At 37.4% G+C, this 144,179-nt stretch overlaps 1 protein-coding gene across 2 annotated transcripts; it reads left to right on the top strand.

Moving 5' to 3' along the window:
• Positions 1–41,652: 41,652 nt before the first annotated feature.
• Scn7a (sodium voltage-gated channel alpha subunit 7) lies at positions 41,653–143,936 on the top strand. 2 transcript variants are annotated; one of them, NM_001388508.1, is given in 25 exon segments: positions 41,653–41,868; positions 68,565–68,812; positions 73,293–73,411; positions 73,651–73,740; positions 75,361–75,489; positions 76,411–76,502; positions 77,234–77,440; positions 80,793–80,862; positions 83,278–83,419; positions 88,340–88,546; positions 107,552–107,648; positions 110,578–110,816; positions 116,744–116,914; positions 117,431–117,787; positions 119,666–120,100; positions 122,727–122,832; positions 125,080–125,234; positions 127,989–128,162; positions 130,445–130,552; positions 134,822–135,100; positions 135,922–135,975; positions 136,348–136,485; positions 137,310–137,414; positions 137,841–138,111; positions 141,307–143,936. In NM_001388508.1, coding segments are annotated over 24 exon segments (5,043 nt in total). In that variant the 5' UTR covers positions 41,653–41,868; positions 68,565–68,578; the 3' UTR covers positions 142,371–143,936.
• Positions 143,937–144,179: the final 243 nt, after the last annotated feature.

Raw genomic sequence — 144,179 nt, 5'->3', positions numbered from 1 at the left:
CCTGTATTTGACATATCACACTTTCTTTTATGCTGCTATCCCTGTATTTCTCTTTCCCAGTTATTGCATCTTCTTACAAATCATTGGTAGTTTTGTGTGGGTTTTTTGTTTTGGTGGTTTTGTTTTCCTTGCATTTCTGAGTATTTCTAACTTCCCATAAGACAAAATAGACAGATTAAGACATTTTTTCTCCCCTAGGTGCCCAAATAGCTTCACCTCTTTTTCTGTGACCATACAGTTTTTCCACTAGAATACTACCAACAATTGACTTGCAGGTTAAATAAAGATATATTTTTGAGAGGATAAAATTTTAAATTTAAAATAAGATATAAAAATTAACTAATAAGGAAGAATATTCTTTTTATTTTTATTTATTATTTTTGATTGTTTCATTGATTTACATTTAAATGTTATCTCCCTTCCTGGTTTCCCATCTGCAACCCCCCTGTCTCATACTCCCTCCCACCTGCTTCTAGAGGGTGCTCCTCCCACACTCCTAATCCCACCTCACCACCATAGCATTCCCCTGCACTGTGGTATCATGCTTTCATAGGGTTAAGGGTCCGCCCTCCTACTGATGCCAGATAAGGCCATCCACTGCTACATATGCAGCTGAAGCCATGGGTCCCTCCATGTGTAGTCTCTGGTTGATGGTTAAGTCCCTGGAAGTTCTGGGCTGTCTGGTTGGCTGATATTGTTGTTCTTCCTATGGAGTTGCAAACCGCTCCAGCTCCTTCAGGCCTTCCCCTAACTCCTCCTTAAACACTCAAAAACTGTAACATTCAGTTTGCATTATATTTGATAGATAATGAATGAGCAAACCACATAGCTAATTCACTGGGCTGAAATTTGGACTTGGTCTGAAAGAAGCGAGTGTTGTTCTATCCTGAGCAAAATCTTGACCTTAGCAAATTTCTGTGGCATGCTAGCCATAGGATTTAGAGGCCATTAGCAGAGCCTGAGCTCCATCATAAATTAGTTGATACTCCATAGATGCTTGGGGGATACCCACAGTTATACCTGAGCAGCTTGTGCATAGAAGCTTGATTATCTCTTCTCTCTCTCTCTGTTTTTCAGCAGCACACAGATTTTTGAAACAAGAAACCTACAGGCAAGCTTCAAAGCCCTCTGTAGAATTTGGATTTTATAAAAGGCTCAAGAAAATGAAGCAACTCTGAAAGCTGATAAACAACTTTAGCAAAGAAGCTGGACATAAATGAACTCAAACAAATCAGTAGACTTTCTCTACTCAAAGGATAAACAGGCAGAGAAAGAAATGAGGGAAACAAAAACTTTCACAATATTCACAAATAATATAAACTACCTTGCTGTGACTCTGACCAAGCAAGTGAAAGATCCCTATGACAAGAACTTCAAGTCTCTGAAGAAAAAAAAATCTAAGAAGATCTCAGAAGATGGAAAGATCTCCCTGGCTCAGAGATTGGCAGGATGAATTTTGTAAAAATGGCCATCTTGCCAAAAGCAATCTACAGATTCAAGGCTATCCCCATCAAAATTCCAATTCAATTCTTCATAGACTTAGAAAGAGCAATACACAAATTCGTTTGTAATAACAAAACACCCAGGATAGTAAAAACTATTTTCAACAATAAAAGAACTTATGGTGGAATCACCATACCTGACCTCAACCTGTATTACAGAGCAATAGTGATAAAAACTGCATGGTATTGGTATAGGGATAGACAGGTAGATCAATGGAATAGAATTGAAGACCAGAAATGAACCCATACACCTATGATCAATTGAACATTGATTGACAAAGAAGCTGAAACCATCCAGTGGAAAAAGATAGTATTTTTTAACAAATGGTGCTGGTTCAACTGGAGGTCGCCATGTAGAAAAATTCAAATTGATCCATTCTTATCACCCTTTACAAAGCTCAAGTCCAAGTGGATCAAGGACTCCACATAAAACCAGATACACTGAAACTAATAGAAGAGAAAGTGGGGAAGAGCCTTAAACACATGGGCACAGGTGGAAATTTCCTGAACAGAACACCAATGGCTTATGCTTTAAGATCAAGAATCAACAAATGGGACTTCACAAAATTGCAAAGCTTCTGTAAGGAAAAGGACACTGTCCATAGGACAAAACAGCAACCAAGAGTTTGGAAAAATATCTTTATCGATCCTACATCCAATAGAGGGTTAATATCCAATATATACAAGAAGTTAGACTCCGCAGAACCAAATAACTCTACTAAAAAGTTCGGGGACAATCCTTCCAGTCTCCATTTGCATCCAGAACTAAGGCTGTCCTACAGCCCTCTGTATCCAAATCCTGACAGGAGAAAGCTGATTTCCCAGCAGTGTTCTCACTCCTGGGAACACAGGCTTACAGACCCACAGTCAGAGACAGCAAGATCACCTAACATCAGAGACAACCATATGGTGCTAAGCAAGTACAAGAACCAAGGTTACTTGGACCATCAGAACCCAGTTCTCCCACCACATAAAGTCCTGCATACCCCAACACACCAGAAAAACAAGATATAGATTTAAAATATCATCTCATGATGACGATAGAGGACATTAAGAAAGATATAAACAACCCCCTTAAAGAAATACAGGGGAAAACAGGTAAACAAGTAGAAGCCCTTAAAGAGGAAACACAAAAATCCCTTAAAGTATTATAGGAAAATACAACAAAACAGGTGAAGGAATTGAACAAAACGGTCCAGGATCTAAAAATTGAAATAGAAACAATAAATAAATTACAAGGAGAGACAACCCAGGAGATAGAAAACCTAGGAAAGAGATCAGGAGTCTTAAATGAAAGCATCAGCAACAGAATGAAAGAGATAGAAGAGAGAATCTCAGAGGAAGAAGATACCATAGAAAACATTGACACAATCATCAAAGAAAATGTAAAATGCAAAAATCTCCTAAACCAAAACATTCAAGAAAATCCAGGACACAATGAGAAGACCAAACCTAAGGATAATAGGTATAGAAGAGAGCCAAGATTCCCAAATTAAAGGGCCAATAAATATCTTCAACAAAATTATAGAAGAAAACTTCCCTAATCTAAAGAAAGAATGCCCATGAAGCTTACAAATTTCCCAATAGATTGCACCAGAAAAGAAATTCCTCCCATCACATAACAGTCAAAACACAAAATGTGCAAAAACAAAGAAAGAACATTAAAAGCAGTAAGGAAAAAAGGTCAAGTAACATATAAAGACAGACCTACAGAAGGCAAAACTCCTTAACACAGACTATGAAAGCTAGAAGATCCTAGACAGAAGTCATACAGGCTCTAAGGAACCACAAATGCCAGTCCAGATTACTATATCCAGCAAAACTCTCAATTAACATACATGGAGAATCCAAATATTCAGTGACAAAATCAATTTAGACAATATCTTTCAACAAATCCACCCTACGAAGGATAATAGATGGAAAACTCAAACAGGAGAAGGAAAACTACACCCTAGAAAAAGCCAGCAAGCACTCTTCTTTCAACAAACCTAAAAGAAGATAGCCACACAAACACAATTCCAACTCGAACAACAAAAATAACAGAAAACAACAATAACTATTACTTAATATCTTTTAACATCGATGGACTCAATTCCCTAATAAGAAGACATAGACTAACAGACTGAATACACAAACAGCTCCCAGCATTTTGGTGCATACAGAAAACACACCTCAGTGACAAGGAAAGAAACTACCTCAGATTAAAAGGTTAAAAAACAATTTTCCAAGTAAATGGTACCAAGAAACAAGAGGAAGTAGCCATTCTAATATCAAATAAAACTGACTTTCAGTCAAAACTTATTTAAAAATACATAAGGCAGGACACTTCATACTCATCAAGAAAAAATTACCAAGATGGACTCTCAATTCTCAAAATCTATGTTCCAAATGCAACTGCACACACATTCATTAAAAAAAAAAATTACTAAAGCTCAAAACACATATTGCACCTCACACAATAATAGTGGGCGACTTTAACATCCTATTCTCACCAATGAACAGATCATGAAAAAGAAAGAAAAAACTAGAGACACAGTGAACCTAACAGAAGAAATGAACCAAATGGATTTAACAGATATTTATAGAACATTTAATCCTAAAACGAAAGAATATACCTTCTTCTCAGCATCTCATGGTACTTGCTGCACAATTGACCATATAAACGGTCACAAAACAGGCCTCAACAGATACAAGAAGATTGAAATATTCCCATGCGTCCTATCAGATCACCATGGACTAAGGCTGTTATTTGATAAAAACAAAAACAACAGAGAATCCACATACACATTGAAGCTGAACGATGTTCTACTCAATGATAACTTAGTTAAGGAAGAAATAAAGAAATTAAAGATGTTTTAGAATTTAATGAAAATGAAGGCACAGCATACCGAAACTTATGGACACAATGAAAGCAGTGCTGAGAGGAAAACTCATAGCTCTGAGTGCATCCAAAAAGAAACTGGGGAGAGCATACACTAGCAGGTTGACACCTAAAAGCTCTAGAACAAATGTAGCAAATACACCCAAGAGGAGTAGAAGGCAGGAAATAATCAAACTCAGGGCTGAAATCAACCGAGTAGAAGCAAAAAGAACTATACAAAGAATCAACAAAACCAAGAGCTGGTTCTTTGAGAAAATCAACAAGATAGATAAACCCATAGCCAGATTAACCAGAGGGCACAGAGATAACAACAGAATCTGAGGAAATTCATAAAAATCATCAGATCCTACTACAAAAGCCTACATTCAACAAAATTGGAAAATCTGTAAGAAATGGACAATTATCTAGACAGATACCAGGTTCCAAAGTTAAATCAGGATCAGATAAACTAGCTAAACAGTTGCAAAACTAAAACAATAGAAGCAGTTATCAATAGTCTCCCAAACAAAATAAGCCCAGGACCAGTTAGGTTTAGTGTAGAATTTTATCAGACCTTCAACGAAGACCCAATTCCAAAGTTATTCAAACTTCCACAAACTAGGAACAGAAGGTACACTACATAATTTGTTCGTTGAAGCCACAATTATGCTTATACCTAAACCACACAAAGACCCTACAAAGAAAAAGAAAATCAAACCAATTTCCCTCAGAAATATGGATGCCAAAATACTCAATAAAATTCTTATAAACCGAATCCAAGAGCACATCAAAATAATCATTCAACATGATCAAGTAGGCTTCATCCCAGTGATACTGCGATGGTTCAATATATGGAAGTCCATCAATGTAATCCAGTATATAAACAAACTCAAAGAAAAAAACCCACATGATCATCTCATTAGATGCTGAGAAAGCATTTGACAAAATTCAACAACCCTTCATGATAAAAGTCCTGGAAAGATCAAGAGGTCAAGGTCCCTACCTAAACATAGGAAAAGTAATATACAGCAGACCACTGGCTAACATCAAACTAAATGGAGAGAAACTTGAAGCAACCCTACTAAAATCAGGGACTAGACAAGGCTGTCCTTTCTCTCCCTATTCAATATAGAATTTGAAGTACTAGCCAGAGCAATTAGACAACAAAAAGGGATCAAAAAGATACAAATTGGAAAGGAAGAATTCAAAATATGACTATTTGCAGATGATGTGATAGTTTACTTTTGTGAGCCCAAAAATTCCACGAGAGAACTACTAAGCCTAGTAAACAACTTCAGCAAAGAGGCTGGATATAAAATGAACTCAAATAGGGATTGGGGATTTGGCTCAGTGGTAGAGCACTTGCCTAGCAAGCGCAAGGCCCTGGGTTCGGTTCCCAGCTCCGAAAAAAAGAAAAAAAAATGAACTCAAATAAACCAGTAGTTTTCCTCTATTCAAAGGATAAACAGTCTGAGCAAGAAATTAGGGAAAGGACACCCTTCACAATTGTCAAAAATAATGTAAATGATAATAGTGTGACTCGAATCAAGCAAGTGAAAAAATCTGTATGACAAAAACTTCAAGTCTCTGAAGAAAGAAATTGCAAATCTCAAAAGATGAAAGGCCGGCCTGTGCTCATGGACTGGCAGGAGTAATGTAGTAAGAATGGCCATCCTGGCAAAGCAATCTACAGATTAAATAGAGTCCCCATCAAAATTCCAACTCAATTCTTCATAGCGTTAGAAAGAGCAATTTGCAAATTCATTTGGAATAATAAAAAATTCAGGGTAGCAAAAACTATTCTCAACAATAAAAGAACTTTTGGAGAATCACCATCCCTGATGTCAAGCTGTATTACAGAGCAAGAGTGATAAAAACTGATGGTATTGGGACAGAGACAGGCAGGTAGATCAATGGAATAGAATTGAGGACCCAGAAATGAACCCATACACCTATGGTCAACTGATCTTTCACAAAGAATCTAAAACCATCCGTGGAAAAAAGACAGATTCAACAAATGTTGCTGGTTCAACTGGAGTGAAGTATGTAGAAGAATGAAAATTAACTGTTCTTATCTCCTTGTACAAAGCTCAAGTCAAAGTGGATCAAAGATGTTCACATAAAACCATGTACACTGAAACCAATAAAAGATAAAGTGGGGAAGACCTTGAACACATAGGTCCAGGGGAATTTTTCCTGAACATAATACCAATGGCTTATGGTTTAAGATGAAGAATTGACAAATTGGTTGTGGGAGCATCTTCATAGAAGCAGGTGAGGGAGGGAGTATGAGAGAAGGGGGGAAAGAATAACATCTGAAATGTAAATACATAAAATATTCAATAAAAAGAAAACAATAAACAGCTAAACAGAACTAGAGACAGGTATATTTGATTTAGAAATGGGATTTATTTATTATACTTCTGATACTTGATGCTAAAATTGAAAGTGAGCTGAAACCCACATGTGCATTGTGCATAAGCAAGATAAATCTGCCTTTAACAAACAGATATAGAAGTCTGTAAGGAAAGGGGGGCAGAGACAGAATGTGCATAAATTCACCAGGGAGGGCAATAGAAAACTATGGAGGACAGAGTTCAACAAAAAAAATTCCAGCTGAGGAAACTTGAATGGCTGAGAAGCACCTAAAGAAATATTCACTATCCTTAGTCATCATGGAAATGCAAATCAAAACAACCCGGAGATTACACCTCACACCAGTCAGAATGGCTAAGATCAAAATCTCAGGTGACAACAGATGCTGGGAAGGATATGGAGAAAGAGGAACATTTTTCCATTGTTTGTGGGATTTCAAACTGGTACAACCACACTGGAAATCAGTCTGGAGGTTCCTCAGAAAATTGGACATAGTACTACCTGAGGACCCAGCTATTCCGTTCCTGGGCACATATCCAAAATATGCTCCAACATATGACAAGGACACATGGTCCACTAAGTTCATAGCAGCTTTATTTATAATAGCCAGAAGCTGGAAAAAAACCAGATGTCCTTCAACAGAGGAATGGATACAGAAAATGTAGCACATTTATCCAATTGAATACTACTCAGCTATTAAAACAATTACTTCACGAAATTCCAGGCAATCGGATGGATCTAGAAAATATCACCCTGAGTGAGGTAATCCAGTCACAAAAGAACACACATGGCATGTACTCACTGATAAGTGGATATTAGGCAAAGAACTTGGAATACCCATGATACAACTCAACGACCGCATGAAGCTCAAGAAGAAGGAAGCCCAAAGAGTGGATGCTTCAGTCCTTCTTAGCAAGGGAAACAAAATAATCAAGGGAAGTAGAGGGTAGGAGGGATCTGTGAGGAAGAAAATAGGGGAAGGAGGGAAAGAGGGGCAGAATCAGGTATGGGAGGAGATGGGGGAGATGTACAGAGAGACAGGAAATTGAGCAGAGATGTATAGCAATGGGGGATGGGGAACTGGAGGTAACAATCAGAAAGTCCCAGATGCCAAGAAAGCAAGAGCCTCCCAGGACCCCATGGGGAAGACATTAGTTGAAATACCTCACAAACCTGCCAAGACCAAGACCAGAGGTTTTACACATGGTCCCCTGTTGAGGGATGGGACCAACCCAACCATCTCCAAATTTTAACCCAGAATTGTTCCTGTCTAAAGAAAATACAGGGACAAAAAGTGGAGCAGAGACTGAAAGAAAGGCCATCCAGAGACTGCCCCACCTGGGGATCTATCCCACACCCAGACACCATGCCAAGACACCATGCCCAGACACTATTGCTGATGCCAAGAACTGCTTGCTGACAGGAGCCTGATACAGGTGTCTCCTGAGAGGGTCTGCCAGATCCTGACCAATACAGATGCAGATGCTTGAAGCCAATCAGCAGGCTGATCACAGGAGGAGTTAGGGGACAGAGGAAAAAAGCTGAAGGGGCCTTATCGGCATCCATAGGAGTAGAGGCCCTTGGTCCTGTGAAGGCTTGATGCCCCAGTATAGAGGAATGCTAGGGCAGTGAGCCTGGAGTGCGTGGGTGTTTTTTGAGGAGCACCCTCGTAGAAGCAGGGTAAGAGGGAATGGGATAGGGGTTTTGCAGAGGGGAAACAAGGAGAGGGGATTACATTTGAAATGTAAATATATAAAATATCCAAAAAAAGAAAATGATGCAAAACAAACAAATAAAAACTCGACTTTTGGGTTTAATTTGGTTAAATACACGGTTAAACACATCAAATACGGTATAAGTAGTTGGTGAGATCATAGCAGCATCTAGTGTCTGACTGTGGAATCACATCTGAGACATGACAATCTGTGATTCCTAAAACAGAGATCATATGTGTAGCATAAGGTTGGATAGAGATGTACTGCGGATGAGGTCAGAAGCATCGTCAGTGTAATATTTATGAGACATGTTCCTGCAAAAGAAATCCCTTTCACAACCAAGGAATAGATAAAACGTTTCACAGACCCTCAGAAGTAGTAAACAGTTATGTATCAGCTTTAAAAATAGGAAGGGTTGGGCCTAGTGAGATAGATTAATAAATAACTTATAAGCAGGCCCAGGATGAAGACGTGCATTTGATCCCATGAATTCATATTAAAAGGCTAGATTTGGCAGCATGAACATATAATCTGAGTTCTGGAGAATCAGACACAGGAGTATACTCACGGCTTGATAGTCAGCAACTCCGGCTGCATTGGTGAGCTCTGGGTTCAGTGAAAGATTTGTTTAAATAAATAAGGTTAGCAGCGGTTGAGTAAGAGATTCAATATTGACTTGTGACCTCCAGAGTCACACATATATAAATTCATATAGAGACACATACATTTGTGCACACATATGTGAAAAATATACAAAGAAATAAAAGATGTAAGGAAACAGAAGTTCTGATTTGGGGAAAATAAAAATTGATATGTTGTGCAAGGTACAAGTGGCATTGGTACCTGGAACCCAGAGATGGCAAGTGTTTAAAAGTAAGACATGCATATGCATGAATGAGGTCATACATATGCATGAATGAAGTCATATATATGCATGAATGAGGTCATACTACTACCTTTATTTCCTAAATTCAAGTAGCTTTCAATACACTCACTTTGGAATTGATTGACATAGTAAATAAACCACACAAAAAGGACACAAAATCTATGAATAATACAATCAATGATTTTGGTTACATATCTAAGATGATATATTGGGAATCTTAATTCTATTAAATAAAAAATAAGCTTTACTGTAGCTTTGTAGTACATTTGTCATGCATTTAGCTAAAATTAATATCCTTATGTACAGGAGACACATATCCTTGTGACCAACCAGGTGCTTGCACATGCTACACTGTCAGAATATCAAATGTCAGATTATCTTAAATCACCCTAGTAAGATTCTACCTTATCATACTCTCAACAAATAAATATCTAGATACACGAATTTAAATTTCTCATAGTTATTTAGAAATAATATGAGAGTACAGTCAAATAAATAAAAAAAACAAAGCTAATGAAAAAGAAAATGTATAGCTCACATTGTAGGATACAATAATATGTTTACTGAGGCAAGAAGAAAACTACTAATTCCATCCTTAATAAAGGAGGGGTTAACATTTACCATAAGTACTATAACATGAGAAGAGGTATAGGAGAAAATTACTAAAGAAAAGAGGAAACGTGTGTGTGTGTGTGTGTGTGTGTGTGTGTGTGTGTTCAAGACTTTTGTGAAGAAACAATGACTTCAGACAATATCCTAACTATTCACAAACACCAGGAGATTTTCAGTAATTTTAGCAAGCTCCAAGATATGACTGTTTCTTAAACCCGCATTAAGGCATGTTCACATTTTTATCATTATGTCAGCCAGAGTGAGTGGACCTACCAGCTAATCTGGAATCGCTAAAACTGCTTCTTAGTGTGTAATCTCTGGACCTTGGTGATGTTCCATGTATGAATCTGCAAAGATGTTAACACATGGACCAATCTTCTGTTATCTAATGATACACAAATAAGAAAGATAGGCTTTGAGTGCCATGTGGTATCTGTCTGTTCCAACTATTTAACCCTAGCAATATTGGTAATTGCAAATTCCATATAAACTCATTTACGGTTGGGGATGTGCAGGTCTTGGAGCTTGTTTGTAAACTTAGAGTTAAACACTGATTTGAATAAATTAATAAAAGAACTGGTAAAAACATCTGAATCTAATTTTCATACTTTCTGGCCTTTTGTCCAGACTCTACCTGTTAAGTTCTCAAAGATGAAAAGAATAACTAATTAAATTCACTCAAACTTCCTGATCGTGGAAACCATGGGAATTGCAGTATATTGTTGAGTCTTATTGATAGCAAACCAAGGTTGTGTAAGAATTTCCACCATCTGCCTAGAGTACACCCAAAGGCAGAGCAAATCTGAATTATGCCAGATGCTCTTCTTCCATTAGACATGTTCGTGGGGGAGTCTTTAAACAGTTCACTACGGTGAAGTTAATGGAAGACTGGCAAGTTGCAGTCTGCCCATGAAATGAACCAGAACTGAACTTAATGAGACAGTGGGAAATTGTGAAGAACAGTAGAAGGAATTACCAGGGTCAATGATCATCATCATTGAAATGAATGGTTTGACATAATGAAGCTTAACTACAAAATTATGATTGATGCAAGAGAAGCCACATAAAAGAATAGTTGGTCATTCCATTTCTCTCCAATGCAAATCCTCTTATAAGTAGCATTGAAGGCAAGAACACAGGTTCATAACATCACAGGTTTAAGTGATGTGTTTGGTTAATGAGGACCACAGTGAACAGAAAGAACTAACTCCCGTTCCACAATGACATTTTAAATGGGGATGTTCTCATTTTAGAAACTTAATTGTGCAGATCCTGACCAAATGAATGAATTGACACTCTCATGAAACCTAGGTGCTTGTGCAGTCAGATAGGAATAAGTTTCTTTCACACCATCTAGCCTTGGTTTCTGTTGCTTAGGTTCTTGCACTTGTCTCTGGCCATCTGGTTATTTCTAGTCTTAATTGGTCTTGCTGTCTGACTGGAGTTTGTCCCTTCTATGGGCCTGTGAACTTGTGATCTTAAGTGTGTCAGCACTCCTGGGACACCAGCTGTCTCTGGGAGGTAATGAGGTGCAGAGAGCTGTGATCTTAGGTGTATGAGCCCTCCTGGAGACAAGTTCTCTCCAGGCTGCATTTAGGTGTGGAGAGCTATGTCACAGGGTTAGCTCAGGGTTGCTGATGGAAACCAGAAGGCTTGTGTCCTTGGCTGCTCTGTGGTTTCTGTTCCCTATGCGCTCCTGGCGGATCCCTCTTTGGCCAGTTATTGAGGCAAAAGTGGTAGTATGACCTGTGAGCTTAGGAGTGACAACACTCCTGGGAAACAAACTGTCTCTGGGCGGGATTTGTATATGGAATGCTGTGGGACAGCCTTAGCTCTACAGCACAGATGGAGACTGGAAGGTCTATTCAAATCTTTCAAGGAGTCAGTACTAATTTTTCCTGTTTTCCAACCCCCAGTGGGAAAAAAATAACTATGGCTGTCTCAATAATGTATTAGATTTCCATTGCTGTCGTGTATTCCCACAAATACAACTATACTTATGGTTGTTAGAATTCCCAAAATAAGTGCTACCAACTACTAGCATCCTTTTGAATCTATAAGAAAGAACCCATTTTCTTGTTTTTCCCAGCTAGGATTAGTGTTCTGCATATATATATATATATATATATATATATATATATATATATATATATATATATATATCACTTATTTGAAGAAGAAGGGGATCCAGGAAGCATGCTGTTGACTATGTGTGGAAGTCATCTTTGGAAAGTCATTTCTCTCTTTCCATTCTGTGGGGTTTGGAATTTAAACTTGGGTCATCAGGCTTGGTGGCAGGTATCTTTACCAGTATTACTTTTATTCATTTTATAGTAGTCACACTGAATTTTCTCATTCACCCCACAAATTGCTAATGAGCTAAAACATTGGGTGCTGGGATTATCAAAAACAAGGCAACAGGTTCTTATTTAATATGCATTCAGGAGAGTAACAAATGTCACCTGATTAAGTGATAAAGTAGCTTGGTGTGTTAAAATGACTCTTGAAGCAACTCCAAGGGTCAAAAAAATGCAAGAATTTGATCTGTTTAGGGTCTATAATAGCTATTTCCCTGGGATGGAAAGGATAATTCTTGCAAGTAACATAACTTGTTGTAAGAATGGTATAAAGAAAGCCACTGAGGTGCATTGAGGTAGATGTTATAATGGAAGGAGATCTGAGGATGGTACACACCATGAGGAAGCATGTAATTTCAAGACTGGAATCTTTACTTGTATGAGAATAGGCTTTTATGGTCTGAAAAGAAGTTTCCTTGAGAACAAACTGCACAAAATAGTGGCAGGTGGAAATGAAATTTACAGTTGACTATACAAGGTAGCATTATTGCTTCTTCATTTGGGGAGATATGTATCAAAAGAGATGACTTAAAAATTGCCAGGCTCAGGCTCGCAGGTGATTGTTCAGAGATCTTTCATCGTGGAACTGCAGTGAATGAGCTCATGGAAGCAACACAATAATCCCTGGACATTATTTCACTCTAGGGGGCAGATTTTCTGCAACTCAATGAAGATATAGTTTCTTTTCATGATCCTATATAGATAAATAGTTAATTTCTAATGATGATTCTATAAGAATCCCTAAATTTATACTAATAATTATTGAGCCCTTTATAATAAGGACTGTGATTAAGCGCTTCTGTGATATGAAAACTGCAAATAGGATTCTGCAAGTCTTCATGTGTCATAAGTTAATTGATATGAGATAGAAAGCAGACATTGATATAGATTTAAAATTTAGGAATTCATATCTTTAGGCCATAAAACAATTAACTAAAGGCCAGAATCTGGGGATGAACAGTTTATTGTAGGTACAAGGACAGAAGATAAAATACTGACTAGCTTTATCTATAAAAAAACTTTAAGGTTAACTTAGACCTAAGAATTATAGTTTAAACCCTCAAGGAACCTGTGGAGCTATTGACAGAAAAATAAATGTCTGGTTAGATAACCAGTCTTAATGAAAACACATGTAATCATCTTTTTTGTAACTTCTGCCTCAATTTATGATTCAAATTGATATTTGAACTTGTTGGAACTTTTGGAATACCACATGATCTATTCTCTCAAAAAAAGTGTGAAAAACTAGGAATGATGACATTAAAGAGGCAGGAAGAGAATAGGTTAGAAGCATTGTAGAGATAAGCAGCCCAGTAGATGAGGAGAGACTAACAAGAGGAGCTACAGAGGGAGAGCAGAAGACAGCAGGCAGCTTTCTCTTACAAGGAGACATGTTTTTACATTCATTTAGCAATAAAAGGGTAGAAGCTTTTTCTTTCTGTACCCATAAGGCTGAAGCTTATTTTTCATCCAGAACAAGTGAGATCTTTCTGCACCGACGCTTGCTCTATGAAGCTTGCTCATGAGGGCATTGGTTTCATCAACCAAAAAATGTACATATGTAAGTAAGTATAGGTGTATGTTTAAATAAGTAAGTTCATGAAACAAGTAAGTAGACCCAACAGGACTGTATGAAGATATGTGTGTATCATGTGTGTTTATGGGTATTTGCTTGTGTAAAAGGTTTTTCTTTTGTGAGAAATCTGTGACTCTCTTCTCCTGGTTCACTAAAAGTTGATTGCTCCAAACCTCCTTCCTTCATGGCCAGAGAGAGGAGACCTGGAGGTGGAGTTGGGTATCTTCTTGGGGACAGAGGGAGGAGGAATGGGATGAGAAACTATGGGAGGGCATATTGGGAGGGGGGCAATGACTGCTATACTGTAAAAAATTAAAAATAATAAAAGCAGGAGCAAAGGAGGGAGGGAGAGAGAAAGAGAGAGAGGGAGGGAGAGAGAGAGAGAGAGAGAGAGAGAGAGAGAGAGAGAGAGAGAGAGAGGTGTCCGAACAATTCTTTACTTACCCCACTCTCCAACTCCCTCTCTTTTACAATAGGTTGTTAATAGCTTAATAGTCTGAAGTCTTAGGCTTCTGACCTCTGAGTAACTTAGAGTCAAAACAAGTAGACTTTATTATATTAAGCAACTTTTATTATTCCTGCCCACACTCCATCCAATCTGCTGTCTCAGAGAGGACCTAGAGCCTGGGGCAAAGCTCCAAGGAAACAATGCATTGGGTAATGTGTCTTTTCCCCTTTTGTTTATTTTCAGTGGACAGAAGAAACTGAGGAATCTTCTCTTTAAAACTGTAGTGTAGATTAAACAACATTTTTAATGCAACCTTTGTAGATTCTATATTTCAAGCAGTAGGAACTGTTCTTGGCTAGGAAGAAGTCTATTGGACAAGCCTGAATGAGTTTATGGCCATTTTAATGTCCTGTCGCCTGAAGCTGAACCCTCAGAGACTTAGCTGCTGCTATGAAATTTGAGTAAAGAAAAAGGGGCTGTCAAAAGCAAAGGCAATACAAATTTCCATTATAGGAGGCAAACAGATCCTTACTATGTAGAGAGAGTGGATTCGGGGAGAGGTGTGTGTGTGTGTGTGTGTGTGTGTGTGTGTGTGTGTGTGTGTGTGTGTGTGTGTGTGTGTGTGTGTAAATAGTCTACCCATGAGTCCTGATAGAATAAAAACTTCTATTCTGACTTTTAATTCAAAAGCTAACTGTTTTTAGGAAATCCAGACACGTTGAGCCAAGGCATGAAGGAATAGTCACGGACACATAGAAACCATAGTCTTGCTTTATCAGTCACAATTTACACACATATGAGCACTCAGTGATTATGGTGAGTAATGAGGTTAATAAGATAAAAATACAACAGCTTTCTAGGACTGATAGAAACAACATGAAAAGAACTGAAAGGCATCATATAAGCTCTGGCTTCTTATAAAAGTTAAGTTTGTGAAGGTAGCCAGCTCCGTCTCTCATAGCAAGGCTGGGACGAATGGACTGGTGCATTATTCCCAATTTCCCCTGATGCCAAGGTGTAGTGCCAGCAATGACCATGTCCAAGGAGGAATGGAAGCCTTTGTCCTTTATAGAACCTTCTGTTAAAAACAATGTAATGACAAAGCTGTGGGTAAGCTGGCATGATTCAGTGTACCTGAGAAGTGCCGAACATATTAGCAGTGGGGATTGAAACACTGGGATTGATTCACACTACATGGCCTAGAAGTTTTCCCTGGTGGGATATTGTTAAAAGTGTAAAAACTTTTCCTTTAAAAATTATTAAGGTTTTTACACACATTAGTAAGACATATGTGTATCATATTCATAGAAGTCTCTATGTATAAGTGTGAAAATTCAGTGATTTTTTTCACTGTGTAGACATAGTATAACCAAAAAATCAAATTGCAGATCAAACCAGTACCCAGCAAATTCTTTAGCATCTACTCCATAGAAACCACTAATTCGTGGCTCTTTATTTTATTTTTGAGATTATAATAAAATTACATGATTTTCCTTCCCTCCCTTCAACCATGAATATTTTCCCTTGCTCTCCTTCTAATCTGTGCCCTTTGTCATTAAGCTCACGAGGTAAATTTAAACCATTCAGGAGCTTGAAGAAGTCCTTGATACTGACTAGTTCCACCAAGGCCCTCTGTCTTCAAACATGCATAAGCTGTAAGAACTGCTAAAGGGCATTCTCAGACAAACTGAGCCTCCTAGAAGGGGCTCAGACCTGCTAAGGTGCCTGGACAAAAAGACAGACTGAACTTCTTGGAAGAAGAGATGACCTGAGGTGCTTGGAGGATGCAGAGACCAGATGGGCTGCCTATAAGAGGCTCAGACCAACCAGGAAACCTGGAAGAGATAACCCCCTTTCCAGCATGATGCCTACACTTTGTGCACTGTGTTCCAGGTTCCCAGCTTTTCTGAACTGCTACCTGTGCTGTGGATGGGTTAGTAACACAGTTTTCAGAGTCATTTCTGCTCGTCTCCATAGCACTTCACCCATATTTCTGCAAATAACCCCAGTAAAATCCCTTGGTTCATCAAGTTGGACTTTGGCGGTTTCCTTCCTTTTGTCTGAGGTAGTTCTGTACTTGCGGTTAGCTCATATCTCAGTAACACTGCCGTGGTATGTGTATTTAAGTCTTCTGTCCTTCTACTGGTGCCAACTTTTATTTGTGGAAGTTTTTGGAAAGAGAATCTGCGGTAAAATTTAAAAGAGGTCAATTTACATATTTTTCTGTTTAAATGAATGCTATTATGTTGTCTTTAAAACTTTTTAAAATCTTAAAAAAAGCAGTTGTGGGAGCTGGGCTGGAGATTTAGATCAGCAGTTAATAGCACTGACTGCTCTTCCAGAGGTCCTGAATTCAATTCCCAGCACACAATCATCTGTGGTGGAATCTGACGTCCTCTTCTGGTGCATCTAAAGACAGCTACAGTGTACTCATATACATTAAATAAATAAATCTTTTTTATTCATTTATTATATATAAGTACACTGTAGCTGTCTTCAGACACACCAGAAAAGGGCATCGGATCTCTTTACAGATGGTTGTGAGCCACCATGTGGTTGCTGGGAATTGAACTCAGGACCTCTGGAAGAGTAGTCGGGTGCTCTTAACCACTGAGCCATCTCTCCAGCCCCATAAATCTTTTTTAAAAGGGGGGAAATTTTTAAAGAATAATTTAAAAACAATTTTAAAAAAATAAGTACATGTGGATGAATAAATACCACAAGAATATTCTATGATTTTCTAAAAATATATTTATATTATAATATATTATATGTAATATATAATTTTATATAATATATACTTTTACACTATATATAATATATAATTTTAGTGTGTAATCACATAGTAATATTTTGTAATAATTTTATACTGTGTCTGGATGTAAAAGTCTCCAAATGTACATATTATGTATGTGCATTCATATTCTCCATATGCATATCCAGTAAAATCAATATCACACATTGAGCAGACTATTCTTTATATACAGCATCATGTATCAGTTTCAGAGTAAATTCTTTAATGCTTACACGTCCTTAAAATGGGGTTGCTCTACTGAGATAGACGTTTGAGTTGTCTATCCTCACGTGACTGTGTAGCTTTAAAATAAGTATTTGTGCCTTACACCATAAATGCTTTCATGTCAAAGTCATTTTATTGTTCTTGGCTATTTACTACAGCATAAGTTTATAGCTGCATTGTCAGTTAAATGTAAAAGATGTCGTATAGAGATTTTCATTGAAGTTGTACTGTTTGAGCAGAGTAATTAAAGTAAAGCTCTAGGATGTAAAGCAAGCATTATAATCTCTCTCTCTCTCTCTCTCTCTCACACACACACACACACATACACACACTCTCTCTCACACTCTCTCTCTCTCATACACACTCTCTCTCACACACACTCTCTCACATACACACACTCTGTGTGTGTGTGTGTGTGTGTGTGTGTGTGTGTGTGAGAGAGAGAGAGAGAGAGAGAGAGAGAGAGAGAGAGAGAGAGAGAGCTCAAATCTATAGCTTCACTTTACCAAAGAAGGAATTAGGGAAAAGAACAAATGAAACTCCAAGGAAACCAGAGGAAGAAGAGGAAGAACTACCAGAGTTTAAAGCAGATCAAACAAGCATGCATTAATAAAGAGAATTAAATGAAAAACAAGAAAAACTGATTGAACAAGAAAAGTTGTTTCTTGGAAAATGCTGTCAATGCTCTGTGATGTATTTAACCTTGGACACTGTTTTATTGGTTTCCTTTATCTGCCCAATCATTTTAATGTAAATATTTAAAAGTTGGTTGGAAATCTCCAAAAATAAGTAAATGTTTGACATTTCCCTGAAGTAGTGTCATATTTGTAAATTGATCTTGAAAGCACAGTAAATTTATCTTTGGCAGACTGATTCTTTTTGGAGTGATTAATACTATCTGGTAGTGTGGAATTCATATCAACATTATTTTTACCCAAAACACTGTCATTTTAGCTTGTACACTATTTTAGGACATTTTTCTTACTTTGTGGCTGTTATAATGTACTATTTATAATGTACTGTTTCATTTTGCTTTTGTTATAAGTGGAAACAAAACTATTTTTCCGTGTTAATCAGCAACCCAATTACTCTGCCCTGTCATCTCATGCTTTACAGTAAATGCTTCAGTTTGCCCTACTTAAAATTCCTAGAATAAACACACATTAAAATGATTTTACCTCCTCCTTTCCAAATTTATGAATTTGATCATTATTAAATCATGATCGTCAATAGTACATCTATGACTTCTGTGTGACTGAAATATATTTCCAGCACATTGGACAAAAATTTATGTTAAAGAAAATAATCGATATCATATAGTTCAGCTTTGAGTTAAATAGAATAGAATTCACCTTGTATTGTTTGGCACTTAAATAACTATCCTTTTGTGTTCAGAATTAAGGAAAAGCCTCCATTCATATTTTATTACCCTGCTTTCCTCAAACAAACAACAAGACACACATTCACATACATGTGCTTAAACATGTCTCTTCAGATAACAAAATGTGCATTGTCTCCCTTTATTTAATATTTTTTCTTTCTGCCTGGCAGAAGAATTATTTTCTCTAAAGATATGTTGTTATCTCTCTCAAATTTTGGGCCCGATATCTTTGTTGGTGGTAGAGATGTTACTTTGCTTGTTTTCTTCTTTTATCATGGACTCTGGTTTGGGTTGCCCAGTTAGTCTTGGGGCTCAGGCCTGGTGTGTCGTCATCCTACCAGTGGTCCCAACATTAAAAACCTGCCTTTTCCTCTCCAAGCAGGGGCCAAATAATATTGGCTCCTATGTTAACAGTTGGGTTATGTACCCACCCCCAACCCAGTCCCTCACTGGGATTTTTTCCCAGCTGCAGTTTGAAGAGGTCTTTTGCCCACTGTCACAATAGCTTCACGTTCCTGTGCTCATCAATCCTGTTGTGTCTTGAAGTTGCCCACCACCTTTGGTTCTTATGGTCCTTCTGACCTACATCTTGCAAAGATCCCCAAGACTTGGGGTGAGGTAGGAATGTCTGACTTAGGGATGAGCGCTGTACAGTCTTTTATTTCCTACATGCCGACCACTTGATGGAGTCTCTGTGTTACTTCCCTCTACTGCTAGGGGAAGCTTCAGAGACCGAGAAGCTGCTCAGATTTATGAGGACAGCAATAAATCACTATGAGCCACTTTGAAACTATATCCATTTACAAGCATAATAGTATTGGCTTCCTCCCTAGGGTCCAGGACCTAAAAATCAGAAATATTTTTTTAAAACACAAATAGCTTGTCAGTATCTCATGATTATATATGCATAAAATAAGACAAAATTTCTTTTTGAAAAACCAGATGTGATGTGCAATAGGGAGAGTATATTATGATTACGGTGGTAACATTTGCAGTAGTCAAGAGTTGGTGTGTTCTTATTAAGGCAGTCAGGACTAGCCTCCTATTTCTTGGCCAAACCCTTCACTTGACTGAATCATGAGTCATTCATGCTTCCTGTTTTTTTTATTTCATTTGCATCTTATCAATTTTTCCTTTCCATTATCTTCAGAAGGAATTCTAATCCTAGAATGGAGAAAACAGTGAATTGTAATTCCAAGTACATCTGTAACACTTGGGTAACCTGGAGGGAACCGTTCTGGGCACGCCATGTCCCGACTGGATTTAGTGTACAAATTTTTAAATTCAAGATTCTGGGTGGAGTTGGCCCTATGCAGCTATCCATGGCTGCTCTAATGGAAAAATGGACAGACTCCTACATCACTGAAAATTACATTAGGACTGAAATTATATTAAATATTAAACACGACCCATCTAGTCACACTGGCTCAGGCAGGAATAATAGAAAATAAATTTGAAGTTAAAGCTTAATGCGTCTGGTTTATTGGTGATTGCAATCCCACGGGAGCAGTTCTGAGGGATTAAAATCACCAGCAAAGCACAAGAAATAACTGCTTGCTTAAGATACAGGAAGTGCAAAAGTGAGGAGGCTCTAGCTAGGTAGCTAGAGGAGCCATTGCTCGTCTCTTTCAGTATTCCCGTGGAAACTGTGGAGCCGCTACTCTGCAAATGTTCAAGGCAAGAACGCGCATAGAGGTTTTCTTTCAGTTACTGCTGGACGACTAGGCTTCATTCGACAGTTTTGCTTATTTGTTTCCCAAGAAAGGTGAGCTTTCATTAATTTGAAGGCATTTCTCAGTGCTACACAGCCTTGCCAAAAGCTACACAGAACTTCCTCTGGGTGTAGAGTAGTGGAAGTAATATTACTCATTCAGCTGCAGTTGGGGTAAAAAGCTATCTAAAGTTGGTAGATGGAAATGTGGGACCAAGAGTTGGTTAGAAAAGACAGCTGAGTTACAAAACTTGAACTGGCAATAATATCAACATCTAGGGCATGACGCCCACACCCGTAATCCCAGAATACACCAAGTTGATGCAGAAGTAGTTCAAGTTTGAGGCCTCTTTGGGCTACAATGAGACAGTGCCTCATAAAAATAACACCACCAACATTTTATTGTAGATATACAAATATAGTCTCTGTTTGCCTGGGAACCCCTAGAAATACATTGAATATTTCCATTGTCACCTTACTAATAAACAGAATGAATTTATTCGCAGATTTTTAAACTTAGAGCTGTAGAACAATTATAGACTGGCCCCTGTTGTGTGTAATTTTAAAAATGCATGCTTCCCATGCCTGCTCTCCTTGCCCAGTGTTGCAACCCCTCACAACTTAGCTCTGAGATCACACCGCTCCTGCTTGCCCCTCCTGAGAATGCCCAGAGCCACCGCTCACACTCCACTGAATGGCCAGTCCTGTGGCTGGCCCTGCCAACCGCCAATGACTGCCCCAGTCTCTCTTAACCAGCTCCTTTTAGCCCCATGAAAGGAAAACACTAGAGACAATTATATTTTAAACCTGACCAGGTAACTCAAAGGCCGTGTGAAGAATAACCTGCCCCATCCTCCTTGGATGCCACAAACTATTGGTGACCCAAGAAATCTATGTGTCTTAACTCCTATCCACCACCCCCCCCATCCGATCTCTCTCTCTGCTCCCCATCTGATCTCCCTCTCCATCCCTCCATCCTTCTTCCTGTCCTTCCCTGAAATCTCACCTACAATTTGCCCAGTGACTAGTTTCTGCTGTCTTTATTGAGCCAATCAAAATGGGGAGAAGGTTGACATGGAATAATTGCCTGAGTACCTGATCTATTCCTCATTGTGGATGAGGAAGCAGAATTAGCATCAAAATCCAAACAGCACTAGAGCAATCCACGAAAGTCATACTACTACACTTTTACCATTGGGCATCCTAGCATCTATTCTTGTTGGGCACGCCCACTCAATATACTTAGTAGTTAGTTTTGCAGAAGTTTCTAGAGTAGAAACTCCTATGAATCGTGAAGATGGTCATCTTCACAAAATCAACAATCTTACGCACATGAGTCTTTTTATAGCTTTTCCATTCGTTCATTAATCCTTTAGTGTGGTGTGCGTGTCCCATACACTTATAAAGCTGAGGTCGTAAAAAAAGTCAAACATGATTTAGTTTAAATGCTGTCAAATAAATATATAAATCACCCAAAGTTGAGACTGAGTTAACATAAATAAGTAAGGAAAAAATGAGCTACACCATAACTGGTTTTACAGGCGGTTTTTACATCTAAGTTAAAACAATTCTAAAAGCTATGTTACTGTCACAAGGAATGGCTACTGCCTTCTATTTCCTCTATTTAGTGGTGCTTAGAAAACAGATACAAATCTGACTTGCACTTCTAGCTCTTGGCAAAGCTTAGAAGGGGTTTTTCAATACTGTATTCTGCAGTCCCAATGGGCCAAGGAGGTTATTATGTTCTTCCAACTCCTAAGATTCTAGGATGTCAGTTCTTAGCCAACACAACTGCATTAGGAAGGAATTAGGAAGAGGTCATGGCCATTCTCCGTTGTAAAGTGAATCCCTGTGAGATGCTTGGCCTGGTTGGTGCTGGATGGTGATACAGGAGGCAGTTAGTGGGGGACAGGAAATAAATAATGAAAAACTGCCTCCTGCAAATGCTAGCAGATAAATAAGTTGGGCTCATTTAGATGAGTCACCCCATTATTACATTCACTGTATGTTAAATCAACCTATCAGTATACTATATGTGGGTGAGATTTGGCTCAGTTTCACAGTTAAGTTCCCTGTTAAGGGTCCTGGACCCTTTTCTATGTACCATAGATTTTCATCAAGTTCTTCAGATTTTCAAAATGCAAACCGAAGCTTGAAATGGCCATTAGGATAGAATGGCTCATGGATTTTCCTCAGCAGATCAGGAGCACACACTCCAGAATAGATCTGTTTGAAGTCATTAGTAGTTCTGGGGCAACGTTTCATCACATTAACAAGTGTCATGCTTGCTGAATGTCTGTACTTAGAAACACCAAGCGAAGGACCAAGGTTTTCAGCACTATTATTCTTCGGTGCTATTTTTTAAATCTATGCCTCTTGCATGATTTCTCTGGATAGTTATGTTAATGGGGTTGTAAATCCATAGAACGAGAGATGCGTTGGTTGAAAAAATGAATTATTTTGTGTTTTTCCAAGAGTCTACTGTCCAGTCATTATGGTTTAATGTCTCAAAAGACAAGAAAGTACACAGTCCTTTAAGAGCATCTCTGTTCAGTTGTGATAAATGTCTGAGGAGTTAATCTGCATGACTATATATCATGCTGACTTTTCCGTGCTAGGATAAAGCATTCGGACCAAAAGCAAGTGAGACAGGAAAAGCCTTATTTCATCTTAGACAGATTACAGGCTACCATCAAGGGAGGCCAAGACTGGAACTCAAGGTAGGGATGTGAAGTGGAAATCATGGAGGAACACTGCCTAATGACTCACTTTCTCACTAGCCGCCTCACGCTCAGCCAGCATTTTAGTAAAACTCAGATCCACTTGCCTAGGCATAGTGTCAAGTGGGCTGGACAGGCCAACATCAACCATCGCTCATGCTAATCTCCCACAGACATAGTCCTGTGCCAGTCAGATATGGTCAATCCCTCCGTTGAGCTCCTGTCAGATGACTCCACGTCAGAATGACAGCTGTCAAATAACTGACACCCAGTAGGTAATTCTGGATTTGCTCAAGTCTCAAAAAACCTTAAGAAAGTGATATATTGGTTTATCAAAGGACAAAGGAACTAGGAGAGGACTGAACAGGGCTTTAAAAATAAAGTGGCTAATAAACCAGAGCAAAGGGATTTAAGAGTACAATACGCTGCATTATTCATGTACCCCGGAGTGCTTCAGAACTTAGTAAATAACAGCACTTATACTGGGATCTGTATGCATACAATATTGAAGATAAAACTTAAAATGTATAAAGAATAGTTTGAAACAGTTGATTCTACACAAATGATCCCGCCGTGCTCCACACACAACTGTTGAGTCCTCAGACAAGATGTCCTTCTGGTCTCCAGGTCCCGGAGGCTCAGAAACTGACAGGATGGTAGCATGTTTTCACATTTCCTTTCATCCTCTAAGTGCATTTTCAGTTTTCCGTCCTTGCTTTTAGAATATTGAAAATCATTAGCACTGCAGCAACACTCATTTTGTGCCATTATAAATACTGACATTTATTCTTAATGACTCAAGGGTGGAAGCCAAAAAGCAATTACAATCGATTATATGTAGAAAGTTCATTTTGTTATAATTATAGCATTTGTAAGAGTTCTAAGATCTGAAGTTCTACTTATCTTTGAAGGTAAATTTGCAATTACTACCAAAATGCAAAATACATTTTTAAAAGCAAGTTTTTTTAATAAGAAATGTGTCAAATATGTTGTTCTCCTTTTCTTCCCTTGGGATCCAATGCAAAAATTATGTTTTTGAGGTCAAAGACTCATCCCCAAAGTATAGTAAAGAGTTTCATTTATTCTGTCTTTTCCAAATAAGTTATCTTAGTAAAACAAAGTTTTAATGTTGATTTGATATCCATTCCCTTTAGCTTACCTGGAATTTCAAAACATGATTCTTTCCCTGAAGCACTTTAGTGGCAATGTTTCCTATTGGAATGGTTTAAAACACCCTAATGTCTATGATGTTATTTCTTGTCAACTTATTTATTTCCCTTTCCATTTCATTTTTATGACTGTGCTATGAGAACAGGTTCATTATCAGGAAGAGAGTGAGTCTTTATTGTTTCTTTTGTATTGTTCTATAAGCACTAATCCCCATTTCCAAACAAATGTGGACTACTCCTACTTCGTGCTTTATGACAAATTTCTACAGATATGGGTTTATTATTTAAATTCTACACTGGCTAAAGCTTTATGGTCACTTCTGCAAGTGTCTGAGCTACTTTTAAGGTTTTAAAATCCATATGTATACACACACACACACATATATATGTATACATATATATATATATATGGTGGAGAATATGCATGAATGTGTGTGCAGGTATCTTAGGAATCCAGAGAGAGTATCAGATTCCCTGGGAATGGAATTACAGAGGGTTATGAGGCACCTAACATCAGTGCTAAGAGCCAAACTAGAGTCCTCTGCAAGAACACCATACATTCCTAACCACTGAGCCACACACCAAGCCGAGCTCTCCACTTCTAACACTCCAGTGTATTTTATGCTTGTTCTTTTAATGTAGGCTTATACTTATCTGATATTCTCTTTGACTGTAGAAGGGGTTTGCAGTCTGTTTGCCACAAGGTATGGCACATAGTAGCCACTTTGCAAATATTCGTTTATGTAAATAATAAAACGTCTCTCTGCTTGCCAGTGGTAACTTGCAAGAGAAAACATCTCAGATAAAACGGAGCGTTTGTGGCTTTTATCGTGGATCTCTGTTATTTCTAATGTTCCTTATTGTATATTTCTCCAGAGCTGAAGTGAAACACTGCCCATGTTGCCTTGAGATCGCTGGTGGCTCTAAAAGTGCAGAGATATCTTCTTCATGCTGTTTCCCATGCTATAATTTGGAAGGAGAGGAAAAAGGAGTGTCTTACAGATTTTCTTAGACAGTTTCGTAAACTAAGTATTGAGATAAATCTATGTCAATGGAGTGGGCTCAGGAAGAGCCTGATATTTAAGGAAAAATTAATTTTACTGTGTCTATAAGTTTGCTTCTGAATGAGATTAACCTTTCAACCTGTAGATAGACAATGAAAATTGTCCTCCCTCATCTAGAGAGCACTCATCTAAAGTGTTGAAGAATGAACAAGAAAAAAAAATCTGCCCTCTAGCTTTATATAGGCTGAAAGGATGAATATCTTGAGCTGACACTCTTGGTTTCTCCTGCCATTAAAGTTAGATTCAGACTGGGAAGTCCTTAGATCTCTGTCTTACTGAACACAAGGCCTATCATCCTCCTGTTTTATCTAAATTTTTGACTATTTTAGATCTACAGTTTTGCTATGTAACCCGGGCTAGTCTCAAAATCATTTTTGCATCAACCTCTTTAGTGCTAGAATTAAAGGCATGTATACCACCATATCACACTTTAATGTGAAATGTTATTTTTTTCCAGTGTTGAGTATTGAACTCAGGCCTTTGTGCATACTAGACAAATTTCTTCCACTAACCTGAATCTATAGCTCCAGATCACTAATTTTAGATTGGAATAATTAAAATATATGGATCAAAAAATGAAAAAAATCAGTTATTAATATTATTATTAATTAACCTAAAGTTTACAGCTACAGTTCAAATAAATCTCACTTCTATCCCCAAATTATGTGACAGTAATTGTTCTGGGTGGCCTGCAAGGTTATAATATGCAAACACCAGGGGGCAGTAGAGTATTTTCTTCTTTAAAATACAACCTCTAGGAATTCTTAATTTCAACCACCCACATTTAGTAAATGCCACTGTATGCAAATCCTTGGAGGCAATGTTGTGGAAATTCATCAATAAGTAATATATATCAATCAGAGCCATTTAAGGTGCATTAACTTCGAGTTCACTCTGTAGAGCAAATGATCCATAGCTACACACAGTTGCTAATTACCTTGTTAGTCAGACATTTCCATCGCTGCTGAATGCTCTTTTGGAGACCACAGCTAATGGTAATATAAAACCCTATCTTCTGAGAAGATGTGTCAGAGATATTGAATCATAAAAGTGTGGTGGCAGCAAACACAAAGAAAAGGTTTCAAGGAGGGAATGATTCAACGGCCCTGTGTTCTGACATTCAGGGAACAGACTTCAGTACACTGTACAAAGTCTCCAAGTTTCCAGTATTATAGTAGGATGTTATAAACTACAGAGGGACCAATAGTTCGAGTAAATGGAGTATTGGATTTTAAGATATCACAGGGCATCAACTAACTAATTAGAGCCACTTTCAATTTATTTTTTTTATTGTGAAAAGTGTGAAGATTTTTCTAACATAAAAGAAAAGACAAACCAGGAGAACATCTTACGATCGTGTCAACTGCTACCATTTACCCTTGCAGGGCATTTTAGGCCCTAGAGATGTTCTCATAGTTCATCCTGACAGAATCACTTCAGGTTAAGAGAAAGAATCTTATGTCAAATTTTGTAGGAATGTGGAAGAGGGGGTGGGATGAAAAATGTTACACAGAAACCATTTCAAAATGTAATTAAAAAAAGACAGAAACGGAGGGGTCCATAGAAGATCAGGGTTGGTTTCATGCAACATCTCTCTAACAATGGTGGTTCACAAACCTTAGGAAACCAAATATTCTGTTTCCTGGGTTTGTGTACCTAGGCCCTGTCTCTGTAGAAACAGTGCATAACATATCTACACTTGAATGGAAGAATTTGGAAATCAAGAATAAGGAGTGAAAAGTGATGTAAGCGAGTGTCACAGAAAAACACATAAAGAAAGGGATTGTGGATGGTCCACAGAGGATCACAGAATCCTCAGCCCTGCTCAATAGATGGAGAGTGGGGGACAAAGCCTGAGCCATCAGTCCAGAGTGTCTACGCCTGCAACTTCCTTCTCAGGGCTGTGCATTGCTCTTCATTTCGTGCTGTGTTTTCCACACACCATTGCTAAGGTAATCTCTGTGGTGAAGAATGTTGTGTCTGTGTCTGTTATAACCTAGACTTTAAGCTAACTCATCAACACTTATTAATTGGGCCACTCTGAGTTCATGGTGGTCAGCCCTTTAAAAATTATTCTTGCACATGCTTATTTGTACCAAGACCAGAAATATTCAGAAAGGCTGAGATGCAGCATTACTCAAATGATTTTTAAATATTTAGTGCATCTGGGAATCTGCCTTATCTTTGTTATTCATGATACATAATTCATTTCACCCCTTTCTCCAGCATATCCAGAGTCCTCCTTGTACGCTGCAATAAGCAGTCATAGTTCTGAGGAAGCTTGTTTATTTATAATTCAGTGCCATTTTTTCCCTTTTAACCTGTTTGTCATGATTTTACTCTAAAACACGTGTCTGGAAGTCAATCTCTGATCATACTGTTGCTCTCATTGTTCTGTAACAAACCGCAGTAATAAACAAACAGCGTTTATTAGGTAGTTATCATTCAAAATCTTCGTGTTGGGTATCGGTATACTATCATACTTTCCAGACAGCTTAATAAACACCATAATTCTTGGGTCTCTGAAGGTCATTATTTTTTTGCTATTTACTTTCATTTCCAAACTAGCAAAGCAGACAAAATTGCTTACAGGTTCCTTAGAAGATTGGCACATGTGACAAGAAAGAGGCGTGTTCTCTGATTCCTTGGCAATTGTGGTCTGGGGAGAAGATCTCAGTTAAGTAAATAATGACATCGTTAATTGTAATGGCAATAGGCTGTGTAAACACTTGTAACTTCTCAGTAAGGAACAACAAAGGAGTCCTTATTACTCCTAAATCTGAGGTGGAGTACAGTAGGAGACATACCAGCCAGATGTTACTGGAGAAGTAGTAACCTCACAAGTGGTGGCTATTTCTTCCAGATTTACATACTCTGCCAGAGAGAAATTTTTATGTATGCTATGTTGTAAACATGTCTGCATGATAAATTTTGACAACTGACTGCTGGGGCCCAGCTAAATATGTGCTTCCTTTCTCAGGCAAAGCCATGATTGAATTGGAGCTATGTGACTATAAGATGACTTTGGAAAACTATAGTTACTAGATAAAGGCCAGGGAGAATGTCCCTGGGGACAAAACTAGATCACAAGCGTGGGGAAGTGTGGACCAGGTCCAAGAGACAAGTCTCTCTCTTAAGCTCCACGTGTACTCTATCTTTAGTAGCTAGCTATGTGATATATAAACATCATTGGGAAAAATAGTTGTTAATTCCTGAAGCAAGCCCAGAGTCCTGTGTCTCTGTCTATCATTACTCTCTTTTCCGGGTCCCTTTGCCCCCACATCAATAAACTTTGACCAACAGCTGAAATTCTCTGTGTAAAGGGGCCACTGCACACCCCACATCCCCTGGAGCATTCTATTTTGGATTCAACTTAGATTCTTTGAAGGTTTGTTCCGTGGTCCAACTGCCCTGCTAATGGATGGGTATCAAAGGACATTCTCATTGTTTTTGAAAGGAAAGCAGCCATGTTTTTGAGAGTGACCAACAGATACTCGACCTAGAGGGCTTCCTGCAGACCAGGTGGAACGAAGGCCAGGGAGAGTTTCTCAGGCTACGTTTATAAATGTAATATAACACAGGAGAAAGCAGATAGAGCTCCGGCAGCGTTTCTAGGCATTTCCCTCATTCTGTTCAGGTGAAACACGGGTAATTCTATCTCTTCACTCTTTCCTTGACTACATTTTCTATTTAAAAAAAAGTAACTATGAATTGTTTTTCTAAAACTGATTTAGACAAAGCAATGGACCTAGTTAAGAGGTAGATCATTAGTATAACTTCATACTTGCTTAAAACTTTCCTTAAAATTGTACATTGGTTATTTTTAATTTGTTTTATTAAGGCAAAACATGAGCATCATTTTAAAAAATCATATTTTCATTAACCAACTCATCTCCCTAAATACTGTTTCAAAGTCAAAAACACCTCTCAATTATTCTAGCTGTCATTTAGTTTTAAATAAATTTAGCTCTATTTCATCTTACTGATTTGCAGGTGAAGTTTGATGCCGACTCCTAATGACCCACAAGTTTTTGAAAGTATCTCTACCATTTCTAAGGAGAAAACTGATCATCGTCATAGTCTTCCTCTCTTTTCGTGAAGTCAATATGTCAAGAGGCCACTGGTAAAAATCCACAGCAGTTAAATTCATGGTTTTAATTCTTCTAAATCCAAAAAAGAGTGCATATTGTACAATATAACTTGTTATATATGTTTGAGTTAATATTAGAAGGACTTCTAAATGTTTTAACTGTAACTCATTTTCTCCTGTTTTGAATTGTTCTAAGGTATGTACTGTTTCTGCTGCCTGAGCTGTGTGCCCTCAGAACAGATTATCCATCTGACACACCCATGCTGGCCATTAGGAAGTCATCCTTGCTTTTGTGGTTCCTCATACTTACTTGTTTCAAAAGCATTTTTTTGCCCTAAGTGTCCCGCCTCAGATCAAGGATTTGTGCATTTGTTCTCCGTGTGAATAACCCATTTTCTAGTAACTTCTTAAGTAAGAACAGGCATGAGATACTTTAAATGCATACAAAATTGATTTGGGGGAACTTCTCTGTCTGAAAATCTGAATATGGTGACTTGGTTCTCTATAGAATAATGGACTACAAAAATTTATAAATTTGAATACACATATTTATTATGTTCTAGTGGATTTTCATGCTGATACTGACAAAGTCTCATAGCATTCACAGTCCAACCTCCTGATAGTTTAATATATAGATTTTATTAAAATAATAAAACACTTCATTTCTATTATTGCTGTCTTGATTGCAAAAGTCCCCGCTATATATAAAATTTCTTTTCCTCTTCTCCTATATTCTTTTTTGCATTAATTATTTTTTATATTTCTGAATGTTTTACCTGTATGTATGTATGTATGTATGAATGTATGTCCCATGTGTTCTTGGTGCTTACAAAAGCAGGATCCCCTGGAATTGGAATTTTGGATGACTGTGAGACACCATGTTGCTGCTGAGATTGAACATCTGTCTTCTGTGCAAACAACAAGTTCTCTAAACCACTGTGCCATCGCTCCAGCCCCAGTTTTCATATTCTGTGGTATTTTCACATCTTATGAATTCAGGGCCTTTAAAGAACAGTAGCCTTGCCAACACTTTGTGTGTGTGCACTTGAATGCCAATGTGTGTTTCTACAAATATTTAAAAGCCATAGGACAACCTTGGGTATCATCTTTATTCACTACCATAGTATTGTTAAACTATCTTACTACATGTATGTTTTGTTTATATAGTGTAGGTGGGATGGTAAGAGAAATGTAAAGACAAAGCCAACACAAACCCTTTGAAATACAGTTCTACCTTGACCATAAGGTAATGGTAATGCAATGGCAGCACTAAGGTTTTGGGAGGAACCAAAATCAATATCATATTTTACTTAAAACACACTCCATATCCAACACTGCTGGGGTGACCTAGAACCAGAGACTAGATAGTGCAGGGATCTATGGTAAAACCATATAATATTGAAGAGAAACAATCAAAACAAATTGTAGTGATAGAATGATTCCAAATGACATTCTGCAATAATCATCAGAGGAGATTGTCCCCGTCATAAATGGGAACAAACACAGAGGCTCACAGCCAGACATTACATAGAGAGAGAAGATGAGACATTCAGTCCTAAACAAGATGTCTTCATCAAATTCCTCCCCTCATGGCTAGGAAACCCTGAAGAAGAGAGAGCACAAAGCATATAAGAGCCAGATTGAATGGATTTTTTTTAATTTTATTTTTCTTGGATATTTTATGTATTTATATTTCACATGTTATCCCCTTTCCTGGAATTTTTTAATCAACATGATCAAAATTCATATAAATTAATAGATTGAGGTAGGATACAAAGGGTCTACATGGGTTTGCACGCATATATATTATGGCTTCCAGTTTAATGTTTTTATGGGACTCCTGAGTGTGGGAATTAATGGTTCTCTGATTCTTTTGACTTCTCTTGAGCTCTTTCCCTTCTGTTTGATATTCTAGAGCAATTCCAATGTGTTAGTTTATTTTATTATAGCTTATTTTGTTGTATTTATTTACGGTCTTTTAGAAATCTGTTCTTTTCTAGTGAGAGACAGACAGGGAATAGGTTGGGATTGGAAAGAATGTGAGGAGGGGCAGGAAGGAGTAGAGAGGGAAACCCATACCAGAATATATTATGTGAAAAAAAATCTATTTCCAATTAAAGGAAAAATAATGGTGTTTTGTTTCTGTCTTATATCGAGAGAATATACAGTCATCATGCCCACACACTTTTGAGGATGACTCAGTTGAGTTACTCAGACTTCCCTACTATAAAGGGGACATCTGCCATTTAAATTTGCTTATGAACTTTACTGGTTTTGCCTCCTCTGAGTCAGTTCTTTCAGACTATTTACTTATATTTTTTTCTGCCATCCTGAAGGCATTCTTCAATTCAGCAGTGGTTCTAATATTGTGATGAGCAAATAAAAAGTTGTGTGCTATGTGCACTGTGCATTTGTATGATGCTTGAAGAAACTGATCTTGGAGAATGAGATGCTTGGTTTTCTGTTGGTCTGGGGATTAGTTGACCTTTCCTTTACTCATATTTGTATTAGTTTTTTGAGAATTTTGCACAATGCATTTGGATGATTCAACTTCCTTATTACAGTCATTGAATGCTCAAACTGTTGGGTTTAGAGTGTGGTACAGGTCACGTACATCAGAGAAAGACCTTAGAATTGGCCTTGTAAAATTCAGAACATAACAACTAGAATTCACAGACTTAAAGGAGAAATTGCAGCAAAGGACAGGTCTTTTTACTTCCAACTGCATTACCCAAGTGCTGTTTTCAGTCAAGCCTCTATCTTTGACTGTTATTATTATACCAGATTCAAAATTTTTATGATGTAAAGCTTCTAGAGTGAATATGTTTCATTTTCAACTGAATGTGAGAGGGGATGAAGTGTGGGTTGGACTTGCGTTTCTGCTGACCTAAGATTCTCAGAGAATGTTCTGTTTGTAGCATCCTACCTTATCCAGTTGCACTGTGACCAAATCTTGTATCTTCACAAAGATACATGATTGTTTAAAAAGAAAGCTGACTTGATTCTCACAGGTATCACTTTTTACAGATAGTGAATTAGTGAAACTAATCTAAAGATTAGTGATACTAATCATTTTATCCTTGACTGAGGCATTTAGCATTAGTCTGGTGCCCTCCAATCAGCCTAACTGGCATTGGTGTTATAGATCTTTTATAGTTTCATAGAAAATGCCCTTAGGAGTTAAGATATTTGTATGCTTTGCCTTGAAACTTTTAACAGAGAAATAGATTTCAGCTGATATTTTATCTAACCAAAAGTAAAGTGGTAGAAAAGAAAGAAATGGATCCAGTGAGATAGCTCAGTGCGAAAACATACTTGGTACCAAACTTGATGACAAGGATTCTGATCCCAGAAGATGATATAGAAAAGAAAAAACTGACTTCAGTCAATTGACTCCTGCTCTGCCATTATGGGTAAGTGTTTTTGTGTGTGTGTGTGTGTGTGTGTGTGTGTGTGTGTGTGTGTGTGTGTGTATACATATACTCATGCAATAATGAATAAGTAAATTGAAATAAATGTATAATTTGGAAAACTAATCATTTTACAAGACTAATGAAAACCTACTATTTTACTGGCCTATCTGAACTCATCACCTGATAATTCCAAGTTGTACTAGAAAAATATTACATTCAGATGCTTTATTTGTAAGTATATTCATTAGACATCCTGAATACAGTAATAGATCCCAAAGGACAGAGAGAGAGTCTAAAAGTTTGAGTAAGCCAAAATTTGGAATGTTGTGACCTTCCTCCAACTCTGTTTGAGAGACATAAACTTTGCTGTTTTACAGTTACTCTTATGTTAGGAGATTATGGTGCTGAAATCTGACTTGTGTACATGGCATAAACATAGTAACAATTTCACATGTATGCAGGCAATGAAAATATAACAGTAAATGACAACAAGTTGCAACATATCAATTATGTTTTTGATTTTATTTTTATTGTTTGGAATCCTCTGGGACCCTCCCAAGTCTGTTTGGGAAGTACTTGCAGGTGTTTGTTGAACATGTAATTGAAACCGGAATGAATTGTGGTTAGGAGCATTTTGAACATGAACTTCAGAAAGGCTAATAGTTTTTATACTCTGATTCCTAGGATAAAGACAGTATTGTAAACTCAAGGAAGGCATGAAACAGCTCAAAAAATTCTACATGAGTAGAAATTCCATCTTTAAGTGTTAAATATCCTTTCTAAACTTAAATATTTAATTTAAATTTCTTCTTATTTTCTTTAGTGATTGTGCCTATATTTAGAAGACTTTGGAAACTCAAAGTGAAATAAGGTGTTCATTGTTTATATATCTCAGGGGTTGAAAGAATCAGGAATTAGTTTAAAATGTTTTTTGACTTGTAGTTAATATTTCTCCCCAACTATTGTAAGGACACTCAAATGGCTGGAATTAGCATTAGGCCATCTTTTATGTCTAAGAATCTGTGATACAGTCTGTTTACCTTGTTGTCTCTGACTGTCAAACTTTTCCAGTTTTACTCAGCAACCAGGGCCACATTCTAACAACTAGAGAACAACAGACAGGACTGAAGATTATGATAAGGTTTTCTTGAACCAATGCCAAAGAACTCCAGTTTATAAATAGTGTTGTTTATAAAATTCTATGTATACAAAAAGGACAATAAGAAAGCAACACTGTCTTTGTGTATAAAGACTTTAGGTATTGAAATCTTTTCTCATGATATTTCAGACTGCACCTGAAGAATCAATTAGCATTTGCAAAAAGTCCATGTGAATTTAGAAGAATAATAAATGCTGGGGTAGGCAATGTAGCTCAGTGTTATGGTGCTTGGCATAGCATGAGAGAGGACCTGGGTTCAACCTCCTACGTTCCAAAATAAAAGGATACACAAATGCCAACCCTCAGGAAGACATGTTTCTACAATATGATTTATAATTTATTCATCCTTAAAAGCTATTGTCCTGGTTTTGACAACAATCCAAAAGCCATATGTATTCCTTATCATTCCTCAGCAAGGATAAAGAAAGGATACTGACTGGACAGAGCATCCACCCAATGAATTCATGTTGAAGAAACAGAACAACTTCACTCTTGTATTGTTAATGACAAAAATAATTGAGTATGTCTGTGACCTACCCTGTGGTATTTTGACATTTGAATGCATTGTGAAATAGTCAAACTATTTAACATATCTATCACCTCACTGATGCTATTGTACGTGTTGTGAGAATTTAAAAATGTTCTAGGTAATTTTTAACATATATAATAATATTCCTTTACTTGGTTAGCATGTATACACAGTCTCACCAAAGTGTATTCCTTTGGCATAATTTAAATATCTGTACACTTTGGCTGGAATTTTCATCTTCCCTTCTCTCCCACTCTAGCAGCAACTCACCTTTCTAATTTTCATTTGCATGCTTACACACAGAGATAAGATCATTAGACATCTGCCTTTCTGGATGTGGCTTAGTTCCTCTAGCATAACAAGAAACCTTTCATGTTTTTGCAAATCATGGGATTCATGCTTCTTATGGTCCTGTAGTACTTTAGTGTGTGTATATTCCATTTCTTTACTCACTGTTGTGTTGGTGAACCCTGTACTTAAGAAATGAATATACACCTATCTTTTTGATGTGTCAATTTCAATTTCTTTGGATTTTTACTGAGAAATGTTAGATCATGTCATAACACTAGTTTTAGTTTGAACTTCTATACTCTTTCCCACAACTATAGCATGAACTTACATTCCTATCAACTATAAAGACCTGTTTTATTTTCAGAATTTCTGTCAAGCATTACTCATAGGTTGTTTTATTTATATAAAACATGACTAACAACTTAGTTATGTTTTTTAACTCTGCATGAACCTGTGTAACTGTGACAGGTGATGAATCTTTACCCAAATAATTATTTCTAATGGATATGCATGTAAACATTCACTGTTGTAAATGTCTTATTTCATTTATAACTTGAATTTATGTGCAAACTTGTGATGAACTTTTAACCATGTGGCTTGTATTCTGAAAGATATATAAGTGCTGAAGACAAAGAGAGGAGTGCAAATTCCCCTTATTCCACTTAGTATCATGATCATTTGGCTTTTCCCCTTTTTCTTAGAGAGTTTTCATAGAGAACATTTAACAACTTAGAAATAAATGCTAAAATCATTTTTCAAAGTGTCCGTTTTTCTTCCTATGACTTCAACTAGCAGGCTGGAAGTTAGAGCTGTGCAATTCCTGTGGAGATAGAACAAAAGCTACATTACTTTATCCCCCCTCCTCCTGCTGTTAGGCTACAGGTGTTAATCCCCTATACTAGTGGCTTTTTTTTTTATTAACTTGAGTATTTCTTATATACATTTCGAGTGTTATTGCCTTTCCCGGTTTCCGGGCAAACATCCCCCTCCCCCCTCCCCTTCCTTATGGGTGTTCCCCTCCCAACCCTCCCCCCATTGCCGCCCTCCCTCCAACAGTCTAGTTCACTGGGGGTTCAGTCTTAGCAGGACCCAGGGCTTCCCCTTCCACTGGTGCTCTTACTAGGATATTCATTGCTACCTATGAGGTCAGAGTCCAGGGTCAGTCCATGTATAGTCTTTAGGTAGTGGCTTAGTCCCTGGAAGCTCTGGTTGCTTGGCATTGTTGTACATATGGGGTCTCGAGCCCCTTCAAGCTCTTCCAGTTCTTTCTCTGATTCCTTCAACGGGGGTCCTATTCTCAGTTCAGTGGTTTGCTGCTGGCATTCGCCTCTGTATTTGCTGTATTTTGGCTGTGTCTCTCAGGAGCGATCTACATCCGGTTCCTGTCGGTCTGCACTTCTTTGCTTCCTCCATCTTGTCTATATGGGTGGCTGTATATGTATGGGCCACATGTGGGGCAGGCTCTGAATGGGTGTTCCTTCAGTCTCTGTTTTAATCTTTGCCTCTCTCTTCCCTGCCAAGGGTATTCTTGTTCCCCTTTTAAAGAAGGAGTGAAGCATTCACATTTTGATCATCCGTCTTGAGTTTCATTTGTTCTAGGGATCTAGGGTAATTCAAGCATTTGGGCTAATAGCCACTTATCAATGAGTGCATACCATGTATGTCTTTCTGTGATTACTAGTGGCTTTTAAACCTCAGAATGAGCAAGAAAGGTTTTAGGACTTTTCAGAAGTTACCATCAACATTCAATATAGTTAGAGAGCCAGAACATCCAGAGACCATCAGCCTTAAAGCCCCAACGGGGTCCTATTCTGTGTCTTCTTTCAACTCGATCCAGGCTAGGAGGCTTCCAACAAATAAATACACATATATAACCTGCTAAAATCCTGTTTACTTACTAGCATGTACATGATTACATACAGGGCTGACCACTTCATATTGGACAGTTAATGAGGAGGGTCACTCCTGGGGAAGACGACTTTTGCTGCTTTCAGAAGTTCATAGCTCTGAACAATTCTTTGTCAACAGGATGGGCCCCAGTAAGATTTTCTCCTCCAAAAGAGAATGTCTATTAGAGTTGCCATTTCTCAGGATGTTTTTGATCATCCATATTGTTGAGTCATCATAAATGTAGCTTCTTTGTTGTTTCTAGGATATTTGACCTCATAGGAGACCTTCTGATCCTCTGACCATTACAATCTTTCCCAACTCTTCTAGAATAATCCCTGAACTTTAGGGGCAATAGTTAGTTGCATTGTAGCTGTATTCATTGAGGGTTGAAACCCCACAGTTTTTCTCTTTATTTTAATGAGTTTTGGATTTCTGTAATAGTTTCTGCCTGCTTCAAAAAGAAACTCCTTCAATGGGTATTAAGAGATACTTTTCTCTGTGGGTAGAAAGACAAATTTTTAGATTACAGTTAGGAATTATGCTGGTTTAGTTAAGTGTGGAGCAAGTTTTCTTTTACTATCCATGACCTCATTAGTCATGAGGAGTTGACTAGGCTTCCAGTACCAGATACAGTTTCTCTCCTAGTGAAAGGGGCTTAAATTCAGTTAGACAGTTATTGCTTCCCACACAGACACGAGTGCTCCATTGCACACTTAGGACTATCATAACATACTGGTCATCGTATTGGTTCATAAGTATTAGAGTTGGGCAGGAATATTAGTTATTTCCTTCCCTTGACAGCTTGCACAGGATCTTCTAATAAATATAAAACTAATCTTCAGGGAGGAAGCTTTCAGGTAAGATCCAGCTCAAATCCTCCCAGTTCTTTGTTCAAAATCCACAATGTCTTCAATCTCTGAGAAGAAACCAAGGACAGCAGCAAGAGAATGGTTTTGAAACCCTCTGTCCAATATGGTATGGAGAAGAGAAGCCTCAATTAGGGAAAAATTTTAGAGTTCTTCTTTTGAATCTCTTCTGTACATGGATGTAAAGGCTGTTAAGAGTGACAGTAAGAATTTGGATGGAGAAGATACTATCAACCACAAAATAAATTATTTTTAGATGTATTTTTAAATTAAACATAATTGCATCATACTCCCTGTTTTCTTCCCTCCAACCCTTTCTGTGCGCCTCCTGATGCTCTCTCTCAAATTTATAGTCTCTGTTTTTAGTCATGATTTTATATATATATATATATATATATATATATATATAAAGATGAATTTAATAGAAGACAGTTGAAGCCCAAGGTGCAGTTTCAAAAAGAATGTTTGGTAGAGTTGTTTGTTTGATTATTTTACTGTATTTATATTTACTCAATACTATGTAAATTCTGGGATGGTTATATAGATCATCTGCATTTCCGATACTGATTTATTGGTGTTAGAACAAACATACCCTGTTTACACAGGCTATAAGAAAAATAGTGCTCTTAGGTCAAAAGGCTATTTAAAATAGTGTTTTTTTCTTAATGAGGCAGAATAATTGGTCTACAGCTTCTATAATCTGAGTATGTGCCAAAGACAAAAGAGCTTAGAAAATACAACAAGATGGTCAATCATATTAAATTATTTATATATTATATTATATTATATTATGGACAAGACTAGGCAAGGTCCAAAACAGATGTGTAAAGCATTGTTCACCTTCCACACATCTTTCTACTGAGAAAGGAGAGAGATGGTTTAGTATACTTCTTGGAACATAATGATTGTAAGACTATTTCAGCAAATTCCATTATCTAACAGTATTATCAGGATATTTGTTTTAGAACAATTTAATTATACTGTTTCAAACCCAAACTTTCTACCTTGTGATGCAAACTCAGTCTGAAGGCATTCCTCTGCACTTCACTTTTCAGATCATGAGTTTTCAGCTGCCTGTTTTTCCACACCATATCTAAAATTGTCCTTGTTTATGCTCCTTTCACACGACTTATTAAATGTTCGAGATAGCAAATGGCTATTGCTTAAAAATGCCATATGAATTTTAATTGGACTGAGTTCACAGCTTTTTGTCTCCCCTCCAATTTCTAAGCTCCCCCTCACCAACCATTTCTCCTCCAAATTTATATGCCCTTTTGTTATTGTTAACCCCTAGGTCCATTTAACACTGCTAATGTGTATCGGTACAAGATAATCGTTCAGAGGTCTTTCCCCAAATTTGTAACAGTCACCAATAGCTCCTCAGGTAGAGAGAGGTAGGATATTTGAGCTCTGGCCTGGCCTGTGCCTAGAGTTTGTTTGCTTTGCTCTTGTACCAGGCTTGTGCATGCAGCCCCAGTGCTGAGCAACCATGTGTGCCACAGTCCGTTCGTGTCTTGGCAAATACTGTTTCATTGTAGATATCCTGCTCTTCTGGGCTCTTGTATCTCTTTCACCTTTTCCATAATGAATCCTGAGCCTTGGTAGGAAAGAGTGTGTTATCCCTTTTAGAGCTAAGCATTCTATATCCTCTGTGTGTTGCCTAATTTTTAGTTGGAGCATAAATATATTCAATGAATAAAGAAATTTCTTTGAAGAAGAATGTGAAATGCACTAATTTATGTTTTAAAAGATAAGAATTTAGAGTGCAGTTTATTACTTTGTCCATTCAGCATAATAAAGCATAAGTTTCTTTCTTACAGCCAATGACCTAGCTGGGTTTAAGTTCTATCCTGTGGAGTAGGTTTTTAATCCAATCAGTAAGTGGTTGGATTTTCTAATAACATTTGTGGCACAATGCAATAGTGGGTATATCTTATTAGACCTGGAGTTTTTACGTAGGACCCTCTAGCACTATGAATGCTAACCAGTAGGGACAAAACTTCCAGGTAAATGCTAGATTTATTTCCCCATGCTATGACTCAAGTATATGAGGTTCTTAGGAATAGGGTTTACAATAAATTTCTTAAGGGCAACCAAGAGGAATAGCAAGAATGTATAATGTTGGAAATGGTGTCTACGAGATTTGATGGACAACTTAAAATCGGTAACCCGTAGCTGGCATTCTGCAATCTGAAAGCATGCGATGCCTGGGGAAGGCAATTTCCCCCCATTAAAAGATAACTCCATTTAAACCATTTTTTAAAATTGGATATTTTATTTATTTACATTTCGAATGTTATCCCCCTTTCCGGTTTCCCCTCTGTAACCCCCCTATCCCATCCCACCTTGCCCTGTTTCTCTGAGGGTGCTCCCCCAACCACCCTCCCACTCCAACCTCACTGCTCCACCATTCCTCTACACTAGGGCATCAAGCCTTCACAGGACCAAGGGTTTCTCTTCCCAATGATGTCAGATAAGGCCCCTTCAGCTCCTTCAGTCCTTCCCCTAACTCCTCCATTAGGGTCCCTGTGATCAGTCCAATGGCTGGCTTTGAGCATCAGCATCTGTATTTAGTCAGGATCTAGCTGAGCCTCTCAGGAGACAGCTGAAACAGGCTCTGTCAGAAAGCACTTCTTGGCTGCAGCAATAGTGTCTGTGTTTTGTGTCTGCATGTGGGATGGATCCCCAGGTGGGGCAGTCTCTGGATGGCCTTTCCTCAATCTCTGCTCCATTCTTTGTCCCTGTATTTCCTTTAGATAGAAGGAATTCTGGGTTTTAAACACACACACACACACACACACACACACACACACACACACACACACAAGCTATAGTACTTTTTCCATATGGTATTTGCCTAGCTTTGAGAATGTTTTACAGAAGTATTTGTTGAGTTAACATTATGTTTGGATATACTAAAGGATATATAGGATTGTGTTGGTAAGTATGGCAAATTGCCCCAAGAGAAAGCTTTCTACACTAGGAAATATACTTGTATTAACACTACAAAACTTGGGCAAGAAAAGCTGGAAATCCATGTACCATCTTTGAGAAACAAATTAAATGAATGTTTGGCATTGCAAAGTTCTAACTTTTATTTTGGGGTATGACAATAGCACTGGGTTAAATTTTGCAAAATGATTATTTTTATTCATGGACATATGCTGATTTTTAACAAATCATAGTTTAATAAAACATTGTGATAGCTGGACAAAATGTGATTATACCATGAATGGTCTATATTGTTTCAAAACTTCTGTTCCATCTCAGCAAACAAAACAAAACAAAACAAAAACAAAAACAAAACAAAAAACAACAACAAAAACCTAGCATATCTTCCCTACAGCCCTCAGAATATACTTTAGATGAAGAGATTGCCAGTGTTTTAAAACAACAGTAACAGTCTCCTCTGTACCTCACTCATATCCCAATAGCCAGAGTAGGAGACAAATATGCAATGGTTTTAGTCTTCCAATAGATTATTTCCTAAGCAATTGCACACCTGCTCAGAACAGCATCCACGGCCATATCCAGTTTCCCATCCTGAAGGCTCACACTCCAGCTGACATTTAGCCCCAGATGTTCTGCTGCATAATCAGACCCAATGCAGGGGAAACTTCCTGCAGATCAGGACCCTGCATTTACCACCCTCCTCTTAATACACTTCCCTCTGCTCTTTTCTACACACTCAGTAACATAGAAACACACACTTTTGCTGCATCCTGGTTTTGCTCTTCTTCCCAGGTTTTGGACCCTTCATGCCCCTTCCCAGCTCTCTCCCTCTCTCTTTACAAAACCCTTAACTGACTGGCTCCTTCCCAGGCAGCAGGAGGATGCAAAGCCACTGCTGAGGCTGTCATTGCCTCTGCAGCTGGGTCTCTGTCAATATCACCCGCCCACGCTTGATTATCCAGCTTCCAGAGTCACTGACTGGCCTGGAGATGAGGGTGGGGGAGTGGCCAAGAGAAGGGAGGCAGGAAGGCAAAGGAAACAAAACCAGCTACAAGGCTTTCTGGGCATCTGTCTGTAGGTGGTCTCTGGGTCTGTGACTGAGGAGACAGCCGGTGACAGAGTGTCTAGCTGGCAAAAGCAGTGGACAGCAAGCTCAGTGCCACAACCCCCTAAGCAGAGAGATCTGAGAAGAAAAACAAGCCCAGGAGAGCAAAGGGTTCTCATGAGCCTTGCTTTTGGGTTTCCTCCTGGAGTTTTAGTGAAGACTATCATTTGGCAACAAGTAAGTGCATTCTTCTTCGTTTCTTTTAGAGACAATCACAGGATGGGGATAGCTCATGGCTGTGTCCTGCTTTTCTGTCCTACTCTACCCGCCCCACCCCGTGCACAATCTCTGGGAAATGTTTGAGAACCAAAAAGCTAGACCTGAACTAACAGTTGCAAGGTGCGTGTTTGCTTTGCATGTGTGGTTAGTTTTATCACCCAGCCAGGTAAGCCGAAACCAAGAGATGATTTTTTTTTTTACTGTAAAATATCTTGATATCCCTAGGGAGTGGTGGTCAGAATAGATGAAACAGGAGTTTATGCGAGTTGGACTATACTATTAAGGAATTTAGACTCTGTATTTTGGGTAATTTTGTGCATTCAAGAATGGAACTTTTGATGCTACAGTCTCAGTATGAAAGCAGAAGAAAAATGCTATTGGAAGCGGTGTGTTTCTTTTGAACAGCTTAGAGTTTGGTATTATTTGGTTCAACATGATTTATGTTTTATTTGTTGTGCTGTGTGATCTCTCAAGCATATTTATTCTAGATGTCTGCTTCCTTTTTAGAATTGATGATGCTATTCTGGTTATGTTACCTGCAACATTTACAAAATTGTCAGAGCAGGACTAATGCTGGATCCATGTAGACGTCTCAGCTGATGGACTCTTTCAGTGGGCCACGTGGATTTTGATCAGGAAATTGTGAAATGGAAGTGTGGAAGTATTTTGATGGGTATTTGGAGAGACTATAGAGCACAGTAGAAGGGGCCTGCTGTGGACTGTTCAGAATCCTGGCACCTTGCCTTCCATGACTAGCCCTTAGGTGCGATTATCAGCTGCTACTTTCACAAGTACTATGGACAAGACCCATGAGGAAGAAAAGAACACTTCCTCTTGTACCAGCTTCTTTCATTCACTTTACAGTTACCCTCCTAATTTCATTCTCTAAGTAATAATTTGATGAGTTACTGGGTTATCTAATAATTGAACTAGAATCCCAGTCATAAAACTTGGGAAATTTAGAATTATAATTTATTTGCATTTGGTGTAACAATATGAATTATTAATATTTAATGCTGCCATCATTTGTTTAAAAATGATAAATAACCAATTCCTGCTAAGGACTAATAGAGACAATGTGAATTATTTCATGAGAGCAATCACTTATGTAACGATTTGTTTTTCTCTATTTCACCAGTGTGGCTTCCATTTGAAGGGTAGCATTCATAAGGAAGAGGGAGTCTTTACACACTGGTCCAGAATTATGAGAGTAAGAGAAAGTCAATTTTTCTCACATACTCTTGAAAGAATGTTATAACTTGTAAGAGTTCATCTTCCTAAATGGTGTACTCATATTGTAACACCCTTGGGTCTTCTGTAAATATGACTTACTCTTTTTCTCTTTTCAATTTCAAGTTTAGCTTTCAGTGTATGGCCTTACTTTCTGAGTTAAAAGTATTAAGTGTAGTAAGTAGGCTGTTTAGAATTTATTTGATATAGTTATTATCACGGATGCAGTCAAGTTTAGACATTAAAAATTCGTGATTGCAGAAATCCATTCAGTCTTGCAGTTCAGCAGAGGCTATCATGAGCTCCCCATTATTCATAGATATGTTTAATAGAATTAACTGAAACTGTCATGAGGCTATGGATTAGGGGTTGTCAAGCCTTGGATGACATAGTGGGGACCTGTCCACTCTAGCTGCTTATCAGTGTCACTTGGAGAAGTGAAGTAAGAACCAAACACTTGGGAACTGGACATTCTGTCTCTTGGTTCTCATGGAGTAAATAAATGGACAAGGTAGTTGATATGTGCATATGATTGAATTTGCACAATTTCAAGTTTGAAATTTGAGGTGAAGCATGTCTCATCAGATTAGAAATGTAGAGTCAACACATTGCCTAAGCCCTTCCTTGGATAAGAATTATGATAATGCTTCCAATTCTAGACCTCACTGGAATAAGATCTGCATGTCAGAGCAGTACCTGGAGATTCACCCACATACAACTCTCTAGCCACTATTTAACCTTGTCTTAAAAGCTTATGGTAAAACCTTAGTTCACAAGAAATATTTTAAATATATATATATTTAATTTTTGAAATTACAATATAATTACATTTTATCCCCTTTGCTTACCTCATTTTCACCTTATTACCTTTTTCCCCCTACCTCATTGATTTCACACAAATCCTTGGTCTCTATATCTTTAATTATTGCTACATTTCTGGGAGTCTGGCATTTTATTTTCACAAGCCAATATTAATATTAATATCAGTTTGAGACTATCTACCAACCTTACCTGCCTCCACTGACTGTTAAGAAAGATGCTGTCTTTCTTCCCATGAGATTAATTTGTAAAACAGTCATCATTTCCCTTGCCTTAGTCTTTCTTTCTCCTGTATCTCCTGGATCATACAACATCATCTAACCAGAGTCTCACCTGCCAAACACCAAAAGATGGAGCCTTTGGCTTTCTTATGATGATTGTTATGGATATGCTGTCATATCTCTTGACCCAGTTACGATTCTGATTTGCATATATTTATGAGGTTACTGTTTTTTTTTTCATAAACCAGTACCCATCTTGTGATACTCTGTCATCCTCTACCAATCCATTAGGTCTCACTGTTGTTGGCGCAGCTTTTTGTTCTCAGCACACTCTACTGATAATAGCTGAGAATAACTGGCGATTGCTCCATAGCAGACTCGGGTATCAACCTCTTTGTGTAGGTATTAAAGAGCTGATTGAAATAAGAGCAGAACATAGGGACCTGCTTATACAAATTCAAACTCAAAACGTCTAGAATTAGACTATTTGGTTTTCAACTAGAACACCAGATGTTGATTCTTTGGGGACCATAGTTCTTGAATGAAAAACTATGTCCTGTGGAATATTCTATCCTTTTTTACTTTAAACACAAAGAGTGAAGCTTCTAGTTCAGCAAAGTCCTCACTTCCTGAACCACAGATTATAGGTTTCTATTTTGGCTCTGGTTTAGAGTCTATCTTCCCTTGACCATAAGTTGGTCATGGTTTTGCCCAATGCAAAGTCAGATTAAAAACTATTTAACTGTCATTCAGCTCAGTTTTTTCAAAGTTTCTCTGCTGTTGCTCTCCAATTTGAAATTGGTGGGCAGCTATTGTGTTGAGTCCTTCACATTTGAAAGCTGAGAGTGGTTTGGGAGGACTCTGGGATCATAAAATATCAGGCAGACTCAGGACTATGAAGAGAAGTAAAAAGGCAGTCCCAAGAGGTCCTTGGGCCTCCAAGGAATGTCCCAATCTGGATTTAATAAGAACATTTCAAAGACCCATTGGCATCTAATACTGTTGTCCAAAAGGTCTTAGGGTTGCTGGGGACTGTACAAGCTACATTCATTACTAGATCTCTTTTTGTTTCTCAAACAGAGACAAGAATGCATTCCTCTCCTTTGAGGTCTTAAATGGACTCTGGCCAGCTGTTTCTGGTCAAGGGTTTGACAGACTAGGATTGCAAGGATATTTAATTTTGAAAGCTTTGGCTTCCCCCCAGCATGCTTGTTTTGTAGAGCAGACAAGCACAGCTTGATAATTTTTACAATCTCAGTAGAAGACCTTCCTAGGGTCTTCCTACTACTACTACAATGAACTTGACATAGAACTGCTCAAATGGATATTGCACATAAACAGCTTTCATTCTGGGGCCTGGAGTTCTCTCCTAATTACACTGTCTGACTTGTTATGGAAGTTTATTTTGTTGCAACACACCTTCCATAGACTTGATACCCTGTGTATCTTTGCAGACATTCAAATCTATAAGAACTTAGATAGTACTTTTTTTTAAAGAAAGATTAGTCCTTGACAATTTCATAAATGTATTAATGCATTCTGAGGATACTTCTCTCCCAGTACACTTTCTTATTCCCTACTTTCCCTGACAGTTCTCCCTCCTCACTGTCATGGCACTTTGCTTCATTTGGGTTTGGTTTTATTTTATGTTTTGACTCACAAATCTAACCAAGGCTCTCTCTATAAGGCAGGGTATGAAGCAATCCACTGGAGCATGGTGGAATCACCAATAGAATTTACCACTGGGTGGGAGGAGGAAGACTTCCCACCTTCCAAGCATCTAATATTACTCAATAGTTTCCCATTTATAATGATATCTTCTTTATGTGGAATTAACTTATAGAAAACATCTCATTTTCTCTGTCTTGGTCCTCTTCTGTATCTCCTGGGTGGTAAAAATATCAGCTAAGAAAGATTTCACGTCCCAACAGTGATGATGGCGCCTTTGAGGCTGAGAAGATGTTTTCATTTGATGGATAGAACAACCATGACTGCATGTTGACTGGCCCTGTCATGTGAATCCCTTTGCAGGAAACCATACCTCCCAAGTTTATGATTTCAAAGATCCTTCTGTCACTTGTTTTCAAGTAGCACAGACTGTATTGATGGTGACATGGCCAGAGAACAGTGTTCTCAACCTACGGGTCTCAACCCCATTGACAAATCTTCAAAAATACTTACATAATTATTCATGACAATAACAAGATTTCAGTTATGAAGTAGAAAGGAATAATTTTATAGTTAGGGTCACTATAAGGGAATCTATGAAAGGATCAGAGCAATTAGGGAGGTTAAGAACCACTGATATAGACAGTCATTATTCATTTACTTATTCTGTGCACCTTGAGCAGCTATTTAGCACTGATTGCTCTTAAACTGAAAAGCAAGCCACTTCTCTGGTCAAGGATGACAATATCCCCTATGTATAGTAACAAAAACCAATATTTTGAAGATAGTTTTCCATCACATTGATTTAGCAAAGCCATAGTAGTAAGTGTCCTTTGAGGGTATAAGATCTCTCCAGTAGCCATGGGCATTTCTGGTATCAGATATGAATTCCCTCCTGTGAGATAAACCACCAACCTAACCATAAAATGATTGTTAAACAGTAATAGTCCCCACTACTGCACCAGTAGGCAGATCTTCCTGTCAGGTCAGTATAATACTGGTCAAAGTCTACCACTGGGAAATATACCTCATGACTTCTCTCTCCCAGCTGCCTGCATAGCATCTTTTACAAAATGAAATCTACTTATCAGGGAGGAAACTTCTAGTTTATTTTGAGCTTGATTTTTCTGTGTCCTACAGTCAATGTGTGTGTGATTTTACATAGGCTGCTACCATGTAGTTCTCATGGACAGCTGAAAGCAATGTCTATAGTGTGTGTTGTTCTGTGGTTTCTGGGTGCTTTATGAACAATAATCTGAATAATTAACCCCTGTCACTAGTAGCAATTCCAGAGTTTGTCCTGTAACTGCTCTTATAAATAAGCTGGTTCTGCACTGAGAATGTTGGTTACTATAAGTCTTCCTTCAATACAAGACATATTCAAAGACTTTGAATCCTAGTTAAAAAATTAAGACACTGTAAAATCTAGATTTGCTAGACTCTAGGTGAAATTTGTCTCTAAAAAAATGAAGGGGTTTGCAATCCCATAAGAACAACAATACCTACCAACCAGAACTCACAGGGACTAAACCACCATCCAAAGAGTACACATGGCTCCAGCTACATGTGTAGCAGAGGATGGCCTTGTTGGACACCATTGGGAGAAGAAGCCCTTGGTCCTGCCAAGGCTGGACCCCGCCCCCCAGTGAAGGAGAATGTCAGGGCAGGGAGGTGGGAAGGCATACGGTGGGTGGCTGGGTGGGGAAGCACCCTGATAGAAGAAGGGGGATAGGATGGGGATTTATGGATGGGAAACTGTATCATTCCTGTGGTAAATAATTGTATAATCAATATGATTGTACTGATAATCTCTTAAAATTCTGATCTTAGTCCCTACACACACTACACACACTCACTCTCTCTCTCTTTCTCTCTCTCTCTCTCTCTCTCTCGCTCACACACACATACACACATACACACAAATGCACACACACACACGCAGAGAGAGAGAGAGAGAGAGAGAGAGAGAGAGATGCATTATAAAGTAAATATATTATGCAACATTAACTTAAATATCACCTTGGCATTCATAGAGGCTTGATTTCAGAATCCCTTTGTGGATATCAATATCTGTAGAATTTTAGGTTTCTTACATCAACTCAGTCATATTATCACTTACCTCTGCATATCTTCCCATATATAATGCCATTCCTAGACTACTTACAATGTAATTTAATGCCACTGTATGATGCAGTGAACTTCTTAGAGCCAAATTTAGTTGACCTGGTTACAGAACAGAGGTTCAAAAGCTTTGGTCCAAAAAGAGTGTGGCAAAAGTCATAGATCAGGCTAAAGAGAATGCTGGAAACAAGTTACAGACCAGGAAGCCGATACCAACAATAAGCAACCCAGATTTAGGAAAAGTAGAACATCAAGGAGGATAAAGAAAGGAAACATTCCAGATGGCTGCCAAATTATAGGTAGACTGTTGTTATCTCGGTTACCTTAGCCTTGAAATTTCACTGTATGACATTTCAATTTCTGGATTTCCTAATCTATACTGACTGAAAAGTATGTTACCCTAAAGAAAAAAATAATATAGAAATTTATACTCTGATCTCAAATGTATCAGAGTGCCCATATGCCAGTCAACCAACGGCTTTTCACTGAGATAAGTTTCTTTTATTCCACTATACAGTTTCACCACTAAAATTATTGATTATGATAATTTTATTGAGGCTTCTCAGAATTTTATTACCTACAATCATCATTCCTTGTAGGCTTTTGCTTTCAAAAATCAATGATTATATATTTCATATACTCCCATTTTAAAAAGGAAAAGAACAATACACTGAATAAGATTTATGTGTAATACTCCATGGGGAAAATAGATTCTAGTCAGAGAGCTTTGAGTGAAAAGGATATATCAGATAATTCAGCTGTTAGTCACACTAGAATGCAGCACAGATGAAATATAAGCTACAAAATGTCTACTAAGTGCAGTGAGGCAGCCACAACCAAAGAAGATGTCAGTCTAAATTGACCATTAAAGGCTAAATTGATTAGCAGTTGGCTTCTTATATTCTCAAAAATTCATATCCTGTTCAATGTTTTCATTTCTTTGCTTTTCACCTAAGCTGGTGGCACCTTCTAGTCTGAAGGAAATCTAATTCAACATATAATGGTGGGCTTATAACTATCATTGTTCTAAAAAAAGAAAAACCATTTGTATGATAAGGGTGTGATAACATCATGCATTGCTCTTGTCTGATGTTGAACACCATTCATTCAAAAGAGTTTGACACCTATTAAATGAGAAATAGTTGTACACTATTATGACTGCCTAAAATGGGCATCTAGGATGCCACCTTTACTTGATGGATAAGTTGTTGGATTTGTTTTTCCTTATTCTTCATTTTTAGTCTCCTTTTCTGTCATCTATGTCCTTATTTGCTAGCCTAAAACATTTTGGAAGTTCATTGGAAATGTGAATATGTATATCTATATTTTAGGTTGATGTAAGAAATCCTTTTGACATCCACATGTGATATTGATATCCACACGTGATATCTAGTACAATTCCCTGTCAAAACTAATCTAAACATTTGTTTCCTGATAAACTCCCCCAGGTTCCAGAAAGCTTGCTAATTAATTATTTACATTTCAATAGAGTAAATGCCCTAAAATAGGAACAAGCATGCAGAGGCACTGGGTGGTTACCTATGATCTCTGGAGAATCGGCTGTGTGGGTTGCCTGCTCCATTGCAGATTTTGTTCTAGATATCAATAGAAGAAAAGGTGTTCGTGTGGGGAAACAGGGGATTGGGAGTAGGAATACAAAAGAAAACATCAACCATAACATTTCATTTTTTCTCGTGTCCTTCAATATTTATAAGATGAAACTGCAGATGTGTGAAGAAAATCCTACTAAAGCTGGTTTAGCCTAGAGAGCTGAATTCAGCGAAGCCTGCTGTTGGCTCAGTGATTAGGTGGCTATATAATTCATCATCGAGTTCAGAATTCTTTGGGGAATTAAAGAGAATGTTGATAGCTTTCTTCCACAACTGATGGGCACCCAAACTATGCCCAGCTACTGAAGATTTTTGATTATACTATTTGAAGATAAATTAGGGTACCCTGGGAGGAAGAGGAAGAAATAGAAGGAAAGGAGAAAGTAATTACCAACTAGGCAACAATTAGGCACAGGATAAGATGCAAGGGAGGTCGCCATGAGTTTAATCTCAGGTATCCAGGTGTCTGAGGTCTTCTGTTACCTGAATACCACCCTGACAAGTCCATCATCGTGTACTCAGAAAATGATGAGAAACTGTCCAGCTGAGGGGGAGTGGATGCCTAAAGGATTTAATAATGTGAATTTCTTTGGATGAGCAGTTCTGAAGCAGCAATTTTTTCCACTGATATTACTTTACCCTTGTTTTACCTTATTCAGTAATGTTTATTAAGATTAACAAAAAAAATGAAATCCAGTGGTGTGCATGCTGTAGAGTTATGTGAAGACGTTTGAGTTGAGCCTAGTATCTTTCTGTCTTCAGTCTGAGTCAGCTTTACCTCATGGAGCTGCAACCCAGATATTCTGAAGTTGTCTGGCTTCCACCACTGATTCTTCATTTTTGATAGATAGGCTGGGGAAAATGCTGATGTACAGCCAAGAGATGTACACACGGTCCTCTTCAGCAACACTGATAGGACCATGTCACTCAACAGTGCTCGTGTCAGCTATTGAACCATACACATGTGTCTTCTCGGAGACTACAGGCTTCCTGAAAGGCAAATCAAACACCATTACATCGAATCATCAGCCCAGGGTCTAGCACATGGTTGAAAAGTTTTGGGTTCATGTCAAGATAACATAGGCAGAGAAGATGATAGAGCCTTAGGACTGGACACATAGAAAAACTGTTTCAAACTCCTCTGTCTGGTCATCAATTCAGAAAAACCACATTAGAATCTATGTGCTTACTTTGCCCATTGAGAAGCTAAGCACCAGTGAGGAGACAAGGGAGTCTGGCAGAATGAAGACACCAGAGAGATACAGGAGCTCAGCTGGCTGCTGGAGCTTCTCCAGCACTCTAGAGATAGATCTCATTCCTGAGTTTCTTTCTTCCACAGGCATGAGTCAGGTCATCCCTCTCAGAGCCGCCAGTTGTATCAAAGATTATAAGAATCAAATTAGAGAGTCTGATTGCTGTAACACACTTGTTTTCCATGGAGAGCTTCTGGGTACTTTTTCAGTAACTTTCTATCTCGAACGTGATCATGACCCAGGAGTGATTGGTCAACAATCTGACAGAACGGGTCTGTCAGAATTCTAGGACAAGACTGACTCTACTGCAACTTGATTACTTTGGCAAGGTAACAAAGATGACTCTGCAATCCTTATGATTTTATGATGCACTGGGAGTACTTAGAATATCTGGAGAAATAAAGCAAATTATACTCTTTAAAACCCTGGGTTAGACTACTTTATAGAATCCCTGGCAAGGAAGGGAAGAACACTGGTATCTTCCAAGATGTAGGTGAGAACATTTAGGGTAAAACTAGATATATATTGTAAAACTGATAGATAAATTTCTCAATTGTTTTGTCACAGTCATAGGTCATAATGAAATTTATTGTGACACACTTGAGAGGATGTTACTATATTCCTTCTGGCTGTTCACTCCTACTAGGTTATTGATTTTCTTTTTTTTTTTCTTTTTTTTTCTTTTTTGGTTCTTTTTTTTCTTTTTTTTTTTTTTGGTTCTTTTTTTTTTTTTTTTTTTCGGAGCTGAGGACCGAACCCAGGCACTTGCGCTTGCTAGGCAAGCGCTCTACCACTGAGCTAAATCCCCAACCCCTATTTTCTTTTTTTTAACCAATTATTTTATTCATTTTCATTCCAAATATTGCCTCCCTCCAGGTCATCCCTCCCAGAATTTTTCACCCTATTCCCTCTCCCCTTTGCCTCTGAGAGGGTGCTCCCCCACCAAGCCAAGCATCCCCATTCCCTGGGGCATCAAGTCTCAGCAGGATTAGGCACATCCTCTCTCACTGAGACCAATCAAGGCAATCCTCTGCTCCATATGTGCAGGGTTCCTCAGGTCAGCCCGTGTATGCTCTTTGATAGGTGGCTAAGTCTCTGGGAGCTCCCAGGGATATGGGTTAGTTTGCATTGTTTGTCTTCCTATGGGGTTGCCATTCCAATCAACTCCTTCAATACTTCCCCTAACTCTTCCATAACGATCCACAGCTCAGTCCAATAGTTGGCTATGAGTATCTGCATCTGTCTCAGTCAGAGCTGGTAGAGCCTCTCAGAGGACAGCCATGATAGACTCCTGCCTGCAAGTACGCATAGCATCAGTAATAGTGTCAGGGTTTGGTGCCTCATCATAGGATGGATCCCAATTTTGGCTAGTCACTAGATGGCCTTTCCTTTGTTCTCTGTTTCATTTTTGTCCTTGCAATTCCTTTAGACAGGAACAATTCTGAGCCAAAAATGTTAAAGGTAGGTGAGCAACCCCAGGTCTCCACTGGGGACCTGCCTGTCTACTGGAGGCGCTCTCTTCAGGTTCCATATCCCCCACTGGTGGGCAAGCTATGGCACTTGCAAAGTTGCAATCAGGAAGGTTTTGATTTCGCTTTTTGCTATCTGATTCTGTATAGTTATAAGTTGATGCTGTTCAGTAACTATGTTACTTTGCACATCAGAAAGGCATTGATTAATTTATTGTTCAAGGGTGGAGTTCAGTTTTCCAACCTACACAATCCAGATTCACCACTATTTGGAGTAATTTTGGTCTATACTTCTCAAAGTGTAATAATTTTCAAGGATTAGCAAGGTAAAAGTTGGTTGTATTTTTAAGAGTTTTCATCCCACCGTCCTTAATTTAGGGACTTTATTCTATATTTGAAACATTGAGTATGATACCATGTTTAGTATATTATAATTATATGTTCCACCTAGCATGTGCAAATCAAAACACCATATTGCACTCCTCAAATGTGTACAAATATTAAGTATAATTAAAAACTAATATATATGTATATATAAAAGACATGACCCTGGTTAATTTTAGTGTCATTATGGACTATTAAATGGATGAATAATCTTTTGTAAAGTTTAAATTAACTTTCATGTATTTGAGGTAAAAAACTACCTCAAATAACAAAAGTGTAATAACAAAAGATACTGACTGAGCATGTTGTCAAACGTGTGCGATTGTGACCCTGTGGAACCTAAGATAGAAATATTGCAAGATCAAAGCCAACTTGGGCTACTTCATGAGAACTTGTGCAAAACACATTTTTGTCTTAAAAGTGAGCAAGACTGTATTGTAGAGACCTTCCTTTCTTTTCAAATGTTCTCTTTAAAATCCAATTTCAACAATGTGTTCCAAAAAGCAAGAATATGGTAAGGCGAAAGAAGTAAAGAAAAACAAAGTTAAGCAATCAGAAAATACGAGGCCAGCAAATGTGAACCATACTTGGTCCCTTTGTGATGAGGTTAATTGTTCTCCAGTAAGTTAAGTTGGGAGCATTAGCCGTTTGCTGAACTCTGAGGAAAAACACAATTTCAAACAGACCCAAAAAGGGAGAGCCATGAGTAAATCAGCAGTGGCTTACATTAGGACAGAATAAAGCAAAACACTATTTGCCCTCGGGAGCAAGTAGGAGAATTGTAATAAAGAAAGTTAGTTGTATTAAGGAGACGAAAACACAGGAATGTATGTGTGCCGTCAAAGTGGGTGATGATGAAATAAACTCCAGACAACTTTGGAAGCCGGAGTTCTGTATAGATGGACATGACCATTTTCTGTTAGATGTAAGTCTAAGCAGCTGGATTGTTTTAGTATCTCACAGAAAAGTATTTGTATCCTTGAGATTCACAACCACTAAGGAATAATTGGACAAATTTAGATTAGCCGTGCAAAATCATCTATTCTTTCTAAATCTGATGATGAACTTCAAAACTAGAGAGATCTGTGTGATGGTTCATTGATCAGGCTAATTTTCCACCAATCTCAAGCCTTCAAGATTAGCTGGGACCAAGAAATTAATAATGCATTTGGGTGTGGAGAGATAGAGAAGGGAAAGGAATCTAAAGAGTCTAAATATTTATAGCATGGTTGACTCTTCCATTGGCTGGCTTAGGCTGCTTTTTACAGCCTGTTATTTCCATTGTCATGGTCAATTGTAATGACTTAAAGACAAATGTTAGAAGAGGAAACAGAAGCAAACAATCTGAAATTAGTAACAGGCTGCAAGTCCAATTATAAAAGAAATATACATAAAGTAGGGACAGAAAAGCTCACTGAGTATTGGAAGCTCTTTAAGAAAGTCAGTGTATTACAGTCGATCACTATAATTTATTACTTTACTATTAATTATTGGGTATCAGCAAGGAGTTATACTATCTTCTGAATATTGTCTTTATAGATTCTAATCTATTAGAGAATTGATTAATTCAAAACAAGTAGGCGTAAAAAGAACATGCTTTAAAAGATTTAAAATAAGAATAAAGGGTATAATATAATAATGACAGTTTAGAATACATGGCAGACATTGTTCTAAATGCCTCGCATTTCTTATCATTTCTATCATTACTCTTATTCCCATCATTTCTACATTATAGCTGAGAAAAACAAGGCATCAAGAAGTGAATTACCTGGTATGAGGTCAAAGATGAAGAAAAGTGTTTTATAAATTGTATAACCATTTACAATGAATGAGAACTATTTAAAAAATAATAACCCAGCACTGGAAAGATAGCTCAGCATTTGAAAGTACCAGAGGGTCTTCTAGGAAACCCTGATTTGATTTCCAGTACACAACCAGCTGTAACTCCAATCTCAGGTGAGCCAGTACCCTTTTCTGTCCACTGAGGTTACTTTACACTTAAGAAACACAAACATATATTCAGGCAAAACAACCATACACATAAAAAGTAATTAACTATGTTCTACTAACTAATCATTAACTAGTTAAGTAGCTAATTAACTAAAATTTAAAAGTAGAGCCTAGCTAGGAACCTAATTCTACTGCTGAAACTTCTGCACATGTTGAAAAGCTACTTAAACATGCAAAGGGTTTGTGAGCCAGGCATCATCAGTAACCGTGCACCTAATGCCAATTTTGTTACATGTTTATCCATCTGCACATTTCTGAAACCAGGTTTTGATTCTTATTTCATGTCTTTCGAAACAATTTCCAAATGACCTTGTATCTGACTCCTAAGAATTTTTATGGGTATAATAATTAAATGGGAATCACAAGTGTTTATGGCTACCCAAAGTTAAAATTTACAAATCCTACGATTCTGAGTGCCACTTTGATAAGTATATTTACCCATGTGTTCAAAATTCCTAAGAGATTTTGCACATTTCCACCAGCACTGTCTCTCCTTGATGAACATTGCCACACTGAGACATGCCTAACCTTTTTCTAGAAGTTGGGTTATACTGTGTATAATCCTTTGGGTATCTGTTGATAAAGGGGAGTTTTTGACTTGTTATGTCTACTGGTAATTTACCATTTGTATTGATCCAATGCATTCTATTATATGAAATTTATTCTATAAAAATAACACAAGTGCTTTATCTTAATTAATTTTGATAGAATCTTTACGGTTTTGGTAATTAAGCCAGTTAGTTTTCTTTTCATTTCTATATTTATGCACCATATCTCCCTTTCACCTCATTTATTCATCTTAAATGTCTAAATATTTACCTGAAGATATGAAATTATCTTTGTCCTACGTTCTTTGTTCAGGAAGATCTTTGCTGAATACAGAATTGGGGCTTTACAATGGCTTTTCCTTGTATACATTAAAATCATTGTTATTCATTGTTTTGGCTTCCACTTCTCCAAGAAGAATTCAGTAATTACTCTTGATATTATCTTCTAGCACACATGTCATCCTTCCTTAATTGTTTTCAAGATTTGGCTATTATATATTTGTTATATGATTTAAACATTAAGACCAATTTTTTACTCTCAATTCCTTTTAAAGGACATATTTTTTAAGGTATTGTTTCTATGTGTTGCATTTGAAATTTGAATTTTATAAAAAATTTCAGGGATTAGGAAGATGACTTGTAAGGTATTATGCTTGCTAAATAAGCACAAGGACAAGGAGCTATGCAAAAGCCAGGTGGGCTACATAGAGATTTGGGGATGCCTGGCCACTCACTGTAAATGAAATAAGGACTTTCTTATCTTTAGAAATGAAGGTAGAGGAGTTAGAGAAAGGACTGAAGGAATTGAAGAGGTTTGCAACCCCTTAGGAAGAACAACAATATCAACCAACCAGAGCCCCCAGAGCTCCCAAGGACTAAACCACCAAACTAAGTGTACACATAGAGGTACCCATGACTCAGGCTGCCTATGTGGCATTGTCTGGCATCAACAGGAAGAGTGAAAACTCATTTACCTAATGTAGGGGACTGCCAGGGAGTTGAGGTGAGCATGGGTGGGTGGGGTGGGGAGCATCTTAATGGAAGAATGAGAGAGGGGAGAAAGGGGACAACTTTTGAAATGTAAATACATAAAATATCCAATAAAAAATGAAAACAAATGAAGGTAGAAAGTCTATTGAGGAAAGACACCCTAATGTTGCCTTCTTGTCTTCATATAAACCCATACAAGCCTGAGTACCCAACCACACATGTGCACACTCATGATATGATATGCATAAACGATGCACATACAAAATGCTCAGGCATACAGTAGCACACATACATATATGAGCATACATGTTTAAAAAATAAGAGGAGGTCCTGCTGTTTGCCAACATACATGATCCTAGATTTGAACTTGGATTCAGTGATTTGTGTCATCATATACTATATATGCATGCATGCTAGTGCACACATATGCAGATGTGTATATAAATCACATGCACACAAATAGAATTTACCTGTCCTTATCAACCTTCGGGTCTATATTTATAATTTCTCACTGAATTTCCACTTTTATAAGTTTTTAGATGTATCTTAAATTAAAAACATCAGCTCTTTCCTAATATTTGCAATAGCATTTTTCATTTCTACAATATCTTTATAAATGCCTAATAATCATTTCCCAAATCCTATAAATCTTATAAAGTTTTGTCAAAACCTCTGGCCTGGACCTAGAAGTCAATTATTAGCATTTAACACTTTAAAGTATACTAGAGAGAACTTTATTGTCTAGTTACTACCTATTTTCTATTTTTACAAATTCTAAAAATACTGCTGTGGTTTGGGAAGCATTAATAATGTATAGGAACTCTATTTAAAACCCATCTATCTGATTTTTGGAGGATGCATCTGAGACACCCCACCCAGAATCTACCTACAAATGTTATAATGGCTTATGCTACCAAATGCTTCCTAGTATGTTTCCCTGAATACTAGTCAACAGTTCGTTAAACTGGGACTTCTATTATATTTATTGACTTATCACATGGAATATACATGTTCAGATGTGCTCATGTGACTGCATGTGTCATAATTCACATGTGCATGTGTCATATGCATGTGTGTGTGTGTGTCAGAGATTGACAGTGTCTTCCTAGTTTGCTTACCACTTTATTTACCATGGTGGGGACTCTCACTGAATCTAGGGTTGCTATATTTAGCTAGTTCAGTCAGCCACGTTGTGCATGGAACACCCTGTCTCTGCTTCCCCAGCGCTGGGGTTATAGAGGAACTGCCATTCCTATGGTGATCTGAACTTCTGTCTTCACACTTGTTTAACAAGCACTTCATACACTGAGACATTTTTCCAGCCACTCTATTTTAAATTATTATAAATAAATGAATGCATTGAAAATCCTTTTCAGTTTTGAAATTTACACTATATTTTTACTTTTGGATAATTAAGCCATCTAGAAATGGATTTGGTTAGAAGACTACATGAACCAGGTTAATGGGAACTTCTCGGTTCCACATCTTGCTATAAGTGCTTCCCCAAACATGCAAAGGGCAAAAATAACCCTTAAAACTACACAGAAAACCCTGTAGGCCTAACAAATATAGCAAATACTCAAACTTCACAGTGTTGTACAAAAACAGTAAAGGTAGGGCCACGTGCACTGTATCTCACATAAATCATAATTGAAATTGTGAATCACAAGCAAAACTGAAAACATGGCTGGTAGAGGAGTAAAAGTGATGTAATGTGACTGACCGGGGTGGATGCAAAAAAAAAAATAAAATAAAATACTGGAAGAAAAAACAATTTTTCCATAACTGTTCATTGACTAAATTTAATTTTCTGATCATGTTTGAAAGGCACTCCCCCCCAATTTTACTGGTATTTTATTTAACATTTCAAATGTTATCCCCCTTCTCAGTTTCTCCACTTTATGTAGATCCTGAATACTTCAACCAGTGCTCCTCATGAAAGACCCACCATATTCCTAGGAATAAACTTTAATGGTTCTCCAGCTCCATTTATGCTAAAGATTCTCTCTCCACAGGAGAGACTTTTCTCCCTTCAGTTCCTATTGACTGAAATCAGAGAAGGTGTCCAGCAAATATAAGAAAAGTTAGGGGGTTGGAGAGATGGCTCAGCAGTTAAGAGCACTAACTGTGCTTCCAGAGGTCTTGAGTTCAAATCCCAGCAGCCACATGGTGGCTCACAACCATCTGTAACGGGATCCAATGCTCTCTTCTGTGTGCCTGAAGGCAGCTACAGTGTACTTATACATGATAAATAAATAAATCTTAAAAAAAGAAAAGTTAGGAAACAAGTTAGTAGAGAGATTACATAATAAGCAACATACATAATTCAAGTTATGTCAAGTTTGTGGATAGATTACATAAGCAGCACTCCTTAATATCTATAGATCTACAACCTGCCAACGGTTCAAATTATGCTGAATGTTCATACCAAGGATAGCACTGGGAAATAGAAAATTACGTGATAGATTAAAATAGCCTTTAAATATTGTTATTTACATCAGTAAGCAGAAGAATTCCCAGCTAAGTCCACAGTCAATATCAATTGGGGAAAAAACACATTCTAGTGAACAGTCATGATATTTCAACCTAGAGAAGTCAAAACAGTGCTGGATACAGTGCTCTATTGCTGCCTCCTATACCGCTGAATGTTGTCACAAAATCTGTGCTTCCTTTAAACATGGATTACCCATGATTCTTCCTGCTTGGTGCCTTTGGATCCAAATTCAGTATCTTGAACGGGTGCACTCACTTGACTTCCCAAAGCACAGTTACTTAGATGTAGGAGAAACCCAATGTCGTTCTCCTAATCACCTAGCTCTTTCTTTTCAGTCGTTGTTCAGAAAGTCTCCTACCATGATTTATAAAAATACAAATTCCCTAAATCCTGAGAGCGGAATCCAGAGAGCAGATTGCATGATAGCCATCTCTTGTCCTCTCCAAACTAATATCTATCTTATCTTTCCCTAGACGTGCCCATTTGCCATTGGTCTGCCAACTGTAAAGTGATTCAATGTTATCTCCCTTTTGGACATTTCTAAAGTAGCCATACTGGTATATCAGTAGTTTACATTTGCCTAAACTATTGGTAGCTTGTTTGGAGGTTTTATTTTAAGCACATTCAACCTGCGACTTAAGTGTAATAGTTTTAGCCTTGGTCTCCATCAATTACCCAAGGAAACCATGATAGAGCAGTCATCCGAGAGACCAAGAAACACCTCCTCGTTTGTAAAACGATACTTGCAGGGGCAATACAAAAGAAAATAAGAGAACTTAACAAATTTATCTTAGGAATGGCAGTCATTCAGTAAGAGTGCTCATAATTACAGTTATCACATTATTTTGATAAATTGATACATATTAATTTTTAAATTCAATAACTTTTTCCATAAGATTATACTCTATAGCTTTTCTGATTATTCAAGAGAAATGGACTCCATTTTCCTGAATAGTTATGCAACTGGAACTTATCAAGAGTGCAATTGTGATATAATTATTGCCAAAACCTTACTCTAGCTATTCAATATTTTAGAAAGGCCATCTAATGGGCAGATTAACTATTAATCTTTACTTTCTTAGGCATTGATGCTGTATTAAAAGATGGCAGAACAGAAAGTGTAGTGCCTGGACCACGTTACATAAAGTCCCCACAGAAATGCTTTTTACTGAATTATGTTTTAATGATTAATAATTCAGTCTGCACTCTACCTTCTAAAAGTCAGAGGCCTGCCAATTCACTTGATAAATGTTTGGTTTGCTTTTCAGTGCATTGAAGACAAATGCCTATTGTCCATTCATTCTTCGAGTCAACAATGGGGTAAATTTTCTTTCAGTGTCAGAGTAACTACTGAAAGTGTCACCTGAAATAAGTTGTTGTGGTGAGGGAAAGAGTGAGTCACAATAAAGACTGTAGTGTGGCTCAGGGTTTCTGCATTATCTGATTTAATCTTTCATCATTTTACATTGTGTATATATGAAGGATATGTAATTTGACATATATGGAAAGACACTGAGAATTTTACTGGCTGTCATAAATATTAGCTAATAAAAGAAGGTATCATTGGATTATTTTACCGAGTAGTCCAGAAAAAGTAGTTTAAACTGTATTGGGGCTGTACAATAAAAACAAGCAAACCAACAAACAAAACACAACCAGACTGGTAGTTTGAATCTACCAGGTTTCAATGGTAGTGAGTCTAGACTATTTCCACTGATGACAGCATCTTCCAATGAGCTGGAACCATCTCACCCTCCATGTCTAGTGTTAATAAATATAATTTTAATATACACGAGCTTAACATTGGTGGCTAGCCATCTAAGTGGTTCTACTGACATTGTGATAATTATTTTAGGCTGGGTGTAATGGTGCCAAAAGCTCAGGTATTCTTTATTCAGAGTCTCTCATCTCAGCCTACCTTTGTGTCTTGTGTTGCTGTACAAAAACTTCAGTAAAAGTATCTTAACAGTTGACTGTTCTCAGATGACATAATATTGACATTACAATCAATATTTGCATACATTGAAAACATCTCACCCAACGGCCAGTAATTTTATGCTTCCTATATCTATTTAAGGTGAGGCATGGTGCCCATAGCTACTCATTCAATATTAGGAAACACTCTACCTTACAGGCAAGTCTGGGCTGCAGTTGGCGCATTGATTCCAGTTCTTCCTCCCTGGTAATACAGGTATCTAGTTTCCACATAAAAAGTTTCAGAGACTTGGAAGCAACAAGTTTCACTCTGTGCCTCTTCTGTGTCCCTATGTCACACCTCCACCTTTTTAGCCAGACTCTCCACAGTTTCGTTTTATTTTAATTAAAAGTAATCATTAGGTTTTGTCCAGTTTATCGACACCAAATAGAGGTGGATCCATTTTTAGTCTTTTGTCAACACGGTCTAAGATTATATTATCTTTCTTGGCAAAAAAAATGGTATTAAGTTATATTCAAATTTGTATTAAATAAAACTGTCTGGCACTTTCTCATGTTACAAAGCAGCTCTCTTTCCTGTTATATTTGTGTAGATATCTAGTACAGACATCTGAGTTCTATATGGACTATCACTATAACCTTGGATCCACATACCAAATTTATAACAAATAAAATTTGGTATAAGGGGCTGGAGAGATGGCTCAGTTGTTAATCTCACTGACTGCTCTTCCAGAGGACCCATATTTAGTTCTCAGAACCCACATAGTGGCTCACAACCATAGAAAATTTCAGTTCTGAGGTGATCTAGTGCCCTCTTCAGGAATCCACAGGCACTACATGCACATGATGCACAGACATAAATCCAGAAAAAAACCACTCATACAAATAAAATAAAACTAACAAAAATCTCAGTACTGGGCTATAAGAATCCTTTCAAATTGTTGGTCAGGAGAATCCAAGAAACTCTTAAAACATTATAAGTTATTGCTGCTCACTATGGATGCCTCCCAAAGGTTGAAAACAAGTCTTTGTTACAGAAGACATGATGCATTTCAGACATAGCAGGCAAGAGATTCAAGGTGGATTTAACCTCAAGTCCTCCCCCCAAGGACAAGCTGTGATATAAATGGAAGATGCTGTGCAAAATGGTAAAAGATTGACTCCGATGATACTCATACACAGGAGTGATACTGGTGGACCACAACAATGACCAAAGGCCACAATATCCCTGAAGTGCAGTAGTGACACTTAACGTCTTAGCAGTAACCATCAGCTGTCTACTTGGACCTAAAGGCCATTTAATAGGATGCTATCCAGACATGGTACTGGATTCATAGCCAGTGACCCGTAGCTATTGAGATCATAGATCTTAGATGAGAACCTCCTACTGCCACTGACATTAGACTATATATTTCCTAGCGACATTACAAATATGTACTCTCATACACAGAGGTAAGTGTAGATATCCCCCATTCTAACAGCTTCTTATTGCAACGGGAGCTACTACAGAAAGGCCCAACTAATTACGGTGTATAGAGTAAGTTATTTCGGAGTGTCCATCCTGAGGCCAGCAATCTGTAACACAAATCCTACACAAGTTTCAGAGAGCATCATGGATGAGTGTCTGGCAGGATTGTAAAACCAGATGACCAAGATGTCTGCTTTGAGATCGTTTTTTTCTAGATATGACAGTGAAGCTACACCCACAAGATTTCAACCTGCCAGACCAAGAGGTGAACAATTCCAGCACCGGTTACTATCCTAGTGCAGGCAGGGAACGTCTCGTGTGGTCCTACCCCTAAATGAAGAGCTACAAGCAATGAACTACTACTGAAAGAGAAAGAATTAGACTTCTCCAGTAATCAATTCAGTTATTATTTATCCAATACCTATTGATAATACATAACACACAAGCAAAACTAAACTGACTCAGCAGGCTTTATATATATATATGTATATGTATATATGTATATATGTATATATGTATATATATGTATATATGCATATATATATTTACATGCAAATTCATAATATATAATTATACATGTAACAGTAAAAATTGAAGAGGATGCCATGAATTTGAGAAAGATCAGGGTGGAGGACATAGAACACATCAGCTGGAAGAGAAGACAAAGAAAGGAAAGTGATATAGTTTTATTTTAATTCATATTTCAGAAGAAAAATCTTTCAATTCACATGGAGAATAGTAAATACATTTATATCTGCGATGGTATTTTTGATGTAAGAACTTCCTCATGCATATCAATGGGAAAGCAAAAATGAAAAAAAAAAGACAAAATCCAGCAAAGGTTCTATGCAAGACATAAGCAGTCAACACAGTATGGTTTTTCCATGAGCACCTGTGACACAGACATGTACTTTACACCATCTCTCTAGAAACCTATGAGATTTGTCATATATTTGCATGGTTTTGATCACCATCGCCTTAAACTAGAGATTTGTATTCTTACAGTGAGTCCTATCCCACTTCCAATAACTTTGTTCTTTTCGGTCTTCTTAGTTACTAAGTAATGTGTTATGCATTGCTTCACATTTTACACAGAAATGAAAATTCTGGAGGTAAACATAGTACATGGCATTTCTATTTTAAAAAAATTATTTTGAAAGAAATGCCTCCAGTGGGATGCAAAATATAAAGTTAGCAAATGTGCATCATTAAATACACCACCTTTAGCTTTCATGTCCTCGTAAAGAAGGATTGAGCAAATTAGTAATGGACAATAACTCCTCGGAGCCTAAGATTTTGATAAGACTTGGGCTGTCACAAAATGTAATGTAAGCACAATTATTGGAATCATGGGCTGGAGAAGGGCTCGAGTGGCTATGTGGTTAAAGCACTGTTGCTGTTTCAGAAGACACAGACTTGGTTGCTACCACCCACGTGGACGCGCGTATCATCTATAGCTCTATTTAAGGCATCCAAGCTCCTCTTATGACCATCTCAGATATTATGTAGCACATACACACATGTAGGCCAAACACTAATATGCATAAAATAAAACTAAATATGTCTTCTAAAATAACACTTTTGTATGTATAAATAAAGAATAGGTTATCTAAGTGAACACTGGTGCTGCAGTCAATGGAAAGGCACACCTTCCCATGTCTAACAGAGTGGGTTAGCATCGGTAAATGGCAGAATTGATACCTGACATTACCAAATTGTGCCAAAGAGAGGAAGGCAGATATAGATGCTCTCAGGCAGTTGTGTAAATGGACAGTATTCAAGATCATCATGAAAAAATATCCCAAAATTGTGTCACATGAAGAGAGGTTCATGACACGGAGAAAAATGTCATGAGTAATTTTCTAGTCATAAATTTGTGTTATTTGGTTTTATTTATTTTACATTTTCTTTTGTTTATGTTTTTAAATTTGTTGTTTTATTTTTATTTTATGTGAATTGGTGTTTCATTGGCTTATATGTCTGTATGAAGTGTTGGGTCTGCTGGAGCTGGAGTTACAGACACTTGTGAGCTGCAGTGTGGAATCTGGGAATTGATCCAGGGTCCTCTAGAAGCACATCCTCTGCTCTTAACTACTGAACCATACCTCTAGTTGCTTTATTGAACTTTTTAATTACATTTTTTCATTCAATATATTCCAATTTCCTCACTTCCCACTTCTCCCAGGTACTCTTTCCTTCCCCACCCTCCCAACTCTATATTCTTTCTTTCTAGAAAAAAAAATAATGGCTAAAATGTTAAAGGGTATTTGTCATAATTGTGAAAGAAAAAATAAATGAACAAACTTCCCTGTTGCATTTTTTAATTTTATTTTTCTTGGATATTTTATGTATTTACATTTCAAATGTTATCCTCTTTCCCCCCTTTCCGATACCCCTGCTTCTTTGACGATGCTCCCACTCCCACCCACCCACTCCCTGTTGCTTTCATTGGTGAACTTTCCACACAAACATCCAAGAGAAGAAAGCATTTGAGAACTGTAGTTGGTAGATGCCGGTGTACAGAGAGTAACACAACTCCTGTGCACCCATCAAGACATTTGTATGACATAGGAGAAGGGCAGGATTGTAAGGGTATAGGAGTTAAATATCCAATCAAATTCGACCTATATTCCTGGGGGGGGTTATACCTCAGTGGAAAAGCATTTTCCAACTATGAGCACAGCTCTGGTTTTATCCCCGAACCACTAAAATGTAAGAATGATAACAAGTCATGCAGGGCTTGAGTTAAAGTAAATAATTCAAATCTAAACACAAGAAGAATGGCACCCAGAATGATGGAAGACCATTTATAAAACAAAAGACCAGTTGATGGCTGCATGCCATCTGTTAAGGACTAAATGAAATTCCAAATGAGTATAATATTAAGTATAATAAAATTCTGAATGGCTTTTAGCTCTATAAAATTGAGACAGGATCTCCTCAAATGTACCTATTTAGTTTCAGGGGAGTATCTATATATTTATATCTTGATGTCAAAATTTGAGTTTAGAGACTGTAATGTTATGTATGGTCCAGAGAATCATTCATAATATTGTTACTTTTTTAAATTTTTGAATGAATTCTATTTAGTAGATATATAAGAAGGTAAAGTAAGAGAGTAAATATTAGCAAGGGATGAATGAATGGATAGTTATATCATAGGAGAGAGAGACAGAGACAGACAGACAGACAGACAGAGTGTGAGCATCATTATATGAAGTCAAATACAAAAACACGAAACAGAAATCAATTGGAGAAGCCCTATTGAAGTTAATGGCTGGAGTACCACACATATTTCCAGGAGGAGTAGTGTCTCCCGTTAAACTTTCAAGCAAATGGAAAAATACTGACAGAGAGAAATCACCTCACAGAATGAGCTTACAGAAACTGACTGTGGACTTCTGCGGGCCATGCAGGTGGGACACCAATATAACTAGAACTCACGGGATGCATCCCGCCAGTTACACAGTCATGATGGGTATGCCTTAGAGAGGCAGAGCTCTGACCCCTGTGTCCTGAGGACTCCATGCTGTCGTAGAGTTTCACTCTGCTTGCTGCCCTCACATCACATCCCTCATAATCTATGGGTTCTGTAAAAACTATAAGAGGGCTTCCTGCCCCTCAGAGGGCAGTGTCATTGGCACTTACAATATTAATAATTGATCTTTTTCAAGCATTGCTGCTGGGGCAGATAATGATTCATCTACAATCCTCGGAAAGGACTTAGAAGTGTAGCTTGTTAGCAATGACAACCACCCTTAGAAAACATTTGGGGATGAAAATTTTTAGTGAAGTTAGGTTAAGATGTTTTGCTAGAGGCTCTGATGTAGAAAATCTTAGAAAACAACTTGAGGTTCAAAGAGGCACACTTTTAATAGTTGAGCTAGAGAAATTTTAAGGTTGGGAACAATAACAATGGCAGACTGAATTGCGTGGACTCATGTGACCATTGTACTAAAGCTGGGCTGGTGATCAAGGTGATAATTTCTTGTGCCCATTTTGGTCCCTGTTTTCCTCATATGAGTTAATAACAAAAATGAAAACGAGTAGATATGCACCTTGAAGATCTAACATAGATGTTACTGATTGTTGTTTACATAAAATTTAGATTTGTGATTCTTTCAAGGTTTTTATTACTTTTTAAGATAAATACGAAGATAATTGAATCTGACTGCTTTATTAATTATTTTATTTATTTACATTCAAATGTTATCCCCCTTTCTGGTCCCCATACCCCTTCACCACTGAAAGGGTGTTTCCCCAGCCAGTTACCCACACCCACCTCACCCTCTAGTATCCCCCTTCTCTGTGACATCAAGCCTCCACAGGACCAAGCACATACCCTCCAACTGAGGCCATACAAGACAGTCCTCTAGTAATACATAGTGGGGGGCATGGACCGGACCATGCATGTGCTTTGGTTGATGGCTTAGTCCCTGGGAATCAGGGTGGGGGCTCCATTTAGTTGATACTGTTGTTCTTCCTATGGGGTTGCAATCCCCTATAACTCCTTCACTCCTGCCCCTAACTTTTTCATTGGGGTCCCTAGGCTCAGTCCAGTGGTAAATATCTGCATCTTTCCCAGCCAGGTGCAGGAAGAGCCTCTCAGAGCACAGACATGGCAGCATCTGCAAGCACATGGCAGTATCAGCAATGCTGTTGGAGTTTGGTGCCTGTGCATGGAATGGATTCCAATTTGGGGTGGTCTCTGGATGGGTGTCTGGTCCATTTATTTTACCTGTATTTCCTTTAGATGGGAACAATTCTGCGTCATAAAGTTTGAGATAGGGGCCATGTCTATCTACTAGAGGTGGTGCCTTCAGGTTCCATTTCTTCACTGTTGGGAATTTTGGCTGTCATCCCCATTGGGTCCTGGGAGCCTCCCACATGCCTGATGTCTAGGACTTTCTATTGACCCTCCCCCATTGCCCACCACATACTGCTGCATATTTCAACTCATTCTCCTGTCCCTCTGGACTTCCCCCTATACCTAATCCTGCCTTTTATTCCCCCTTCTGAGTAGGGTGGAAGCATCCACACTTGGGCCTTTCTTCTTGTTATCCTTCATATGAGTTGTATCGTGGACATGCTGAACTTTTTGGCTAATATTCATTTATCAGTGAGCACCTATCATGTACGTCCCTTTGGGTTTGGTTTACCCCACTCAGGATGATATTTTCTAGTTCCATCCATTTGCCTGCAAGTCCCCAATTCTGTCTTTACAACTGCAAATCGCCACCTTCTTGTAAAGAGAAACTGGCTTAGAAAGTTACCTTGCTTGCTTAACTTTGTTACTCTATGAAAAATTGCTTAGTTATAGATGTATGTGTTTTCTTGTGAATAACTGTTTTCTTCATCTGCAATAGTAAAATGTTTTTCATGTAAAGGTATTGGAGAACCTACTGCTTCTTCATGATAATTTACTAAAAGCAAAATAAAATGTAATTGTTACTGTAATTATTTTGTACTTCTTGAAAGATCTTGGTAGGCTATATAAACTGTGGGAGAAGAAATAGGGTTGTTGAAGCTTGCTCATTGGAGCGTTGCTCCATCCATCCATAAATGCATGTATGTTTATGTATGTAAAGTGGTTGAGCTTTGCTCCATTCACCCAATGTGTGAATGTGTATATATATTTATATGTATATATGTTTATATGTATATATGTTTATATGTACATATGTTTATATGTATGTATGTATATGTATGTATATATGTATGTATGTATATATGTATGTATGTGTGTATGTATGTATGCAGCTGTAAGGATGTTGGAGCTTGTTGAACTTGGTTTCATTCACCAAGTATGTATGTGTGTGTGTGTGTGTGTGTGTGTGTGTGTGTGTGTCTGTGTCTGTGTCTGTGTCTGTGTCTGTGTCTGTGTCTGTGTCTGTGTCTATGTGTGTATGATTCTTCTCCCTCTTTTTTTTGTCAGCCCCAGTTAATCAGGCTTTACTCCCACAGAGAAAAGTCTACTGAGTGATCCATCACCAAGCCTACACCCTCACCTTAGTTTACCCTGACCTTTTGAAGATAGCTTTCAACAGTGGAGATTGACGCAGTCTAGCAGAGGTGTTTCATTAAGCTGTATGTTCAAGGATCAGCTTTTGATGGCTTAATTTCATGCTTCACTTCCTCATTGCCAATATTTTTATAAAATGCAATTTTAGAAAAGTAGTCTTTATTGTAAAAAATTCAAGGACAAAACATTTTCACTCCTGGGCAGTTTTTCTGTTCCCTTCCACCATTGTCATAAGCAGCTCACCCCCAGAAAGGGGACCCTGGAGTATACTTTAAGGTAATTGTTCTTAAGTCTGGAAAGGCAGGGGAGAACCCCACTTCCAGAGCTTTTTATGGGTTCAAAGAGCATGTGACAACGTACTGATATAATGACTTTACACATGACCACATTTTATATATTTACTTTTTCATAGGTACAAAATTGAAAATGTTGACTTCGCCAGAGCCGAAGGGCCTTGTCCCATTCACGGCAGAGTCACTTGAACTTATAAAAAATCACATTGCTAAAAAATGCAACGAAGAGCATGAAGAAGAAGATTTAAAACCAAGCTGGGGTTTAGAAGCAGGCAAAAAACTTCCATTTGCCTATGGAACCCTTCCTCAAGGAACCGTGTCAGAGCCCTTGGAAGATGTGGATCCATACTACTATGTTAAGAGAAATGTAAGTATTAATCATTATTATTGAAGCTATATTTTAATTCGTTTATTTTCAGCCACTTGAAATATAATTAAGAAAAGACTTAAGGAAAATTAATAGAGAAGGCATTCCTTCACAATGGATGAATTTAATGTGGGGTCAACATATTCAAGGTAGGTAATAAATCTGATAAAATATGTGAATAATATGTTATGGTTAATGATATATATGTGTTATATACACTATCTTTTTATGATTATCAATTTTTAAATAATCATGAAATATTTAGAATATGGACAGAAATTTCAAACACCTTGATAATTTTCTAGTCAAAATAATGCATTTATTTTCATTCATTCATAAATTCACAAATTCAAACCTACCTAATTTCCAGAAACACTTGAAAGACTTACAAATTATGTATACATAGACACACACACACACACACACACACACACACACACACACACACACACAAAAGCATACACTCCCAGAACAACTACAAAATGCTAAGTATTAGAATGATTTTTGTTAGAAAATAGAGAAATGTGAATTGATGGAGCTAGAAGAGTTTTTATTTCAAAAGTACAATTTTGGGGCTGGAGACATGTCTCAGTGGTTCAGAGCACTGATTGCTCTTCTGGAGGTCATGAGTTTGATTCCCAGCCCCTGCACACAGCAGTTTACAACCTTTTGCAACTCTATATCCAGAAGCTTGGGCCTCATTTGGTCACCCTGGGCACTTGGAGCACAAGTTAATAGATATACCTGAAGTGAAAACATCTTTATACATGAAATAAAGTAAACTTTTAATTACAGCTTGCAGATTACTTAGAACTTTAATAAAGTCAATGTAGAACATTTTATGGACACATGGAAAGACAACAGACAAGATAGATTCTTCAAGGGGGCATAGAAAGGGCAGTGCTGTTACTGGAAAGTCAGTGATGTTGTCAACCCTGCCAAAGATGAGACTGGAGATGTGAACATGGACTTACTGTAGTGGTCAAGGACATATGGAGTGAATGTGGCAGGTCAATAGAACTAAGCCATCATCTCTTTTAATTAGAAGAGAAGGAATCATTAGAGAAAATGGAAGAGAACATGAAAGAGAAGGAGAAACAGTAGGTAGAGAAGAGGAAAAGAAGGAAAAGAGATGAGGGAGAAGAGAAAGGGGTGAATGGGGAGAGGAAGGGAGGAGAGATAGAAATGGAGAGAGGGGAGGAAGGCAGGGTTTATATGGTACAGTTAATTAACTTACTGTATGTACTGATAGTATAAATGGCTTTGGTGGAAATACGATGATCGCCTTCTAGTTATCTATTTTTAAATAATCATAAAACACTTACACTATGAGAGAGAAAGAGGGGGGGGCAAACAAGTAAAAAGGAAATAGAGAGGATGGAGACAGCCCTGCAATTCAGTGTCTTATATCAGGAAAAAAATAACAATGGGATATAACTGATGGATAATGGAAACATTAAAGAGTGAAGTTACGTTGACAAAATGAAATAAAGTTTGATAAATTGGGGAGTATAAGGATTATCTACTAGCATGGAATTGATATCCAAATATCATATTCACTGATGTTATCTAATGGGGAGCACACAGTGAATGAAAATGTCTGCAGAAAAAATTATGTACATTGCATAGTCGCTCCTATAATACCGTAGTGGTGAGTCTCCCTTGAATTACTTTGAGAACACTTTAGTTAAAATGAAAAGTTAGGTCCTCCTTTGTATTGTTCCAGCACTCACTTTGTGGTGTTCTTGAGTTGTAACAGTTGATAATGGGCAGCAACCTTAGGATTGCCTGTTACTGTTGCAGCCATCTGCTTACTGAGCAATGTGTGCAGGCATGCTAAGCATGGGAATGCTGCCATTGAAGATGGAAATCAAAGGTCTTAAAAAAGAGAAACAAATGCTTTATGATAGGTCCTATGTCTAACAGTAGTTGGCCAACACACACACACACACACACACACACACACACACACACACAAAGATTGTGATTTTGATTCCTTTGTCTGGGTGTCATGTTTGGAGACAGAGTCTGCCTGGATAGCATTGGCTGTTCTGGAACTCACTCTGTGGTCATGGCTGGCCTTGAAGTCATAGATCTGCTTTCCTCTGCCTTCTGAGTTCTGGGATTAAAGGTGGGAGCCACCACTACCAGGCTTTTTGATGTTTTATATTTTGGTTGTTTGTTTAGTTGGTTTTGTTTTTGTTTTTAAGTGTGTGTGTGTGTGTGTGTGTGTGTGTGTGTGTGTGTGTGTGTGTGTGTGTGTGTTGTTTGTCTTGGTGGTTTTGTGTGTGTATGTGTGTGTGTGTTTGTTTTGTTTTATTTTGTTTTTGCTGTCATGTTGTTTTGGTTGTTTTAAGAAAGTCAATGAACCTGAAGTTGAGTGATAGGGATGTGGGGAGTATCCAGGAGGAGTTGGGACAGGGCAAAGAATAGTATCAAAACCTGTTATATGAAAAAAATAAATACAATATGAAACAATTCTACAAACTCAAAATAAAACAAGATTCTGAGTGATTTAGGCTACTAGCTGCTATGAGGCCCCTAGGTTGAAACCTGACAGGGCAACCTCATGCACTCTGAAGCCTGCCAGGGTGGCCTCATGAACTCTGAAGACTGCCAGGGTGACCTCATACACTCTAAAGCCTGAAAGGGTGACCTCGTGGACTCAGTGCTACTCTCAGTAACATCATATTATCTAAATATCTGGGTTGTATTTAGCTTACTCTCTTCCACACAGGATAGAGATAAATAATCATAAAATTAAGAAAACAACCCCAGCACATGGAATCAGGAGCTAACCTGAAAGTATGCATCCCTTCACAATGACACACACATATGTTGAACTTTCCATGGAGTTTGCAATTATTTTGGAAGCTACCATGGAAAGTAGAATTTACATAATCAGATATATCATTTGTTTCTATTTAGTTTATTTAAGGGGGATTGTAGAATAAGTACAAGAGCTGAACAGAGTCCCATAGCAGTTACATGTTGAACTATATTTATTTAAGAATTGAGACCCAGAACTAATTCCAGTTAGAGCTGACATGCATGGAGAAGTGTTAGCAGTTGTAAACTCTTATAATTTCTTTTTAATATGCACCTGCCAATATAAAGAGCAAAAAGTCATATCTCCTATATTATTATCAGATTGTATAGTAGACAATATCATCTATAGTTTCATATATAAGATTATTTTTAAACCAGGCCTTCTGGGAAGGCCTATAATTCTAGAATGATTCAAGTCCTCTATGGTCTAACTGTGAGTTCAAGGCCAGCCTTTACAATTTAATGAGATACATTTTCAAAAGAAGGAAGAATCAAAGAGCCTTGGAATAAATAGTAAAAGAGAGTTTGCCTAGCACATGTGAGGCCCTTGACTTAATCCCTGTTAGAGAGGAAAAAAAATAATGCATAACTTTTTATTTATAACAATATAGTTATCTTACTATATACTATGTTATGTTATAAAATATGGCATTTTATCTCGTAGTTTTCAGAATATTTACTACATATAAAAATTGTTCAGTGTTAACTGGATGAAACCCATGGTTTGTTGAAGGCTGAGCAAACACTGTCTCCAAGTTACATCATCAGACAGTACGTGCTAATGCACATCCCACATTAATACTTTCTCTGGAGGGAAATATACAGTGAACATATATACTTTCAATGACCATGTGTAATATATATCATATATATTATTATAATGTTCATTTATATACACAAATCTAAAAGTTTGCACACATGCATGTACATAAGCCCACATGTACATATGTATAAATTAACCCATCCATCTACATATATACAAACAATTTCTGTCTTTTACTATATTTATCAAGTTTTAATGCTTGAGTATCCAAAATCCCTGTTTTATATTATATAAATTACTATTTTTAGATAGGTTCACATAAATAATATTAAATAAGTTAAGTTTTTACAAACATTAATTTTTTATCTACTTTTTAATTGTTTTATTTCTAATAAAATTTTATTTAAAATAGGATTACATCAAATATCCCCTTTTTCCTCCCCTTCAGTCCCTCCCACATAAATAATGTAAATGATTGATAGGAGATTTCAAAACATTTGACTTTTGCTTTTACAACTCTTCATTGATTTTTTCTGATATAAAATTAAAATTTTCACACTCACTAAGTTATGAGATAAAGCCCTTGTGATTTCTTTAAGTGCAAATCCACACAACATCTGGAGAGTTTCTATTACATTAATTTAAGGTGTGACTTCACTGCAAATGACTTCCTTAAGTATACAATCAGGAAAAAGAAAAAAAAAGCTATGAGCTATCAGGTAAGTCTAAATACAAATGAAAACTAGGAAAACCACTCCTTTTGCTTTAAATACAATTAAATATCCAAGCCAATGAAAGTGTGACAGAGTTTCAAACTGGTGAGCATTGGTATTGTGTTGCTTCAGTTCTCCATTCCTAGTTGACTGTATCTACTGTGGTTTCTTACAGACTTTCATGGTCTTAAACAGAAACAGAGTCATCTTCAGGTTCAATGCGGTTTCCATCCTCTGCACGTTGTCTCCTTTAAGCTCTCTCAGAAGAGCTGTTATCAAGGTTTTGGTGCACCCATATCCTTTCGAAGGCTGTGTCTTCGGCATGCTAAAAATAAGTCTAGACGTTATGTTATTCAACCCCTGTTGTAATAATAGTTAACAAATGTTAATCCTTATTTTTTAATTAAAATAACATTTATTTTCAATATTTGCAAAATAATTTTTCACTTGAATCTACAAATGCAATTGTATAAACAGATCTGATGTGAAATCTGATGTGATTTCTTATCCATTATTCCTTGACCATGGCTTACCCTTTTTCGCCTGCTGATTTTAATTAGTGTTCTCACCGACAGCATACTTATGTGCATGAGTAATCTACCGGAATGGATATTGGCAGTAGAGTAAGTTACTTAGTTTTGCTATATATCATAGAGTCTATGATTATATTTTCGCTTTAACATTTTTAATATTGATTGCATTACATTAAATTACAAAGTATGTTATGGATAAAAACACAAGACTATTTTACTTTTTAAATTTTTAAATGTTTCAAAAATGTATAAAGACAAGAGGTTTGTTTCACTCATCATATGAATGTTCAAGAGCATGGTGCCTAGGCTGTTCGGTTTCAAGGACAATTAGGTCCTAAGCTCCAGCCTGTGCAAGTAGCAAATGCTCTTTTAGAAGCAGCCATTCTTATCTTGATTCCATAAAATTATGAATGATATGAACCCCACCTCAGCTTTTCTATTACTCTTGTGAGTCCCATGGAAACAGGTGGACAAGTGTCCCAGTGCCACAAGAACCTTCAAATAGACTCCACTTCTAGGGTTCCATAAACTTTTGCATCACCACGATTGGGATCAAGTTCCCAATATGTGGACATATCGTAGACATATGAAGAATCCGCATCTTACTATTTCTATGCTGTATATACTGGTAAATTTGTGGGACATCATGATATGATCATTGTGACTGAATTTCTAAATAAAATACATAAATATTTATCGATTTGGGGATATTTTGTTCTTTCATTCTTCTTACTAAATTCCTTTTAGTGTTATTTTATTTGGTTCACATTCTTGCTGTATATCATGTATTTGCTTTTGACTCCTGTGGCAGGCTCCTGAATCTGGGAATTATGACTTCATATTACCAATTTAAATATCTACAGTTCTATATAGACTGGGGGTTTAATTGTATCAGTTAATTATATTCATTGGAACATTTAGGCCTTTTGCTCTATGTATATGCCATGGATTCGTGTGCATGAGTTTTACCTCATGCTTGCTTTCTTTCTTACTCAAAGTTTTATTTATTTATTTCCATTCGTTAATATGCTGTCAGTGTTATACTTTTCACTGTTCATGGAAGTCTAAAACATCTGTTTTTTACTAGACTAATGGAACGGTACATTAGGGTTTTTTGTTGGTGGTTTTTGTTTTTGTTCTTTATAGTTTTTTTTGTTGTTGTTGGGTTTTTTTTCTTATTTGTTTGCTTTTGGAAAATAAAGCTCCTAGACAATAACTTTGGGCATTAACATTGTTCTTGAAACTATGTGATTTTGCAAGGTAGCTATGATATTGACTCATCAAAAAATTCCTTGCATTTGTTTGCCTGTCTGCCTGTCTTTGCACACATTTTATTACATTGGGGTTTAAAATTACCAAATTAGTTATGGGAAAATCACCATTTGAAGTATATTTGATATAATTTATTTAGTATAAAAATGTATATATAACCCCTGAGACAGAACTACTAGGAAGAAGTAATTCATCAAATCTAGTAACTGATGCCCTCCCCAGGCATCACCGAAGTGCTCCAGCAGCTCTTTGCTAAGCCTCTAAGGGAACAGCCTATTTGATTATTGTCTGATTGATTGTTTCCATCCCACCAAACACATCAGATTTTACTTTCAGAAAACTTATGTTCCATAGTTGATGACTAGTAGAGACATATCATTTCAGAGTTGGCAATATGCTACCTTCAACAGTTAATATCTGTGTGATTTTTTTCTGCAGGAATACTTTGCTTGGGATTTACACATTTGAAATACTTGTAAAAGTCATTGCAAGAGGTATCTGGGCAGGGTCATTTTCCTTCCTTGGGGATCTTTGGAACTGGCTTGATTTCAGTGTAACTTTGTTCGAGTAAGTAAAATTTCAAGTTGTACACATCTTAATGATTTCAGTTACCATGTGTCCTTCATGCAATTGTCTCTGGGTGGTCTTTATAAATGAAAGGAATGGGTGGTTTGCTGTCTTGTAGAAAAGTGAAATCTCTCAGCAGCTCACACTGTAAGTGGTTTTTATAAACAGTGATAGCAGTGTCTACCACATGGTAAGACTAAAATGAAATGGTGGTATCATTATAATTATTGTCATTACTATTATTATTTCAGTTTCACTGCTGCCATTAGTGCATAGCTTGACTGAAAATGAACCTCTATTATGTGCATGCACACATCTATGAAGTCTGAATGCATTGTTCCATTAAATTCCTACACAATTCCTTAGAATAAGGAAATATCCTCTACACTTGAGCTAGGGTAATTATGGCCCAGTATATTAACCACAAGTCCTGTCACACAGCTAGGAAACAGTGGGTATTATTTCTATGTTGGCCCTGTGGCCTCAGAGAAGATGCACTTACACGGTACACACACTGTCTTTTTCTTTCCTTGCTGTTTACCATCAGCTTTCTCAGCATAAGAAGATTAAACACTAAAGATTATTCATATTCCTATTTTTAAAAAAATCAGCTGGGAGTTTTTCTTCTTCTCAGTGTCATTTTCTTTGTGATAAGATAACATTTTATGAACACATTGTAGTGTGTTGTTTCACTGGAATTTAGCATGGAGTAAAAGCATTATAAACTCAAAAGTTTGACTGTGTGAACTATTAAACATAGATCTACCTTGTCCAGAGCAAATTTGTCTGTCAATCAACAATAAACCTATTTCAAGAGTGGAGTCATGGGAGCAAAAGGCATACTCAGAAATATAATTTTATAGTACTTTTTAAAGATCATGGGCTCAATGACTTCAAAATAACTGTCCTTTACCCACACAGGCTTATCACAAGGTCTTCACCTCTAAGCTCCCTTCCAATGTTTAAAACAATAAGAACCTTGCGAATTTTGAAGATCATTCCTTTGAACCATGGTAAGAAACACTTTGGGGTTTATTTCCTCCATGGTGTATTTTTCTGTGTTCGTGGAGTCACTTGAACTGTCTTAGTATTACTTAGAGAAAAGAGGTTAAATTGAACAACGTCTCCACTTCTCCAGCTTTCCAAAAGTTACCTAAATCTTAAATCTATTTGTCAACAAAGAAAGTCAAGAAAAAAATAAATACATTCAACTGTTGTTAGATGGTGTGGTTTGCAATACAAATATATATATATATACATATATATTATATGATATATATATATATCAGTCATGCTTTCATTTTTCAGTTATCCTTCCTATTTTTAAAAGAACTTATATTCTATAAACTCCATGGAAAACAGAGACAGATTCTAATATGCTTCTTTTGTCTCAGTTTCTCCTCATTTCACCAAGAAACAAGTTTAAATGATTGAACCTTGCCTAATATAATTATCAGCACATTGGTGTCAGAAACTCAAACACACACCCACTTAAAATGATGTTTCTGATTTATCTCGTTAAGGAGCATCAACTCTCTCGTAACCAGCAAGGACACAGAACCCTCTAGCAGTGACTTGGGCTCTTAGTATTTGTTAGACCCGGGCAGTAGAACTTAGAATGAAGGGCAGCTTCGTTGACCTCAGAGGGACAGGCATTGGCCACAGGAGAGGTTTTCTGAAACTGCTTTGTTAGAAATAAGTTTTTCTTCTTAAGTTAAGAACAGGTGTCCTTTTTTTTTTCCAGGCCTGCAGTCTATTGTGGTGACGCTGGTCCAGTGTTTGAAGAAACTACTCGGAGCCATTGCCCTAGCTCTGTTTTTTCTGACTGTGTCTTCGCTATTCGGGATGGGTCTCTTCATGGGCAACCTGAAGCACAAATGTGTGCGATGGCCCCAAGAAGATGGAAATGATGTGATGTACAATGGAACTGGAAGCCAGTACCATATTCTAGGTAAGACTCCCTCCACCTAATGACACAGAAGCCTTTAGAGAAGTCAACACACCGTTTCTGCGCAGGCAATAAATCCCGTAACTACACTCGAGGACTAATTTGAATCTGTTTTTCATTTCCCAATTTTCAGACAATTAATGAGAACATAAGTTTTATAAAAACAGGTAAAATCCAATTTTTTTTTGGGTTCTTTTTTTTTTTTTTTCGGAGCTGGGGACCGAACCCAGGGCCTTGCGCTTCCTAGGTAAGCGCTCTACCACTGAGCTAAATCCCCAACCCCTAAAATCCAATTTTTAAATTTATTTCAGAGAGATTAAAGTTCACTGGGTTTTTTGCCATTCTTTAAATAATTATGTATTTACATGTAAACTTTTATTTTATCTGTTATAGTGTTTGAGATTACTCTAGAAGTCAGATAGTCACCTTCATATGGAAATAAACTCGTTAGATTTTGGTTACTGTTGTACTTTTAAGACATTTTGTATGTCAACCTTTTAAAGAAAGGAAAACATTTTGAAACATCAAGCAGTAAATAACACTGTAATTTCTTACGTTTTAGAAATCAGAAAATAGACTTACCATAATTTTTCAGAGGAGACATAACAATGACCGTGCTGCCTTCAGCAACAGAATTAGATGATGCTTCTAGGTTTCATCACTGCTAGTCAGGAGAGCTGGGATTCTACCTAAGCTAAGACTATCCTAAGATCATACATCTTTTAACCAGCAATGAACTCATATTGCACTCTTCTCTCCTGTTAGTCCCCTGTTGACAATATTTGGGGATATGTGTATGTTTGTCCGTTAAAAATGTTTAATATTTTAAACTTATGCATCTTTTTATGTTAATCTCACTCATATCTCATGCTTCCCCCACACTAGCATAAATCATAACAACTAGGCTCCGTGGCCAACTACATAGTAGGATCATGCTGCGATGTGAACTGTAAGCACAAGAACACAGTACATGCTTCATGTCTTCTGGGTTTACAACACCAACACCAAATTTAGAACAGAAGATCAGGGAAGTGCACATTAATTCCTGATCTTTGCTAAAACACCCAGTGGTCTTCTTGATGTAATAACTAAAATCTACTGACCATTTAAGGCAAACAAATACTGCTACTTTACTGGTTATTGTAAAAACATAGGCAAGCAAACCAACCAGCCAGAACTTTGGTTCTTTCCATCATTGTTCCTTTTTTTTAAGTTCAAAAAGTACTTTTATTTTTACAATTATAATTACATAATTTATCTCTTCCTTTTTCCTCCCTCTACACCCTCCATATAACCGTTTCTTCTCTTTTCCAAATTCAGTTTTCCTCATTAATTGTTGTTATATACCTATATGTATATGCATATACCTATGTATCCCTAAATGCATAAGCACAACCTGCTCAGTGTGTATAACGTAACTTGTACGCATGTTTTCAGATCTGACTGTTTTGGACAATCATGCTTTTCCTTGGGGAAGACTATTTCTACAGCTCGGCATTCCTCAGTTGCCTGTAGTTCTTTGTGTAGTGTGTTGAGACCTCATGGGCTTTTCCTAGCAGTTTAGACATTCTTTTTTTAAATTTTTTATTAGATATATTTCTTTACATACATTTCAAATGTTATTTCCCTTCCCGGTTTCCTGTCCAGATAGCCCCCATCACCTCCCCTTCCCCTCCCCCCAGATTAGACATTCTTAAAAATGAAAAGATTGAGACCTTGGAAGACAGTGCAGTCTTTAAATGACTTGTCGGTGTGAGGATCTGAGATTAATCTCCAGGAGCCACTTAAACAAAGATGGGTGTGGTAGTGTGTGCTTGATGACTCTCTGCCTCCCGCCATTCTTCCCCTTCCCATCCCCTGCTCCTTATGTGCGTTCATTTATACGTGTAAATAGTTATCATTGTTTATTTGTTTGTTTATACTTGGTCTTGTGTCACAGGCTGACCTTGAACTCACAACATACTTGAAGATGACCATGGAATCTCATCCTCCTGCCTTTACCTCCTGAGCGCCGGAGTTAAAGGCATACGCCAGCCACTCTGCTGATGTGGTGCTGAAGGGTTGAATCCAGGACTTTGTGCTTGCCCTGCAGGTTCTCTACCAGATAAGCTTCATCCTCACCCATCCCACCCCTTTCACCTTGACATCACAGCATCACAAGGAGGTCAGGTTACCAGCTCGCAGTCCTCTGGAGGATGCCCAACACCTCTCAGAGCACATGACAAATGCGGACCCATAACTGTGTCTACTCTGTCTGCTACGGCAAGGCCATCTTCATCACACAACACCTCCACTTGGCTCACTGCTAGCCCCACAGAATTATGATCGTTTTGTACATAACCATTCCTCTTTCCATCATTGTTAGACCACAATATTGTAATTAAAAAAAAACCCTTCTTCGTGCCATAATGCCTGTCAATCTTTTCCATTTCATCAGTGACATATTAAGAAATACAGGAAATATTATATATATGTATATGAAATATTTTAACCCAATTGTCATTCATAGTTCTTTCATGTCAAAGAATTCTTAGAGTCACCCAGTGTAATTGACGTTAAATTTAATTTAATTTAAATTTGATTGTCATTAAATAAAAAAAAAAGCCTCAGCCAATAATACCTCATCTTTCTGACTTAAAATGGTCTACAGTTATTGTAGGGAGCTTGTTAAATTAACATTATGTTAAACTGGAGTAAAGCATACTTATTTTAGGACACACACACACCTTTTTCCCCCTATAGTTTGGATTCTGAGATTTGAATCTGGAACAGATGATGCAATGTTTCTAAGCCTGCATGTCCTGGCTAAAGTACCTAATATCTACAACCATAATTTTTTAACTTATTAACAGCAGTTTAGCATGTGCTGCCAAATTATGTAGACTATGAAGAAATTAGCAAAATTCGCCGTTGCAGTTAGCATGTCACTGGCACTAGGTACTTAGTACAGAAAGGCTGGCTCAAGTTAGGAAGAGGCCAAGGATTCTGGTCTCAGTTCAGAGATATCATCGGGAGCAAACCTTGGAAAAGCAGTCCTCAGCTTGCTAAGTAATCTTGGGTATTTTCCTTCAGCGATACTGTCATGTCTGGCTGTTTTATCCATTTTTCCTGGACTCTGACTTCGATGTTCTATTCCTCCTTCTGCGCTCAACAATTTCAGTTCCAGAACAGCAAAGCACCTGCGTCCTCAAGGGTCCCTGGCTTGCGCATGAAATGACAAGAGTAAAGAGAAAGAGTTTGCTCTTTTCTCTCAAGGATATAGGCAGAATGTGCGTCTCCTAGAGAAATCCAGACGGACATCATGTGGCTGACTCAAGACGAAACATAGAACCTTATTTCTTTCTTCTTTTTCCAGAAAGAGAAAACTTCTACTATATGGAAGGCGCGAGATACGCTCTCCTCTGCGGCAACAAGACAGATGCCGGGTAGGTTGGGCCAACGCTTTCTGTTAGCATGTTTTTAACATCATTGAATGAATATTTATTTGTTTTGCTACTGTTCTCAGTTGCCTGTGCTTTCTCACTCCATTATCAAAACTATGCAGAGAAGCTGTTTTGTTCTTTTTGAGAAGTTTCTCCCAACATTCCATAGATTCCAAGTCTTAGAAACAACGGGTATGCGTTTCTTAGTTTGGCAGACTTCTATGTTTGGCCCATAGGTGGTGACTTTATTGCTGTATCCTCAGAGCGGAAGTGGGACAAATCCTCAGATTTCCTCCATGAAAGCATAAACCACACACGTGAGGCCTCAATTTTGGTCTAGTCTGTCATTAAGAGCCCCACCTGCCACTACCATAACCTTGAGGTTGAATTCCAAAATATCAACTTTGAGCAAAACCAGAAATGTTTAGTATGAAATACCATTAATTCAGTTTTCTAAAAAAAAAAAAAATAGACAAATTAATACAGTGGCCTATTAGAGCTTGAGAAGCTAGGTCGCCACATGGCTAGAACTCCAGTAAAGATCTGGTTTATTTTCAGTGTATCCCAGCACCAACAGCTAACGAAAGATAATGTAAATCAGCCCTTTGGTTGAGGGTTTTTAGAAAAGTATATTATACATATACTGTTATTTTACTTTCTTGGTGTCTACATATTTATTTTGCATTAATAAAATTACTTTTCAGAAGCAAGAATTATTCGGGAAGGTAACATTATTCTCATGTGTTACTGCTATAGACTCTTTTTATTACATATCTGTGAGGAAAGTGGGGCTAGAGTAGTGCTATGACACCCATGGGGATCAGAGGATAACTCACAGGAGTTGATTCTCTCTTCCATAACGTGAGTCCAGACAATGGAACTTAGGTGGTCAGGCCTGGCAGCAAGTGGCTTAACCCTCTTAGACTTCTCACTGGCTGTATCCTGTGGAGTATCGTGGAACAAATAAAGAAATAGCATTAAGCCACTGCCCAGCCTTGTTGACTTAGAAGTGGTCCTTATTGCTCTGCTCTCAGTAGAGATGCCGTGAAACCCATTGGTCATAGTGTCCTTCTTTTTGTTTCTAACGCTTAACATGCTGGAAAATAATTAAATCCTTGTGGAAGATAAAGCACCCTTGTACAGTTTATGTACAGCTTCAGGTGATTCAGAAGTTTTATTGCTTAGTTTCCGTTCTACCCTCTAAACCAGATTTTGGAGACTTCTCTTTGTAACCACTTATTCAGTAGCCCTCCACTATAAAGACATTCTGTATACCTTGTGAAGGCACCTGGCTCTGAATGTTAACACAATGTTGTATTTCAAGGCAATTAACAAAAACCAGATGGTATTTCACCTCCAGCACCATAGTTATCAGCACGGTAAGCGACCTCAAATTAGGAGGTGAATGTAACACCTAGCATACTGCTCTGCTTAGGGTTTCAGTCTAGCAAGCCTCTATGCACAAAAGTTTGTAAACCTCTTTTTTCATTGTATGTCTAAGGCCTACGGCATCGCCAACCCTAAAATAATGCAGAGAGAGAAACTACACAAAGCCTTGGAGAGAAGGAAATGAGATATATTGACCCAATACCATAATAATGAGCCGCAATACTCCAACCTTACACAGATAAAAGTTTGAGAACTCCCTGAAAGGGAAGAAAATAAATATTTAATGTGCCTTTTCCCCCAAGTGCTAGCTCTGCGTTTCAATTATTAATGTGACAGATGTTTTCTCACCCTTAAATAATGGGAACTAGGGGTCTGAGGTGAGATTACTTGACGATTAAGCCCTCCAGTATTGTAGTTTATTTTTATCAGTGCCATTTTTTTAACATTTATACTTTCACTATGACATTCGGAGATTTTTATGTCCCTCCCTCTCTCCCTGTCTTTCCTCTTGTCTTTTTACTTTTTACTGAGTTTTGGCTTGAACTCAAATACTCAAAATACTAGGCAAACAGTTTACCACTTAGTCACACATTTAGCTTTTAAAAATGGATTTTGAGCAGCAAAGGTACGAACAATAACAATACATTAAATTCTTGAAATTGTGAAATATTCTTGTTATGGTAGATGTGGGAATAATGTGTGAATTAACCTAATTTAGATACTCAACAATGTATAAATATTTAAAGCAAATGTGTGATGAGCATATACATTTTGTCAATTTAAATCAATCATTGAACAATGGCATTTTGAAAGCCAACTTGAAGGTGCTTAGGATTCTCTTCCAACACTTTTCATGTGCATCAACTTAAAATACAACCGATTTTTAGTGTTTTCTGTAAAAAGAAAATTGACTACATGCAAGGGCCTCTCCCTGTGCTCTTGGGCAGAAAGAAGACAGTATTTATAACTGGCCCATTGCCAAAAAGCTACTTAATAGCGAACATTTCTTCCTTTCTTTGTCTTCTTTAGCCTGTGTCCAGAAGGTTATATGTGTGTAAAAGAGGGCTCAAATCCTGACAATGGCTTCACAAGTTTTGACAATTTTGGCTGGGCTCTACTGGCTATGTTTCGATTGATGACTCAGGATTACCCTGAATTACTTTATCACCAGGTAAGAAGAGATTTCTGAACTGCACATGATAAAGGTAACCTCTCCACCTTTGCAAAATAAGGGCTTAAAATGTAAGTCAAGTTGTTAAAAAGGAATTACTAAAACACACACACACACACACACACACACACACACACACACACACACACACACGTTATATATGAGGGAAGGGATTGTGTGAAGAATTCAAGACAAAAGCAAAGAATCGCAGCTGGTGAAGGAGAAATGCTCCATCCACTCCTGTACTCGAACTGTTTGGCCTTTCATAGTCCATGTTTAAGATAATGCTCCAAGGTCCATGCACAGATCCTGGTTTAAAAAGGCCTCACTTTGGACATTTCAGCTTTACAGTGGTGCCTAGTGATAGAGTTCAGTAGTAGTGACACTCAGATTTTAATTCTGACTGTACCCATTGCGTTCTAACATGTTCTCCACAATGGGCAGGAGAATCAGGTTCAGCACCACCAGCCACACAGTCTTGGAAGCAGCCATCTACTGGTGTGGGTATGATCATGATAAGCTATGTTATTTATGTGGTCAGCCACAGTAAGTAATAAGTAACTTTCATACATCACAAATTAAATTTATCGAGACAAAATACCATATAAAGTTAAAGAGTATCTTTTTAACCTATATTTTATATAAGATTTGAGTAGATTGAATAACATATCCCAATTTTTAGATGTGAAGATCACTTTCTTACTCCAAAAGGGCATGATGTTGACCTGTTCTATATGTATGGTTTTGCAATGAGCATTTAATTATTGAATAAAAATATTATGGACCTATCAGGTTGGAACACGTTGAGTAATAATAATATTAACTGAAATTTTTTTTATTTCCTTTTATCCTAGTTAATGTTTTCTACTTAAACATTAAACTGTTCTCCAGGTACGATGACAAAAATTTTCCACCATGGTAACTTTTGTATAGTAGCCTCCCAGGAAGGGATAAAACTTGTTACAGGACCATCTCCATTACCATGAAATATGTAATATAATGGTAGACTAGTTAATATAAAAAGATTCTAGAACAAAGAATTGCTTCTGTAAATTCTAAAAGGTTTTCAAGCTGAGAGTATTCCTCTTAAAAATGTGTTCTGTTGAGAAAGCTTTCACTAGGTCAATAGAAAGAAATACCTCTTCCCGCTGAGATAAGGCGTCAATGATAGAACAAAATCCAGTTCTACCAAAGTCTCTATAGATCATGGTTGCCAGTAATCGAGTAGAGTGTAAGTGACCTTAAAGAAGTTTAGCAATTAGAAGATTAACCTTAACATGGATGGTGACACCCTTGTAGCTGTATAAATGAATCCAATCATCCCTATTTACCCTGTACAGTCCATGTATTATAGAACCTCCTGAGCCTTCTAGGCTATGTGCCATTGGAGCAGAATTATATAGAGTTTCTTTATATACACTACAATAGAGAATGACTATGGTCTCTGAGAGGATTCAGTGACTGCCCTTAACTGTTACTTTTGTAAGGCAGTGTCAACAGTCCATAGGTCTGATAGTGATGATCCATTGTAGGTGGTCATTCGTGGTTTAATGAAAATGACAGTAGATAGGCTTGAAGAATAGACTTCCATAACAAGTTATATACCTAATATATTTATTTCTATTTTGACTACACTGTGATATGTGTGCATGTTTGGTCATTTAAAAAAATGATAGGGAACAGTCTTTGGAACTTGCTCAGTGGTTTATAGCACTTCTTGTTTATGCAAAGGACCTAAATTTGAATCCCATCATCCTTTTTAAGTAGCTTATGTCCCTCTGTAATTTCAGCTTCAGAAGAGTTGGTGCTCTCTTCTTATCTCTACATATACCTCCAAGCATGGTTCAAACAATTGTATTCTGGGAATTTTCTGTTTTCAGTTTTCTTTTGTTGTTGTTTTGGTTTCATTTTCTTTTTTAAGATAGGGTCACTCTGCAAAGTTGTCTGGCCTGAAGCTCTCTGTGTAGATAGTGTAGTCTTGAACTCATAGCTACCTACCTGTCTTTGCTTCCTGAAAGCTGAGATTAAAATAGTATGTCAAAAGGAATCATGAAAACGTTGGATGTAACATATTTTTGTTGTGTAAGCTGCTTTCCTATGCTAATTAGGTTAGTGTTTACATTTTTATTTCCTAAGATTTATGTTGTGTCTGTGCTTCTTATGAAATAGTCAGAGCTTCTTAGTTTTAAAAGTGTCTTAATGTTTTGCTAAATTACCTGCCTTCAAAATCCTTTTTTATTTTTCAATTTGGTCTTTGAACTTCTGTGTAGGATGATGTCATACAGGTGAGGCAGGAACAAGATAGAACAAGGCCTGTCATTGGATGAGATGGAAGGATGGGCAGGAGAAAAGTTTGAGGAAAGAAAGGAGACTGGAGGGACAGGAAGGCAGAGAAGCCTCAGAGAGAACATGGAGGCTGACGTAAAGATTCCACTCTGTGTATTTATGAATATTCTTAAGGGATGGATATGTATAGGACTTTGTATGTTTAGGTGGGCAATTATATCTTATCAATTGTATCAGAGGTTAGTGTTATGTGTCCTTTCACATAACGATTTAAGTTTAAGAGAGTGTGGTGGCTAGAGACACTGGGATACCACGGAGTTTTGATATGTGTTTCTGGCAAGACATCTACCAGATATCTTGGGGCACTACAGTGCCAGATCTACTGGGGGATAAAAGAGAGCCTTAATATAATTTTATAAAAACACTTTTGTTCAGAGCCACTATTTATGATGCAAATATCCTTTAAGATCTCTGTTGTACTTGGTAATGGAATAAGACATTTTCTCAGTGATCTTTTCTTGGAGTTGTTTCCATGTATATTTTTAAACTTCACAAAAATTAAAGTTTCCTCTGTCATTATCAAGAGTCATATTCACTTTTGATCATTCCCTTCACCCATATCAGAGATAAAGCAGTGTACACTCATCTCCGTGATGTGATATCTTAAGTACTTGTTCAGATATTTCCCTCACTAGGAAACAAACTCACGCAAAAGGAATTTGTTTCTTTTTTAATTAGGGATTAAAAACAATAAGTTATGTGTTGCCAACAACAGTCCTGTATACTAATGAAGGCATTGGGTTTGTTCGTTCTTTTTTAATACATTCGAGGGTATGTTATAAAACTGTCTAGTTAGGATTGTATTAAAGTCAAACCGATGCCTCTTCAAGTAAAAAGGGAACAGAATTTATGTAGTACCCAGGTTTACTCATGACATTCATTTCTGATTCCTGCATTTTTATTGTATAGTAATTGCTTTGATTTAATAGTAAATTTACTTAGCATTTCCATAAACTCAATTGATCAAGGCTCAGATATTTTGTAGTTGTTACCAAATAGTACAGCCCATGTCTTAGGCAATATTATGTTTGGTCCCAATATTCCTTGAAACTCATTAGCAAAATTCATGAAGAGAATTGAGTTTAACAATATAGTGAAAGTTTAAAGTGGATATGCTGTGTGCTAAGTGTACTCATTGCTTCATGTTATACTCATACAAATACTGTGAAATCAGTTCTAGAATTAACTAATCTTATACTGAGATCCTAATAAAACAATAATTTTCTCATTATTACATGCTAACAAGGATGTGTATCTTGAGTCTGGAAAGGTGGTACACAACTATAATGCCAGCCACTGAAGCAGAAAAATATTAAGATAGTGCTAACTGGCCTGAGATGTAAAATATTTCCTCTCTTTAAAAAAGAAAACATATTTTATAGTTATTTTAGCCTATATGAGAGCCTATATTATATGTTCAAAGTCTAATGATTTATATATCTAAGATTGTGAAAAGTAATTCCACAGTCTGACTATTTATATGTTTATTGCAAATAATAAATATCACATATATGTGTTACCAGATAAGACGACAGATAAATCTTTATTATTATTCATGGCTTGTAGCAAAACCTAGACTATTCACTCATGGACACTGTATTTGTTAGTGTTAATAACAGCTACTTAAGTACTTAAAAATATTTAATCAAATCATGAATAACAATCTCAATGTAATATCAGATTATAAAAAATCACTTTTGAAGACTAACATGTTCTAAGTTAATAAGATATTGCTTCAGAAATATTTGGACTTACTACTACTTAAAACCATTATAGCCACAAAACATTTTCTGTGAATAATAATTTCTATTTATTCAATCATATGCTTAAAAATCAAAATTTTGTTTCCATTACTTGTATTCATGTATATTTATTTATTCAGTAAACAAAATTGATTGTACTTTCTATTTACATTTTACTACATTTGTTATGAGCTTGCATATGTAATTATTATGAAATTAAAGCTAGTAATGTTCAGTTCAAAAATATAAAATCATTCAACTATCCAGAAATATTTCTTCCAGTAATTATGTCACATGTCTTATTCTACTCGGTTTTCTCTAAAGACTGTACCAGAGTGTTCTTTTATGCAGAGAAACATTTCTATTAGTCTTGGTTTTCACACTGTGCCCTTCCTATAAATTCATGGTAAGAGAAAATGATGTTTGAAACATACTTTGAAATCTTCTAATACTTAAAGAATAAAGCACTATGTGCATTCATATTTTCCAGCTTTTTATTGTGTGAGGTTGAGATTTGTCTATTTGGTGTGTTTGTTCTGGTAATGAAGACATGAATCAAATACTCATACTCAATTAAGAGAATTCCAAATTTTATCTCTCGATTCACTAGCATATATTTTATATCTCAATGAAAGTAGATAAGATATACTTTTTCTGTATTTATTTATTTTTATTTCTTTAGGTAGTACCTAAAGACATAAATTATACTTTGATTATATTGTATTTATAGATAAATAATTATAACAAAATTTTTATTTTTCATCTCAAATGAGGAAAATATAGAGAAAGATAATAATACCTCTCACTGTCTTTGTGTCCTACCAATCTGCAGATCCTTTATGCTTCAGGAAAGATCTACATGATATTTTTTGTTCTGATCAGTTTCTGGTTTGCCTTCTATATGGCAAGTTTGTTCTTGGGCATCCTCACTATGGCCTATGAACAGGAGAAGCAGAGAGCTTCTGAGGAGTCTAGAGACATGGATTCTAAATGTCATCAGACTGTGAAAGAATTCGAGGAAGAACATGAAGGAGCTGAGGTATAAATTTGTGCTTCAAAGATTTTTTTATTGGATATTTCTTATTTACATTTCAAATGTTATGCCTTTTCCTGGTTTCCCATCCATAACCCCCCTATTCCATCCTCCCTCCCCGTTCTTCTATCAGGGTGTTCCCCCACCCAACCACCCACCCCTTCCTGCCTCCCTACCCTGACATTCCCCTACACTGGGGGATCAAGCCTTGGCAGGACCAAGGGTTTCTCCTCCCATTGGTGCCCAACAAGGCCATATGCATCTGGAGCCATGGGTTTGTTCACCTGTACTCTTTGGATGGTAGATTAGTCCCTGGGAGCTCTGTTTGGTTGGTATTGTTGTTCTTATGAGGTTGCAAACCCCTTTAGCTCCTTCAACTCTTTCTCTAACTCCTCCAATGGGGACCCAATTCTTAATCCAATGGTTGGCTACAAACATCTGCCTCTGTATTCATCAAGCTCTGGCAGAGACTCTCAGGAGACAGCTATATCAAGCTCCTGTCAGTGTGCACTTCTTGGCATCAGCAATAGTGATTGGGTTTGGTGGCTGTATGTGTATGGGCTAGATCCTCAGGTGGGGCAGTCTCTGAATGGCTTTTCCTTCAGTCTCTGCTCCAAACGTTGTTTCCATATTTCCTCCTGTGATTATTTTTTGTGAGGAACTTCTCAAAGTCTTGGAGTGTGTGGTCTACTGACAGATGATCACATCTGTGCATGGTATCCCATCAGAAAAACAAGTGCTTTGTAGGGGCAGGTAGGATGACTATTCAGATCAGAGCATATACTGTTCTTGCAGATGGTAAAGTGATGCACAGTGTCCACATCAGTCAGTAGAACCTCCTGTAACTATAGCCGCAAGTGACTTTGACACTCTTCTCTGGACTCCACACACACATGTATCAAATGAACACAAACAATGCAATCACATACATGTGCACACACATGCAAACACACATATATACAATAAAATAGGATCACTTAACTTAAAAATTTTTCATAATGCTTTCACTAAAAAGGACCCATTTTTGCTTTTTTACTTTACTTTCCTGTATATACTTGGTCTTTTTATATATAATGTATTAAGAATGACCAATGTATTTACATATTTCATATGTATAAATGTTAAGCCAAATTTGCATTACTATTACCGATAAAGTCTCAATATGTTGTGTTCTTATAACTTGAAGTTTTTCTAATAGAGATTTAATTTATTAATTCCAACATGCTTCTGATAGTACATCAGGTTTAGGTTTGAACAATGTGCTCAAATGTAAATAATGGCCTCCTCAATCTTTACTATAAATTACTAAGATAATGGTTTAATAGTATAGTGCTAAAGTTAGAAAATGAAAAAATAAAAATAAAATAAAGAAAAAAGAAAAGAAGATATAAACCTTCTGGCCTGCTCAAGAAGCAAAGGTCATCATAATATCTGGAATTATTTGATCAATAGATGATTATAATAATAAATCTAACAATATTGTATTATTTATATATTTACTTACTTTATAATATTTTATTGTGATTTTAAATTAAATAGCTTCCAGATAGTTAGCCTTCTATAAAAATTCAGTCTATGAATGTGAAAGTGCTTAGCAGAAGTGAAGTTTAGAAGATTGTACACCATTTTTAAATTCAATTACCATACATGTTTGAAGAAGAATGAGAGACCAGAGGAAAGTAACAAGGAGTACCTTCTGGCATTGCAAGTGATCACATCTTTTCCAGAAGACTGAAAAATAGACAAAATTGAGACAGAAAACAAAAGTCAGAGAGGAAGTACATTTGGGAATTATTTTTAAAGAAGAAGAAGAAGAATAGAAATGGGGTAAAATAGGTCAACAAGCAAATCGAACTTAATTACACCTTAATTAGAAATTGTAGAAAGGTTCGCTAAGAGCTTTGTTTATACAAAAATATTCCTTCTTCCTTAAAAGCAACTGAAGGCTAACCCCTGCATCCATGTAGTTACCATCACTAAAGAGCCTCTGGGAAATAAGAGTCGCCCAAGTGGAATTTTGAATAACAGGATGTTGGAATGTGCCCAGTGACTTCATAGTCTCTTGTATCCATAACATGCATGCCATTAAACACGAAGCAATTATGGACTGTTTGAACAAAACAAGTACAAAAAAGAGGCTTTTATTGCTCGTAAGTAAAATGTAAGAAAGAAAATAACAAAAGATTTCTGTCCTGCAGATTGGACTTGAAGGGTCTGAAGGAAATGTTGATTGTGTAATTTGTTTTCAAGTGGCATTTCAGAAACTCAAGAGCTTGTTACTACATCTCAATGTAGCCAACAGCTTAACAATACTTCCCTTATTCCTAGATGAAGTTTTCTACTAGCTTTGATTGTGAAATAGATCTGACTATGAAAGAGCTTTGGCATTTCCTAATATCTTTTTTTACTTAGTAAATTTGGTTTTAACGAAGCTTTCCTGGTATTTATTAAAAATTTTCAGTTACAAATACTTTCTTCCCTGGAAGAATCCTAGAATATTTCTCATGTACAGTTATTTGGAAATTGAGAATAAAATCCATTTTTATAAAATCTCTTTTTCCCCTTGGTCTTTACATATAAAAAAAACCATGTCAGTAGAAAAGAATCCAGTTATTGAATGACCTTTTGAAATTGGGTCAAGTTCAAACTCTAAAGATGGACTTCCAAAGAGACTGACTACATGGAACAAATTCTCATGCCGTAGGAACTCTTGAGAATTTTGTTGACTAAAAATTGTTTTCCAGTCAGGCAGATGTGGACTTCAGTTCACTTTAGGTACATGATATAAACATGACATTCAACGATTCTATCTTGGGAAACATAAGCTTCCTTATCAATAAAATATTGACCGTAGATATTATCTGTCATATAGGTGGTATGGAGTCCAAATGAAACATGCACAAGACACCATGTAGTGCAAAAACATGCTATGAAGAAGAAATGTTAATAAGGTCATAATCAGTATTATAGAGCATATCAAAATAGCCTTGATGTATCATAATCAGCAAACTACAAACACTTACTTCATCTTTATTTATGGTTATTGTTGCTGTTCTTTTTTGATTTGGGTTTTTTTTTTTTATTTTTGGTGTTGGGCAGGTTGGTTTCTTTGTTGACATAAGGTTTTACAATGTAGTTGAGACTGACCTAGAATTCAACCATTTAAGGTCATAAAGTAATCCTTCTTCACTCGGCTTCATCCAGCAAGAATTACAGGCATAAACCACCACATCAGGATATAACGCATAACATTTATAGGAAAAAAACCTTCATGTTATATGTAAGCTAGTTCATAAGTGTATAGTGTTAATTTTGTGAGAGATTTCTTATTTAGTCTATGCCACCCTCTTTGCAAAATGGGTAACATATATTATACCACATTCCACTTGTGTCAATACCTTGAGATACGATTTCCAAAATCTCAAGTGAGAAAAATTGAGGGCTGGTTTCCAAGAAGCATGTATGAAACCATATGTTGTAAATGCTCATATTTGTTCCTAATCACATTTAATTAATATCCAATAATGATTATAAAGATCACAGACTGATTAGAGAACAGATGAGAGAAAATATAAGAACATGAAGTAATCTGAATGGAGAAAAGCATACCAATGTGAAAGTCTTACATCTTTGGCTGTATTCAAATAGTAATATTTTTTTTTTCTTAACTTATTATTCTTTATTTAACTCAATAGTCTGATTCATAGAATATCATGAACAATATTAAGAAAACAGAAATTTAGTGTGTAAGCAGTGATACTCTCACTAAGAGAACATGTTCTATAAAGAGATAGGAACTATTAAGTTACAGATATCAGCTGGCATATTGAGGGTTGCGGCATGAAGGGCTACGGTGCCCTTTGGGTCTATTTTATGGCTCAGCTTATGCATCTTTTTTTCCAATCTTTATTAAATTGGGTATTTCTTATTTACATTTCAAATGTTATTTCCTTTCCCGGTTTCGCCTATGTATTTGCTGTATTCTGGCTGTGTCTCTCAGGAGAGATCTACATCCAGTTCCTGTCAGCCTGCACTTCTTTGCTTCATCCATCTTATCTAGTTTGGTGGCTGTATATCTATGGGCCACATGTGGGGCAGGCTTTGAATGGGTGTTCCTTCTGCCTCTGTCCTATTTCCTCCCAAGGGTATTCTTGTTCCCCTTTTAAAGAAGGAGTGAACCATTCGCATTTTGATCATCCTTCTTGAGATACATGTGTTCTGTGCATCTAGGGTAATTCGAGCATTTGGGCTAATATCCACTTATCAATGAGTGCATACCATGTGTGTGTTTCTGTGATTGGGTTACCTCACTCAAGGATGATATTTTCCAGTTCCATCCATTTGCCTATGAATTACATAAAGTCATTGTTTTTGATAGCTGAGTAGTACTCCATTGTGTAGATGTACCACATTTTCGGTATCCATTCCTCTGTTGGAGGGCATCTGGGTTCTTTCCAGCTTCTAGCTATTATAAATAAGGCTGCTATGAACATAGTGGAGCATGTGTCTTTGTTATTTGTTGGAGCATCTTTTGGGTATATGCCCAAGAGAGGTATAACTGGGTCCTCAGGTAGTGCAATGTCCAATTTTCTGAGGAACCTCCAGACTGATTTCCAGAATTGTTGTACCAGTCAGCAATTCCCTAGAATCAATTTCTATTATGCCTGTCATTTGATAGGGACTGTTGAATTCCAACGTGTAATTCTTGTTCAGCTGCAAACAATGAACAGTACACACTGCTACTAGGCATTTTTTATTTGTTTTGTTGCTGTTGTTGTTTTTGTTTTTGTTTTTGTTTTTTTTATTAACTTGAGTATTTCTTATATATATTTCGAGTGTTATTCCCTTTCCCGGTTTCCGGGCAAACATCCCCCTCCCCCCTCCCCTTCTTTATGGGTGTTCCCCTCCCAACCCTCCCCCCATTGCCGCCCTCCCCCCCATAGTCTAGTTCACTGGGGGTTCAGTCTTAGCAGGACTCAGGACTTCCCCTTCCACTGGTGCTCTTACTAGGATATTCATTGCTACCTATGGGGTCAGAGTCCAGGGTCAGTCCATGTATAGTCTTTAGGTAGTGGCTTAGTCCCTGGAAGCTCTGGTTGCTTGACATTGTTGTACATATGGGGTCTCGAGCCCCTTCAAGCTCTTCCAGTTCTTTCTCTGATTCCTTCAACGGGGGACCTATTCTCAGTACAGTGGCTTGCTGCTGGCATTCGCCTCTGTATTTGCTGTATTCTGGCTGTGTCTCTCAGGAGCGATCTACATCCGGCTCCTGTCGCTCTGCACTTCTTTGCTTCATCCATCTTGTCTAATTGGGTGGCTGTATATGTATGGGCCACATGTGGGGCAGGCTCTGAATGGGTGTTCCTTCAGTCTCTGTTTTAATCTTTGCCTCTCCCTTCCCTGCCAAGGGTATTCTTTTTCCTCATTTAAAGAAGGAGTGAAGCATTCACATTTTGATCATCCGTCTTGAGTTTCGTTTGTTCTAGGGATCTAGGGTAATTCAAGCATTTGGGCTAATAGCCACTTATCAATGAGTGCATACCATGTATGTCTTTCTGTGATTGGGTTAGCTCACTCAGGATGATATTTTCCAGTTCCAACCATTTGCCTACGAATTTCATAAACTCGTTGTTTTTGATAGCTGAGTAATATTCCATTGTGTAGATGTACCACATTTTCTGTATCCATTCCTCTGTTGAAGGGCATCTGGGTTCTTTCCAGTTTCTGGCTATTATAAATAAGCTGCGATGAACATAGTGGAGCACGTGTCTCTTTTATATGTTGAGGCATCTTTTGGGTATATGCCCAAGAGAGGTATAGCTGGATCCTCAGGCAGTTCAATGTCCAATTTTCTGAGGAACCTCCAGACTGATTTCCAGAATGGTTTTACCAGTCTGCAATCCCACCAATAATGGAGGAGTGGTCCTCTTTCTCCACATCCTCGCCAGCATCTGCTGTCACCTGAGTTTTTGATCTTAGCCATTCTCACTGGCGTGAGGTAAAATCTCAGGGTTGTTTTGATTTGCATTTCCTTTATGACTAAAGATGTTGAACATTTCTTTAGGTGTTTCTCAGCCATTCGGCATTCCTCAGCTGTGAATTCTTTGTTTAGCTCTGAACCCCATTTTTTAATAGGGTTATTTGTTTCTCTGCAGTCTAACTTCTTGAGTTTTTTGTATATTTTGGATATAAGGCCTCTATCTGTTGTAGGATTGGTAAAGATCTTTTCCCAATCTGTTGGTTGCCGTTTTGTCCTAACCACAGTGTCCTTTGCCTTACAGAAGCTTTGCAGTTTTATGAGATCCCATTTGTCGATTCTTGATCTTAGAGCATAAGCCATTGGTGTTTTGTTCAGGAAATTTTTTCCAGTGCCCATGTGTTCCAGATGCTTCCCTAGTTTTTCTTCTGTTAGTTTGAGTGTGTCTGGTTTGATGTGGAGGTCCTTGATCCACTTGGACTTAAGCTTTGTACAGGGTGATAAGCATGGATCGATCTGCATTCTTCTACATGTTGCCCTCCAGTTGAACCAGCACCATTTGCTGAAAATGCTATCTTTTTTCCATTGGATGGTTTTGTCTCCTTTGTCAAAAATCAAGTGACCATAGGTGTGTGGGTTCATTTCTGGGTCTTCAATTCTATTCCATTGGTCTATCTGTCTGTCTCTGTACCAATACCATGCAGTTTTTATCACTATTGCTCTGTAATACTGCTTGAGTTCAGGGATAGTGATTCCCCCTGAAGTCTTTTTATTGTTGAGGATAGCTTTAGCTATCCTGGGTTTTTTGTTATTCCAGATGAATTTGCAAATTGTTCTGTCTAACTCTTTGAAGAATTGGATTGGTATTTTGATGGGGATTGCATTGAATCTGTAGATTGCTTTTGGTAAAATGGCCATTTTTACTATATTAATCCTGCCAATCCATGAGCATGGGAGATCTTTCCATCTTCTGAGGTCTTCTTCAATTTCTTTCCTCAGTGTCTTGAAGTTCTTATTGTACAGATCTTTTACTTGCTAGGTTTAAAGTCACACCGAGGTACTTTATATTATTTGGGTCTATTATGAAGGGTGTCGTTTCCCTAATTTCTTTCTCGGCTTGTTTCTCTTTTGTGTAGAGGAAGGCAACTGATTTATTTGAGTTAATTTTATACCCAGCCACTTTGCTGAAGTTGTTTATCAGCTTTAGTAGTTCACTGGTGGAACTTTTGGGATCACTTAAATATAGTATCATATCATCTGCAAATAGTGATATTTTGACCTCTTCTTTTCCGATCTGTATCCCCTTGATCTTCTTTTGTTGTCTGATTGCTCTGGCTAGAACTTCAAGAACTATATTGAATAAGTAGGGAGAGAATGGGAAGCCTTGTCTAGTACCTGATTTTAGTGGGATTGCTTCAAGTTTCTCTCCATTTAGTTTAATGTTAGCAACTGGTTTGCTGTATGCTTTTACTATGTTTAGGTGTGGGCCTTGAATTCCTATTCTTTCCAGGACTTTTATCATGAAGGGGTGTTGAATTTTGTCAAATGCTTTCTCAGCATCTAATGAAATGATCATGTGGTTCTGTTCTTTCAGTTTGTTTATATAATGGATCACGTTGATGGTTTTCCGTATATTAAACCATCCCTGCATGCCTGGGCTGAAGCCTACTTGATCATGGTGGATGATTGTTTTGATGTGCTTTTGAATTCGGTTTGCCAGAATTTTATTGAGTATTTTTGCATCGATATTCATAAGGGAAATTGGTCTCAAGTTCTCTTTCTTTGTTGTGTCTTTGTGTGGTTTAGGTATAAGAGTAATTGTGGCTTCGTAGAAGGTATTCGGTAGTGATCCATCTGTTTCAATTTTGTGGAATAGTTTGGATAATATTGGTATGAGGTCTTCTATGAAGGTCTGATAGAATTCTGCACTAAACCCGTCTGGACCTGGGCTCTTTTTGGTTGGGAGACCTTTAATGACTGCTTCTATTTCCTTAGGAGTTATGGGGTTGTTTAAATGGTTTATCTGTTCCTGATTTAACTTCGATACCTGGTATCTGTCTAGGAAATTGTCCATTTCCTGCAGATTTTCAAGTTTTGTTGAATATAGGCTTTTATAGTAAGATCTGATGATTTTTTGAATTTCCTCTGAATCTGTAGTTATGTCTCCCTTTTCATTTGTGATTTTGTTAATTTGGACACACTCTCTGTGTCCTCTCATTAGTCTGGCTAAGGGTTTATCTATCTTGTTGATTTTCTCAAAGAACCAACTTTTGGTTCTGTTGATTCTTTCTATGGTCCTTTTTGTTTCTACTTGGTTGATTTCAGCTCTGAGTTTGATTATTTCCTGCCTTCTACTCCTCCTGGGTATATTTGCTTCTTTTTGTTCTAGAGCTTTTAGGTGTGCTATCAAGCTGCTGACATATGCTCTTTCCTGTTTCTATCTGCAGGCACTCAGCGCTATGAGTTTTCCTCTTAGCACAGCTTTCATTGTGTCCCATAAGTTTGGGTATGTTGTACCTTCATTTTCATTAAATTCTAAAAAGTTTTTAATTTCTTTCTTTATTTCTTCCTTGACCAGGTTATCATTGAGTAGAGCATTGTTCAATTTCCACGTATATGTGGGCATTCTTCCCTTATTGTTATTGAAGACCAGTTTTAGGCCGTGGTGGTCCGATAGCACGCATGGGATTATTTCTATCTTTCTGTACCTGTTGAGGCCCGTTTTTTGACCAATTATATGGTCAATTTTGGAGAAAGTACCATGAGGAGCTGAGAAGAAGGTATATCCTTTTGCTTTAGGATAGAATGTTCTATAAATATCCGTTAAGTCCATTTGGCTCATGACTTCTCTTAGTCTGTCGACATCACTGTTTAATTTCTGTTTCCATGATCTGTCCATTGATGAGAGTGGGGTGTTGAAATCTCCCACTATTATTGTGTGAGGTAAAATGTGTGTTTTGAGCTTTAGTAAGGTTTCTTTTACGTATGTAGGTGCCCTTGTATTTGGGGCATAGATATTTAGGATTGAGAGTTCATCTTGGTGGATTTTTCCTTTGATGAATATGAAGTGTCCTTCCTTACCTTTTTTGATGACATTTAGTTGAAAATTGATTTTATTTGATATTAGAATGGCTACTCCAGCTTGCTTCTTCTGACCATTTGCTTGGAAAGTTGTTTTCCAGCCTTTCACTCTGAGGTAGTGTCTGTCTTTGTCTCTGAGGAGTGTTTCCTGTAGGCAGCAGAATGCAGGGTCCTCGTTGCGTATCCAGTTTGTTAATCTATTTCTTTTTATTGGGGAGTTGAGGCCATTGACGTTGAGAGATATTAAGGAATAGTGATTATTGCTTCCCGTTATATTCATATTTGGATGTGAGGTTATGTTTGTGTGCTTTCACTCTCTTTGTTTTGTTGCCAAGACGATTAGTTTCTTGCTTCTTCTAGGGTATAGCTTGCCTCCTTATGTTGGGCTTTACCATTTATTATCCTTTGTAGTGCTGGATTTGTAGAAAGATATTGTGTAAATTTGGTTTTGTCATGGAATATCTTGGTTTCTCCATCTATGTTAATTGGGAGTTTTGCAGGGTACAGTAACCTGGGCTGGCATTTGTGTTCTCTTAGGGTCTGTATGACATCAGTCCAGGATCTTCTGGCCTTCATAGTTTCTGGCAAGAAGTCTGGTGTGATTCTGATAGGTCTGCCTTTATATGTTACTTGACCTTTTTCCCTTACTGCTTTTAATATTCTTTCTTTATTTTGTGTGTTTGGTGTTTTGACAATTATATGACGGGAGGTGTTTCTTTTCTGGTCCAATCTATTTGGAGTTCTGTAGGCTTCTTGTATGTCTATGGGTATCTCTTTTTTTAGGTTAGGGAAGTTTTCTTCTATGATTTTGTTGAAGATATTTACTGGTCCTTTTGAGCTGGGAGTCTTCACTCTCTTCTATACCTATTTTTTTATTTTTATTATTTTTTTATTAACTTGAGTATTTCTTATATACATTTCGAGTGTTATTCCCTTTCCCGGTATCCGTGCAAACATCCCCCTCCCCCCTCCCCTTCCTTTTGGGTGTTCCCCTCCCAACCCTCCCCCCATTGCTGCCCTCCCCCCACGAGTCTAGTTCACTGGGGGTTCAGTCTTAGCAGGACCCAGGGCTATTATCCTTAGGTTTGATCTTCTCATTGAGTCCTGGATTTCCTGTATGTTTTGGACCAGTAGCTTTTTCTGCTTTACATTACCTTTGACAGTTGAGTCAATGATTTCTATGGAATCTTCTGCTCCTGAGATTCTCTCTTCCATCTCTTGTATTCTTTTGGTGAAGCTTGTATCTACAGCTCCTTGTCTCTTCTTTTGGTTTTCTATATCCAGGGTTGTTTCCACGTGTTCTTTCTTCATTGCTTCTATTTCCATTTTTAATTCCTTCAACTGTTTGATTGTGTTTTCCTGGAATTCTTTCAGGGATTTTTGCGATTCTTTCAGGGATTTTTGCGATTCCTCTCTGTAGGCTTGTTTATTAATGTTTTCCTGTGTTTCCCTAAGGGAGTTCTTCACGTCTTTCTTGAAGTCATCCAGCATCATGATCAAATATGATTTTGAAACTAGATCTTGCTTTTCTGGTGTGTTTGGATATTCCATGTTTGTTTTGGTGGGAGAATTGGGCTCCGATGATGCCATGTAGTCTTGGTTTCTGTTGCTTGGGTTCCTGTGCTTGCCTCTCGCCATCAGATTATCTCTAGTGTTACTTTGTTCTGCTATTTCTGACAGTGGCTAGACTGTCCTATAAGCCTGTGTGTCAGGAGTGCTGTAGACCTGTTTTCCTCTCTTTCAGTCAGTTATGGGGACAGAGTGTTCTGCTTTCGGGCGTGTAGTTTTTCCTCTCTACAGGTCTTCAGCTGTTCCTGTGGGCCTGTGTCTTGAGTTCACCAAGCAGCTTTCTTGCAGCAGAAAAGTTGGTCTTACCTGTGGTCCCAAGGCTCAAGTTCACTCGTGGGGTGCTGCCCACGGGCCCTCTGCAGCGTCAGCAACCAGGAAGATTTGCGCCACCCCTTCCGGGAGCTTCAGTGCACCAGGGTTCCAGATGGCCTTTGGCGTTTTCCTCTGGTGTCCGAGATGTGTGTGCAGAGAGCAGTCTCTTCTGGTTTCCCAGGCTTGTCTGCCTCTCTGAAGGTTTAGCTCTCCCTCCCACGGGATTTGGGTGCAGAGAACTGTTTATCCGGTCTGTTTCCTTCAGGTTCCGGCGGTGTCTCAGGCAGGGGTCCTGCCGCTCCTGGGCCCTCCCCCACCGGAGCCCAGAGGCTTTATACAGTTTCCTCTTGGGCCAGGGATGTGGGCAGGGGTGGGCAGTGTTGGTGGTCTCTTCCCCTCTGCAGCCTCAGGAGTGCCCACCTGACCAGGCGGTTGGGTCTCTCTCTCATGGGGTCTGGGAGCAGAGAGCTGCTGCAGGCCGGGATCCGCGGGTGTGGGACTTCCGGTAAACACAGGAGGTGCCCGGTCCTAGAGGAATTCTGCCTCCGTGTGTCCCAGGCTCACCAGGCAGCTTTCTTGCAGCAGAAAATTTGGTCTTACCTGTGGTCCCGAGGCTCAAGTTCACTCGTGGGGTGCTGCCCACGGGCTCTCTGCAGCGGCAGCAACCAGGAAGATTTGCGCCGCCTCTTCCGGGAGCTTCAGTGCACCAGGGTTCCAGATGGCCTTTGGCGTTTTCCTCTGGTGTCCGAGATGTGTGTGCAGAGAGCAGTCTCTTCTGGTTTCCCAGGCTTGTCTGCCTCTCTGAATGTTTAGCTCTCCCTCCCACGGGATTTGGGTGCAGAGAACTGTTTATCCGGTCTGTTTCCTTCAGGTTCCGGCGGTGTCTCCATTGTTTTTGTTTTTATTGAATATTTTATTTATTTAAATTTTGAATGGTTTCCCCTTTCCCGGTTACCCCTCCAGAACACCCTATTCAATCTGTCCTCCCACTGCTTCTATGAGGGTACTTCCCCACATACCTACCCACTCCACCTCCCTACCCTGACATTCTCATACACTGGGGAATTGAGCTTTTACAGGGCTAAGGGCCTCTCCTCTCATTGATGTCCAACAAGGCCATCCTGTGCTACATATGCAGCTGGAGCCATGAGTCAATCCATATGAACTCTTCGCTTGGTGGTTTAGTCCCAGGGAGTTCTGAGGGGTCTGGTTAGTTGATGTTGTTGTTCTTCCTATGTGGTGACAAACCCCTTCACCCCCTTCAGACCTTTCTCTGATTTCTCCATTGGGGATCCTGTTCTCAGTCCAGTGGTTAGTGGCAAGCATCAGCCTCTTTAGTTGTTAGGCTCTGACAGAACCTTTCAAGAGGCAGCTATATCAGGCTCATGTCAGCAAAATGTCTTGGCATCCACAGTAGTGTCTGTGTTTGGTGTCTGTATATGGAATGGATCCCAAGGTGGAGCAATCTCTGGATGGCCTTTCCTTCAGTTTCTGCTCCATTCTTTAACTCTATATTTCCTCCGCCGAGCATTTTGTTTTCCTTCTAAGAAAGAATGAAGCATCCACATTTGGTCTTCCTTCTTGAGCTTCACGTATTCTGTGAATTGTATCGGGGGTATCCTAAGAGTTTGGGCTAATATCTACTTATCAGTGAGTGCATACCAAGTGTCTTCTTTTGTGACTGGGCCACCTCACTCGGTATGATATTTTCTAGTTCCATCCATTTGCCTAAGAATTTCATGTAGTCATTGTTTTTAATAACTGAATAGTACTCCATTATGCAAATGTACCACATTTTCTGTATCCATTCCTCTGTTGAAGGACATCTGGGTTCTTTCCATCTTCTGACTACTATAAATAAGGCTGCTATAAGTAAAGTGGAGCATGTGTACTTGTTAAGCTTGAGCATCTTTTGGGTATATGCCCAGGAGTGATATAGCAGGGTCCTCAGGTAGCACTACATCCAATTTTCTTTTTTTCTTTTTTGAGAATTTTTAAAAATTTTCATTTAACTTTTTTTACACTCCGGTTTTTATCCCCCTCCCAGTCCACCCTCTGACTATTCCACATCCCATACCTCTCCCCCGCCCCATCTCCATGGGAATGTCCCCGCCCTTACCCACACCTCAGGAGACCTTCCCACACCCTGGGGCCTCCAGTCTCTTGAGAGTTAGGTGCATCTTCTCTAACTGAGTCTAGACCCAGCAGTCCTCTGCTGTATATTTGCTGTGGGCCTTATGTCAGTTGGTGTATGCTGCTTGGTTGGTGGTCCAGTGTCTCAGAGTTCTCAGGGGTTCAAGTTAATTGATACTGCTTTCTACAACCAAAAAACGCCATTGAAAATAACCTCCACTCTGCCAATTGAAGAAAATTATATCACATGAATTATATTTTTCAGTTAGTGCTAGAATCCAAACTCTTAGTTTTAAGTCAACATTTCTCATTTCTAGAAAATTCTTGACTTTTCCAGTCTGTTTTCTTTTTTCTTTTTGTTTTACTTTTTTAATAAATGAAGATCATACCTCAATGTGATTGTTTTTGTTAGTTTATTGATGGTGTTACGTGAAAGGAGGCAGCTTTGAACTTCTTAAAGACATCCTTTGAAGCTGTCTTGACCGTTGAGAGCCTTGAGGATGCTGTAAGAGACCAGCAGGCCTGGATCTGACAGAGGTGCTCAAAGCAACAGCTGTGTGTCTTTCTAAGAGTGTAGCAAATGCTTGAGTGCCATATTATAAATTTTATCTCCAATATGAAGTCCTTTATAACTTGAGAATGTTGAAGATACAAAGAGTAAGGATGGTTTCCATCAAACCCAGTAAGTACAGGACCACTCTGTCTTCTGGAGTCCTTTTGAAGATGGAAGCTGTTCTTTAGAAGCTGTGCTCTGTTCACATTTACTCCATCATTGGGAAAAGCCAGAGACACCTAAATTCTGCCTTACAAATTCCATTAGCTTTTTTGGCTCTCATGATGTAACAAAACAAACAAACAAAAACAAACAACATCAGCAACACTAACAAAATAAAACAAGTTTATCTGTGAAGGAAAATGGCACTGATCCTCCTCTGTCTTCTCATTTCCTGTGCTACAGGGGCATGATTTATGGTAGAGTCCCATGACTTCACTCTCATATCACTTTACTCTACCTTTGGAGCCAGATGAAAATGAACTGCATCGTTAGGAGGAGGATACATTACTTTGACATAGTTCAGAGACCAGAAAGTCAAAAGTCAAACCCAATCCAATGCCTGGTGAGGCCTTGTTTTCTAGTCTGCTTCAGTTGTGTCCTTGTTGCTAAAAGGACAAATGTTCTCTTTCAACCTCACATGTACAATACCAACCATTTCACTAATGAAGATTCTGTTTTCATGACCTAATTACATCTCCAAAGCACAACCTCCTCAACCACCATCATTGGAGCTAAGAATACAACAGTGGGACATTGAGATTAGATTGAAACCTTTGCCCATGGCAGAGGCCTTCTGGGTCCCTACTCATGAGTTCTTCATTCTAGTTCTGTCTGTCATATATTCCCAAAGGGCCATTTCAGGCTTTTTGAGTTTAGTAATTTACCTCTAGGAGCTGACATCTGTTTCCTTTACTTTGGCTACGTAAATTACTCTATAATGTATTAGAATGACAGGATCTTTTATTGTCCTATCATTTTTCTAAGGAACCTACAGACTGTTTTCCAAAGTGGTTTAATGAGCATCTAATCCCACCAACAATGGAGGGGTGTTCCTATTTCTCCACATGCTTACCAGCATCTGTTGTCACCTGAGTTTTTGATCTTAGGCATTCTGACTGTAGTGAGGTGGAATCTCAAGGTTGTTCTGATTTGCATTTCCTTGATGAATAACAATGTTGAACACATTTTAGGTACTTTTCAGCCATTCAGTATTCCTCAGCTGAAAATTCTTTGTTTAGCTCTGTACCCCATTTTAATAGGATTAGTTGGTTCTCTGGAGTCTAACTTCTTGTATATATATATATATATATATTACATATTAACCCTCTATCAGATGTAGAATTGGTAAAGATGTTTGTCCAATCTGTTAGCTGCCATTTTGTCCTATTAATAGTGTCCTTTGCCTGACAGAAGCTTTGCAATTTTATGAGGTCCCATTTGTCAATTCCTGATCTTAGAGCATAAACCACTGGTGTTCTGTTCAGGAAATTTTCCCACTTTCTCTTCTATTAGCTTCAGTGTATCTGGTTTTATGAGGAGGTTCTTGATCTACTTGGACTTGAGCTTTGTACAAGGAGGTAAGTGTGGATCAATTTTCATTCTTCTACATGCTGGCCACCAGTTGAACCAGCACCATTTTTTGAAAATGCTGTCTTTTTTTCACTGGATGGTTTTAGCTCCTTTGCCAAAGATCAAGTGACTATATGTGCATGGGTTCATTTCTGGGTCTTTAATTCTATTCCATTGAATTACCTTCCTGTCTCTTTACCAACACCATGCAGTTTTTATCACAATTGCTGTGTAATACAGCTTGAGGTCAGGAATGGTGTTTCCCCCAGAAGTACTTTTATTTATTTTTTTTACCAATTGGTTGAAGCCATTGCTCATCACTTAACTTCTACTTAGTTTTCTTAAAGGCAAATCATGTTCCCATATGAGTTTTTAATTTCATTAATAAAACAGTTTAAAGGCAGAGCCAATGAGATGACTCAACACAGAAAAGCCCTTGTCATATTGTCTTGATGATCTGAGATTAAACTCTAAAACCCATGTAAAAGTAGACTGAGAAAATCAAACTCACAAAGCTGTCCTCTTACCTCTGCACACAGAGGCACACACACACACACACACACACACACACACACACACACACACAGTACTAACATCATTTTGACGCAAACAGAAACTCAAAGTAGAACTAGAAGGAAGATCTAGACCAGTTTGATTGAGAGAAAATTAACAAACCAGGCAAGCTATACGTCTCAGCAACTGCTGGGAGAAGGGGAGTGGATGCATAGAAAAAGAATCGTGCTTTTTTTAAGTTAGACAAGGAGTTGAAATGAGATACGAAAAAGGAAAAGAAAATGTTATGGGTTTTTTTTGATAATTAATGTATTTGTTCACTTCATATACAGGTAGCAGCCCCTTACCTCCTGTAGGTTCCCCCATACCAATCCTTAACTACCCTTCTCTGAGAAGGGGGGATCCCAGTAGGTATCCCCCTACCCTGGCATATCACATCTCTGTAAGGCTAACCATATCTTCTCACAGTCTAGACAAAGCTGCTCAGTTAGTAGAACAGGATCCATAGAGAGGCAACAGATTTACGGGCAACATTTACTTCAGACCGAGCTGCATATCTGCCACATATGTGAGGGAGACCTAGGTCCAGCCCCTCCATGTTCTTTAGTTGGTGGTTCAGTCTCTGTGAGCCCTCAGGCACCAGGTTAGTTGACTCTACTGGTCTTCCTGTCAAGATCACTTTGATGGGCCTGAAAGTACTCATGATCCTGCTTTTTTGATATTTCCACTTGGTATTTTAAATATTTATAGGGGCATTTGTGAAGCTTCCATTTCTAATGTTACTAGGGAAATTGGGGATGTGTTCCAAAGCCCACTATGATGAATTAGCTCAGCCTAAGTGGCCTATAATCTGTTGGAATCTGTCTAGCTACCTAACAGTTCTTATGGCCCACTTCCAAAGCAATATAATTCCAAAATGACACGGTTTACATAAATAATTCTCTCATATACCATTAGAAACTGGTAAAACTTCAGGAAAAGAATGGAATATTTGAAAACCAGAGTAAAGTGAAAGCAATTTGAAAAGTGGTGGCTACATTTAACTTGACAACCCTATAACATTTATGTAATTAATCTAATTGATATTGATAGTTCTCTAAATATTGGGGATAAGGTTGATAAATGTAACTGCCATGTAATTTTGTAAATTTGCACAAAACTATAGGTCTAATAGGGAGAAAAGTTATGAATCTGTCATAAGGCCAGAGTTATCTCCAGAAGTAAAGAAATTATTTACTGATGTTATTAGAGGAAACACCAGGGCACTATGCATATTATCTCTTTGCCAAAACCTGAGCTATGTCTGATGTGCCTGTTAATCTAAGGACCATATGAGAGAGAGGCACAGATTAAATTTCAACTAAAGGAGCTAAATCAAGACTGTAGAGAGTTCTAAAGTATAAGTGATTTAACATCTTTAACATTTAAATCATTGAAAAAATATAGAATCATTAGAATATCTGCCAGTTAAGTGCATGTGTGAAACTTACTTGTATTGGAATGGCTCAGCCATAGCATAATGTTTTTGAACAAAAGAGAACAAAAAAATCGGAGATAGTTGTTGATAATATTAAGAAATAACTATTACAGGTTGTAATGTTTGGGATTATAATATATTTCTTAAAATAATATCATGTCTGGGTTTCATTTGCATATCTTCAGAAAACTGAAAGAAACTGAAAACTAAAGTCTGTCATATGTTGTTAATTGTTAAGGATAGGTTTGGGGTCACCCCAATTCTTTCCTCTCCCACGTAGATGATAATATTAACTGATTGCTCTTTGGTGGAATTCCAGCAAATTGTTGCTCTCTAAAACAGCTCTGTGAGGGCCAACTTCTGTCATAAATGATCACCTGAGATATTATGGACTACATCAGAAACTATCATCTTTATGGAGAATATTACCTGAGAAATCCTTGTCAGATTGTAGAAATTTCACTTCTATTGGTTTTTGTGTCTTAGAAATTTATGGGATATAACTTCAATTTTATATATAACCTTATAATTCAGTTAAAATGTTTTCTTGAATATGTGTTTTTTGATTAAACAATGATTGTGAAATTCTTAAATTTTAGTTTATTTTTTAACCTAATTATAAAGGGAAGTAGATCTGATGAGTTTCATTCTCATAATCAAACTCAATATGAAATGTAGTTGGACTTAATGCCCTCTGCCTCTATTAATGAAATTTTATTGATACTAAAGTTATTGCAGTGATTTCATTAATCTCTATTTGGCCACATCAGATGTACAGTATCAGAATTTGTCAAATAGCAGAATATGTAAAGCATAGTCTGGAGTTTGGAGGACTGTGACTGCTGGTCATCTCTAGACATGTACAACAATAGTTCCCATGACAGGTTTAACATTACTCTGTCTGAACTTCAACATACTGGACCAGGAGATCTCTTTGGTTCTTCCTGTGATATTACAATTTGGTAAAACTGAAACATCCACACCAAAGCTTTTAATTTTAGAGTAACATTGTACTGCAAGAACTCTTTTAAAAATTATTTAAAAGATCCACAAGACACAACTAAACCCAAAGGTCAGATTTCCATCCCAGGAACCCACATGGCAAAAAAAGGAACTGAGTCCAGAAAAAATGTCACACACACAAAGTACACACCAAGTACACTCAGAAATAATAAATAAATGTAAAACATATAGAAGATAAACACAGCAGAGAATATGTTAAAAACATTACTGAAGGGACATGAGACACTTGAAGAAATAATACATCTGTGGAGTTAGACCTGTATTAACTATCAAACACTTTCCATCTAAACAAGCCTTTAAATCCATTCCAGGACCTTAGATTCTTCAAGATTTATTTAGTCATGTATCCAAATAATTTTAATTTTTAGAGGATTGTCCATATTATAAAGTTAGTATATCTTTGAGCAAAAATATTTTGGTTTTAGGGAAATATTTTCATTACTCAGAAGCATATTTGTCAAATGAATATCCCATAATAATCTGGTAATTGGTTTAAATTACTTTATGAATATAAATTTTATAAATATAAATAGTACTGCTAACATTTACTAGCCTGCTCTATTTATTATTCAGGTCAGAGTGAAAACTTTGATTGCGTTCCAATTGTAGCCTTTATCGCCCATCGAATTCTAATTAATTTTAGTACAGCCAATACTGTAGGAAGGGCCAGTGATGAAACACAAAAAGCCCCTGGAAGAAAGAAGCTGTAGAAAGGTCAAGTTCTATATTCTGTTAATGCCATGTTGTAATGCTGTGATGATGGAGAGCTAGCTCTTACTAAACCTATTAAACTTCTTTTAGATGGAAACTACACAAATAGAAATGAAGAAAAGATCACCAACCTCTATAAACACCACATTGGATATACTGGAAGACACTGCCCTTGGACACAAAGAAGGTAAAATGAAAAAAAAAAAAAAGAACTACTTGAACTCTCCACAGTATTGAGCAATTCTCAATAGTGAAGTATTTGCAAAATCTTCTGAATATCCATGGAGTGCTAGTCATTACACAGGAGCGGAGTCTTTTAACTAATTGCACATTGATTGCAGTTTCACATGGTTCATGGATTTTACCCCCACAACTAAAACATATAAAATATAAAAAAATGTGTTGATGGTTATATTATGTGAGGAAATCTTAGCTCCGCTTCAGACTATTATTATGTCTGTAGCTATGGGAAGATAGACCTGTATATTTGGTGGCAGAACTCTTTGGCCTAATCTCATGTTCTTCAAAGATCAACTGTATAATGACAATATCTCAAAGTATTTTAGATTCATATATTTTTTACATTTAACCAGTGGTTCTTTATCACAGACAATTTCAAAAGTTATTATGATATAAATCATATAATATAGAAATTAAGGACAAATTCAAAGAAGATATCAGAAAATGGAAAGATGTCCCATGCTCATGGATTGGCAGGATTAATAAAATAAAAATGGCCACCTTGTGCAAAGCAATCTACAGATACAATGCAATCCCCACCAAAATACCAACTCAATTCTTCATAGACTTAGAAAGAGCACTTTGCAAATTCATTTGGAATAACAAAAAAGCAGGATAGCAATAAGTATTCTCAACAATAAAAGAACTTCTGGGGAAAGCACCATCCCTGACCTCAAGCAGTATTACAGAGAAATAGGCATAAAAACTGTATGGGATTGGCAAAGAGACAGGCAGGTATATCAATGGAGTGGAATTGAAGATCCAGAAATGAACCCATACACCTATGGCCACTTGATCTTTGACAAAGGAGCTAAAACCATACAGTGGAAAAGACAGCAGTTTCAACAAACAGTGCTGGTTCAACTGGCAGTCAGCATGTAGAAGAATGCAAATTGATCCATTCCTACCACCTTGTATAAAGCTCAAGTTCAAGTGGATCAAGGACCTCCACATAAAACCAGATACACTGAAACTAATAGAAGAGAAAGTGGGGAAGAGCCTTGAACACATGGGTACAGGGGAAATTTTCCTGAACAGAATACCAATAGTTTATGCTATAAGATTACGAATCAAAACATGGGACCTCATAAAACTGCAAAGCTTCTGTAAGGCAAAAGACACTGTCATTAGGACATAAGGGCAACCAACAGATTGGGAAAAGATCTTTACCAATCCTACATCCAATAGAGAGGGCTAATACCCAATATGTGCAAAGAACTCAAGAAGTTAGACTCCAGAAAATCAAATAATCCTATTAAAAAATGAGCTACAGTGCTAAACAAAAATTCTCAGCTGAGGAATATTGAATGGCCACAAAGCACCTAAAGAAATGTTCAACATCCTTAGTCATCGGGACAATGCAAATCAGAACAACCCTGAGATTCTATCTCATACCAGTGAGAATGCTAAAGATCAAAAACTCCGGTAACAGCAGATGCTGGCGAGAATGTGAAGAAAGAGAAACAGTCCTCCACTGTTGGTGGGATTGCAAACTGGTACAAACCTTCTGGAAATTAGTCTGGAAGATTCTCAGAAAATTGGACACAGTACTACCTAAGGACCCAGCTCTACCACTCCTGGGCATATTCCCAAAACATGCACCAGCATATAACAGGGTCACATGCTCCACTATGTCCATAACAGCCTTATTTATAATAGCCAGAAGGTGGAAAGAACCCAGAAGTCCTTCACCATAGGAATAGATACAGAAATTGTAGTATATTTACACAATGGTGTGCTACTCTACTAGTAAAAACAATGACTTTATGAAATTCGCAGGCAAATGAATGGAACTAGAAAATATCATCCTGAATAGGGTAACCCAATCACAAAAGAACCCACATGGTATGCACTCACTGATAAATGGATATTAGCTGAAAAGCTGGGAATACCCAATATATAATTGATAGACCACATGAGCTCAGGAAGAAGATAGAAAAAAGTATGACTTCAGTCCTTCTAGAAGAAGGAACAAAATACTCATAGGAGGAAATACAGAGACAAAATGTGGAGCAGAGACTGAAGGAAAGGCCATCCAGAGACTGCCACATGTGGGGATCCATCCCACATGCAGTCACCAAACCCAGTCACTACTGGGGATGCCAATAGGTGCACGCTGACAGGAGCCTGATATAACTGTCTCCTGAGAGACTCTGCCAGATCTTGATAGATACAGAGGCAGATGCCCACAGCCAACCATTGTCTGAGAACAGGGTCATCAACAGAGGAGTTAGAGAAAGGACTGAGGTAATTGAGGGGGTTTGCAACCCATAGGAAGAACAACAATATCAACCAACCAGACACCCCAGAGCTCCCAGGGACTAAACCACCAACACAAGAGGACACATAGAGTGACCCATAGCTCTAACTGCATATGTGGCTTAGGATGGGCCTTGTCAGGCATCAATGGGAGGAGAGGCCCTTGGTCCACTTGGTTGATGCCCCAGTGTAGAGGAATGCCAGGGTAGGGAGAGGAAAAGAGTTGGGGGAGCACCCTAATTGAGGCATGGGGGGATGGGATTGAGGGTATTCCCGAGGGGAAACCATGAAAGGAGATAACATTTGAAATGTAAATAAAGTATCCAATAAAAGAAAAGAAAAAAATCATCTTATTCTCACCCACACTTGGTTTATGAGAAATTTATCCTTTCCTACTTGTACATTGTTGCTTCATTTGCATTACATTTTTCTACCTTGATATTTACAACAAAATAGAAGACATGGGTCTCACTTTGTTGTGTGTTAGTATAGACTATTCATATATGCTCACTTGGCATACAAAATCAATATCTGTAGAGTTTTCTCATGAAAGTGTTAGATTTGCCTACTGTCAAGAATTTAACATTATTTTTAACTTTTCTCATCTTTCATTTTAGAACCAGAAACATCCAGGAAGGAATGCCCACTCTGTTGGTATAAGTTTACTAAAACCTGCTTTATCTGGAAATGCTCTCCCTGTTGGATAAAACTGAATGAGTTTGCTGACAGAATTATAACACACCCATTGTTTGATCTTTTCCTTGTTATATGCATCATTTTAAACATATGCTTCCTGGCCCTAGAACACTTTCCAATGAGTGAGGAGCTCATGTCACTCCTTGCCATTGGAAACTTGGTAAGAACTCATCATTCATTGTTTTCACTCATAGTTTCAGGGTTTTGTAGTTTTGTAATTGCTATCCTTATCAGTTTATCTTATAACCCCACTTTGTTACTGTAAGCACGGATTATTCTGGTATTGAGTAAGATGGTATATTATTACCTTGTTCACTTCAGCCCCCACATTGTAACTATTATCATCAAAAGTTTAACAATTAAAATTCAAGATTCTATCATTTAAATTTGGAATCCTATTTTGCCTCCTGGCAATGAAATTAAATGGAAACAATTTATTGTTCAATCTTTCCCAAACATACATTCTAGAAATGGATGTCCTATCATGAGCATATTCTGGGAGGGTAATATTAATGGTAGCTTTCTTCTGCATTCTGAATCCTGACTACAGCAGTACGTGGAGCCACTTGTTTCAACTGTCTCTCTTTATGCTAGATTGGTGTTTATCATTTTAACAAGGCATTTTTAGAGATTTGTGAGTAGTTTCTCATATACAATGAAAAAATTAAAATAGATTACAATGGATTTATGAACATGTTAAAACTCAAGTAAGTGATTATTTCTTAAATCTTTTAACTGCTCTGTTATTAGGTTGCTAAGTATTGTACACAAAACAAACCAATAGGCCATTTCAAAATATACATTTACTTGATACTATAATAATGGGATGCTGGAGAGACGGCTCAGTGGTTAAGAGTACATATTGTTCTTGTAGGGGACCTAAATTCAGTTTTAGAGTACCTAGCACCCACAACAGGCAGCTCAAAACTGCCTGTAACTCCAGCTTCAGCAGAAGTCTGACTCTTCTGGCCTCTGTGAACACCCTGCACTTACACACACACACACACACACACACACACACACACACACACACAGAGAGAGAGAGAGAGAGAGAGAGAGAGAGAGAGAGAGAGAGAGAGAGAGAGAGAGAGAGAGAGAGAGAGACGGTATTTTGTTTTATTTTGGGGGTTTGGGAGCATTTGCTTTTTGTTTTGTTTGTTTTTGGTTAGTTGGTTTTGGGGTTTTTTAAGAGACATTTTTATTGGATATTTTCTTTATTTACATTTCAAATGTTTTCCCCCTTTCTGATTTCCACTCTGGAATGCCCCTTCCCTTCCCCTACTCCCCCTCCCTCTATGAGTGTCCCCAACCATCCACCTACTCCTTCCCATCTCCCCACATTCTCATTCCCCTACACAAGGGCATGGAGCCTTCATAAGGCTAAGGGACTCTCCTCTCTTTAAGGCCAGATAATGCTATCCTCTCCTACATAAGTGACTGGAGCCAAGGACCCTCATGTGTACTCTTTGGTTGGTGGTTTAGTTTCTGGGAGCTATTGGGGGTGGGGTTCTGGTTGATCGATATTATTGTTCTTCCTATGGGATTGCAAACCCCCTCAGTTATCTCAGTCCTTTCTCTAACTCCTCCACTGGTAACCCTGTTCTCAGTTCAGTGATTGTCTCCTGACATCTGTCTCTGTATTTGTCAGGCTCTGGCAGAGCTTCTCAGGAGACAGCTATATCAGGCTCCTATCAGCATGCACTTTTTGGTATCCACAAGATTGTCTGAGTTTGGTGGCAGTATATGGGATGGATCCTTGGGTGGGGCCATCTCTGGATGACCTTTCCCTCAGACTCTGTTCCACATTTTGTCTCTGTATTCCCTCCTGTGAATATTCTGTTCTTCTTTCTAAGAAGGAGTGAAGATTCCACTCTTTGGTCTTCCAACTTGTTGAGCTTCATGTGGTCCATGGATTATATTTTGGGTATTCCCAGTCTTTGGTCTAATATCCACTTATCAGTGAGTGGATACAACTTTTGTTATTGGGTTACCTCACTCAGGATGATGTTTTCTAGTTCCATTCATTTCTTGTTTTTAATAGCTGAGTAGTACTCCATTGTGGAAATATAACACATTTTCTGTATCTATTCCTCTGTTGAAGAACATCTGGGTTTTTTCCTGCTTCTGGCTATTACAAAAAATAAAGGCTGCTATGAGCATAGTGGAACATATGTCTTTGGAGCATCTTTTGGGTATATACCGAGAAGTGGTATAGCTGGGTCCTCAGGTAATGATATGTCCAATTTTCTGAGGCTCCTCCTGACTGATTTCCAGAGTGGTTATACCAGCTTGCAATCCCACCAACAATGGAAAAGTGTTCTTCTTTTTCCACATCCTCACCAGCATCTGTTGTCACCTGAGTTTTTGATCTTAGGCCTTTTGACTATTATGAGGTGGAATCTCATGGTTGTTTTGACTTGCATTTCCCTGATGGCTAAGGATGTTGAGCATTTCTTTAGGTGCTCTCAGCCATTTGATATTCCTGTTGAGAATTCTTTGTTTAGCTCTGTAGCTCTTTTTTTTATTAAGTAGCTCATTTTAATAAGGTTATTTGGCTCTCTGGAGTCTAATGTCTTGAATTCTTTGTATATATTGGATATTAGAGCTTTATCAGATGTAGAATTGGTAAAGATCTTTTGCCAATCTGTTGGTTGCCATTTTGTCCTATTGTCAATATTCTTTGCCTTACAGAAGCTTTGCAATTTTATAAGGTCCAATTTGTCGATGCTTGATCTTAAAACATGTGCCATTGGTGTTCTGTTCAGGAAAATTTCCCCTCTGCCCATGTGTTCGAGGTTCTTCCCCACTTTCTCTTCTGTTAGTGTCAGTGTATTAGATTTATTTGGAGGTCCTTGATCCACTTGGACTTGAGCTTTGTACAAAGTGATAAGAATGGATCAATTTGCATTCTTCTTCATGCTGGCTGTCACTTGAACCAGCACCATTTGCTGAAAATGCTATCTTTTTTCTACTGGATGATTTTAGCTCCTCAAGTGACCATAGGTGTGTGGGTTTATTTCTGGGTCTTCAATTCTAATCCATTGATCTACCTGCCTGTTTCTGTACCAATAATGTACTGGTTTTTGTCACTATTGCTCTGTAAACTGCTTGAGGTTGGGGATTGTGATTCCCCCAGCAGTTCTTGTATTGTTGAGAATAGTTTTCTCTATCCTGTTTTTTTGCTTTTGTTTTGTTTTTTTTTTTTGTTATTCCAAGTGAATTTGCAAAATGCTCTTTCCAAGTCTATGAAGAACTGAGTTGGAATTTTGATGGGGATTGCATTGACTCTGTAGGTTGCTTTTGGCAAAATGGCCATTTTTACTATATTAATGCTGCCAATCCATGAGCATTGGAGATCTTTACATCTTCTGAGATTTTCGTTTTCTTTCTTCAGAGACTTGAAGTTCTTGTCATACAAATCTTTCACTTGCTTGGTTAGAGTCACATCAAGGTATTTTATATTATTTGTGACTATTGTGAAGGGTGTTATTTCCCTAATTTCCTTCTCATCCTGTTTATCCTTTGAGTAGAGGAAGGGTACTATTTTTTTTAGTTAATATTTTATCCAACCACTTCCCTGAAGTTGTTTTTCAGGTTTAGGAGTTCTCTGATAGAATTTTTGGGTTTACTTAAGTATACTATCATATCACCTGAAAATAGTGATATTTTGACTTCTTCCTTTCCAAATTGTATCCCTTTAACCTCTTTTTTGTTTTCTAATTGCTTTGGCTGGGAATCATGTATTAAATTGAATAGGAAGGAAGAGAGTGGGCAGCCTTATCTAGTTCCTGATTTTAGTGAGATTACATCAAGTTTCTCTCCAATTATTTGATGTTGGCCACTGGTTTGCTGTATATTGCTTTTCTATGTTTAGGTATGGGCCTTGAGTTCCTGATATTTCCAGGACTGTTATCCTGAAAGGGTGTTGAACTTTGTCTAATGCTTTCTCAGCACTTAATGAAATGATCATGTGTTTTTGTTTGTTTGAATTTGTTTACATAGTGGATTACATTGATGGATTTCTGTATATAGAACTTGGGATGAAACCTACTTCATCATGATGGATGACAATTTTGATGTGTTCTTGGTTTTGATTTTGAAGACAGGGTTTCCTCTGTGTAGCCCTGGAACTCAATCTGTAGACCAGTTGGCTTTGAACTAAAAAATTCATCTGTCTTTTCCTTCTGAGTGCTAGGAATAAAGACATATGCCATTACCACCACATACACACACACACACACACACACACACACACACACACACACACACACACATACACACACACTTTTACTGAATAAATAAAATTGTTAAAACAATAGTTTAGAAGTCACTGCTAGTATAACATTTGAAAGATAATTTCTATAAGTATATTCAGGAATTTTTCTTGATCATATATATACTTTTTAAAGGTTATAATATAACAATATTTCCCCTTTCCTCCTTTCAAATATTCCTATATACCTTCTACTTCTCTTTAATCTTTTTTACAGTTCAGTATTCATCCCCCTCCCATACTGCCCCCTAACCACTCCCCATCCCATACCTCCTCCCCCACCCTCTCAGTCTCCAAGATGTCCTCTCCACTCTATCCCACATCACCAGAACTTCCCTCTATGTGGGGCCTCAAGTCTTTCAGGGGTTAGGTGCATCTTCTCTCACTGAGACCAGAAAAGGCAGTCCTTTAATGCACATGTGTCAGGGGGCCTCATATCAGCTAGTGTATGCTGCCTGGTTGGTAGTCCAGTGTCTGAGAGATCTCAGGGGTCCCGTTCACTTGAAACTGCTGGTCTTCCCATGGGGCTGCCCTCCTCCTCAGCTTCTTCCGGATTTCCCACAATTCAACCACAGGTGTTCTTGGCTTCTGGCCATTGATTCGGTGCTAGTATCTATATCTGACTCTTTCAGCTGCTTGTTGGGCCTCTCAGAGGGCAGCCATGCTAAGCTCTGGTCTGTAAGCACACCACAGCATAAGTAACAGTGTCAGGTCCTGGGGCCTCCTCTTGAACTGGATCCCAGTTTCGACTGGTCACTGCACCTCCTTTCTCTCAGGCTCTTCTCCAGTTTTATCCTTGCAGTTCCTTCAGACAGGAACAATTCTGGGACAGAGCTTTTGACTGTAGGATGGCAATCCTATTTCTCTACTTGATGTGCTGTTCCTCCACTGGAGGTGGACTCTACAAGTTCTCCCTCCCCACTGTAGAGCATTTCACCCAAGGTCCGTTTCTTTGAGTCCTGAGAGTCTCTCACCTCCCAGGACTCTGGTATAGTCTAAATAGAAGGTCCCCTTCCTCCTATCTCCTGAGGTTGCCTGTTTCCATTCTTTATGCTGGCCTCAAAGGTTCAGTCCTGCCCCCCTAATACCTGATCATGTTTCCCCCTTTCCCTCCAGGTCTCCTCTCTCACCCAGGTACCTCTATCCCTCTTGCCCCTCTGCCCTGTGACTGCTTTCTTTTCTCTCCCACATGAGATTGAGGCATCCACATTGGGCCCTTCAGCTTGTTAACCTTCTTGAGTTCTGTGGATTGTGTCCTCATTATTCTGTACCTTTTTTGGCTAATATCCCCTTATTAGTGAGTACACACCATGCATGTCCTTTTGGGTCTGAGTTACCTCACTCAGGATGTTTTCTAGTTCCATTCATTTGCCTGAAAAACTCATTATGTCCACTTTCCATCAAATTCATGGCTTACTTTTTCACTAGGTGTCATTGCATGCATGTGTACATGCATAAGTATGTGCTTCTTACATTCTTTCATGAGTTAAATGGTTAAGTGCCTTAAATATATTTTCCATATTTCCAAACAAAGTATTTCAAATGTAATCACTTTTCTTCAAACACTCCTTTTCTTCATGAATATCTTTTATTAAATTTTCATGTTCCATACATTAGGACTTGAAATAGAAAATCAAATACAGACTCTAAACTAACAAGGGTCTGAAAAGAACTGTGTAGCAGGTTAGGGTGTGGAATTCACTCTGCATCACAGGCCTGTGTGAGTATGAAGTCCCCTGAAAAGCACAGGCCTATGTGTGAGTCTTAGCTGCAACTGGGGAAATGTTCTCACCATATGTTTGGTTTCTTTTCAGGTTTTTATTGGAATTTACACAATAGAAATGATTTTGAAGATAATCGCTATGCATCCATATGGGTATTTCCAAATAAGCTGGCATATTTTTGACAGTATTCTTGTGGTTTTGGGATTAACAGAAATGTTACTAGCAGATATTGAAGAAATAACTGTTTTTATATTAGTCCCAGTAAGTAGAATTCAAGAGTGAATTTTTATTTTATTGTAGTATATCTTACTTTCTTGAATGTAAAAGGACAATAGTAAAACATTTTAAAATGGAAATATTAGGATCCTCTGTAAAATTCATTCAGTCCTGAAATGATATTTAATGTTTTCAGTGTATATAAATGTGGGAGACTGGTAACGTTAAGAAAATACAAATATGTTATAAAGAAAAATATAAACAAAGAGTGGATATTTATGCCCAACAGCTATTAAAATTCACACCTGTCACAATAAGGGAAGTTCAGTATTGAGTGTGAATTAACAAATAGGTTAAGAACATATATAGAGAATTAGTATATAAAGTTATGAAATGTTTAAGATATAAATGTAATCACTTGTTTTTATTGATAATGTTGAATTTGGTATGACTTTAAAGTACATATATATGACTACATAATTCTGATGAAACTTGAATTGTGCATAATCAACACTGATCTTCTGTTGATTTTTTTCCTTTTATTTTACTTTTGTCTATTAGTTGATATTTATAAAATTGGGAAAATATGCACCACCATTTAAGAATTTGATGCGTATTCTTGGTAGAGCATTGGTGGCCCTGAAAGACTTGGTCCTGTTGGTCTCCATTTTCATTTACTTCTCTGCCGTGTTTGGCATGAAGCTGTTTGGTCGAAGTTACAAAGATTGTGTCTGCCACGTAGATCAAGACTGTCAACGCCAACGTTGGCACATGAGTGACTTCCTCCACGCCTACGTGACTGTGTTCCGAATCCTCTGCGGAGAGTGGATAGAGACATTATGGGAGTGTATGGAGGTTGCAGGCGAGGCCTGGTGTATTCCATTTTACATGATGGTCATTTTAATTGGAAATTTATTGGTAAGTATTGATTGCCTTCATTTCTTCTTAACAACAACAAAACAACAAAAAACTGGTGTACATTATAGATTTGTATTTGATCAATTGATAGAATCCAGTGATTTTTAGCTGCATTGTCCAAAAGAGTTGGGTACATGTCGATTACCAATGAGACACAATTGGTCCAATTTGAGCCATGTAGCAACTGAAAAATATATACAGGATTTATTCCCAAAGAATGTGTGTTATTAATAGGTTTGTATTTATATTATAATAATATTTAAAGGCATATAGTTTAATGAAATTCATTAGTACGTCCTTTCTTAATATTACATGTGTAATTTCCATATTTCTATTGGCTAGCACTAGGTCATAATACTGTTAATCAAAGTAGCTTTGACACCACATGGATACGGTTAGACCTGCAGTTTCCAATTCCATACAGGTATGTGGAAGCATAATTCACCTGGCAACTCTATTCCCAAAAGATTTGTTGGTTTATTAAATTTTCAGAAGCACTTAAATATAGCAGTGGCTGTCAATATACCTGCACACTGGCATTACCTGGGGAATTGTTAATGGCGGATTCATTCCTCAAATACATGCCCACAGACACTGATATTATTGATAAGTTGTGAACTTGTCGTTCGTTAGACAATGGTTTTTTTATTCTCACTTGACCAATCAGCAATGACTATAAACATTTGTATACAAATGTTCTGCATTAGATAAAGGAGAAAGCTTTTACTTTAAAACTTCTTTACCGTTGAACTACTGCCAAATGAACTGAGTAAGGAGCCTTCACTGCTCCTAAAACAATCATGTGGTATAGAAAATTTTAAAATCTCTCTCACAGAACAATTGATATTTTCTTTCTTTGTTTTTCTTATATTTTCTTATAGAATTCTTACATTTTGATTTTCTAATATGAAAATAAACCGTTTTGCAGAAGATGTAAAAAGAAGGAGAAACAATAATCTAAAAGTATTTTTATATATATGCAATAATTGAAAACAGGATTAAAAATTGTTCTCTGTAAATTAAACAGGACTTGATTATATTTCTCAGTGATTGTAACATCACAATATACAGTACTGTTGTTTTAAAATCATTTACACACAATGATTTTTTATTGGATTTTTATTGGATATATTGCTTTATTTACATTTCATATGTTAGTCCCTTTCCCGGTTTCCTGTAGTTTTGAATAACTTGTCTACTATGAAGCAATATTTTATGTAGTGAATGTTGACATTTCTTTTAAAGTATTAGATGTTGAGCTCAGTACCATGGCTAACTCCCTGGAGCATATCCTCTTTTGCATGGTCTTCGCACATCTCGCTGGGACCGGACTCAACTGAAAATGGGTTTGCTATAGGCATTTGTTAGTAGAGAGCTTTTCTGTCAGTTGTAATGCTTCCTGTTTCTAAGTTAATGTGTGTTCTCTTGCTTTAGGGAAGCCTGACTCCCTGAGGAAACAAGTTTTGGCATGACAATCTAGAATAGCTTTTAGATTTGAGGTCTTTAAACCTTATCTTTTTCTCCCCGGAAAAAGAAACAAATTGAACTGTATAGGTAGGTGTTGTGATCTTACAATTAGTTCTTTGGTGGAGTAGTAAAATTTCTGCTAGTAGTCACATGTCCCCAAGTCCTCGTGTTCAATCTTTAGTGTCAAAAGAAGACAACTACAACTACAGCAGGTAAAAGAGCAAGCAACACAACACAATGGAAACAAACAACAAACTGGAAATCTGTTCACAAAATCTGCTAGCAAGGCACCTACAAGGAGCACTGTGACGTAGTTGAAAGTTTTCGTGTCTCAGACTAGAATCTTTAGAGGTCTGCTTTTATCATATGAAACAAAACAAGTAAATGTTTTTTTTTCCTTTTTTTTAAAAGATACTTTACCTCTTTGTGGCATTGGTGAGCTCATTTGCTTCATACGATGCTACCACAGAAGTGAGCAAAGAAGCCAAAAACCTTCAGCTTGCAGTGGCATGGATAAAAATGGTAATAAACTGTGTGCTTCTTAAAATACTGTGCAAAGAAAAAACTGTTTCTACAGAAGCAACAGACCAAACATGTGATCCAAGTGTTAAAGAGAATATTTCTGGTCATACTCTTTCTGAACTGAGCAACACCCAAACATTCCTCAGATACAAGGACCAGAGCAGTGGTACTGAGAAAACTCCAGTGACTGAGTCTGAGAGCCAATCCCTGATTGCTAGTCCCAGTGTATCAGAAACTGTGCCAATTGCTTCAGGAGAATCCGATATAGAAAACCTGGATAACAAGGAGACTCGGAGCAAGTCTGCAAATGGAAGCAGTAAAGAGGTAAGATGATCTATTGTTATTCATTGTGGATTTGTGGTTTTGCTCAAAAGAAGTAAATCAACACTGGTGTTACAGAGTTAAATCGCACGTTTGACCCTAATTCCACCTTCCCTAACTACTGGATTTCATGGTTTTAACCAAACTACTTAAATGTCCAAGCTTTTGTTTCCTTATCTGAAAATGAAGATATATTTCTTTTACAGGGAAGAAGTGAGAGAAACAGTAGTGAATTCGCTTAAAGTGATATTTGGAAGATATACTATGATTTAATTGTGAAGTTCTATAAATCAATATGTAAGACAATTTGTGGTTCTGAAAATCATCTCTAAAGCACATACAAACCTTTGTAAAACTCAATGTGTATGATTGAAATTTCTTGTGCGTTATCATCTTCAAGCTGTGAGAATAGCTTAAAAGACTGTGACATGATTGTTTCTTCATTGCTAAGAATGAAAGTCTAGTCCATTCACATTTACCATATTTAAAAATATAATTGATTAAGACTAAAAAAATAATAACAAAATCAATAAATTTGTATTGTGACTAGTTAGAACTTTATAAATTTCTGATTGATAAAAAAACAAACATTTAAAAGGCTAAACATTGTTGTTCACTTAGCTTCTGAAATATTTAATGTTGTATCCTTTCCACTTAGAAATGACCTAACGCACTATCAAAAGGTACAATTTAGTAAGAGCCATTCTTACAGAGAGCGTATGTGCTATATCAGCTTCAAGCTCTGAATCTTATTGGACATCATCTCAGGTCAACCGAAGGCCCCAGAGAAGGAAAGATTATGTCTTTAATGTGTCCCCATTGTGCCTGGCATCCCTTTCCCCAAAATTCTGCTGGTCAGGCAGATGTGGCCCATTATAATGCCTCAAATGTATCTTCTGACACAATTTCAGGATCAGTAATTAGTAGATCCTCAACTTTCCTCTGAGCATATCAATATTCTTGGCTTTCTTTTTCTTTAATGACAAATGATGGGAATTTCTATTCCTCAAATATTCACACACACACACACACACACACACACACACACACACACACACACACACATCTTTCTTCTCTGAAGACTTGGCGTCCATGCATGTCAAGATGAAACTGTTTTGTGTAGTAAATAGAACAGGATTTTCATTGGAAAATCTTGATGATTTCATTAGAAATTCTAAAGCACAAAATGCAGAATAAAGCAATAATGTGAAATAACTGTAAATATTGGATTTCAGATTCTGTCAATAATATTGTGTGCTTATCTAAGCCTTTTTTTGGTTAATTAACTTCTCAAAGATTTATCCATGATGCATATCCCTAGCTATATATTTAATTAGGCAATTTGTCAATTATATGGTCCAAGAATATTTAATGTACACTGGACTAAAAATTACCACAAATAAAGCATGAAAAAAGACTAATTTAAGAAATACATTTTTATTAGTATACATGTATTCTTCCATTAAAATATTATGTATGCACATAAGACTGATCAAACTATATTTCATATTGTTAAACTTTTTAAAAAATATAGAACTACATCACAATACATTTTTTCATGATGTTCAATAACCTACCAAAATGAATTATAATTATAATTTATATTTTGAGCTATATATGAGGTAATAAAGTAAAGCTATTAATAGGTCATATTAATAGCATATGGAGAAGTGTTTGATAATATCTATAGTAAGTGTACAATTATTTATCTAAATAATACTTTTCTGCTCATTTTGTTTCTTTGCTCAAGCAACAGATTTTACTGAGATGACAACTAGCTATGTAATAAAACAAAGAAAGTTTTCCATTATAGTGATCCTGCATAAGATCACAAGGAATGAACAAATACCAATAAGATCTTTCTCCAAATTCTGTCTAAACAATCCCGTAGTAATAACATTTTATATACTTTTATATGATTTGTCTACATTAGGAAATATCTTTTAGTGCTATTGACTTATGGGATGCTGATTTATTTAAATGATGTTATGTTTGTGTCCATCTCAAAGTAAAGTAAATAGAAGCATTTGCCACAGGTACAAAGCAATCAACACCCTGACTCGGCAGCCTAGAGCCTCAGTCATGGCCGAGTGGGAATGGAGAACCTCTCTATCTCCAGGATCTTCCTATGTGACTTTATCCACTTGCCCCATTCTGTCCAGATACTTCTCTGTGTGTTTCTTTTCACATCAGTGTAATCTCATGTGCAAAGCTGACAAGCACAAAAGTATCTGGATTGGATTAAGCAGTTATAATGAAATGTATTGTCTACTCAGTAATAGGATGAATTATTGTGATGTATCTGCCTAACTAAAACAACATATATATGTCCCATGTGAATTGCCTTAAAATTCAAATCCCAATTATTTTAGAAACAATAAGTGAAATGCTTTATACTTAAACTTCAATTTTACCTCAAGTTATTATCACTTAAGTACTTCAAAGTAACTTAAAAAACCAAATCTATACACAGTGAATGTCATTTCAGGTCAGCCTCAACTACCTTGATGTCTTTTAACTTTGATAATATTTTTGTATATCATATTTACTTCTGAAAATAAAACAAAACTACCACAATCAAGTTGAACTTTGGATGTAACTTTTTTATTGGGACTATAATTTTTTCTAGAAAATGAAGCAATCTAGTTCATCTGAGTGCAGCACGGTTGATATTGCTATTTCTGAAGAAGAAGAAATGGTCTATGAACATGAAAAGTCGAAGCTTCATAAAAATGGCAAGTAGTTGCTTTTCTAGTGACTTTATTCTAAAATAAAATATTTTTCTGAATCTCAATAATGGCAGTATTTAATTTGAAGCTTAATTATAAAAAAGTTGCATACATATTGAAGTGTGTGTACATCAACGCACCTATAACTTAATAGATACAATAAGTATCGAGAAAAGACCATTTTTGGGAAAAGAGAGAGTCTGTTTGATACACTGCAATGTAGTAGTTAAAAGCTGTCTCTGACATCAATAGCTTCATTTCATCTTTCTGTCTCTCTGTCCACTTAGCCCCACACTGCATTCTCGTCTAAAGAGTAATAAACTTCACAATATGGTTATGAACATAAATTTATGTTTGTGGGATAGGGTATCCATTTGTGTATGCAATCCTAGAAGATAATCTTTCCAAAGAATAGTAACACTCAAAAATGTTATCAGCATCATCATCCTAACTCATTGACCCAGCCTATAGAGATAGTGACTGACATAGTTGATACAGAAAGAAACTCTAGAAACTTGTGACTACTGGAATAATATTGATAGTTTACGCAAATGTACTTTTCATGGTATAAATAATATTGAGAATGTATCTAAAGTTTTTATGTAATAGCATACTTGTATTTAGTGCAACTGCATACATTATATTGGAGCAAGGAATAGTAGCTAAATTGACACTAGACTATGTGGATTGCAAGTAAAATGATTTTGACTTCATGAATTGAGTCAATTTAATTTTCTACATACTTTATACAAAAATAAAGCATAATTATAGGTTTATATATTTGCATAGCGTGAGCTAAATCCCCAACCCATGCATAATGATTAGCACATATAAAATATGACTTCAGGGAGCTCTTTGGCACACTAGATATATACTGTATACTTCTTAGTGATTTATAATTCAAATTTGTTTACTAGCAAGATTAATAAATTCCTACTGATTTCAACTTTTGAACTGCAGTCATTAAATTACTGCCAAAAATGCTCAATTGATAGCTTGAAAATAAGAATATTTGTGCCTCAAAATATGGCTCAGAGTGGATATGATGTGAATAGATTGCTTGCTATACAATCCAGAAAGACTGGAATTTGAATCCCAAACATCCACATAAAAGCCATGTTTGGCAGTCATGTCTATAACACCTCTGTTGATGAAGCAGACACAGGTGTATCCAGGAGCCTTTAGGCCAGCCAGTCTCGTGGAAATGGTGAGTCCAAGTTCATTGAGAGACCTGCCTCCAAACATCAAGAAAGACATCCCCAAATCAACCTCTCAAGAACCCACATGGGCAAGTGCACCATAACACACTTACACACACACACACACACACACACACACACACAGAGAGAGAGAGAGAGAGAGAGAGAGACAGAGAGACAGAGACAGAGAGACAGAGAGACAGAGAGACAGAGACAGACAGAGAAACAGAGAGATAGAGAGAGAGACACAGAGAGAGAGAGTAACAGAGGGAGACAGAAATACAGAGACAGAGATGCACACACACACAAATATTTCAGCAACTTAAATTCAAGGACATGAGTCAACTAAGACAAAGGAAGGAATACATCTCATTTTTATTAAAGAAGCACATTCTGGCACTAAAAGCATAATAAATTTTTTTTAATTTTATCCAACCCCCACACCCATTTTTTCACACAGTCCAATAATCATTCACTTACTGAGCTACAAATTTGTTTGTGCTAACTCTCTCTAACAAGAAGGCAACCTTCTTACAGCTACATGTACTCAACCGGTGAAGTACTTGGACTCCTGACTACCTCTATAAATTGTCTTGCTCAGGGTCTTCATTTCCACACTGCTTAAAGCATTGATTTCAAAGAAATTGTATTGACTTAATACTATATATGTCAATATAAGTAATTGTGTCGTAAATGATTATACCAAGTATTCAAAACCTGATTGGCAAGCTATCACATATGTGTGCAAATCTGAGGGTAGCATTGGCAGGCTGATTTCGTCCACGTTGATTCTTTTTCCTCTAGAGTAGAAGGACATTCTGTTCTATTTACCTTGTACATCTCGTTTCCTCCTCTTCCAAACCCACGGGTTTGGTTCTTCTCATGTCCTCACTGATCACGGACCACCGAGTGGTGGTAAAAAGGCAAATGTGTATGGATCACAGAGCATGTGTATCAGAATCAGGAAATAAGTCATCGGTAAAGCATCTAAAATAGAGACGTTTATCCCTTGAGTTTCCTAAACGGTTGCCTCTAACGGTTCTGTTCTTGACAGGTTATGAACGCAAATCTTCAGCTGGCCAAGTCAGTAGAGAATCTAGGAATGGAAAGATTTGGAGGAACATAAGGAAAACTTGCTGCAAGATAGTGGAGAACAGCTGGTTTGAGTGTTTCATTGGCCTGGTCACTCTGCTCTGCACAGGCACTCTGGTGAGCTCTCAGCCTCAGGAAATGTCATGTGAAGATATGCCGTAAGACTCGCAATTCAGATTGTCACTATGCCAAATGACTTCACCCAGGATACTTAATATAGCACCAGAGTTCATTACCTGCACTCTGTTAGCATTAGAACCACCTCACACTTTATTAGAAACGTTGTTTACAGACGATTTGATATTAAATTTAATATCAGTGCTATTTTTGTTATTTAGAATTGTGTCAATGGTAATTTTATGGTAAACTTTATATTTACAGTGTATACAAATGTTTAATATGTATGTTTAACAAACAAAATTAAGTAAACAATAATTTCAAAATGTGCACATTATAATGGAAAAGGAAGTGAACTTACTCGATTCTACTGATTTTATTGATGTTTACTTCATTAATGAATTCAACAATTTAACCCACAAATTGGTATATTGTTCTTTCCCAAATTTTTGGTAAAAGTCATTTAAAATTGGTGTCCGAGAAGAAACAAGTGAATGAGTCCAGGTAGCGGTGACTTGGCTGCCAACAAGCATCACCAGTCTAGAATTATATTCCAACCAACCACAATAAGTTTCTCCATGGGTAGTCATCCATTTGTGGATTTCTTCGTCACTTCATAATTTTTTTGATCTTCATGCAATTTTTTTCCAATAGGATGTGCATATATGTCCCCTCTCCACTCCTTTCGTTGTACAGCCTATCACTTTGCAATGATGACATCATAAGTGTCAGTCATCCCTGTTTTCCTGGAAAATATCTACTATGACATCTACTATGATATCCAGTGTTCTATTCCATCCAGGAACAAAAACCTCCAAAGTCACTTACCTTATAGGTGAGGGAATAGAAGTTTGGGTCATCCCCAGTAGGATGGCCCTACGCTCCTTGCAGTTGTTTTTTTTTTTCCTCCATCAGAAATTCCCCTTGAAGATGTATTATCTTCCTATGCAAATGGGCAGGCTGCAAGGAATGTAGCTAAAATGAAAAGAGCAGCCCTCTTTCACTAGATCCAACTGAAAAAATAATAAGTAATTCAAGTCACCTTATAAATAAGTTAGACTAGTATTCTTAAGCATGGAATTTTGCCTTTGGGATTGAAGTGGTCCAGTGAGCCTTGTCTTTTCTTAGTAGTAGAAAGTGCAATATTCCCCAGAGCATCTTTTGAACTTTCCATTCCCTGTTTGTGTATAGGGTTCAATTCACAGGACACCATACAGTAGCAGGCTAAGTTGGTGTGCAGCTTTGTGTCACTAGAGAGTGACTCCCCAGCAGGGTGTCTGTCCTTTTACTCAGCTCTGTGCTCTGGTTCTTTGATTCAATGGCCACATGAATAATAATCCCTAATTGTGTTCATATCACGAGGCCCAGAACTATCCTCACTTAGATGGCAAAAGATCCCTGATGATATGACTCAATTCATCTTGAACAGAGCAGATGATCCAGGGTTCTCCATATGAATCAAAATTAATCACAGTGGTTCTTATAGACACAAGAGTTAGAGCCAGGGCACTATTAAAATTTGAATGGAGGTAGAGATTGGAGTGGTGTGCCTTCAAGGTGAAGGAGGATGTCACAAGACCAGAGAAAAACAAAGAAAATTCACTCTCCAGATACTGGTTTTCACACAGAGAAACTAATCACTGGTGTCACATTTCAAGACGATAAGAACATACATTTATTACTTCACAGACAGCAAATTGCCGTGATCTTTACAGAAACTATGTGAACATACTAAATATTTCCCTTAGGATTCATTTCCAAGTCTATTCTCCCAATTCTTACAGTATCCTCCGTATGGCCCATGCTTTCAGGATATCAAGGTTCCCTTCTTTAGTAACCCCCGAGCTACTTGACAAAGCTTTTGTTTGTACTGATGGGATATAGGAAGTGGATAAAATTACATCTTTTAGAAAGGAGTCTTTTTTTAAAAAAGGCACCTTGCCTATTGAAAAATTGGTCATGGTCCTCAAGGAAGAACAGATTTCGTGGATGTTACAAAAATGCTCTAGAGTCCAAAAACACCACCAGAGTCACACCTCGAGTAGAAAAGTGGCTGTCTGTCATATGTGTATGTCTGATGGCAGTTGACTAAGACATGTCCCAGTAATAGTGACAGTTCAGTCTCTCAATTGAGGGAAGTTCCTGTGTGACTATGTTTGCCAGCGAGCTTCACTCATACCTTATCTAGCAGCACTCATTGTTTCTGCGGAAATTACATTTGGTTAGTGTAGAGTTTTGGATGACACCTGTAGAATCAATGCACTGCTCAATATGCAATTTGAGAAGTAGGTGTCATGACATTGGTTACCATTCATGCAATTATTTCATTTGTTGATTCTTTTGGCTTCTTCCTCTGCTGTGTTCCTACTGATGGAATAAAGGTGGATTTTTTGTTTCATGGCCCTGCCAAACTGTGCATGCCTGTCTTCACTGATCTTAGAAGCGAAGTAAGGTCAGTCCAGGTACATGCTTAGATGGAAAACACTTTGTTGGAGTACTAGGTATAAAAATTGATGTGTAAAATAACCTGCCACAATTCAGTTTTTCTAGATATCGTAGTTCCAACTTTTCAAAGTGTGTTCACACACCACCTGCTCTCACCTACACATGGGGATTCGTGGAAGTCACTCACTTTTTACTATGAATTGTCCTTTATTTTCAGTTTTATGTGTCAGATTTGAAGTTGAATTCAATCCCATATGATAGGAGTTCCTAGACTATTTCGTACATTACCATGTAAAATTTTAATTACAGGCTCTGGAAGACATATATATTGATCAGCGGAAAACCATTAAAATCTTCCTGGAGTATGGAGACATGATATTTGCTTACATCTTCATTCTGGAGATGCTTCTCAAGTGGGTGGCCTACGGCTTTAAAGCCTACTTCTCTAACAACTGGTACAAGCTGGACTTCATGGTCGTTATCGTACGTATTTTAGTCTTGTTTTGTTTTTCCATTTCTTTTTATGTATTCTTTAATTATTTTTTTTACAGTCCAGACTTTATCCCCCTCCCAGCCCACCCTTTGACTATTCCACATCCCACACCTCCTCCCCTGCCATTCCCCCCACCATCTCCAAGAGGATGTCCTCACCCACCAAACCTCCCCACCAGACCTCCCCACTGCCTGGGGCCTCCAGTCTCTTGAGGGTTAGGTGCATGCTCTCTGACTGAGTCCAGACTTGGCAGTCCTCTGCTGTATGTGTGTTGGGGGCCTCTGCAGTTGGTGTATGCTGCCTGGTTGGTAGCTAGTGTCTCAGAGTTCCCAGGAGTAAGGTTAGTTGACACGGCTGGTCTTTCTATAGGGTTGCCTTCCTTCGCAGCTTCTTCACTACTCTCCTCTCTTCATGCTCACCCTTTGACCCTATTCCCTTGACCTTGTCTACCTACAGCTTCCACACTAACATCTCATTTACTAGCTGTCCACATCTGTAATGTCTAATGTCTACTTATACCCTGTCACCGCGCAACTTGACATATCCAATATTACAATTCTAGACTATTACAATAATTCACACATGGAATTATTTGTAACGTAGGAGTTTATTGAACAATATCATGAAAAATCACTAAAAATCTTTAAATTCCAGTGATTTGACATTTAAATAATGTAGCCACAATTTGAATATCTATTGTCATCTGAACCATCCTCACAGTATCAGGGTTTCTCTTGTGGATCATTGGGTAGACTTTATGCTAACATTCCTGCTCTCGCTAAGGTGTAGCTTCTTGTATTTTCTGCACAGAAAACAAGTAGGAAAAAGTCAAAAGAAGTCCCACTTCTCTTAGTGGAACTGTATAACAGTTTATCCTCCTGAGATTAAAAGCCAACTCGTAATAATTAAAAGTCTCTCTTGATGGAGTGCTGGTGGTACAAGCCTTTAGTCCCAGATCCCAGGATGAGGAAGCAGGTGGATCTCTGTGATTTTTGAGTTCAACCTGATGTGACAAGATCGCCTGCTGCCCTACTTCCCATCCATCCCCATTCTCTACCCCTGCCATCTCAGTAGATGATCTGCCATCACTAGCTTTTGATATACTTCAGATTAGTCCATATGAATTTCATCTTATTGCCTTGCTATTCATTCTTCCATCTGGGATTTTGCAAGTGTTTATGCTGTAGCTGAAAGGAAACCTTTGAAGTTCCATCCTCCCGTGCTTCCTAATAAAGTCTACAACTGCCCCAGTATTTTCTTCACTTCCATAATGCCTATGAATATTATGTAATCTATGCACTTGTCGGTTTATAATTTGTCTTTCCACACTTAAAAATAAGCTTTATTAGTGCAGACATTTTCTGAATATTATTCTTTATCCCTCCTTTATCTACTATGTCCTCTAGACATACCATATAGCTGATAATGTTTACCCAATGAATAGCTGATTTTCTATGCTATGAGCAACGATGGAGGCTTTTCTGCACATAATTAATGACTTGTAATAGGTGACTTCTGTATTGTTACTCAATTTTTATCATTTGTCTTCTATTCCACAAGAGACCCCCAAAGGACACTGCAGCTCTACTCAGTGCTCTCTGTATCTTCAGCCCTGCGTGCTTTTGTGGTACCTCAATGCCATTTTTATAGCATAGAATTAAGAACAAAAAGTGTTTCTCTGTGCTGACTTGAAAATCAAGGAAGCAGAGAGATACAACATAAATTTCATCAGAACAGTATCAGCATTATTCAATTCTAAGTAGAATACGTTTTATGAATATAAAACTTTACTTTAAAAGTCACTCAAGCACATAGCCATATGTTTTATAATCTATACTTGTGTTTAATTCAATTAATACCTTTCTTCATACATAGCTTCTGGATTTTCTATTACATGTTGTCTTAACCGTAGTTAAACTCTGGTGAATATGTAAGTATGGTCTATGTGTGTTTCAATGAATATATTTTCACTGATGTATTATAAATGATCTTACTACAAATTAAAAACAATACACACAGTCTTGATCATATAAAATATCATATTTGTAAACACTTATATACAAATACTATTTATTTATGGAAATGCTTATTGTTTTACCTTTTACAAAATAATTTTAACAAAAATTATTTTCTTACAGTTTGTATTTTTAAGGCATTATGAAATATATATTTATATGTTTAAAAGGTTGAGTGATAGCTTTAGATAGTGTATTTTTATTGTAAGCACAGAGGGAGGTTATGATCATATTCACTTTTTCTAACACATGTGCAGGTGTTGTGTCTTAGCTTAATAGGCAAAACTCGAGAAGACCTGAACCCTCTGGCTTCCATAAAGTTCCTTCGAGCACTTAGAGTTCTGTCTCAGTTTGAAAGAATGAAGGTAAGACAGATTTAAAACTCAGTTGTGAGTTTTCCTGGGGGACCACTAGATTTCCATGAGTTGAAAAACTTTATTGTTGCCGTAAATGGCTAATTTTTAAACAAGTAAATAGCTAATTTTTAAACAGATAAATAGCATATATCCCAGTACAAACCAATAGAGAAGCTTTACTAGTCACACTTTTATTGATTTTTGGAACCTATTATTCAGAAGTCATGAAAACTAACAAAAGAAGTAAAGACAAGTAAAAAAGGAGAGATTAAGTACAGTTTCAGAAACAATATATTCCTAACCCTCATATATATGTATATATTTCTATCATTTGTTTATTAAAATTATATTCAATTTCATATGTGATATATAATATGAAGGTGTATATTATATATGTGTATATAGGTGATGATCAGGAAAACAAGTTTATTAACTATTTTAGTAGTTCAATTAATTGTAAATTAATTTTATAAACACATTTTGATTCTATTCACTCACAAAATCCCTTTAATGTCTCCCAGATGAACCCTCACCTCCCTATATCTCACACTAATGTCATCTCTCCTTCCCCTCTTTTATTTAATAGCTCATTGGTTCTAGTTTGCACTTACCATATGCCTCTGGGTGTGAGAAATCTACTAGAATACAGGTGACTCCCATGGAGCCATAGCCTCAAAGAAAACTGACTCTCACTCCACAGAAGTCAACCACAGCTCTTCAGTTAGGAATAGGGTCTCAGGGACTCCTTTCTTCTCCATGCTACAGTGTTGACTTGCTTAATCTGGGTAGGTAATCATGGCTGCTGTCAATTCATGAGTGTAGGGGATCTGTCATGTCTAAAATACACTGTTTCACTCTGGTCATTTCTAACCTGTGTCTCTGACAACTTTTCTGCCCCTTATTTAGCCATGGATGAAGAATAGAGGAAGAATAATTTAAATGTTCCACTTGTGGCTGAGCACTTATCCACACTCTTCACACTGACATTTTTTCTGCATTAACTATTATCCAGTGCACAAAGGAACATATGATAATGTCTAAGAATTTCACTAATCTACAGGAAGGAAACACAAATTTATGAAAGAGCTTGGTAACATGACCATTTAGCAAAATAAAAGCAGTAAATGTATACCTGGGATCTGTTGACTCCCAAGTCATGAATTCTTATTTTTTACCAGTTATGCAGTACCTAGCAAGCATCTATGCTATGTCCTCCTGAGTAGGACACCTTATATCCAACCAGAAATCAGACAGTTATTCCCATGACATTCGGAGCTGTTTTCCCTTAGCAGACCTTGTCTCATCATGACTACTGTCATTACAGTTCATGGCATTCGCAGCCGAGGAAGACATTTGAAAACTCTCCCAACGCCCATCAGTCTACCTAGCACACTTTGGTATTATGAAATACCAAATTATTAGGAGTCAGTTTCCTAGTCAGTAACAACTCGGTTTTTCCAGATCCTATGACCAATGTGTATAGTATCTTCAGCAATAAAGTCTTCTCACCACATTCTGTTGAAAGATTAAAAGCAATGACAGTTCTCTGTATTGTACTGGAGACCTCAGGGCCATCTCTGACCAACAATTGAGGGGGTTATTCCACACTTGCCTTAGACTTTTTATTTAGCACTCAATGGCTTTGGAATAACCATCAGCCCCTATGTAGGGTGTCTTCAATTACACTTTTATATAACTATGTAAACATATAAATATATTCGTACACACCTATAACATAGGCATATATGTGTATATCGTATATATGAAGCATGCAAAGAAGTAGACTTCCATAGGCTCTAGAAGCATCCTTCATGTTAACTGTTCCTCCCCCAGTTCCTATCTGTATCCCTCCTTAGATCTTGTTCCTTATTATTCCTCTACAGTCTTTCATATCACTTGTTCTCTTCTCCCCTTAAGATCTTCATCCTCCTTTGCCACCAATGGTTCCTTTTTTATTCATATTAAAGACAGCATCACAATGGTTGAATGCTAAGATCACATAGTAGTGATATGTAACATGCAATGTTGGTATTTCTGTGTCTGGGTTACCTCATTCAGTATAGTGCTTTCCAGCACAATCCATTTACATAGACATTCCATAGTCTCATTTTTCTTCATAATTGATTGAGTAGGCCATATTTTAATTATCCAATCATCACTTGATGAACATCTATACTTTTCCCACGTCCAGACTAAATTGGGGTAGGATGTATATTGTTTACTAAATTAGAGAGAGCTTTGCTTTTTATAAGAAAATTCACTTAAAATCACACATCACACACGGCTAATTTTTTTTATCTTTATTAACTTGAGTATTTCTTATTTACATTTTGATTGTTATTCGCCTTCCCGGTTTCCGCCCAACATGCCCCTAACCCCTCCTCCTCCCCTTCTATATGGGCTTCCACTCCCCATCCTCCCCTCCGTACCACCCTCCCCCCAAAAAGGAGCCAAAACCATCCAATGGAAAAAAGATAGCATTTTCAGCAAATGGTGCTGGTTCGACTGGAGTTCAGCATGTAGAAGAATGAAGATCAATTCATGCTTATCACCCTGTACAAGGCTTAAGTCCAAGTGGAACAAGGACCTCCACATCAAACCAGATACAGTCAAACTAATAGAAGAAAAAGTAGGGAAGCATCTCGAACACACAGGCACTGGCAAAAATTTCCTGAACAAAACACCAATGGCTTGTGCTCTAAGATCAAGAATTGACAAATGGGATCTCATAAAACTGCAAAGCTTCTGTAAGGCAAAGGACACTGTGGTTAGGACAAAACGGCAACCAACAGATTGGGAAAAGATCTTTACCAATCCTACAACAGATAGAGGGCTTATATCCAAAATATACAAAGAACTCAAGAAAAGTTAGACCGCAGGGAGACAAATAACCCTATTAAAAATGGGGTTCAGAGCTAAACAAAGAATTCACAGCTGAGGAATACCGAATGGCTGAGAAACACCTAAAGAAGTGTTCAACATCTTTAATCATAAGGGAAATGCAAATCAAAACAACCCTGAGATTTCACCTCACACCAGTGAGAATGGCTAAGATCAAAAACTCAGGTGACCACAAATGCTGGCGAGGATGCGGAGAAAGAGGAACACTCCTCCATTGTTGGTGGGGTTGCAGACTGGTACAACCATTCTGGAAATCAGTCTGGAGGTTCCTCAGAAAATTGGACATTGAACACGGTTAATTCTTACTTGTGCATTCTCCCCATGTGGATGCTAAAGGTTTCTCTGAACAATATGAAGATAACCAATGGGTTCAACTATATAAAATGCCAAAATATCTACAATGTCAACAAATGTCCTGTGGCTTCATTTTAGAGTTATAGTAAAGTGATTATAATTACACCATAAGTCAAAGCATTTATCCAAGGACATAAATCCCTGGCTATAAGCAAAGAAGTGTGGAAAAGATATAAGTATAGTAATGGTTAAAAGATAAAATGAAAAAAAATGTTTAGATTGATGATATAAAATAGAATTGATGGTGTTTCGGGGTGGAAAGGAAAATATAAATTCCTAGAAAAAGTAAAAGAGACTGCTATGGTTTGAAGGGTATAGAAAGCAGTTCAATTTTGGTTCAAACATTTCAGTGCAGTAGTAAGAAGTTCTAATTAAAATTTTGGAGGGAAAGAGATGAGAAACGGAAGACAGTGAATGCAGACTGTGGCTGGTGCTTACATACTTTAGGGTATGGATTCATTACTCCAACCTCTCACCCCACCTGGCTCATTAGTAGCATAGTTCAGTGAGGAGAGCAGAGGCTGAGTTAGAGCTATCGTGCTTCCTGAGCCAAACTATTGCTTTGACTTCATTAAAACATCTGTCTCTGCTTCATATTTCCTGTGCCTGTATTGTCTCCTTTGCAAGTCCATCCTTCCAAAGTCACTTCTCATTCTGTTGTCTATCATGTTTGTGTATTTATACATAATCTAACTCATGCACTGAGCTTAAATTATCTTAGCCATTCTAAAATAGTATAGAATTAACTGAAATAAAGACTTAGGGTAGCATTTGAACTAACCAGTTCTGTTGACTGTTAATAATGTGCCAAGTTTTTGAAGGAATTTCGACTTACAGTATAATTTTTATTAAAAGTCAATGACTGTTGAATCAATTCCAATACTTGCATATTAAGTATTCAGACTTTAGATAGACGTGTTATATGACTCAGTATGTTACTATGTCAATTAGTATTTTTATTCTGATCAGAAATTGAAATGGTTTTCTTTTCTTACCTAAAGTGCTAATTTTCTTATACTCCAGGTGGTTCTGAGAGCTTTGATAAAAACAACCTTACCCGCTGTGAGCGTGTTTCTGGTCTGCCTAATGATCTGGCTGCTTTTCAGTGTTATGGGAGTGTTCTTATTCGCTGGCAAGTTCTATGAATGCATTGACCCAACAAGGGGAGAAAGATTCTCTGTATTTGAAGTTATGAATAAGAGTCAGTGTGAAAACCTGGTATTTAATGAATCAATGCCATGGGAGAATGCAAAACTGAACTTTGATAATGTTGGAAATGGTTTTCTTTCTTTGTTCCAAGTGGTGAGTATACTTTTTCACCTGTTTCACATCAAATTCATGTTCAAGTTAAGGACCAAGCTTGCATCTAGAACAGATTGTGGGTAATGAACAAATTTTATTATAATATAGATTGCAATTATTAACTAACAGATAACAATTATGAGATGCATGCTATTCTAGGCTTCTTTGAAGATCCAGTAAGGTAGAGTCCCTGCTCTTGTGGGAGAATCAAGTGAGTTGACAGTGCAGACAATGGAGAGGAAATGCCTGGCCTTAACAATTTCCACCGGGGTTGGGAATTTAGCTCAGTGGTAGAGCGCTTGCCTAGCAAGTGCAAGGCCCTGGGTTCGGTCCCCAGCTCCGAAAAAAAGAACCAAAAAAAAAAAAAAACAATTTCCACCATTGCTCCTTGGTTACAGGGTCAAAGCCCTTCAGTCTGGCTTTGACGGCTATTGTCTTTCCACCACTAAAAATGCTGAGCGATGGCCACTCAGTGATATGATATCCAGCAGATATGCAGGGTTCACCATTCAAATCACATGACGAAGACCACAAGCTCAATTTTGATGCTTACTAACATGTAGCTAGAGCTTTAATATCAGTTTCCTTTGTCTCTCTTGTTCTATTGAAACCATACTAAATATTTTATCAATTATAAATGAATTAGGTAAAAATAGCAATATGACACTAAATGTGATGAATCTCCTAGTGACACTGTATATTGAATTATGGCGAACCCCATCATCCAGCATTTAGAATACTAAACATAAATGAATTAAGGTTTGTTTTTTGTTCATAATAAAAATATTCTATAAGATTCATGTATATTTTATTTTCAACAGGCAACATTTAATGGGTGGATCAGTATTATGAATTCAGCAATTGACTCTGTTGGTGTGAGTATCTGGCATTCCCAATGTCATTGTCAGGGTGACAATTTAAGCAAGGAGCACAATAGTAATTTATATAGACAGTATTTTTTTCACATAAGGTATTGCATTGGCACTGAATTTCCTTCCAATAGTGTGTGTAAAAATTGAGGCCTTGTTATCCCTCTTGAAGGATTATCATCTTTTTAAACCATAATTAACAAAACAAACAGATAAAGTCCCAAATGAATGCAGCCATGAGAGCCTTACACTATGAAGCCAGGGAAATATTTCCTTCATTTATCAGGACCTGGTTGTCCTGTCCTCATTTATGGTATAAGTCTCATGTTTAAAAAGTTAGTATCCATATTTTACTAATTTTTTCACATTTAATTTTAGGTGTACATGCAGCCTAGTTTTGAGCACAGCCTCCACATGTACACTTACTTTATCATCTTTGTTGTGTTTGGATTATTTCTTCCCTTGTGTATGCTGATTGGTGTTATTATCAGGAATTTCAACAAGCAGAAAATTAAGATAAGTATAAATATTCTTTCTACTTGCTTAACAATTAGACTTAACAAAAATATTTCTAGGATTGTCCTCTTGGTTTGATGTCAGGTATACATGGCACAAATGTAATAGAACAATAATTAGTGTTCTTGTACATTATAAATATTATGAAAATGCCCAGCCTTATTGTATCTCCAATAGACAAAGGACACTCAGGCAAGAGGTACAGTTTAAAAGTTCCTGCACTTATATATGTTTGCTGGTAAATGATAGTGTAATGAAAACCAAATAACAAAATTCTACTATGTTCTTACACATATGTATGTGTTCAGAAAAAAGTTTTATTTATTAAATAATGTCTCGCTATTCTTTGAATTAGGCACGTGATAAATCCAGGGCATTATTAAGTTATAATTACAGTAGGTTTTTGCAGTTAGGCAGAGGAACATAAATGATATATACTTCCAGAATTATTTTTTTAAAAGTGTTTTGATTGCATTTGTAAAATTAGGCCATATTTTAAATTTATAAAAATGCAAAACTATTCGATTCTAATTTTAATTACTTCTGCTTTAGACACAAACCATATCGATTAAATTTAATTTGTCACAGTGGGCTTCTCATGTCTTCCGCTGTGTCGCCTTGTCTCGCTAACTGAAAAGGAAAACCTGAAATAAAGATGGTTGATTATCATATATTCTGTGTATTTTATATGGATTTTATATAGAAATACCTAAACTTGATTGTGCAAAGAATGAAATCTAATTTTCTAAAGCATACATCCGAAAAGGGAAGATTTTGGGTGAACTGCAATTTTCATATCTTTTTATTTATTTATTTTTTTTTACCAGGGAGGATCAAATATCTTTATAACGGTAAAGCAGAAGAAACAGTACCGGGCACTGAAGAAGCTCTTGTATGCAGACTCTCAGAAACCAGCAGCCCGCCCTAGAGTAAGAAAATATTGTTTCAAATCTTAAAAAAAAATAATCATTTTATTCAGGCTGGGAACATAGCTTAGGGGCAGAATGCATACCTCACACATCCAAGGTTCTAGGTTCAATCCGAAGCACCTGAAATAAATATTTAAAAATATGTTAGTTGTCGTGGAACACGCCTTTCGTCCCAGAATGTGGGAAGTACATGCAGGAGTATCAGGAGGCAATGGCTGGTCTTCACTGTGTGTGTGTGTGTGTGTGTGTGTGTGTGTGTGTGTGTGTGCGCGCGCGCGCACTGTTTCTTGACAACAGTTATAAAGTACATTCTCTGTCAAAGGATCCGATTGATGGTTTTATATTATTTGCGAAGGGAAACCGTGGAATCCAGAAATTATGCAAGTACATAAGTAGCTTGTCAATTGTCCTTTGCTTCCCTTACAGAACAAGTTCCAAGGCTTCATTTGTGACGTAGTAACACATCGTGTCTTTAATGTCATCATCATACTTCTTATCTGTTTCCAAGCAACAACCATTATGATACAAAATGATGAGCAGAGTCCACAAATTGAAACCGCTGTCTTCTGGATGAACTCCCTTTTTACCATGCTGTTCACTCTGGAATGCATACTGAAGCTCACCGCCTTCCGCTGCCACTATTTCACCAGCTCATGGAATGTTCATGACTTTATGGTGGTCGTTTTCTCCATTACAGGTAAGGTTGGCTGCTGTCAAATTTTCCTTTATATTATTAATTTAGTCTATCACTGTATGTATCAAGATAATGACTTTGAAGAAGCAAAATCATAAGACCATTTTCATCCCCAAAAGAATGAATCATTATTTGCAATTGTGTGTGTGTGTGTGTGTGTGTGTACTATCACTATTTTTAGATGAAAACATTTTATCTGTTTAGAAACTTAAGCATGTGTCACAAACACAGGATATGTACTTGGTTATCTGTAACATTCTAAGCTGCCATGAGAAGAGCTCTGTGTATTGAAATGACATGGTTTTCAAAGCTCACTAAAAGTCCTTACTTTTAATTTTTTTAAATGTTCCCCACCATCCCATCATTACAATTTTAGTATTTAAATGACTTTGTTCCTAGTCTCATAGTTCTGGGGTTTAATGAATTTGTCTCTAGTTTCTCTTACCTGAGTAATTTTACATTGGTTGACAAACACATTTTGTTATGTTGTTAAATAAGTAGAACTGTGTATAGTAAGGTTAGGGACACTTTCTCTACACATATCGTTTAAGGACTATCAGGGAGTAAGTACATTTGCAGAGCAGAACATTCTCTTATGGGCTGAATCACAGAGTTCTATTACACAGGGTAAAAGAAAGAGCACCTTATCAGTAACTGGTGGTCAGAGAAAATGCCATTTAAGAAGGAAATTTAAACAGAGACCTACTGGGTAAGGGCTATCAGGCAAAATTATACCAGGAATAAAGAAGTTTCTTTAGTGTTTGCTTCTGCATAACCAGGATATGGTCTCCATGAGAGTAGGGGATAACATTTAAAATGTAAATTAAAAATATCCAATAAAAAAACAATCAATGATGTCAATGCTGCACTTAAGACTCGGGGATCATCGGAGAAAAGGGGTAGGTAGGATGGATGCAGGAACCAAAGAACCAAGGAGTTTGCTGTGAGAATCTATCTCCTAAGAATATCAGAAACTATGCCCATGAAGTCTCACCAATGTGTCTGTATAAACATTGGATGAGTAAGGATGAAGATATGCTACAAGGGAGAGCCCAGGATATCTCTACTAGACACAAAGAACTAGAAGAAACAAGGAATATTGTGAGTAGAAGGACTACTCCTTCCAGGGAAGAGCACACCAATTGGTTATCCTATGCCAAATGGTCAATCCTGAAAGTAACATTACAGAGAATGGGCAGGTTGTATTTACATATTAAGAAACAAATATGTATGCATGTGTTTATGTATATATACATTGTTTTATATATACATACATAGACATATATAAGTATATATGTGGAATATAAAAACAGGCCATAAATTGAAAAGAGAGAAAGGAAGGATATATAGAAAGGTTTAGATGAAGGGAAGGAAAGGAAATCTAGTGGGATTATATTGTAATCTTAGAAAGTAAAAAAAAAATTAAAAGGTTAGTGATATCAACCAGAAATTTCATAAAAGAAAACATAAACTACCTGCCTAATATGAGTTCAGAAATTTCACTCTTTCAGTAGAACAGTGAATTCATGTCACTGACTACTGAAAGAAAAGTATAAGCTGGAGAGAAAAGTGTATGGAGATTGGAGGGGCAACAGGAAAGAAACAAGGGAAGTATAAGCTACAGTGTCTGAAGTAGGAGTTACAGAGTGTACAGGAAGAGAAAAGCAGCCATAGTGAAAGCCATTCAACTTGAATTTCCAGTCTCCTGAGGCAATCATCTGGCCAAGGCACTGATGTTGCCAACTTAACTAAAATAATGAGTATTGTTAAATTGAGATGGTTAAAGGCTGAGGTGAGTCCTTGGATTGTTCATTAAGGGAGACGCTGTAAACAGGGAGACCATGAGCCACTTATTAAGTCTCCAGCTGTGTGTAAGTGATGAGAACTGTGTGAATCATAGAGCAAGGGAATGATAAAAAATTGAGTTGGACAGCATAATCCACAGAGGGCAGGAAATGTATCATAATTTTTAATAAAACTTATTGGACAAAATGTGCCTAGAAATGTAATTGGAAAGTGACAAGGTACTTATGCTGCTGTTTTGCCTTAGAAATGTAGAGAAGAAGAGAGTATGCATTCTTCATTTTAAAGTGTTACGTGGAAAATAATGTCATCAGCAGAGTAAGAGTTTAGATAAGGGGTTTAATTTCCTGGTAGGGAGCAGGAGTATATGCACAGGAAGTGAGGATGCCTCTTTATTAATGGAAGAGCTTGAAAGATTGGGGAGAGATGGGAATTTGTCTAGTGTAGAAGAGTCACTGATATACATTAGAGGGGGTGTAGGCATGACAGAATATAGAATATAAAATAGACATGACCCACCAAAAAGTTCATCTTAGAGAGTGCACATGTTAACAAAAGTATTAGGCCTGATACTTCCTCTCAGCAAATACACAAAAGCCTCATGACACTGTCCTCCATGACCTTTGCAACAAAAACTAAAACGAAGTTATAAGGAGATGTTCACATGTTATACTCATATTTAAAGTTCTTTAGACTCAAATACTACTTATAAAAGAAATAAATTACAATCTATGAACCCCTAAATTATATACATATATAGAGAGATAGTCTTGGTTATCAATAATGGAGCAATATCTCAGGAGTTAAGAGCACTGTCTGCCCTTCCAGAGGTCCTGAGTTCAATTCCCAGCAACCACATAGTGGCTCACATGGGACTTTATGCCCTCTTCTAGTGTGTCCGAAGACAGCTGCAGTGCACGCACATACATTAAATAAATAAATCTCTAAAAAAATAATGTCTCCCTGCTTTACATTCCCTTCATCTTTAAGAACTCTCATAAGTTAATGCATTAAAAAATCTTTGAGGGAAATTATATTCTATATTTACATGATGCATTAGTGAGATTGGTCAAATTCCTTAATCCAACAATGTTAAGAAAAGTGTGGACTATTGAACTACAGTATGGATCTGGTCACCTGTGATTTCAAAACTATCTTAAAATAGTAGCACAGAAGAATTCTATTTTAAACTTTGGCACAGAGCCTGATCATTGATAAAAATAATATTTAATTAACCTAATGTTCAATATGCTGTTCTATGAGATAGGTTAAGTGATGGAGTAATAGTAGATTCATGAACCATACAAAACTAGAGCAGTTGGGAAATTATCTTTTCTATATACAATTGCATTTGGATAATTTTGTTTCTTCCTTGTATCTTTTTCTCACACCAAGGACTGCTGCTGCCTTTGTCAATAGGACAATACTTTGTGCCTCCTTCACTGGTGCAGCTGCTTCTTCTCTCTCGCATCATCCATGTCCTGCGTCCTGGGAAAGGACCAAAGGTGTTCCATGATCTGATGCTTCCCTTGATGCTGTCACTCCCAGCACTGCTCAACATTGGTCTTCTCATCTTCCTGGTCATGTTCATCTACGCCATCTTTGGAATGTACAACTTCGCCTACGTGAAGAAAGAAGCCGGAATTAATGATGTGTCCAACTTTGAGACCTTTGGAAGCAGTATGCTTTGTCTCTTTCAAGTTACAACATTTTCTGGTTGGGACGGGATGCTGGATGCAATTTTCAACAGTCAGTGGTCTGACTGCGATCCTGATAAAATTAACCCAGGGACTCAGGTCAGGGGAGACTGTGGGAGCCCTTCTGTTGGGATTTTTTATTTTGTCAGTTACATCCTCATATCATGGTTGATCATTGTTAATATGTACGTTGTTTTGATCATGGAGTTCTTAAGTATTCCTTCTAAGAGAAAAAACAGGACCTTGAGCGAAGATGACTTTAGGAGATTCTTCAAGGTATGGAACAGGTTTGACCCTGACAGGACCCAGTACATAGACTCTACTAAGCTTTCTGATTTTGCAGCTGCTCTCGATCCTCCTCTTTTCATGGCAAAACCAAACAAGGGCCAGCTTGTAGCCATGGATCTCCCCATGGCTGCAGGAGACAGAATCCATTGCCTTGATATTTTGCTTGCCTTTACGAAAAGAGTGATGGGAAAGGATGAGCGGGTGGAGAAGATCCTTTCAGAGATAGAATCTGGGTTTATGTTAGCGAACCCTTTCAAAATTACGTATGAGCCGATTACAACGACTTTGAAACGCAAACAAGAGGCAGTCTCAGCCACTATCATCCAGCGGGCATACAAAAGTTACCGCTTAAGGCAAAGTGACAAAAAGATACAAGATATCCCGGAAATAGATGATGGCAGGGAGGATCCTAACTCTAAAGGTGTCCACTCTGGTCAAATCGAGGAAAAGGCATCTATTCAGACCCAGATCTAACGGTACTTCCCAATTCTTCTTTCTTTACATATTCCCACACACACTAAAAACGCTTAACTAAGCAGGAGATCGGAGACTAGAGATAATGGTCACATCTGTGTGCCCACACATCTCCATGACAAGCTCTGCTTTATGTCCAGTCTCATGATGCCTCAGGAAAGACAGAGCCTCAGTATTGCTGCAGGTAGCTAAAGTGGGTCACACTTGTCATTTGGCTATTTAAAATGTTTCTCTGTGGCTTGTCTAGTGTTGCCTATAGTGGAAGATGTGTAAGAGGAAAAGAGAGGAGAGGGAAATAAAGTTCAGCAGTTATACAGTTTTCCTCATATATTTTATATTTAATTTTACAGGCCGGGTCACCACCCCTGGGGCCTAGTTGCAAATATGAGGTATTTCCTTAAAGTGGATTGTGCTTCAAAAATTCGGGAAGCCTGCCTTCAATCATGAGCATGCCTAAATAAACACTACTGGGTGGGAAAGGAGAATGCAGGTCTTCAGAAAGTGCCTTTCAGTTCTACATTTCTTAAAATGTTTAACTGGCCCCTCCCCCTCTTTTTGCTTTCTTCCTGATGGCTTTTTGAATTTTTGTTTCATTTTTTGTTTGTTTGCTCGCTTTGTTTTGCTGTTGTTCTTTGGTGTTTCGTTGTCCCTCGTGACTATGCAGGTTCTACAAGAGCTCCAGGTCAGAAAGAACTGAGATTTATGGAGCAAGAAGCGTAGGAGTCACACTTAACAATGAGCACATTTTCTGTATTTCATTCACATTTATACCTTTTTATAAGTACACATTTACTAAAAGGATACAATAGAGTTAATGGACTGGAGCTTTACCTTGTTCTAAAAACTGGTTTATTTTTTACCATTTATCCATAGCAGGTGCATGCTGTCATATAAATTAGAAGAGTTGGGGGCAACCAGCATGTTTAGGGGTTTTCAGTGCCCTGATCCTTAATTTAAAAACTGGTCACTTGAAAGTTCTTCCCATTGTACGTTGTATTTCTTGCAACTTGAAGAAAATGACCCTTCAAACAATAGGGGTAGTGAGGAAGCAGATGAAAGTTAAGTTGGCATTTTATAACATCATTATATGCAAATTAGCTCACTTATGTTTCCCTTATTTCTTTTATATCTTCTCATACATACTCATGCAAATGTTTTATATTTGAGAATCTATAAAATAACAAACATTAGTTTTAACTACTGATATTATTTTTGTTAATATAAATAGTTGGTTTTGATTTCTTCACATAGTTGTTTACTTCCACTCATGTAGTTTGAGAATCTGATATTTTCTCCATTTGTATAAAGACTGATTACACCGTGCCTATGAAGCCCTCCAGAATTGAAAAGAAAAAAAAATATATATATATATATATATTCTACTGGCTTAAATAAGAAGCTTTAAATGGGTTTTATGATACTCAATGCCATTGTATTCTCGAGACTGTATTTTGTAATGAACGCATGGACTCGAGCCTTAACTCTTGTTATCTACTTTCGATCCTCAGAAACTCAATGAATTTACCAACTTGCCTTGGACAATCAAGTAAACGTAATTTCAGAGTCTGTGGGTTTTGTGGATTTTTTGTGTGTGTGGCTGGTAGTTCGGTTGGTTGGTTGGTTGGTTGGTTGGTTGGTTGGTTGGTTGGTTCGTTGGTTGGTTGGTTGGTTGGTTGGTTGGTTGGTTGGTTGGTTGGATGGATGGTTGGTTGGTTGGTTGATTGGTTGGTTGGTTGGTTGGTTGGTTGGTTGGTTGGTTGGTTGGTTGGTTGGATGGATGGTTGGTTGGATGGTTGGTTGGTTGGTTGG

Source organism: Rattus norvegicus, chromosome 3, assembly GCF_021556685.1.
Source record: "Rattus norvegicus strain SHRSP/BbbUtx chromosome 3, alternate assembly SHRSP_T2T, whole genome shotgun sequence".
NCBI lineage: Eukaryota > Metazoa > Chordata > Mammalia > Rodentia > Muridae > Rattus > Rattus norvegicus.
Note: the sequence above shows the minus strand (reverse complement) of the source record. Positions and strands in the feature narration are given on the sequence as shown.